The sequence below is a fragment of the Thermobia domestica genome, chromosome 10, assembly GCF_964235325.1.
Source record: "Thermobia domestica chromosome 10, izTheDome1.hap1.1, whole genome shotgun sequence".
Lineage (NCBI taxonomy): Eukaryota > Metazoa > Arthropoda > Insecta > Zygentoma > Lepismatidae > Thermobia > Thermobia domestica.
This window is the reverse complement of record NC_137463.1, coordinates 51,878,754-52,022,932: the sequence shown is the minus strand read 5'-3', so window position 1 is coordinate 52,022,932 and position 144,179 is coordinate 51,878,754.

Below are 144,179 nucleotides of genomic sequence, written 5' to 3'. Positions count from 1 at the left end.
AATGCGGGGGAGCGGTAGAAGTTGGGGGGGCCGATCCAACATATTATAGTTCATCACCATATTATTGTTCATTTGCAAGCTTATCGTGAAAATTTTAGGGGAGCAGTAAAAATGTAGGGGGAGCCCGGCCCCCCTAGACCTCTAGGGATACGGGCCTGGGAAGAACAACAATATAGATCATCATAAGTTTAATTATAAATATCACATCGTTCCTTATTGAATTTTGCACGCCTGGCAAACCGTTCCCAAGACAAATGTGATTGTTCAATTTGAAGGTGGCCACACAGGAAAGTGATATTTGAATAACAATATAGTCGAATAGGAGTATCAAATACATTTTATTAGCCTATGGCCCCAGGGGTAAAAGTGAAGGAGAATGCGCGGACGCCGTACCCCCACCTCAAAAAAAAGTTAAGGCGTTCCCCATTTCCGGAAAAAACTATAATGGGTATAGATAGGCAGGGGAACGGCGTGGCGTCATGCTGCTACCTACCGTCCTCCATTCCTTTCAGATCCACTTTTACCACTGGTTGACCCAGTATGTCAAATGGGAGGCAATTTGCATGGTGTAAGACGCCATTACCCTTCACACCATTCCAAATAATTGCCCTTACATTGCAAAATACATACGGTACATTTTGATCTTACTACTATGTTGGGTATCCAGGAGAACTCCCTGCTATCAAAACTTAAGAGTCTATCTCAAGAAATGGTTCTTCAAACTTTCTGCAAAATCTGTTCAGTTTTGAACTTTTAACGCTCATAATTCGAACACGCTTGCGATCGAGGATTTCTCCGGTTGCCTAACTGTTTCATATGTAAAAAGGCGTCGACTGAGCATAATATCGAAACGAAGTCGGAGTAATATCCCGCGACCTTCTCTAGTTAGTACTTAAAAATTCATAAAACCGTAAAGCTTGAATTGTTTTTTTTTTTTTTTTTTAAATAATGTAAAGAAAGTATTCAGACCCTATAGCTTCACTTGAAAAACGCAACCACTCATGTAGAAATCCTTTTTCTACTCCAGAGCTGCAGTGACTACGTGGTAGAGCATTGACATCTTGTATGCAGGGTCACTGGTTCGATCCCAGCTTAGCCAGGTGAGCTGTTTGGTGGACACACACCATGTGTGTGTGTGGAATTTCTCAAAGTTTCTCTTTGTGCTCCTACTTTCTCATTCTACCATTTAATTCATTCTTATCATCACCGTCTCGTTTAACCTACATGGCATAACCGAGAGACATGACTTTTTTTTCTGTAACGTCCTATCATTGTGCTTCGAAGGAAAGATAGAAGGTGATGATGACAACGAATGAAATGGTTGAATGAAAGAAAGGGAGGGACCCGGAGGAAACTCCGCGAGCTGGGATCCAGCCAAAAACCTGACCCACCAGAAGTGAGTGATCTATGTCTAGCTCTTATTGATCCAATATTCTGACGAATATTGTCCGTGAATTCCAATTTGTAAGTGATACGTTTACCGCTTGTGGTTGCAACATAAGAATAAGGAGCGGAGATGGAATCCATGCTTGGGACGCTGAATCTATATCAACAAATAATTTCTTGTTATCGCTTACCGTTTTGCTCTATGTAAATTGGAAGTGTGATAAGGAGCAATGCACAATGACTGGATGAAGTAGCTACAATCATTGGCATAAGTCACTGTTCAATCTGTAATATTATCCACGCTGTACTCAGATTTCGGAATGTGTGTGCCACGATGGTATCGCCAGTTGATAGACGAACTGAAGCAGCGATGTATTGATGTGTCACGAGATTTTGCTACGCCGTAAACGAGAAGGTAGTGACTTTCAGAAGAGATTCGTTACTGGGTATGAAACATGGGTGCACTACTACATTCCGAAAGTAAGAAAGCGAGCATGCAATGGCAGTATCCATTATCGGACACAACCATCTACAGGGAAGTTAGCAGGGTTGAAAAAAAACATGATTTTTTTAAAAAAATCAAAAAGAACGTTTTTTATGTTTAAAACATGTTTTTTTTTGTTTAAAACGTTTTAAACATTTAAAACAAAGTACTTTGTTTTAAACAAAAAAAAACATGTTTAAAATGTTTATTTTGTTTAAAACAATAATCTAAGTACGCATATATATTACATTTTTACACTCTTACGTATTGCTTGCCATCTATATTCAACCGCTAGATCAAATTTCGGGAACTTCCCTAATCTCGATCCGCCCAAATGTTTAATTCCGGATAAAGAAATCGGGATTTTCCCGATCTCCGTTCACGGAATATGTAGTTTAGTTTCTTTGTGTTACGTTCTACTGGTCGTCTGCATTCTTAATCTTTAAACGCCCATTGACGCAACTGCTATGTCAGGCTCAGTCTCAACCTCAATGGCTCAGTCTTAAACCTCAAATTAAGGCTGGACGATGGTTTTGGTACCAATTTATTCCTGTAAGATGCAGCTTTGCTGGTGTGCATTTTATGTATATGGGAGGAGGGTAAATATCGTGTTTTTTGTGTTTTTTTCAACAGTTTTTTGGGGGGCCGTTCCCCTTCTTGGGGGATAGATTCATAAAAATTGTTACATGAAGCAATCAAGTAGGCCACTACATGGTAATATCGTGTATTTGTACTTTTTGCTTATATGGGCTGAGAAGGGAGGGGCAAAGTTAGCCAATTTTTGGAGTTTAAGTTTTTTGACTTAAATTACATTTATTTTTACAACAAACATCAATAGTTCAGCCTATAATTAAGCTAGAAAGATGATTTGGCACCAAAGTATTTTTGAGGGATGAAGCTTTCCATCAGTTGCATTTTATGTATATAGGGGGTACGTATGTACGGCCGAGAAAGGGAGGATGAAGTTCGTTTTTTAATTTTTCATCAGGTTTTGGCGGGTATTCCTTCCCCCTTTGTGGTACATCCATAAAAATTGGTATGTGAAGCAATGAGGTAGTCCCCTACATGATAGTAACCTGTATGTGTACTTGTTGTTTATAGAGGAAGAGGGGGTCAAATTTGGTTAATTTACATTTATTTTCGGGACGGTCCCATATAACACAAGATATATTTCACTGAAGTGGTCTAGAAGCATAATTCTTGTTCGTATACATGATGTGTGCAGCAAAAATGATTTGCATATGGACGTGGTACTAGTGGGGGAGGGGAGAGAATATCTAATTCAATGAATATTTTCTGCGCTTTTTTTTTTTTTTTTTAAATATTTCCTACATAAAACGAATTCATTACGCAATGGCAGCAATGGCTATCATTTCTTACATTATTGTCACAAGTATGTGGCCTACGCATTCATCATTTTGTCAGCGTAGGGTGGCCTGCAAGGGTTGCCAGGGCCCCGCAAAGTCAATATTTTCATATTGTTAATGTTTTTTATATCTGTTTTTTTTTTTTTTTTTTTTTTACTACGAATACGCGGGAATTTCACGAATGTTACCTCATTGGAATTTGTGGTCTATAAGCTTTCCAATGGTGTATAACACATGACTCTGTGATAATTAGGGGGGGGGTCACCAGAGCCCCGAACGTGAGAGTCTACCATTTTGTTAAAATCCCTGGCGGGGCGTCTAAAAGTTAATTGTGTTGTTATGCCATAGGCACTAATCATTGTTAGCTATCCATGTTGCAGATAGAGATGTATCTTGAAAACTGTTTAGTTAAAATATGTCATTTGCTCCTTGTAGGCTAGTCACTGCTATTTCTATGAGTTGTATTGTATTTGTCAGAGCATTTCTTCTAGCTTATGATGTGAGAACTCTTCATTATTATGGAAACGATAGTGATAAAAAAATACCACAAGTTTTGAATTTGTGAATTTGGATCTTAGAATAGTGTATAGTGTGTTTAACCTCCGTTATTCTTGGAAATTAAGAAATGTTGAAATACTTCATTTGAATTTCTGTTGGTTTAGTTATACGCACATTGATGTGCAGAATTTCGTTCAGTAATTGCTGTTATAATAAGAATATAACTCTGCTTGTAATTTACTCCATGCACAAATCCTGCGGAGGATGGGTTGTTTGTTAGAAAATTAAATTAACTTACTCAATCTGATATTTTAGTTGTTTTAAACATGTTCAACCACCATCGAAAAAAAAACACGTTTAAAACATTTTGTTTAAAACGTTTAAAACAAACTGAATAAAACAACAGCCCTCGTTTTAAACATGTTTTAAACACTTGTTTTAAACATTTTGTTTTAAACATATCAACCCTGGAAGTTAGTACTTTCTTCTGGGACCAAAAGGGTGACATTTTGGAGCGTTGCAGCATAGGGAACGCATAGCCAATAATATCTTGTATTCCGATCTCCAAAAAGGTCCTAAACTCACTATACGAAGTAATACGAACTTCTGAAAACAAATTTCCTCTATAACATAACAATACTCGCCCCCATACTACTGCCTGTGCAATGGCTGCGATCATTGAAAATCTTCATTTCATACTCCTTTCGTACCGAATCTCGCCTCCGTGGTGAAAGGCACTAAAGATAAAGAAGTTGCAATCTAATGAAGAGGTGCAGCGAATGGTGTATGACTTATTGCGTATCAAAAAAAAAAAAAAAAAAATCTTTAGAGGCATTGGGACACTTTGGAAGTAATGGGAAACTTATATTGAGCGTAGAGTGGATTATGTAGAAAAATGAAATTCATTTGTTCCATGCTCTCTCAATATTTTCCTTTTTTAAGTTTTAAAGGCTTTTTGACACCTTGTAACACTAGAAAATTGTTGTTTCCGTAAGTACCGGATATGGAAGTGGAGATACGATTTTAACAACCGGTCCCAAGAACCTGAGAAATTTTAATAACCGGTTCGGGCGAACTAGGTGAATGACACCATTGAGTAAAACAATAGTCCCGTATGCTCTGTCAACGATCAGATTATGAGCGTACGCAGTGGAGGCAAGGGGACAATCGCTTTACCCTGCATTTTCGAAAGGTGTTTGGTTGTTTCAAAACGCTTTTAACCAGAAACACACATGAAGGAACATTATATTTGGTTACACCTACTAGAATATTTAATATAGATCTATTTAATGTAGTCCACAAAGATATGCAATATGCCTGAATAATAACTGTTTTGCATCATGCGTTATGCGCATCAATGTATGTCGGGCTTTTGCCCCTTCCCCGGCCATGGGAAAATCCTGCGGGTGTTTCTGGATAAAAGCGTTCTTATTCGGAACTGTTATTATCTTCAGGTGTGCATAGTATCAAGTATGAACCAGTACTAAAAGATAGTGTAAAATTGTTTTGAATATATGCCACTATAAACAAGAATCACATAATTCATACTTGAGCTTATTATTGTTGAAGATCATGTGATATATGAAGTACAGCAATCAAGGTTCAAAAGCAAATACTTGCAAAACACATGGAGAAATGAAGTAGGTTAAATATACTAGTAGATTTTAATAAAGTTAGCTGTAGGTAGATCACCTCTGGCGCGCGAGATCGCTGGTTCGATCCCACTTTTCGACAGGAAGACTCTCTGTAGGACCCATAGTGTGCGTAGATTTTCTCGGTGTTTCCCCAATTCCTTCAGCCCACCATTTCGCACTGCTCCTTTTAGATTCAGACTATAATCGTGGAATATTAAACTAGAAAATTTCAAATAGCGCCTTCGGCACCCTAACACCCGTGCTAATCGCGTAGTTTTACTCGCTGCGAGAACTTATGCAGAGTCATTCTGACGCGTGATTACTAAAGAGTTCGACTAACATATGTTTCCTGCAGTAGTTTCCAGGCTTTTAGTATGACGCTAATCATACGTCAAAACGACTCTGCATATAGCCCTATCTCAGTTTCCTCATTCCACCTGGATTGTGGAACAAATCTGTATGTAAGTAAGCAACCTAGTAAAAATTGGTGATAGTTTTCATTTAACGTAGCCATGTTTGGTCCAGAAAACTCTGGCATTTTAGCCATAATGATTATCATCCCGGTAGCCACTCCAAAATTGTAGGGGAGGCACGGCTGAAGTTAGAGGGGCTCGATCCAACAATATTATAGTTTATTTGCAAGCCTACGGTGAAAATTTTAGGGGAGCCCGGCCCGCCTAGATTCCCCTGGATACGGGCCTGATGATTATGCCATCTAAAGTAAAGTTACACTAAGGCATTCAACTTACAAAATATAGGGGTATATGCACTGGGGAATACAACTGACAAAATACCACGCTTGAAGGAACTAAGTCTGTTTTGTTGAAAAGATCGGATTTGTTTAAAGGTTTTGTATTTGGATACTTATTATTGTATTTGGACATCTAGTTATAGATAAACGTATATCTTTGTAATTTGCAAAGAAAATTTTACCATGCAAGTAGTTTTCGTTACCCCTAAATGCAGTTGGAGTCGAATTTTGCCCAAAAAACGCTGGAATGTTAGCCATGATATTTAAGCCCCTAAAGTAAAGCTGCTCCAAGGATTGCAACTTCGCCTACAAAATAACATTTTTGAACCTACTAAGAATATGTTTTGTCCTATCGACCTAGGTAATGATTTTGTATTTGTACACGTATCCTTAATCTGCACCGTAGAGGCATTTAATTATAAATAAATGTATAACGTTTAACTGCCGTTTTCTAAGAAACTATTACCATAGAAATGATATGATTTCCCCGTAAATGCAAATTGACTTGCTCATTGACCAAAAAACAAGGGGATTTTAGCCATGATATATTAAATCTCTAAAGTAGAGATACGTTTTACACCAAGGATTACAACTAGGCTTATAAAACACCAGTTTTGAGCGTACTGAGAGTCTGTTTTGTCCAAAAGATGAAAGTTATGTCATGATTTTGTATTAGTATAGGCATTCTTAATCTACACCGTAAAGACATCTAGTTTGAGAGATACACATAACGTTTCATAAGTTAAAAATCACTTTTGATCAAAGAATATAATTAATTCAAATTTTAAAGCAGCCAGTATTGAGTAAAATGGAAATAAAAGCTCTCATTTCTCTTTGTTGTAAATCATGTATAAAATGCGGCCGTGTCTAAAAACTTTTCTATCCGTAACTCATGTGGCAACATCGCATGTATCGCAATGAGCTCTGCCATCTAGTGAGAAAGTTTTACCCTAAAGGTGACTAGCGATCCAGCTTAAGCATTAGTCAAGTTTCTTCCCAATTTTATTTCCATTAACCTTTAGTCAAGTTCCTTCCCAATTTTATTTCCATTAAGCTTTAGTCAAGTTTCTTCCCAATTTTATTTCCATTAAGCTTTAGTCAAGTTTCTTCCCAATTTTATTTCCATTAAGCTTTACTCAAGTTTCTTCCCAATTTTATTTCCATTAAACTTTTGTCAAGTTTCTTCCCAATTTTATTTCCATTAAGCATTAGTCAAGTTTCTTCCCAATTTTATTTCCATTAAGCATTAGTCAAGTTTCTTCCCAATTTTATTTCCATTAAGCATTAGTCAAGTTTCTTCCCAATTTTATTTCCATTAAGCTTTAGTCAAGTTTCTTCCCAATTTTATTTCCATTGTTGAGTATTTTGTACTTTGAAACGTACATTTAACTTCTCAGGGACATTAATCGTTGAATCCTAACCTCGTGTACTACCATAAAGAATCAAACTTGCATATAACGTCTAAAATGCCACTTACTTGTGGTGGACAAACACAGTGTGCGTGGGTTTTCTCGGGGTTATCCCGTTTCCTCCCACTTTCTTCATTCCATCATTTCATTCATCACTCATCATCACCGTCTTTTTAGCCTAACCGGCATAACCGTGGGACATAAAACTAAAAAGCTTTCATTTTCATTTTTCAAATGCCACTTATATAACCAACGAATGGTACTTCAAAGTAAATGTTCTTCATATACTCTAAAAACCGAGATCTCCGATTTATCAGAAACAAAAATATATGTATTTCCATACCGTTTTCTCAACCAACTGTCGCAAACTAACAAGAAAAGCAATGAATATGTATTTTCTAGTATTGTTTTAGAAGTACTCAAGTCAAATAACTCATTTCCGTATAGTATCATATTTCATCTCACTGTCAGAAAGAATTGAACAGTAAACGTTGTAACACTCAGGTAGAAACCTGACACAATAGCCCATGTTTCTATCTTTTCGTATTTGCTTTCGTGACTCAATATTGAACTTTTGCAAAATATATGCTTTTCATATATCACCACAGAAATGTTCGTGTTTGCTTAAAGAAAATTAGAAATATCTTCTTTCCAGTGGAATAAGTAACGAAGTCAATTAGAAGGGTTTCAATTACAGTGAGCTTCTTCACCACTATTTGTCAGTTTTCGTCCTTTCAATGATACTGCTGTGAGAGATAAACTTATTACTCGATGTTTGCCATTCTTAACACCAATATTTTAGGTGTTCTTTTTCCTCCTTTTTAAGAGTACACAAGGAAACGTCAGATCAAGCATCAAGAGTCTCTTTTGCTAACGAAGAGAAACCCCAGCGTCTGAGTTTAAGTTTGGGTATTAAATTGAATTAGCAAATAGAGTTGGTCCCTGTTGAATCATTCGTCGAGTAATTTATCTTAGCAGCTCTACCACGGAAAGCGAGCAAGCAACTTGCTCTTTTCTTCTGTCATTTCTTCCTTTCTGTTCGTCATCAAATGAAAATTGAGTAGAACCAAAGTTTTCTCAGCACTGTTTTCTTTTTCCCTTTTCGTTATTCTCTCTTCCATTTCTCTGTTTTACTGTTAGTGTGTTTCCAACGAATAATAGTTTAATATGAATTTATTTTCTTATATATAGATAGTGACAAATATATCACGAAATTAATTTTAATGATTAGGTTTCCCAATCATATTATGAATAAGTACCGGAACTCTTAAGAACGGTTATGTCCGTCCGTCTGACGACAGATATGAGAGCCAGAATAGTAAGAATATCGAGCAGTACTTTTTCTTCTTTTAATCGAACCTGTGACCCCCAATAATAGGTCACATCTCAACTTCAATCCTCTATTGAAATCGGAAATGGTTGAAATAGATCATTTCCGATTTTAACGTTACTCGCCTTAGAACATGAACAGTAACTTATAGGAAGAAACTAAAAGCAAAACACTTCGAGTAACGCCCTGATTTGTGGGTCTGAGCCGTTCCACGCCATCTGTTAGCAACTGGTGGAAGTACTTCCAATCTACCGACGAGTGCGTGGTCAGGACATTTATAGCGTGGAGCGTAGCGAAGAGTGTGTCGCCCTATCGCTAACCGGCTTATCACGAGATCTCTGGACCTAGTGACCGTCACGTCTTTTATTTACGTGACTCCCCAGTTTTTCCTCACGTGCTGGGTGGACGCCGAAAATTGGAGAAGCATGGGCCGTGAATCGAACCCGGGACCACGCTGACATGAAACCACTGCTGTAATCACTCTCCCACTTCCTTTATTCCACCATTTCATCCAATTCTCATCATCACCGTTTCCTTTAGACTAACCGGCATAAACGTGGGACGTAAAACTTAAAGATTTCATTTCATTTTTTTAGACTACGGTGTCCCCTACATACAGGAACAAGCATTTAAAAAAAAATATCTGCGAGATGACGCTTAAAGGAGAAGAATTTTGTGTAGCTGCATCAGTTTACTAAAGCCGGAAGTTTTATATATTTGCTACTTAATTTCAGTTTCAATATTTATCTCCATGGAACAAATATGTTAAGGGATATCGAAAAACTGTGATTCATTTGAATTCATAGTTCGATGAACAGATCCCATGTCTCATATTATCCCTCTATTGTAGCGGGGAGTTAATGACCTAGTACCTTCCGTTTTAATATTAAACATGTGCAGTTTGCAAATCTACTGTATTTTAATAATGTGATACGAAAGTCACTTCCTTTTTTAAATGGATTTTGCGTCCACAATATACTTTCCATCTTCACCCTTTAAGTTTTTACTAATATCAGTAGGGAAAGAAATGGTTTCAACGCATCACTTGAACAGAACAGTAAAAGGCAGCAAGAAATGGATTTATGATATGTATGGACCGTCTCAAGATAAGTTACAGCTCAACAAGCATATCTCTATTCAAACATGGAGTGGTGAATATCTTTGATTTCAAAGTTCGACACTACCCGCTATACATAAAAATTGGTTATAAATATCGGAAATTGTTTCTTTTAATGGTTTCAGCGTTGCAAGAATAGGTTCTATTTATTTTCCACATTTCTACTGAAACCAAAAATGGTAGACATTTCCTATCATTTTTGGTTTTGTATGTATTCCCATAATGACAAAACGGTAATATTAGGTATTATTTTAAGATTTTAATTAAAGATCGCAAAAATGAATGCTAGCGTAGTTCTTATTCTTCTATTGGAACCGAAAGTATTCAAAATTTTTGTTTTAATATTGATTGCTATGAAACAACAAATGCCAAGTTTAGCGGGAAATATATCATAGATATGAATTGATCATTCCAAGAACAGATTCAGTACCATACCTTATCTCTGTATTGCAACGGTAAGTTATAGCTGCACTATTTCCAGATTATATATTAGTTCCCATACATTCTAAGCCTATCACAGTATCATGCAACGAAAAGTTATAGCTCTACTATTTTCAGTTTATATATTAGTTCCCATAGTTTCTAATCCTATCACAGTATCATGCAACGGTAAGTTATATCTCTACTATTTCCAGTTTATATATTAGTCCCCATAGTTTCTAAGCCTATCACAGTATCATGCAACGATAAGTTATAGCTCTACTATTTCTAGTTTATTTATTACTTCCCATAGTTTCTAAGCCTATCACATTATCATGCAACGAAAAGTTATAGCTCTACTATTTCCAGTTTATATATTAGTTCCCATAAGCTCTAAGCCTATCACAGTATCAGGCAACTATAAGCTATAGCTCTACTATTTCCAGTTTATACATTCTCAGCCTATCACAGTATCATGCAATGATAAGTTATTGCTCTACTATTTCCAGTTAATATTTTAGTTCAAATAATATCTAAGCTTATCACAGTATCATGCAACGGTAAGTTAAGCTCTACTATTTCCAGTTTATACATTAGTTCAAATACTTTCTAAGCCTATTACATTATCACGATGTGAAACGAAATTCATTTGATTGATAATAAAGACAATTTCTAAATAATAACAGAATAAAAGGAAAGTGGTTCAATAGTGCTGAGTGCTAACTACTGCAAATGTGTTCTTTGAAACGTTTGCCTAACCATCACATAATTTGACCCTTGCGAGTTCTAATTCCAGCTACAGCAGAAGCCTTTCTATACGTTTCCAAATAAGGCAAAAAGTATAGACCAACCTGGGTGGACAAAATACTTCCTTCCGGAGTTATGGGCTGCCAGAAACATGAAAAATTACATTTAAAGGCCCATAACTCCACACATATGGGACATACCATAGTCGGGTCAAGACTTCACTTAGGAACTAGTATGTGCGATATTCAAATATCTATGCTTCAGAATCCTGCGGTACTTCCGCAGCAGTTTTTATAGCGGTAGCTGGCGAGCACTTCAAATTATATGCCAGTGGCCAAACTGCATCTATAAATAAAATGTTGCGTGAGTACCCTAGGATTCTTAAACATGTATTTTTGGATAGTGCACATATTAGTTCCTAAGTGAAGTCTTGACCGGACTACGTAAGTCCTATAGCTTTGGAGCTACGGGCCGTTAAAGTTCATTTTTTCATGTTTTCGGCGGCCTATAACTCCAAAAGGAGGCATTTGTGCACCCAGGTTGGTCTATACTTTTCGTCTTAACTTGGTGTCAGGAATGAGCTCCCAGACGTTGTCGGTGTTGTTTTGTTCTCATTTGAAGCAGTATTTTTATTATATTTTGATACTTTTCTTTAAAATGTTATTTACGGCAGTCGTCTTTTTCGTGACGGGGACAAATAGACCCCATAATAACGTCCCCATGAAACCTCAGTATTTTCAAAAGAATGACCTGATCTTCTAAGGCTATATCTTATGTATGAATAAAGATATAACCTAGCGGTAAACTAAAAAGAAATACATCAGCGTCATTTCATACATTGCTAATGGGTTAGATTTTTCTGCCTCACGTGTTCTTGTTGATTTTAGTTTAGCGTACCGTTGAGCAGCGAGGCTATATGAGACGTGGACCTACTGATTAACGTGGAATCCTTACCACATAAGCTCCCGCCGGGAATCACACCCAGGTCTCCCTCGCCAAAGGCGCGTATGCTAACCGCTTAGACACGAGAGAGCTCTCTTACGTGTTCTACCAGTATATTATTATTATAATACAATTTGTACAAAGAATGTGTTTCCTGAACTCAGTGTTGCCCTGATCTACCCAAATGATACCCGTAATTGATATGTCTTCCAGGTGCATTGCAGATAACAGCAAAAGTCTCAAGTGTGGCTATTCATTTCAGTGACTCCATCGGTCACGTCGATTATATTTTCTTATCATTCCCTTCTCGTTCCTTAGAGGTGATTATAGGGGCTGAGAGAGAAATTAAATCACTGTGCTTTTATATTGTTGATTTTTTCTTAAGAATAAATAAAATTCGCTTTATAGGTTTGGCCGGTGACCCAAACATGAGAATATTAAGTAGTTTATTTCAGGCTGCAAACAATGTCAGTAATATTGCAAATTAGTATACTACACCACTTTGTTCTTAGATACTAAAATATATTCAAATAATTCAAAATAATTAAATAGACAAATATATAACTTTTTAAAAGAAGCCTTAAATTCTATTACATTTCCCAACTCTTTGTTTTATTAGTAAGGTCGTACACATTTGGAAAACATGCATTGTATCTTTCAGGGTTCTGAACGCTCACTTTTGAAACGAGCTTAGCTCATCTCATACTCCGAGAGTAACAAGTAATAGTTCGGCAGTCAGTCCATGGTACCTTGCATGTGCGTCCGCATAAAATATTTTTGCATTTTCATGGCCTAAACAACCACCTAAACAATGTTTGGAAGGGTGTCGGTCTAACGCCTTTGGGCATTTTTCATATACCCAACTCTTTAGAATCCAAGAGGTCATGCAATTTTTAGGACTTTTTTAAAGTACCTACTGCTTTAACACAATTCTCCAGACTTTTATGGTTCACATGTCATTCTCTTTAAAATGATGCAGTCTTTCAAATTGTATACAGATCATAACCCTACAATGTGCGAGAAAAGGGGAATTTAGAAAAAAATCGGGATATTTCTCTGAAAAAATCCCTTTTTCGGAGTTTGGGGCCCACTAGAGGGGCCTTGGATGAAAGCACGAAACCTTAATATACCTTCAAATACATTGAAATATTGGTACTGTTCATGCCAACTACTATTTTGATGTCTTATATAATGACGTCGTTATAAAATATTTCTCAATCCTCTGTGCAAGTTAAAAAAAAATACATAATTCACTGGTGCGTAGGTTAGGTTTTGATGCATACTTTGGTGCAAGTAAGCAACTAATGTGTTATTTTAATTGTCTGTAGTACTTCACGACATTATCTTATCGTCATTGGAGTCGAAAGGGTTACTATGGTTACTATGGAAACTAAGTGCCGCTATCACTGATAAATCAAATTTTGCGCATACACCTTAAAGTTATTATCCTACCACGAACTTCCCGTTATGTACACTCAAGGTTTTCTTTTCGATCACAAGTTACTTTAAACATCTTGAGTGTTGAGGAATAGGTTTATATATATATATATATATATATATATATATATATATATATATATATATATATATATATATATATATATATATATATGTATATATGTATATATATATATATATAGTTTCTGAAAAAATATCCTTGCTTCCTGAAAACATTGAACGAATCAATGAGCTATGGAACATGGTTTATCAGATGAACTACGGCAATAAATAATCTCAAAGAATTCTGGAGGTGCCAATGCAGTATTTGATAGAGTAGCACAAAAATAAGAGATTTCGACCCATCTTCAAGTTTCCAGCCATACAAAGTGGGATCAAACTTGGGACGCTGACATCCATATGACAGTTTGAATGTATGCTCTACGCACATTTAATTTGAACGCTTCCATTGTAGATGGAAGACTTTTCAAATCAGGGGCTGACGTAGCCTTTCATCTTGACATCTTTCCCATCCACGCATCGACTCGCACGTTACACATATTTTCTATATTTTTGCCTCCGTAGCAAGGAACATGAAATACGTGGCTTCTTTCACAACATCGCCGATATTTGCAAGAAATTTCCCAAGTGCTTGAGTATGTTGTCGCAGTGCAGTGACCAGGGGCCTCATTTAGAGAGGGCAGGAGGGGGCAATTGCCCCCCCAAGAGTTTGAGGAGTACATATGCTTTAATAGATTGTCTAGTAATATACTAGTACAAAACATGAGATTCTTATGTCAGTGGTGCTCTTGCCCCTCCCGAGCGAAGTCTGAAATGACGCCCCTGGCAGTGACATCAGTGCTGCTCCTTTTCCGTTGCCACACACTGGGCAACAGTGTCGCACTCTGTGAGAGCATGTGCACCTGGAAGATTTAGAAGAAATGCCTTATTTTTTCTACGCTTGCACTAATGTCGATAACGGTCCTGCTAGACCCACTGCTTTCCATAGTTAACACACACGACAGTTTAAGTGTCAAAAAGAAGTACATAAGAAGTATAAAAACATCAGTATCGTCGCATGTAACTGTTATACTCTTCACTTCCTCTTTGACAATCTTCACTACTTGCTGCACTATGATCACATCTTCTTATTCGTATGTTGTCTGAAAATCAGTTCTGTGTGTTTTCTCCCTGTTACATATTGTTACATATATGGATCGGAGTGTTTTTTTTTTCAGGTATGACCAATATGTAGTCCAGGTTTCTGATCTGAACATCAGTTAGAAGTTACTGAGTAATTAACTCTGTCAATTGTTTCTTGTTTTCAGTGGACAGTAAGTACATTTTCCGGGATGAAAGTGGTTTTCCCAAACTCTGCTTGTGTCTCCTGCTATCAAACTGGCCAGCTAGGGCCAATCTTGTGCCACTCTTAACACTATAGTTGTAGTATCTGTCGAATACCAAATACACATTAGAGAATCTTATCTTTTGATACACGTATTCACATACGTTATTGGCATAGCCATGAACAGTTCCATTGTTCGGCCAGTGTACTACCCACAGTATAGCACTTCCATCAATCACTGTACCTTCTGGTCTGAGGATTACTCTTGCAGATGTCTCAACTTTTAGCTGATTAATATGAGTGATTTCCTCTTTGTCATTCTCATCTCCCCGTAGTCATCAAACATGGCAGTTGGTACCGGGGTAAGTTCATGCTTGAGGACATGTTGAAAATTGATGTATCTTGTTCCTTGTGATCTAGGCACACGAGAACAGATCAACGTGGCATCTCATACATCTGTAGTTCCAACGCATATGGACTTCCTGTTAACAGCTATCGTTATAACTTCCTTTAATATAGTTGAGTAGAAACTTGCCAGCCAAATAGCTGAATATTTAACCATTTGATCCACTCCAATATTCAACACATTGTGAAAATTCACCTTGTCTGACGCGATTCTGCCAGTGACTATGTTGATAAGAGATTGGGAATGGTCCCTCGTGTCAAACGGATTAATACACGTTCCTAGCTTACTCCTGATTTTCTCTCTGTCAATTCTATTTGCTCGAATCCTTGCTGGTTTCTCTTCTTAGTGAGTAGTGGCATCATCCCTCTGACTGTCGTTGGTCAAGTAGGATAGATCTTACAAAATACGGCTAAAATGTGTATGATGTATGCCCACTTCTTCATACTTTCTGGTTTCTTTGTCAGTCCGATGATACCACGGGATCCTTTGCCATATCTCGAAAATGTCGTTTCAATATACATGTCAGACCAGATGACGTTCCATAACCCTTCCTTGTGGCGCATGACGTGCTCCCCTTCCATGAATTTCTCTAGTACATCACCATGACGTTTTTGCATTGACTGCAAATAATACAAACCGTATTTTGTATAATTGTGATGACCAGCAGCAAAGACATACGGCATCTTATTTTTTACTTCCCATAGGTGTAGTGGCCTTTCACTTTCACGTTCAGCTCTCACAAACACCATCAAAATAAAAACCGCCTTTACTAAATTTTCAAACCATAGTTTGGATGTAGAGCTACTTATAAGCTCTTCCATTGAATTGACAAGAAGAATAGATCTCTAAACACCTTTAACAATTAATTGAAGAGCTCTGAAATTCTATGGGAACATCTTACTAGATAGCATTATTGGAACACTTCCAAATGCTGCTTTCAAAATATATTCAAGGCCACTTCATGCCATCAGACGTGCACCAATAAAGATTATTAGTTTGTGCATTCCCCCAAGTCTTGGAATGAAAGTTGAAAATCATTCGGAACAAAACCAGCTGATGTCTACAACCAACTTGTGCAGTTGCTGTTCGTTTGTTTGCATTTATTGGTAAGTCGTATGTTCTCAACCATTGCAGTGAACAATTTGTCGAGATCAGCAGAATCCATGTCTATTAAGGGGGTATATATGGCCCTTGTGGTTGGTAGAGAGTCTTGTCCCTCCTGGTGGCACAATTTTATATTAAATCCAGCAAATTCTAGGATATCGTGCTCAGCTACTTTCTGCTTCATAAATTGGAAATCAAAGTCTCTACATCTTGATAAGTGTGTACCCTAAAATGATTGTCCACAGAAATATTTTTTAGTACTGGCAAATTAATGTTTTCTCTTACCCAGGCATACTGTATTTCCTATGATAAATAGATTTTTCTCTTTTAATTTTCTGTGCATACATAAATTTAACATCGTTGGATATAGACCAAACGAAAATGGTAAATTGCTCAAAGTATTCTTTGACCATTAAAACATAGGCATAGACACCTATGTTTTTATGATAGAACACGAACTTGGAGGGATATAAATGAAAATAGAAATTCCGTTAATGGCGGTAGCTTTTACTACATACAGAAATTTTACATTATTAAATAAGGACTCAACAACAAAGGTGAACTGCTCAAAGTATTCTTTGACCATGAAAACAGGTATACGCACGCATATTCATATGATAGAACAAGAAGTTAAAGAGAGATTAATGAAACGAGAAATTCCGTTAATGGCAGCAGCCATTTCATTATCAACGTGTTTTATACAAATTGCCCAAAGGTGTTAGGACGACACCCTTCCTAATATTAATTGGTAGGATTAAAAGATTATGGAAACATGATAATATTTTATGCGGACGTGAATTCACGGTACACTCAAAATCAGGAGTTTGACGGCCAGACTATGAGTTAACTCAAGCTCAAACTCACGCTAAATTTTTATTAGAGCTAACTCAACTTGAAGCTCAACCTAAGGAAAACTACAAATAAAACTGTCCGATGATATAATAACTAAACATATTTATAATTGTGGATGGATCCAGCATACAAATGGATATTTTACGGTAAAACTTATTACCTTATAACGAAAGCATAATAAGTTCGAAAGAATGTTTAAGAAACTAACTTATACAAGCGACAAATAGCAACAATGTAGAAATAAAATATATTACATATACAGCTGACCGGTATATATGACTCAATAAAGGAAGCATCCAGCACTCATGTATATGCCGACACTGAATATACATTTGTCTAAAGTATTGTCTCTATGGCTTTGAATAGTGCTCGGCCCTGCACATTTGGCACCCTTACAATGCAAGTCAGAGGCCGGACATGCCTATTCCAATGTGATTAAATTACAATTTTGAATTCATTTCGAGTTGCATTTCAAAGTCCTTATCAAGCAGTTTAGTGGGCAATTGTGACATGATATCTTTACCGGTTAAAACGAAATAATTATCCAGTGCATAACAACCCTGTCAACCTTATTATTCACTTTCAAAATTTTCTCGCAGATACCTTCCAATGTTAGTAGTCTATTTTGTGAAATTTTTCTTTCTACATTATTTTTTCGGTTGGCTTCCTCCCTGTAATTATTTAACTTCTTGAGTTTGTTAGGATGCGCCCTCTGTAGAAAGTTAACTAAAGTTACTTTTTATGATTTCGGGTATTGGTGTAATAACAGGAACAAATATTCAACTAAAGTTCGTATTATGAATAAACGTCCAAAAGAACAGTATACAGTAGAGTATATAATCTGGCCTTTCATTGCAAAGAGGAGTGAAGATAGTTGAAAGAATCTGAAATTTATTTTAATACATGCAATATTATACTTTATTAAATCTAAAAATACGTATGGTACCATAGAAAAATAGAAAACTTAGGCCTTGAGCTTGTACGTAGAGTATAAAAAATGCCTTCCACCATGAAAATGTTCTACAGGGGATGCTTTGTCATGCAACCGCTTTACAAGCAGCAATAAAAGGAAGTCACAATGGTACTGTATGTATTTACCCACAGTTACAGTATAAACAAATATAATCATTGACATATTGTTGCGACTCCATGCAGCAGAGGAGATATGTGAGGCGGGGCTACTGAGGGAAGGATTAGCGAGTCTAGTGTAATACATTTTCTGTGCTTTAAATTGTTCTGTTGTTAACATTAAACACCCATCTAATCTCAAAATATCTCCAAACTAACCTATCAAGGTTATCAAGTGGAGAAACCGTTACGAAGAATAATGTTAAAAAGAAAAAAAAGTATAATATGAAGCAATGAAACCTTTTTCTAAATATTGTAAATAAATTTTCTTGAACAACACCCATTCCTTATTTATTCGTGGTATCGTATATTATTTTTTGGTACAGAAAAGTTTCCAAAAGAATTATTACTTCTGGAAATCTGAAACGAGAATTATTACTTCTGGAACGTGATTTCAATATAGTTTTTCACATGATTTCTCTGTGTTGAATGACGTCACTACGCTCCCTTAGAAAATTATCTCGAAAAAGCATTAAGACCTGCTTGATAAGAAAGAAAGGAAAAGCATTATTTAAACTTCTAAAAACTGTTTCATTGTCATATTAGTTGTACCTGTTACTAATTATTATCACTATGATATGCTTACAGATGGGTTGGTGAAAATGTGAATTGTAACTTCTTCAAAGTTATTATGAGAATATTAATGGTACAGTCCGCAGCAAAATACCTGCAACATGAGCATGTAAGTTTATTGTGAAACTACGCCTAACAGCTCAGGAAATCAAAATAACGTCTAAGTGGCACGAATCCCACCAAAAGAGACATCGGCGTCCTCCCCTGCACACTTATTAGTCCGGGAGCAAGTGGCATAAAATCGCACGTCCGTGCGATTTTAATGGTACAATTGTGAGATATGTTTTTTTTTCTGTTTTGGAATGCGTTATCTATGACAAATTTAGATGTTGCCAAGTGAAAAAATTCCGCAGGCAAATATGGCGACCATTTCAGAATGGCTGCTGAGCTATATATAAAAGTATTCGTATCTCGGTTATTTTTCATCGGATTTGGATTACCTTTTTTAAAAAAAATATTTTAAGTCTACATTGGAGTAATATTTTTGGTTATTACACTTATTGCGCTATCTGTAGTGGTTTTCCAGTTTTGAAAGAAAAATATTATTTTTACCTCTAAAATTCCCTTTGTATTCCCTGTCTGTTATTTGTCAACGTAACTTTATTTTTAAAATTACTTGTGTGTTTTATAATATATTTATTTCCACTAGGCTATACATTTGACTTTCAATATAGTATCTTTTTTCGAATTTTAAAGGGTACAGTATGAACCATTATAAAGAAATGACCCCTAATTTAACATAAGCAAAGAAAACTCATAAAAATGATAGAATGTACAGAACGTTTTCATATTATAAATAATATATTCATTGGTTTTGGAACTCCCTACCGCAGTGTATTTCAGCAAGTGTGCTGCACTGCTCACATACAGCATAATTTGAGATACATTACTAAAACTCCTCTCCATCACTCTCATCATTTGACGAATGTTCAGCGCATTTACTTTTCTCACAAATGTAAATGTCATGTGTAGATCAGTACACAGAAGCATGTGTTGCCGATAGGAGCACAATTTATTCAAACATTGACTATTATGACACGAACATTTCACTAATTCAACTAAAGTAGATAGAGTAGGGGGAGCTCTAGTCATCATAGGAACGAAAACAGCATTCTGAATAGTCCAGCCATAACCTTTGTCAGGTGAAGGAGGTTTAGGGTTTGCCATAATATCATTTTGCCACACCTTACATTGATAATGTGCTCGTAGTACCAAGATGAAGAGTTGGCTGTGTTTGAGTAATTTTTTCGAATTCGAAACTCTTTTTCTAAAAAATAATTTATTGTGCATCACCAACAGTTGGATTCTTAGCATTCGAAATGTACAACATACACACAAACTTTTCCAAGGCACTGAATGGATTGAGATGGTTTATTTTCCAATTCCATTTCCGTAAAAGTTGAAACATGTGGAGTCGCACGTTTGAAAAGTCTCCCAGCAAGAAATTTTGCCTTTTCTCGCAAATACACCAGTTGTACTACAGCCATTAAAGGCATGGAATCCTGGAAAGGCATTGACTTTTGCTGACCCTAAAGCGTCATACATTCTTCATTTCTTCTGACCAGTTCGAACAACACACGAAGCGTCAGGACAAAGCATAGGGTAGCGCCGTAGATCAAGAATTACAACATCGGTATTAGGTGAGTAAATGTCAATAGAAGCTGCACCTCGGTATGTTGCATCAACAGCGTGAAGTATGATCTTCGTATCTGCTTTTTCCTGGGCACTAGAGAGGTACTTTACATCACGGTGTGAAGAAGCCACTTTGTTACTCCACGCAACAATAGTTTCTAGATTGTTCTTAACGGACCATACTACCATCTCATATGCTAAATACCCTGTCATTTCAGATTTAGTTTCTTCATGTGGAAAAGCATCTTTATAGGAACGCTGTTAATTCTGGTTGAATCAGTAAGCGGTTCTCAAACTATCAGCTAAACGCTTCACTGTTGTCTGATTCTTTAGTGACATTGGTAAGTTGTATCTGTCAAACACAATTTGAACTTCATCATATTTGTCGAAATAGTTCTTCACACGACTTATGAAGTGATCCGCCAGATCTTCGCATGTTGTGATAGATGGTGGTTTATAAAGGCTTTGCAGCAGTGCCATTCCATTCAATATTGCAATCCACATTCCAGAATGAACCACAGGAGTTATATGTTGATCTGCAGCAGTCAAAGTCTCCAGAATGCATAAAAGATCGCTTTTCTCTGGTGGTAAGAGCATTTGACCTTCTGTGATACAGAGAGGGCACGTAGAACAACACCAAGTTCGTAGTTACTGATAACATCCTTAAGGTTCGCAGTTGAACCTGATGCTGTTCTTAACACATGGCTTACGTTCTTCGTACAACATGGGAGATGATATCGCACATCTATAGCATGGCCATCTTCTTGGTTGATAGCTGTATTAATTTTTATTTGTAGTGTTTCGTTTCCACTTTTCTTTATTGTATCACTGAGGTTTTTCTGAGACTGATCACATGTTAGTTTTCTGAGAAGATTTTCTAGGGTGTGAGATACATTGTAAAAGAAACACTCACTATTACTAAAGTTCATTCAACGAACCTTCTGATCCTGATGTAAACATTGCAGAATTGTATTACTCCGCCAGTCATCGGATGATTGGCTATCGGTCAGCGCTTCTTTCGAGAAGCACGTGCTTGTACCCTGTCGATGTTTTACTTATTCCCTGCATGTGGCCATATTGTTAACTGTGATTCGCGCTAAAGTTGGGTCGAAACCACTTTCAATTCATGCGTATTCTCTTTTATTGCATTAATTCAATTTAGTTCTTAGATAAAGTGTTGTTTCTGTTGTCTAATTCTAAGGAATTCTGGTAATGAGCCTTATAAGCAAGGACTATTTTCTTCTGCCGCATGGGTGTTCTAAGGCTCTCTAACCAATAAAATCAAACAATCACCACGTGTATTTGTTTACATGAGGTACTGAACGTTCCTTGAATAAACTTTAAATGGAACACACTAAGAACCTGTCGACATGGAAGTGCTGGTTATGTTTAATTCCATTGGCTCGAGCAGAGAAGACAGGTTCTGTTTTTCAAACCTTCACTTTAAATGGTAAAGTTTACTGCGGTTGTTGGTGGCTTGGAGGCAACTCCTATGCCATGAAGCCTTTCGCTCAAGTAGCGTGTCAGATGTGATTCCTCGGAACATTCCAGCTGCAGCCACACACTGTTCGTCACTGTACTAACCACTTTATCTGATATAGTTTAGCATTTGTTCATGTGAGGTTGGATTTTCAACTAATTCTTCCTTGGTATTGGTTTGGCAAATTATGCACAAACTATAGTCAATGGATAACTTTGGAAGTTTTAAAGGAAGTGTCACTGTATGACTATAAGTGTATGACTATAAGTGTATGACTATAAGTTTCTATAAAGTAGTGAGTCTAAGTAGTATTGAGCATTGTCTACCACTGGACACGTTCACTGGTACAGTCTATCGCAAAATTAATTTTATCTAATTATTAAATGCCTCATAGTTTTTAAATCCTAAAATTTCGCGACACACTTCATTGGACTGTGCGACACATTGGTTAATAACCAGTGAACTAACGTATGCAATGGGAGGTGCTGTTTAAGTGATTAAGTATACCTTCGTGAGCATGAACTTAGCGGAATTGATTTTTCGTCACAATACAAACATCTTTATATATCTTATATAGCTTTATAATTGAAACATTTGATAATTCATCTATTAAGCACAGATTGCGTTCCAGGATTCCACCAATAACATGTACATAAAAATTCCAATTTTTATTCAAGTACACTGAGAAAAAAATGTAGGTAACGTACTTAAAAAGATAGGTTACATGCGTAATTCCTTTACTTTTTGGACTTAACGTATAGCAGACGTATAACTGAAAACGCATGTTTTATAATACTTTCTGTATAAGTGTTCCATCTACTCGTACTTTCCTAATGACTGCCTACAGGATCTCACATACAAATGGACGTATATAACACATAGCTGAGGAATGGAACATAAGTATATGCATGTGATATACGGAAAACTGTTAGATGTCAGACATCCTGCAACGACATGATGTAACACCTAAGGGCAGTGCCTATGAAGCATACGGATAACGTATGCTTCGTGATGATTCCTATAGTAAGCAAGAGGACACCGTATATTTGTACAATATACCGCTGTCCGGAGAACGGATTTTTATCTGTGTAATCTGTCTAGCTTTTAGTAGAACTATTTTAAGCTGTTTATATGTACGACAAACCTCCTATTGGATATAAACGTAAGGAAAGTACAAGAGGCGCAAATATGCCTTCAAGATTGGGGGAGTGGGACAGGTAAGATCGTTCCTGTATTTTTTTCAAAGCGATATTCAAAATGTTCATGAAGTTGAAAATCAATTCTGCGGTGTATTAGGGGAACAGTCTTCAACACTGAGAGGTGGTCAGATTTGAGGCTTATTCTGGGGGGACTTCAATTTCATCTCACTTTCCTTTGTGACAATCGGACCAAAATCATCACATTTCTCTCCAAAAAACACATTTTAAATAGGATTATTGGGGGGACAGTCTCCGAATTCCAAAATTTTTTGGGACATGTTCCCCTCATCCCCTCGGGAATTGTGCCAGTGGAAACAACCATATGAATATTTGAAATAACCCAAATAATCACTACAAGTTTATTTTGTATTTAATCAGTTCCAGGCATAAGGAGGATAGAGTCCAACGTGATACGTGGTGGGATATTTGTACAAGTTGGCAGGATAGAAGGTGCGCGCCTAATAAGTCACGTAATACAACTCGGATCAGCAGTGAATCTAGATACTTAAATTGTAATTTGTATTCCTGGGAATTGGGGATTTCAAAGCTGGAGGACAGATCATTATCAAGATCAGGTATGGAGATGAAACGGTTATTATAGCTAGAAACGAAGAAGGAATACAAGAGATGATTGATAAAATAGTTGACACTGGGAAACTATATGGAATGGAAATCAACATCCAAAAGTCGAAAGTCATGAGAATATCCCGAGGAAACGCATCCTTACGGGTCAGAGTAGAACAAAGAGAACTTGAGAAGGTCGATAATTTCAATTATCTGGGAAGATTTTGACAAAAGACGCCTACTGCACCAAAGAGATCAGATCAGAATTTGTCATAGCCAAAGAAGCATTTAACAAGAAAAAGTCACTCTTAACTAACAGGCTCAATATTGAACGTAGGAAGAAGTTGGTCAAGTGTTAAATCTGTACCATTGGATTGTATGGTTCAGACTTACGGAAGGTAGAAAAGACATATTTAGAGATCTTTGAAATGTGGTGTTGAAGGAAGATGGAGAAGATAGAGTGGACACAGAGAGCAACAAACGAATATGTTTGAAAACGGGTAGGAGAGAAGAGGACACTTCTAGCCAGCATTCTTCGTAGGATTGGAAGAAATTGTCTTCTTCATACCGCCACACAAGGAAAGATTGAAGGAAAGCGAAGAATAGGAAGATGAAGAACACAACTAATCGATGATTTGAGAAATAGGAGAAAATATTGGGAGTTAAAAGAGAAAGACGAAGATCGTAAAACGTGGAAGAAACATTTGCACGCCTAAATCTAAAATTAAAATTTAAAAAATCATTAGAATCATGATATGCCGAAAGGAGAACGTTTTATTATATGAGATTCATAATTTAACGTCCTACAATTCAGCCCTTATATACGACGGATGATTCTAAAACAATTAGTGGCAAGAGATTGTTTGTCGAAATTAAAAATTCCAGGAAACCCCACGGGCATCATGATATCCACCATAAACTTACATGGCTTGGGATCTAACTAGGAGCCAGCCCCTCACACAAGAGTTGAAGATCTGCCACTGCGCCACCGTATCTTCTAGTTTTGTTCCAAGCCCATCAGTTTCCCCTGCCCGTACGCAGATTACAATTTTTCATTTTAGTGGTCACTTAGCACAGGTTGGTTGGTGCTTTTTTCACTGTCTTTCTATGGTTTTTGCTAGCCTGCTATATTTACACCCAGATTACTTAAGTCCACCTAAAGTGAATTTGCACCTAGGAATGCAATTCGTCCCGAACGAAATAATTCATAAGGTACTGGGATGGATTTCTTGATGAAACAACTACACAATTCATGAATTCATTCATGGGCTCCTGACCTAGGATATTACCAAAATATGTTTCCTGTTTTCAACCACATAATAAGAATTAATATCTGACTTTTTTGCTTCTTCATTTTTCACGTATGCATTATATGCTTCAGAATTGCAATAAATGAATTGCGCACAACACAATACCATACTATTCGAAATCATTATAAAGATTGTACCATCATTTGCAGGTAACTAGCTGCAAACTGAAATACTTAATGGTACTCAGATAAACTCTTTGCAATTAGTAATAATACTACTACAAAGCAGATCAGAAATAAGTTAATATAGTTATATATAACGTTATATAAAATCAATCTCCATATGACGATACACATTCATTGATGAAGTCTTTCATACGGAGATTATTTTACAGCAGACAATAATGCTTCCATTTTTCTTCGTTTTTTAAATCATGAAGTTTCTATTATAAACAAACCAAGGTATTTCTTCTCTCTTTGTATCATACACAATCATCCTGTTTTTGCACAAATATGATAGCTAAAGGAAATTCTGAAATGTACTTCGTGTTGCCTTCTGAAATGTACTTCTAGCTCTATTTCTTCCTGACTGTTCGTAATTTTTAATGACACTATTAGAATCAGAATTGAGCGTGAATTCGAGCGTAGTTTTCGCTCAAACGCACATATATTTCGAGTTAAACTCAACTCAGCGCTCACAGTTTCAAAACGAGTTAGCTCATGATAAAACTCACGAAAAATGAGTGCACTCTAGTGAGCTAGCTCAACTGAGCCCGATCATTTATAGCCCTGGTATATTTCGCTAAGCTCTTACTCTACTGAGCGTTCTTCGTAATCAGCTGGCTCTGAAGTATTTGTTAGAACAAGAAAGAAGATAAAAATGCCCATTGCATTACCAGTACGAAGTCCATGTCATACTTATTCCAGGTTAAACTCAAAAAGGAAAAAGATCCTATGAGTAATGTTTATTGATACAATAGGTAACCTAATTCCTTTCTAATCTTTCAGCTTACCTTTATAACTTAAACAAGGTAAAATATTGTTTACTGAACTGAATATTCAATGGTAGATTCTATATTTGTAATACGCGCAGTATCTGTTCTAACTTTGGAACTAATCGCGGGACATCTTCTGAACTAATTTACTATGGGCTATGAGAGTGTACTGTAGCATTTAGTGCATATTTACAACATTTCATCATAAAATTGTAATTTTACAGTAAGTTAATCACAGTGAAAGACGAATGTGGAAAAGGTTATTTTCCACCGACAGAATATTTCTGAGTAATTTCAGGAACGTGTATTTAAACACTTTATTTGAGCAGAAAACAACTCGTTAAAGAATAGGGCCTATGTTTAGCAGAAGGGGTCCAGCTCTTTTCTCTAAAAAAAATGTTACAATTTTGGTAATTTCTGTTCACATTCGGTTAGTTTAGAGTACGTTAGGATAATTTAGGCTAGCTTAGGTTAGTTTAGTTTAGGTTAGGTTAGGTTAGTTTATGTTAAATTAGTGTAGGGGTCCCGCATAATTTTCCAAAAAAATGATAGAATTTCGCTTATTTCTACTAATATTAGGTAAGTTCAGGTTAGTTAAGGTTAGCTTAGGTTAGTTTATGTTAGGTTAGGTTAGATTTGGTTACGTTATGTTACGTCTAAGTACTTGCATTATTCATTTCTCCTGTAAATTTTGTGTTTTTTACGTGCTTCTGGACCCCTTGTACTAAACATACTCCAAGAATAGAATGTCTTGTCAAGGGCGACGATTTCTCTGTATCTTGGGGGAGGGGGGAGCCATTCATAAACAAATATATAACAATACATATAACAATAAAAAATACATATAAAAATATATATTCATAAAAATATATGGGGGCCCACACGGGCTTTGGAGGCCCCCCTCGCCCCCTCCAGGATCCTCGCCCTTGTGTCCCGTACTAACACACACTAGAGTTAATATGTAACAACACTTACATAAATTGTTGTCAAAAATGTTTTCGTGATAACTCACAATGTTATATATATTCTGACATTATTTCTGATGTACCCGCATTAAGAAGAATTCCATCAAATCAATTCCAATAAAGTAGACCTGTAAAGTACTCATATTCACGCATACTTTCCGAGGAATTATTTGCTAAAGCATGGTAGCAGAATGCTATTGAACGAATGGTGTTCATGCTATCTAACTACATATTATTCATGGGAATGATGGGAGACGTGAAGCAGTGGGAAATTCACAACCGAATGAGTCAAGTTCTATTACATACGTTAATAAAAATTTAGCTATTGAGCTAGGATATTTACATCGTTTAACATCGTATTGCCTCTTCGGAGCTCCATTGCAACGAACTGTTTGCATTCGTATTTAATGACAACCTAGCACCGATTGGTTAGGGTCTTTGCACAACAGTTTTTAAAACATTCGTTTGGACACGTTTTTATCCCTAATGTGTCACATCCCTTTGCAGGCATATCATTAATCTGCACGACAATATTTGGGCACCGAGGGAGTAAAAGTGTAAAATGCCATGGTAAATCATTTAATGCGTAAAGAAACGTGTAAATTATCTTCTAAAGGACTCCTTAAATGATATCGATGTAACATATATTTCTGAATAAATTCCAGATTTAGGAGCAGTACTTTACGTATGAGGACTACTGCTTAGGAAAAATCAGAAATTTCCATGTTGATAAACACACTAATGCGTAAAGTTCAATAACATTGAAAATTTTATAATAGGGTATGTGGGGAGCCGTCACTCATTGCAGAATAGTTTTGGATATCTTATGTTCACGCTGGGGGCTGATTCCAACATATGTGTACAATAATGCTCTGTAAATAACAGTTCCGAACCAGAATGGTGAATGTTCCCGTTTGCGGATAATTAAAACATTGCAATAAAATGTTTTGGGAGAACCTTCGTAGGTAAGCGGATAGCGTGGGTGACTCGGTTTCGATTCCCGTCGGGATCTCATCTGATTCGGATTTTACGTTAAGTCAGTAGGTTCACGTCTCATATACCATCGCTGCTGAACAGGACGTTAAACTCAAAATCAACACAACTCAATTCAAAATGTTTTGTGTACTTTTCCCATGTTGCCTCTGTACTTTGGTATTTTGCGATTGTTAGCTATACGTCACCCTCTGCAACTGACGCCTTTTAACCATGTTTTCATTGACAGCGTGAAATCTGCGAAGGGAGAAACATTTCCTTGTTTAGGATATTAGGGCAAAAATCTGAATCGTATATATTATCTCGTCCAGGCTTCTTTTATCACTCACCATTTCGTATATCATTAGGGGCACGAGTTTTTCGCACTAAGAATATGAAAATTTCGCATTTCGTTTCTCATATATCGCGTTTTGCCGCACTTTCCAAATAAAGTTTCGCATTTTGTAGGTATTGTGGAAAAGATATTCACTGACATTTTTAAAATTGTTTCTTTTATTCATAGATCATTACAGCAATAGCCCATAATTACCTAGAAACAAAATACACTGAATATTTAACTTGACTTTGCAAATTTCACTTATAGAAAATTATATTTTTTTAAATCAAACTGAAGGAAAATTAGTAACTAAACTTACTATGAATAGGAAAGTTTTGCTACCTTCTGAAACATACTGGCACAAGTTACATTTAAGCATTAAACATGTTACATGCTTCCACATTTTCCTCCTTCATTGATGTACGTTTGTCACTTATCACCAGACCATACCATTGGCTAGATTATTAAAATAACTCCTCCTCATCCAGCTACGATGGTGACAGCTAACACGCAACATGTTCTTTATACGAGCTCTTTCGTGGCTAAGCGGTTAGCTTACGTGTCTTTTTCGTGAGAGACTAGGGTTCGATTCCGGGTGGGAATTCATGTGGTTCAGATCCAGTGTTAATCAATAGGTCCACGTAGCCTTGTTGCTGAAAGGGATGCTAAACTTAAAATCAATTAATCAATTGTTCCTATACCCGTGTCCGAATCACCCAAAATGCACCGTTCATTCCACGTTCTACAGTTCCGTTAGCGGAAAATAAGCATTTTTTAAATTAACGAAAACTATCAATTTCGAGTTTTATCGCACAAACGGAAACCAATGAAAATACACATAGAATATCATGAAAGATCAAGAAACTGAAAATTAGTACTTAATTCTGAGTCATTTCATTTCATCGTGCATTGCGAAATACTGGTGTTTCTACTTATCATTAATTAATTACATAATTAATTCAATTCCAGCTAATTACTTCTCACTGACGCAGCACATAATTACATGATTTCAAATAGGAAATCAGAAGTGCAGTGTTTACTTAAGTCGGGAGTGCACTCACAACTTCCTTGAACGGAATTACATTATTTTGATTCAGCGCAGTTACAGAAAAATACTCTTTTTCACATTCATAATTGGGACATTCTATTTCAAATCAACCAAAGTACAAGCATTTTTAAAAAATCGTGGTCTCAAATTTTGCTAAATTTTTGTGCATTGAAAGACATGTTTGAAAATAGTTCTTTCCCAAAATAAAACTTTTCCAGCCCTCATAGGTAATTAGGAATTATTTACGCAATTAGCTTCAAGGTCACAACTCAAACACGGATGTTTTTTAATTTAGTTGTTTATTTCAATAACCATAAGAGCTATGAAGCTAAAAATTTGCATTTGCATGTAATTTTGTCTGTAGATCGAAACTAATGAATATTGTATAAGTGTACGGTTATAGCAGCATTTATGGTCCCAAGTTCAGGCCCCGGAATGAGCATGTAGGGAAAGCTGTAGATGTGTGAAATTTTAGAATGAGGTTAAGAAATACTGATATTTTGTGTGAACCAAGTTTGGGTTTGGGTATTTGCACCTAAGGCCCCACAAAAATCTGAATTTCTTTTGCCTCTTGACGTGCTTCTGAAATAATGATATAGGCTATTTGATACAACTTTCATTACAACTATTCCACACAGTAGCCTACAATCATGGGACCCGAACGTGGACAGGCCTCTCTGGCCCATGAAAATGTATATGTTATATAGCAAACCACGTATATTAAACACCAGACGTAATATAGCAACCATGAAATGGTCCACCCTAGAAAATTTTCTTCTGGCGCCCTGCCTACAATTATACGAGGGCCATCCGGAAAGTGATACCCGTTTGCGCTGCATGAAGCGCTGACGACTCGGGGAGCCGCTGGGCAAGGTCAGACCGCGTCAGTGGCTTGTCTGCCTCCTCTGTGCGAGATTGCGTGACGCGAGGAGTGCCTGTGTTGTGTCTGTGCTCGTTTATAATTATTAAACGAATTGAGAACCCCGCCAGTTGTGAAGCGAGGGCCGTGATTAAATTTTTTAATGCACGAAACGTTCTACCTTGTGAAATTCATCGCCAATTAAAGGAGGTGTATGGAGACAATGTGATGGACGAGTCGTCTGTTCGGCGCTAGAGTCACAACTTCAACCTGGGGAAGGAGAGTACACACGACGAGGAGCGTTCAGGGAGACCATCTGTCATTACAGACAAACTGCTGAGGTCAGTAGACGAATGCGTGAGGAACGATCGGCGCGTCACAATTGATGAAGTCTGTGAATATTTTCATCTCTTTACGAAGCTTAAAGACTTTCTGGCGGGAAAAAGATTTGACAGCGATGAAGAACTTAAACGAGGCGTGACTACGTATCTCAATACGCTGGTGGCGGAGGACTATGACGCTGGAATACAAAAACTCGTCACACGGTATGACAAATGCCTCAATTTGCTTGGTGATTATGTGGAGAAGTAGTGTAAAGTATGCTCTTTCCAATAAAAATGTGTATATTTGTTAATATGTACTACTGTGTCTTTATTGCACAAACGGGTACCACTTTCCGGATGGTCCTCGTAGTAAAAAATAACAGTTGCCTTATGAATTAAACATCAGTATAGTACAATATATCAATGTTTACTGAAATTCTTGAATACCTCGTTAATTTTATTAACAGTCTCTAGTGACACACTATGTGATCTTCCACTATCTGTGATAGAAATGTGGTCTGTTGCGTCAATAAGAATACACGTGTATGATCAGCTGATACCCATATGATATCTTCGGTTCCAGGACAATGAAAAGTGCAAGCGGGCCCTGTAGAGTGTAAGAACTTTGTGTTGTAGTCTTGATATTCCTCAGAATATTCCAGCACAGTCCCAATCCACCATTTTCAACCATATACAACGCTACAAATTTTCCTGGATCCAAGACTTTTACTTCTCATGTCTTCTGTTTGTGTTTTTTATCTACCCAAACTCTATGCAGGTGCTCCATTGTTGTAGAAAAAATTACTCCAATTTTTAAACTTATTTCACTATCAGGAATGAAAACATGATTATTTCTTGTTCCAGGTATTGTTTTCACGGGGATAAACCTATTTTCTTGAGTCGTGCGATGCTGCTGAACATTTTCAGTTGATACAAAAAATATGATATTGTCCACAGCCCATTTATAAAACTGCTGTACATTTAGTTCTTTTTCGCAGTTGTATTTTGTAAACTCGCACGAGTAACTAATCGCTTTGTCGTTTCACCTACGCCATCGCAAACATTTTTACCATGTGAAGTACCAAAGAAATGCCACTCACACATAAGAAATAAGACAAGAAATGCACACAAATGGTCTTGAATTTTTTACAATTTTTATATTCATCCCCAGACCCATCACTGAAATATGTGATATGTTTGAGGAATGGTAGCTCCGTTTTCAAGTTCGCCCAGAGCATTGCTATGAATTCATGTGCAGTCACACTGTCATATTTCAAAGGTCACTGATAACGCAATCATTTTCCACGGCTGTTCTGGGTGATTTCCGTGGTTCATTAACCCCAAATAGCCATTTGAAGAATGTATTAATCTCTTGGAGATTCATTACTGCTGAAAATTTTACTATAGTACATATTAGAAGTTTGTTTTGTCTCTTAGGTTCAAATACCCAAAACCAAATTTGGTTTACACAAAATATAGGTATTTCTTGATCTTATGCTAAAATTTCATATGCGTACAACTTCACCACATGCTCATTCCCGGGACTGAACTGGTACTATAAATGCTGATATAACTCTACACCTAAATACCATATTCATTAGTTTTGATTGCAGATTTCAAATCTACAGGCAACATGACATGCAGATGCAAATTTTTAGCTTCATAGTTCTTATTGTTATTGAAATAAACAATACAATTCAAAAACATCCGTGTTTGAGTCGTGACATTGAAGCTGATTGTGTAATTAATTACTAATTAACTATAAGAGCTGCAGAAGTTTTATTTTGGGAAATAACTATTCTCAAACATGTCCTTCAATGTACAAAAGATTTTCAAAATCTGAGGGCATACATTTTTCTGAGGGTTGATTTGAAACAGAATGATTCAATTTCTATTTTGCACGCGTTCAGGGCTATGTTCAGTGAGGTCACATATAATGAATTTAGATCATTTGTTTACTAAAAGTGATTAGCTCAGTGAGAATGAAGCAATAATTTTCCGTTGTAAATTAGCGACGTTAATATGTGTTATCTTACAATTTCAGTATAATCACTTGGCTTTATATTAATTTGTATAACTAAACCAACACCCAACATTGAATTCCAACCTTCTTTTGTTGTTTCCCAAACCAGCAGTATTTATTTCCATTTAACATTAGCATATATATGTAGTAGGCATATTCCTGGCATGAATCGAAAGTTTCTAGGAAACTTTGCGAGAGAGTGACATCGCTTATTCATAAAGTGCAATTATTTTTAAGACAGAATTGTTTTCAAGTAAGTACAAAAAAACATATGTTATTTCATAATAACATTTTATTGTTACATGAAAGCCCTTAATGTAATCTACTTGTCTATACAGATTTCACCTATTAAGGCTCTTATCGTATTGTATAATAAGCTTTTGAACCATCCTCATATAAGTCTACTTCCTGATTTGACAACCACTGCAACACGCTTGGTTTGACATAATGATAGTGGTCGTGACAAAACTTCCGATAATTTAAGCGTTGAGTTGCAATATCGTACAGAACATACCTTGAAACTTGAACAAACTTATCAAATTACGACGAAATCGTAAATCGTCTGTTCTCTTTGATGTTTTCGTCAACTTTCTGCACCAAATCTTCAGCCATCATGAAAAGTAACCGACTCGTTTCCTCATTATGAACATTCTTGCAGCCATCTATAAAAGTTCTAACCCCTTTTCACTCCATTTCACCATTCATAATGCTTTTTCCATATACTTCAGTAATCTAGCGACAAATTTCAGCGGATTTCACGCCTTTAGCAATAAGAAAACGTATCACAGTGTATGTTTCACAGTCGGCGTAATTCTCAGTCGTCGCCGGAGGCATTTTAACCACTAACAAACAAACGCAAACACGGTAGTCCCGTATGTTGCCCTCAATAGCGTCTGTAGCTTGGCAGCAGACGTAGGTACATAGCACAAATTGGGGAGAGGGATACCGACAGCAGAGCTTCAGTGACCGAATTTCAAAACAGTATTTTCTTAAAAACATGCCTCGTCGTTTTTAGCAATATTATGTAAGCGCAAATAAGAATGATCACCATTCAGGACATTGTAATGCATCATAAGTTAGAGTCAGCCTCTAACATAAAGTGCAAAAAAGGTACTAAGGGTTAATCTCGAAAAAATGGCGATTTGTACCTTTTAGAATGTCATTTGTGCGCAAACGTAAAAGGTCACCATTCTTATTTACGAATACTAGTACGTCTTGCAGAAGACGTTATTGTATCAATACATCATACATTGGAATCAGCCCACTGTCATGAATATAGTGTACCTAAAGAGTTAAGTAATGATCTATTCTGCTTTACATGTACGTCGTTAAAAAAAATGCGATGTTATTGTACTCTACGTTGTAGTATTTTTCAATCCGGAAATTTGTTTTATTTTGGAGACGATATAGGGGCTATATAAACCTAAATGACTGCACACAATTTAGGTATCAATTCTAATTCTTATTTTCCGCTAAAAAAAAAAAAAGGAGTCCTACAATGACGACAAGGTAAAGTGTCAGTGGTTTTGTAAGAATAATATAGCCAGAAATATACGCAGGACGTTTGCCAAGAAGGGACGGTTTGAATAGAAACGAAGTAGGGAATAAATATACACACCTTGATGCACCTAATACTTTATTTTAAAGAATTATTACTATTGATGAAATTTCCTTAATATTATTAACTAAAGTAAAGATATAAAATGCTGTAGTGGGATTGTAAGGAAATCAATATGTTCTGAGATGTTTTTCGAAAAACGTTACCATTTTTGAAAATCCAAAAAGGGGCGGTCAATTGCTGTTTTGACCCCAATTCTTCTGCTAATATATATCCTAACTATTGTAGTTTCTCCGTGTTCTGTCATTGCATGAAATTCTAAGGTTGGTACAGTCCACAATTACTTCTATAGTTACTATTACCGTTATTGGTACCCTTAACGCGGGAATTTTGTACTCGGAAATTGATCTACTGATCTCAGAAATCAAAAGTCTTGCCATTGGACACAGCTCATCAAAATCTACATTTTAATCCCCAAAAGTTGAAAAATAGAGGCTTCTTAACTCCCCTTTAACCGGTTTATTTTAGCTGTAAAGCATTAAACGTCAGATTTGTGTAGATATTATGGCTGTGTAAATGACTACAGATTGTGCTGTAGTGGTTAGATATACATATAAAGTCTAAACGCAGGTAAACCTCGTCATCTGTTACTTAATTGTCGTATTGATATGTTATCTAAGATGTACCCGGAATATCAAAAATAGTCCCCATTATCATTGGCGACCTGCTAACGTTCTGGAAAGCCATGGATTTTATCGCGCTAGAACATGGTGGGACGTGAAACAAAGAATGTTTCAAGTGCATTTTCACCTTTACTAGGGATTTGAACTGGTGTTCTCTAAGGTGATCGTCCAAGGAATGGAACAGGTGACAATCAGACGGTGTCATGTCCGAGGAGTATTGCAGACGCAATAGTGTTTACCATCCACGGCGTAGAATGGTGTCCCGGGTATTCATAACTACGTGGGAGTTGGCGTTGTTCTGCTAGGAGAGGACCTCTTTACGATCCAGAAGTGCTGGTTCCAGAGTTTTGAGGTTTCCTTAAGTACGGCTCAACTGCTGAAGGTACACAGTTGCATTGATGCTCTGACCAGCTGGTTGCAGTTAACGATGTACGATGAAGCAAACAGTCCACCAAACACAGAGAAGGATCTTCTTCTTGTGTAGTGCTGGTTTCGTCTATTTGGAATCGGTTCAAGGGATGGTAACTAATGATGACGGCGCCATGGAGCTTCGTACAGGACTCACTTCTCATCACATGTCAATATTCTGTCCAGAAAAGGCTCTTTTCTCAGAAGGGACAGCAAAGAAACACAGATGTCTACTCGCGTTGTCTTCTGGGTTTGGAATCAAATCATGTGGGCTGATTGACCTAACTTGTAGTGTTTCCGAAGTTGATGAAGATGCTTCTGAATGGTTTCTCCACTCACACGGATGTGTAGTCCCAGTTCCTCACATGTCAGGCTATTCCGCAATTGTTCCTCAATTGCTGCCTGAAGATCTTCATTTTGTACATGTCTTGGTCTTCCGGCACGTGGTGTGTCTTCAAGTGCCCACCGTCACCGCCCTTAAAATTGTTAAACCACCACTGCCCTATCCACGTATTTACGAGACCCCCATCTTAGGCCTGGCTTATCTTCCGGGCGTTTGGCCCCAGTTTGAACTTGTACAGCATACACACCCTTATGACGTTCTGTAGACGTTCCATGTTCACTCTGTCCTTACGCAAGTTCACGGTGTAACTGAACTGCCACAACCAGATAGTATGTTGGATATACCCACACCAACAACTACCCTTCGCCTTATCTCCATTCGCATTCAATTCACGGTGTGAAGGCTAAATGAACAGAGATCTCCACCAAAAAAAAAAAAAAAAAACTATAGAACTTTCTTGATTATCTTCATGTAAAAATTTCTGAACACTGTAACGTATATTGAAACCACCATTTAAAATGTAAAGATTATTAACTTATTATTTTTCACGTTACATTCCAGGCAACATTTCTTGCAATTTTTAGTTACGTTAACACGGTCAAAATACATTAATTCAGGCACGACAACTTATATCAATATTACATTTATTCTCCAAAACTTCATTAATTATACTTTTCCTTTCCAGTTCTCATAGCAACGTTTTAAATAAAACGACTATCTGCTGTTATGATAACTATAAATGCAGATTACACTTATAGAACCAAGATATATTTCAAATATTCAGATTAAATCTTAATTCTTTCTATATATAATCAATAAAGTATAAATTCTTGTCTTCTTCTTCTTCTTTTACATGACAGATTGTGAATTGTTATGCACCGTTGCCCAAAACCAAGATATGAAAATAGAAGAAATTACAAAATATATATACAATATCGTTGTATAAATGGTTACTGACGAGTACTTCTTGAATTGGTTACAATTTAAGAAATAATACTGGGACGTTACATAGTTTTACATATAAGATTACATTACTTTCCGAATAGCCCTCGTATATATATATATATATATATATATATATATATATATATTACAATACATACATATTAATTTCATTTTATCTCAGTCTTATATTTGTTTAACAATTAATTCCATTTTAATTGTATAAAAATGTCGTCGAAGAGGACTAATTCAAAAAATATGATCAATTTATTAATTATTTAGGTCGTGAAAGAAATTCTTCAAATCATTATTATGGGAGCTCATTAACAAATCAACTCAGTATATACTGACGTACTATATAAACTACTCCAATTTGTGCATAATTAACAATATTTGTATCAATGCATAGAAGTAAATAGCATAGAATTCAGAAGAAGTACGAATTACAAAGAATTTATAATAATATTCAAAGTGAAATAAAAAAATTGATCAATATCATTATCAGTAACAATACATATAAAGAAATTATTATATTAAGAATCAGCAAACTTTATGTGGGTTAGAATACCGTATAACATGTTTCATTTATTCAAGCATATCTATCATAACTTTTAGTAAACGATATTCGTATTCATATCACAACGTGCTGAAATCTAGTATCCATCATTTTTATTATTTGTATAGGATTCAATCAAAGTACGTATGACAAATAAAATTATAATTGTATTCAAAGTGAAAATAAACAAATACCAGTTGAATATATTTTCTCCGACGCCATAACATTAGCTTAAGTTACATCACCAAAGAATTCGGTTAGGTTGTATTGAATTACACAATCATGAATGTAGTACCGAGTATCCTTTACTTCAACAGTATTTTGGTTTTTATTTCGAGAATTTCTGCTATCTAGATAGTTACTACGAAATCCAATTCTATGGAAATTAGAGCTATTGTTTGACTGATTCATAAATGTTTTACGATTACTATTTCTGTTGCTTCTGAAATTAGGTTCGGGTACAATTAAAAATGCACTGCTCCGTATTCCTCATCAATCCAGTGGAATGAATTTTGCAAAGATCCTGGGCCATGTTGTCTAGAAGGAGCTTTTTCATTATTTTACTCATCGTTACCCCGGTCTTCCACCAACTGAATGTCTAACACTGCTTCAATTAATAATTCAGTAGAACTAAACAGCAATCCTGTTTTTTTTGTTTTTTTTTTTTCATTTTCTGACGTAGAGCCATTTTAATTCTCGATGGATCCAATCCTATTTGAAGAGCAGCCACAGCGGGCTCAGTGTTCATCAGACCTTACACCTCCTCATCCATTACTTCTCGAAGTTGATGATTGGAAACAGGATTTACTACTGGGTTTTGTACAGGACGTTCTCGACAGGTTACATGACTTGGAGACTCAATAAGTGAACGTTCTCTGATCGTATTCTTCGTAAATTATTCACTTTTCACCAAAGCAACAAAGCCACAATTGGGAAACTATCGTGCATGCTCTTGCCACAGTTTATCTCCCTTCTCAAAATGCTTAAATCCTTCGTCAGAATGGAAGAATCCAACATTATCACTCACACCAACTTAGAAAAACTCAGACTGAGCCATTTCTTCTGGAATCTCTACCACTTCCATAGAATTTTGTACAATTGTAAATTTGGTGTTGATTTGCTGTGTTATCTGATCTAATTAATTATCCATTCGCTCAATCATAACCTGTGTAATTTGTTCAAATCTAGTATCTATTTGCTGAAACTTTTGTTCAAATTTAGTATCCATTTGTCGAAATTGAGTATCCATTTGCTGAAATTGGGTTTCCAATTCCTGAAACTTTTGTTCAAATTTAGTATCCATTTGTCGAAATTGAGTATCCATTTGCTGCGACAAGGATAGACCTAACGGTTTTATAAGGTCAGTTACGTTTGTTGATGACTACGACCAGGTAGCTCTACATCCCCACTTTCTTCATTTATGTTCTCACTTCAAGAAACATTCATTTTGATGTTTCTATATATCCTTTTCTTACACTTAAGTAAAGTATACTCCGTTTTGAAAGCTATGTTAAGATTGCTTTACTAAACTTCAAACTAATCTCGAGTTCCTGGGCGGAACCACCATCTAAAATGTAACGTATATTGAAACCACCATTTAAAATGTAACGATTATTAACTTATTATTTTTCACGTTACATTCCAGCCCACAGTTCGTGTAATTTTTAATTACGTTAACACGGTCAAAATACATTAATTCAGGCATGACAACTTATATCACTATTAGCTTTATTCTCCAAAACTTCATTAATTATACTTTTCCTTTTCAGTTCTCATAGCAACGTTTTAAATAAAACGACTATCTGCTGTTATGATAACTATAAATGCAGATTACACCTATAAAACCAACAAATATTTCGACTATTCATATTAAATCCTAATTCTTTCTATATATAATCAATAACATATAAATTTTCTTCTTCTTCTTCTTTTACACTACAGATTGTGTATTGTTATGCACCGTTGCCCAAAACCAAGAAATTACAAAATATATGTACAATATTGTTGTAAATTAAATATAACGTTGCACAAAATGATAAAACTCAACGTGTAAATCCAACATAAGTACCGTATTATTTACTGTTCAGTGATGGTAACATAATAGAAACTATTTTCTTTCACAATTGCCGGGATAAGCATCGAATAGGTTAATATAAGGGAATAACTGTTTAAAATGGTTGATTTGTTTATCTTACAACCTTTGTAAATAAAGTTGAAAATGTCAAAATTAAATATATAATTTAATGCGCTACTTCTTATGCCGTTTTGACCCCAATCATAACAAAATGAAACCCAGTTTTGAGATAGTTATGCTTCGTTGCCATTTCTTAGAAGAATCAAAGGGATACAAAGTAAACAAAACATTTTTGTTTTTTGAAAATAGACTGTGCAATGTTATTAATAAGATTGTTTTAAAATTGTTGTAATTATATTTTGGTGCATAATCATTCAGTCCATGCACAGAAGAAGTCTAAATGGTGGAAAGATAATGAATTTTAAATTTATATATTAATAGAGTATTGTATCATTTCTCTTTATATCAGGTTCGATTCCCGGCGGAGCTCATGTGGTTCGGATTCCACGTTAATCAGTAGGTCCACGTCTCATATAGCCTCGCTGCTGAACGGGACGCTAAACTAAAATCAACAACAGCTCTCTTTATATCAGTAGCCTTAGCTGTTTTTTCGCTGCCCCGCTGGTGGTGATCAGTATGGGTGGAATTAGGAATTGTCTCCTGGGGGGCAGACCTTTTGTCTGCTGGGGGGCACGACATATATAAATGAGAATTGAAGGATCTTATAGATGGTATTTTTACTTTTTGTCAAAAAGTTGGGGTTCAATGTCCCTCTATGGTCCACCATAGCTCCGCCTATGCTGATCAGAGATTTGATTTGTGAATTTCTGGTCGGGAAATGATTATATAAAGAGGTAATTACAGCTGTTAACCAAATTATTTTAAACCGATTGGCTCTCGCTGGCTTCAAAGTTTGTTGTGGCAATTCCTGCGAGAAGACACAGGACCGGCCGTGAACTTTGCTACCATTTTCTATGTGGAATTATTGAACTTCAGAGTATCCTCATTCTTGAAATGTTCATCTTTCTTCCTTGATAAGACACCTGTAAATATATGAGTCCAGTTGTAGTTTTTGCCACGAGGTATTGATTTTTTTTATATAGATTATAATGAATGTTTCGAACACTGACCATTACGTTAGAATTTCGTTTAAGGATGTGTGTCCTGCGAAAATGACTGAAAATGTTTTCACTTCATGGCTTGACATTTAATAGTAACCGTACATACTAACTGGTTATCTTGTCCGGCGATGTGAATAGTGTGAATAGCAAATGATTCCGGATAGTTTATAAGTAACTACAGAAAATAATAGCCCTTTCCATAATTGGTACAGTTTAAATATACGCGTTTAGCCCTACAATTGCGATAGTACTTTGTGACTTTGAAATTTCTTTTTTTTTCTTTCCTCCCACGTCACCTTACTAAGCCGAGTTCATTACTTTTCACAGAGGAGACGGAATGGATAGGAGTGAATAATATAGCAGATTTATTACAGTAGAGTTCCATTTTTCTGTACCAATTTGTTGATGTTCCCCACAAATATTTTCACTTTCCTTCGATCTAAACTATGTAGTAACCGAAATTAATTGACACCTCAAGGTTGGTACCTTTGCGGGATTGGGAACTCTAGCAACAATTTGGCAAACAACTTGCTAGTACAAAATTTATTTTATTTATTTTTTTTATTCTGCCAAATCATAGTTAGGATTTTCTTAGTTTTATAGACTAAGAATTTTACACTAGATTTCCATACTTTAATCTGAACTCTTCTCAGTTTCTAAAGGGCCGGATATTTTTTTTATTATTTCGAAATTCCAAATTAAAAGACCACACTGATCTTCTGGTAGTTTCGGGGTTTTCAATGGCGTTGACCGGATACAGCGTGTAGTAAGATCTCCACAAAGCCCTTGACTTTGGGAAAATCTTATTCTGGGCACGAACTAGTCACACACTTGGAGATATTTATTTATTTTAGGCCATGCATTTAGTAGGCCACTTTTTCGGCACACACACACACACACACACACACATGTTAAAATTCGACCACTTACCCTTGTAGTATCTAGAGTTCTAGCTTATTTCCTTTGGCGCGCCGCTGTTCCTCTTCTCTAGCTATCTTTCTGTTCTGTCAGCTAAGGAATGTTTTAACCTTCTAGTTTTTAACTTGAAATTTTAATCATTTAACATACATCATTTGAACTTGAATATTAAATTGAGATATTGCGAGATACAATTCGTGGAGGTATTCACTCGGTTTTCGTGAACGTTTTACTCAGTATTTCAGCTGATCGAATGATTTTCGATAAGTATCTCGCATAAGATAAATAATACACAATAGCAGCAACGTGAAAACAGCAGCCAAAGTTCTGTTCACGAAATTGTTCCAGTAGTGTTCACGAAAACAGTCATGAGGATTAATTTCTTTTAATTCATTCTTTATTTGATCATATTAAATACACATACACAGTAATAAAATCGAAAGAAACTAAACACATAAATACCTACTAACAACAGGCATACTATTAACCAACTGTTACAAAACAAGAACAATTACCAAACAAAGATCTATATATATCACAGAACATTGATTACGTGCAAAATTAACACAAAATACGGGAATGTATAACTTCAGTTGATGTACAGCAGTAGCGTAGCCAAGGGAGATGCAAACAGGGTCGAGAACCCCCTTCATCCTCAGAAGCCAATTACCATTAAGACAAAAAATACTTATCATAAGATTCCAATGTTATAACACCTTCATCCCTCCACTCAAAAGTATTGGTTATCCTAGTGGTGCACAGTGTGGATCATACGTAATATCACATAGATGCTGACCTATGTACATTTGCCTTTTTTTTATTATGAGGTACACTTGCAAACAAAATGAAAACAATATATGTTGTTAGGGACCCTCTCAAGACAAAACTGGCAAAAAATTGTGGGTGTCCCAGTTAGTCTTCAAATATATTTTTTTAATTTAAAAAATTTTTTGATTTCAATTTTCAACTCCAAAAAAATTGAAAAAAAAACACTTTTCGACTTTTCTCTTGCTGAGAATACCTAACTTTTTTCTCATACAAATCGGTTCAAGAGAAAAAATAATAATTTCAATTTTCCTTTCTCCCTCCTAGCACCCCTCCAAAAGCGCTTGGAGGGGCTGAAAGTTGTGGAAACTGAGTTTCACATAAATGTTAATCGATACTGTAAATTTAGTGCAGATATGCTTGGGGGCAGTTTTCACATGCTTATTCCGCTAGGCCCTTTGTTATTTAATCAGTATATCCTGTAGTTTGTTCACTCTTGATAATAAAAACAGTTTCACACAGAGTTGGGGAGCAAAATGTACACTTGAACAGAATCAATCCATAATTTGTAGAATGTTACGGTTCTTTGCATTTGCTATATATAATACGATTCTACATGTTTTTCAAATTCACTATTAATAGCATATTGCTTTCTAACATAAACGTGAACAAATTATGAGACATAATTTGCAAATTAAAAAGTAAATTAAAATCTAACTAAATATTTAGTGAAGTTTCATACGATTCTTCGAATTTGCAACATGCAATTTGGTACGTATCTAAATTTCATCATTAATTGCACGTTAAGTTTTAACCCTTTCCCCTCGAATTTGTTTTGACACAGCAAGCTGTACAGCTCGGATTTATTTTGAGATATACCCAGTACTTGAGTCGGCCAATACAAATACTCGTAGCCCCCATTTGTTTGGCTTCTGTGGGTTATTAAAGTGACATGCGAGTAATTAAAGCGTCAAAATTAGTGCGCGGTAGCCCCGACATACGAGCAGAAAGGGAAATCTCGAATGTCGGGGCTCTCGCCGCATTCGAGGGAAAAGGGTTAATATAAGTGAACCCTATAAGTTACGCTGTCTTCATCAATAAGTGTGAACAAATTATCAGACATAGTGAGAAAATAAGGAAAATGTTTCCCTAATTATTGGTAATGTCTAATTTTAATTTTTTGTAAGTGGTGGCCAGAGTCAGGTAGCAGTTATGTGAAATTATCCCCATCTTGTGCTCAACGCTCTCCCATTAAATAAGCTTGAAGATACTATGTAAAAAAAAGGAACAAATTGTGTCTTAATTACTAATGATGATTGGAATTTATTGTGTGACATTATGTATAGAAGTGTGAAGATTGCTACACCCAGGGGTAAAATTGGATCCGAAATGGTAGGGGGATGATAGGTAGCGGCATGACGTCCCGCCGTCCCCTGCCTATCTTTGTCCATTGTAATTTCGTAGGAACCGGGGGGACGCCGTACATATTTTTGGAGATGGGGGACGGCGTCCCCCGCGTTTCCTTGCACTTTATACCCCTGGCTCCACCACCTTTTGTGGGACACACTTTCAATTCACATGCTTCAAAAAAAATATATATATATATATGGAACACCGTGAAAATATAGAACCAAATTTTAAACCTATTGTAAGTGGTCAGTCGCGGACTCAAAAATTTATGTTGGTGGATGTCCAATTTTTAGAGATTTCCACTAGTAGTAGTCACTATGTCTAGGCAGTAATTAACTAGTATTATTCTGCACTCGATAAAACGATAAGTAATTTGAAAGTACTGCCAGCTACGTTCTTAGCAAAAATAATTAACTATATTGATTTTTATAACAGAAGAAAGAGTTCAGAAGTATTGCAAGATAAAATTTTTGAGGTACATCAATTCATTAATAAATAATCTCAAAAAATAATAGTACAGAATGAACGAATGGGAAATAATTATTTGTAGTATATAAATAAATAAATAAATATATATACTACAAACATTAATATATATTTAATTTCGAGTGTGTGTTCGTGCAGGGGAGCTACTTCACATAGCCATAAGTGTGAACAAATTATATGCCACAGTAAACAAATTGGAAGAAATTCTAACTTAGTTTGGTGGTTTCATACACTAGTGGTTACAGCGTTGAACTCACGTTTGCATGGTCTCAGATTCGATTTCCGGTAGGTGCATCCTAATGTTCGGCTTCCACCCAGTGTCGTGAGGTAAACTGGCGAGTGGATACTAGGTCAAGAAGGCAGCTCTTAATGTGCATGTTAGGGACAGGGCGTCGTAGCGCGCTGACACGTGCTCGCCGGTTGGCTCGACGTAGTTTAGCTGGTTGCTAACGGATGGCACTGGAGCAGGCTTAAGCCCACAAACTGTGCTGTCGTGACAAGTGGTTTGGCTTTAACTTGGTGGTGTATAATTTTCAAGCTTCGAATTGCGGGTACCAACACCACACAGCTGAACTGCGTGAAGTTGCTCTCCTCATTTATAGAATGATGTTAGCGTTAATACGTGTAGATAAGTTAGATGACATGATGATCTAATACAAAAACATCGTGACCTAGTTATTTATAGTGGATTGGATTAATTCAATCAAGACATTGAATATGTAAACGTAAAGTTGTGTCTCCACAAGTATCCTGTTTCTGTTTTCAAACATAACACATTTGCATTGCTTTTGGTACATGGACCTCTATACTGTTTTTGTCTGGCCGGTGAGGATCCGACCTTCTATTCCCACGCAAAGGGTCTCAACCAAGAGGATTCATATGAATTTGACCAGTTAGCATGTTTCTTCAGCCGTCTTCTAGATAGCCTTGAATCTTCACTAAGCCTGTGACATATATGACACATTCAAATTCATTTCCTTTGCCTTCAACAGCTGTGTAAAATCCACTACTGCAGTATTGTGCGGGGCGACGACTGAGGGCGCCGAAGTAAGGGGGTGCAAAATTCGGGAGAAAAAGGAAAAAAAGAGGAAAAAATACTTGGAATATATGTATGGGAGCACCGTCGTGTACTGTCGCCCAGGCCGCTGATTTTCCGCGGCACGGCATTGCACTACTGCAAGAGTTGCGTTCAGTTTACATTTCTTGGTAAGTAATCGGTCATCACTAGGCGGTGTAATCTTCTTCCTCCCACATTCATCATTTTTATTGCGTAAAATAAATCCTGTTTGTAATATTTAACAATGCGAGATATCATGGCTACACCAATAAAACTGCTGCAGCTAATTCTGTTCGCGTCACGGAAGTAGTTTATGCAAACACCTGAATTGCACTCGATGTTTTAGGAGCCATATTTATTGATAAATTTACAAGTGGAAAACAGAAAAGCGCCTAGAATCCATAAAAGAGCAGCTTTCCAGGCCAACCGACAATCAAGAACTGAAAAAATGCAAGGTCCGCGGTGACTCAGTGGTAGAGTGGTCACTTCAAATGCGTGCAATTCCTGGCTCGAACCCCGCTCATGCTCAGTGAACTTTGTGGTGGACAAACACAGTGTGCATGGGTTTTCTTGGGGTTCTCCTGTTTAATCCTATTATCTTCATTTCATTCATTTCTCATCACCGAGCCGGCATTAGCGTAGGAAATAGAACAATTTTATTTTCATTAAAAAAAGAATGCACAGAAAATACAGGAGATAAAACAATATGAAACATTGCTGCAACATACTGAAAATTTTGCGACACGATAGATAAATGAACATTGATTCGATTAATTTCCACAACACTGTACTTTACGCCTCACGCTTATAGTACATGACATATGTTTCATTCTACTCGTGTTTGAATAGATCCAAGTAAAAGTTTTGTATAGAGGTAATATTTAAATTACGTTGAGCTATATCATTCAGCATGCTTGAAAATGAACAACATTTTAATAATAGTAAGTAAATGCAAACTCGAAATAATAAATATGGACCATAACGTAATAAAGGAGAAGGATTGAATATATAGATTGCATTTCTCAGATGTCTTTCTTGATGCAACCTTGTATTAACAGGCCATATATCGCTACTATCTACTCTTCGTTATTGAAATCTAGAAAATAGAAATTAGTGCAAGTCTACAAAATTAAATTATATGTATGTCCTATTCCTTTTAATTTTCACTCTACAAACATTAGAGGGAAAATGTAAAAAAAAAAAAAATACACAAGAGAAAACGAGAAAAAATCGAATAGATTAAATTTAGGTTGGAATTGTGCAAAATGAGAAAAAAAATCCACGGAGTATGCTGGCGTTTTCCCTAGGGAGGGGGTAAAAAGCGGTAGGTTTTAAACAGAAAACATACAATTCAAATCATAGCGGTTTGGACCAAATAACCAGTGAAAGGAAAGTCATGTTAGCGAATTTAACCTCGCTGTGGAGGTCATCGCTGGACAGGGTTCTCGTTTCTCATCATAAATTGCAAAGTCGTTATTCAACTGTCGAGAGATGTTGGCGTTTGTATAAAATACAGAATTGTTTTCGACTGAGAAGCGGTTTTGTCTTTTCTATATATTCACACACACACACACACACACACACACACACACACACACACGAGACAGAGAGAGATAAATGCCCACGTAGAGAAGCAAGAATATAAGTGAAACTTAATGTATATTCAAATATGATTCCAAATGAATTGAACATTTCTTGTACTAGCACCAAATGTAGTTGTAAATGTAAATAGTCTTACTTTCAAAATTTTAGAAAAGAACCAAGTGCTGTAACTGAAATTAAATTAGAATTTGTGAAGACCCTACAACAATAAATTTTTAAAGTTTACTATATAATGTACCCCTAGCGTCAATTAGCCGCTTCTCTGGGTTAATATAAGAAAATGAGTATTACGTTCCGTTAGCCAGTCACTTTTTACTATTACTGAAATAAGTATTACGTTCCGTTAGCCAGTCACTTTTTACTATTACAGAAGTGCTCTCTGATATTATTTCTTTTCGACCATTTATATATATCTTCTCCTTTCCCTAAGTTACGGGTTGAATTTGGATTTAAACGGGATCGAAAGTGTCACTGCTCATTTCAGCGACGCCGAAAATTATGAATTCGACAATAAAATTGGTCATTTTTAGATCATTTTATGTATCTCTCCCCACCCTCTCTGCACGTTGTGGGGCTGAATTTGGATGCAAATGGGATCGGAAGTGCCACTGTTCAACTCAGCGACGCCGAAAACTATGAATTCGACACTGGTATCGGTCATTTCGATGATTTATACATATATATCCCTCCCTCTTCTCCAAGTTGCGGGACTCGGGATCAAAAGTGTTACTGTTCATCTCAGCGACCTCGAAGTCTATGGATCGGTCATTAATGTTGCTCAAGTTTGATCATTTTTATGTGTCTCCCCCTCCTCCTCCTCTAAGTTACGTGGCTGAATTTGGAATTAAATTGCATCGGAAGCGTAACTGTTCAACTCAGCGACCCCGAAAACTATGGATTCGGCACCAATATCTGTCATTTTCCATTATATATATATATATATATATATATATATATATATATATATATATATATATATATATATAGATAGATAGATAGATAGATAGATAGATATAGATATATAGATAGATATATAGATAGATGGCTGCAATGAAATTGCGCACACTTTTCCGGTTTTATCAGTTTTATCTGATAAGCCATTGACAAGCTGTCATTATGTACAGGATTACGCACAGACAAAATAAGCAATGTTGTCAGATAGAAAATATATTCTCTTCTGTTTGTAAATCTGTAAGAAAAGCAGCAGAATACTCGAACTAGAGGTCTGCACGGGATCGGGCCGAGTCCACGAACTGGACTCGGGCCTACAAAGCAGATATCACTTCGGGCCCGCGCCGTAAATTTTTAAGTATACAATCATATTTCTCTGGCCTTTTCGGGCCTAACTTTGTAAATATATCATACAACGATATTTATTGGGACGATTCTTTCTGAAGAACTTTTAAAGCACAACTGCAAAATTAAACCTCTTCTTGCTGTAAATAAAAAATACAATTTTGCGCGAATTATTAATTTTCTGTAATTCGGGCTTATTTCGGGCTCATTTGATTATAACAAAGCTCGGGCCTAAATGCTAAAATATTTCGAACTCGGGTCGGGCCTCACATTATAAACTCACTTGCCTGGCCGGGCTCGTGCAAAAATTCCAGCCCGTGCAGACCTCTAACCAGAACCAAGGGTCGAATAAAATTACTAGGATTGAGCTAATTTAGAAAATACAGAAGAATTAACACATAAGGATAGGGAAGCTATATACTGTATCGAAAAAAAAATACCACCGGTTCGTTCGAGAAATATTACAGAGGCTGTACAGTAAATGGTTGAAAGAGAAGTTGAGTTCAGTTATGATGAAGAAAAGTTTCTATTTATAAATGAAGAAGCTAAGATTATCATCCTAACTTGTGTGAGTAACATTAGGTATGAACAATGATAGCATTTACTGTATATAGTCGTAGTGTATGTAATAAAACTAGCAGGTAGCTATAATACTGTTTCTAACTAATTATATATTCTAACTAGATTTAGGAAGGTGATTTAATATATGTTGACTGATTCCATGTTATTAATAAGTAAATCGTGTAATTTTGCAAGGATCAAGTTGGAATGCAGTGTAATTTATATGAGGAAGTGGTTTACTCACATCATTATATTATATTGTAATCTAGGTTTGTAGTATCGCACATATTATAACAAGTATCCTGTTGTATGACCGGGGAAATACAGACGTTAACGACAGACCTTAATAAATTTACCAAAACAAAGCTTTACGATAATGGAGAAAATTATTCACTTTGATTTTCAATTGTCAATTTTTCCATAAAACTTGGCTAGTACTGGGAAGTGTGTATATATTACTATTATTATATTAACATTGAGAATGTCATCATAATTGTTTGCTTCGTTTTATTTAGAATTCCACCTAGAATATGAGCTTCAGAACCCTCAGTAGCTCCTCGAACGACAAATAGGGCGGAAGCATTTCATAAACATTACTACGAATAATTCTATTCACTGGGTTCAGATATTTATCAGGTGATTTCATCTTTGTTGAAGATATACAATCAGAAACAAACTTGAAACCAAGATCAATTGCGATAGGAGACACTAACACACAAAGAAATGAACATTTAAAGAAACATAACTTCATATTGAAGCAGTATGAAATGCTTAAAGGTGATACATGTTCAAAGTATGAGACAAGAAAATTTTAATATTTGGATTGTAAATTAGGATTGTAAATATTTGGATTGTTGCAACGTTGGACACAAATCTGTGTTCAGAAAGGCCAACAGAGATTTGGGCGCAATTCGGGATCTATAGAGCGCAATCCAGTTGCTCCCAGATAGATAGATATACATAAATATATCCCCTCCCTCATTTTGCAACACACGGCATCAAAAGTGTCACTCTTCATCTCAGGACCAAGAAAATATGGATTACACATTGATTATTATTTTCGATTATATATATATATCCCTCCCCTCCTCAACTTGCGGGCTGAATTTGGATTTGAACAGCATCGACAGAGCCAATCTTCAACTCAGCGACCCCTAAAACAATAGATTCGAGACCAATATCGGTAATTCGACACCAATATATTTTTAAATATTTCCCGCCCCCCCCCTCCCATACGCCCATCGTCAAAGTGATATATCTCCGAACCTCATCTATAATGAAAATTTGATCGAGATCGTTCGGGTTATTCAAAAAATTAAGAGTCACAACCGTAGCGTAGCCACTTTCAATTTTAAAATCTAGATTAATCGTTTCTTTTCCTTTTCCTGTATATTCTTCTTGCGCTAATTTAAACATGACGGCTTTTCAAATATCCTCAGTATTCATATTACGCCTATTCAGTGGAGCGCTACATGCATTCCTCATGTTCAACATTTGACCTCAATCCCTCTACTCGTTTCAAAATTAACATGACATTTCTAGACATTTTCTACCTTCTATCTTCACATTTCGCTCCCACCATGTATACGATCTGCCACTGAAAACCGTCTTTTTCTCTGTTTCCTTTGCTGATTAATCCAGTGCTAGCAATCATCTTCAGCAATCGGATTCACAAAATCGGAATATTCCCCTGTAAGTTTCCATGAACCCGAACTCAGAGTGTTGTTTGTTCAAGACACAGCCACTTAATAATAAGATATTACATAATGCGAAACTTAAAAGCTATACTAGTCTCCAGAAACTAAGGCCAGGATTGCGTATAATTTCACAATTCATATCAATACTTAAAACAGGAAAAATATTGTAATTCCAACTGGGAAAAAAACATCTGCAAGCAAGATAGATCCTATGAAAAAATAAGTTCTAAATATATTCATATAAGTACCAGGGATTGTTGAATTTTGCCAGCGCATTCTTTCTTCAGGATAAATTTCTCCAAAGAGTATTTGACTTTTTTACACTTTTCAATTAAATATAATGTTCATTTTGTTTTTTTTATTATAATATAATCTATTTTATTTTTATAGAAAGTAGTTCATTTGCTGCCGGTTGGTATTTGATGTAACTCATGTTCGTTTTCGCCAAATTATCTTTTAGATCAAACCCTACATGTAGTTTCTTATCTTAAGTGTTACTTTTGTCTCTCATGAACTTCGATACTCTAATGTAATATATACAGACAACACTAAAACAGAACAGAAGTTGAGATTTTAACAGAACACATGCCCGTGTTAATAATGTAAACAATGTAACCATTTACAATAAATGTGATTACAATGGTTTCTGTTGTCAGTTTAGTTTAAAATATTAACTTATTGTCAATTGATATTGTCGATAAACGCTCAGGCATATATGACCCTCTCTTGGCACTTGTAGGGTTAAATGAGTAAGTTAATTACTATGTTGCTTAAATACGGCATATTTTAAATGTGTGGCAATGCCTTTACATTAGTATGTAAATGTAATTTATACACTGCTCAATATAACTTAGCATAGCAACCTACTGTTCATTTTACGAAGTATGTAGCAAGCCCTACATTTATTCGTAAAAAGAAGTTGCGTAAATGTTGAAAATTGATTCGAAAGGCAGAAAATTATCAAAGGTACGTACGCAAATCCAAATTGTAAAATTGGGGAAAAACAAGTAAATATAACTATAACATTTTCACCATAAAACAATATTTACAATCTTATTTCAGCCAAACACAAGAGTAATATTCATAACGCATTTGCTGTAAGGAGATAAAGTCTCTTATTTCACATTTTGGATTCTTGATCGACAGAGTAGCAAAAATATTGTATGGATGTTCAAACGAGAAACAAAATCTACTATGGTGGGAACGAGTTATGAAAATGTCAATATACGAGTAGAGTATCAAAGTGCAAGATTCAAGGGTTAATATATTTTTCTACAGGAAGATCATGTCACATTTTCCTTTACATGTTCCGTCAATCACAAATGAAGGAGGAGCTTTTTCATACGGTTTGGTGTGATTTGAGTTTAGCTTCCTTTTCATCGGTGAGGCTATACGAGGCGTGGATCTGTAACTTAACATGGGATCAAAACTACTTAAACTTCCAAGAGGAACAGAAACAAAGGTGCATGCCCTTACTACATAGTCATGATAGAGTTCTCAGTTACTTTGCAATGCTCACACTTGCCATTCTCCAGCGAAGGTACCTCAGCAAGACAACGTAGTGCTCTTGCTTGTTTCGGTCAGATAGTTCGAGATTACATGAACTACACTTTCGGTAAACGTTGGAGTGGTAGAGGTGGTCCTCTCTCATGGCCAGGACGTTCCCCTGACCTGGTACCATGTGATTTGTGGTTTGTTTTGCAGGTCAAGGATCGTGTATATGCCAGCAAACCTAACAACTTGGACGACCTGCCGCACAGCATTACTCAGGTCATCGCTGATATCCCTGCCCAAATGATCCAGAGGCGGTACAATAACAATGGACACTTCAATAACACTTCAATGGACAATAACACTTCATAAGAGCATTGAGCGGGATGGGTGCCGAATTAAAACCCTGTAAGCAAATACTTGTTTTGTAATTTCACGTGAGTAAATCCCATTTAATGTTATTATCTTTTTGTCCCACGCTGTATATTCGAACATAGGGTATATAACACGAGGAGTAGAAACGAGTTTTACTATAATGACTCCTAAAAACATGAATAGAACAAAGGACTGAAGAATGTTGTAAGTCAGAAACGGACAACCCGAAATTGATTCTGCATCAATGAACCTTCTAGCTGCCTATGTCGTAGCCATTTCTTTGATATATTACATGTATATATACCATGCTACTTTTCTCTTTTATCTCGCTACGATAATATGTTTCTATAATAGTTTAGACTATTTTTAAAGTAGCTATCTGGTATATTTTCCTCATAGGAGTTTCTCTTTTGAAGCTAGTCTTGTAAGTGTATTGCCTTTCAGAAACCCTTTTAAAGGCCAGAAGGTTAGATTTGTGATTGAAAATCTCCTTTCCAATTTTCTCCCTCATCTCATCACATGTTCGTTCCAAACTCTTCACAGATGTTGAAACCGATTAGAAACTTCATCACATACTCGTAGCCTGGAAAATACATCTTTCATTTACAGAAATCTATTTAACGTTTTTTCCCTTTAGTTTAAAGGAGGATAGAATGAATGAAAAAAGAAACAAAATTGATTTTAAAACATATTTTATCAGAATAAGGAAAACGGGTACTAAATATATCCATGAAGTCATGTTATAATAGACAAGTTTCAATGTCATGTATGGGCGGTTGTTAAAAATTGACATCTGCAGAATGACAATATGTTATTTTGTGATAGGTCTATATTAATTTACAATTTTTTATTTGCCACTGTAAGGAGTGTGTTTATCGTTGTTGAAACTTTTACAAGGAACCATTCCAATTTGGTGATTTCAATTGCTGAAAATAATTTCTAGCTCTGGATTCAGCTCTACAAGAAACAGGGAAAAAGAGGGTGTTTAGTGGCAGACTGTAGACAGGGTGGGAGATACGAGGGCAAAGTGCGAAGATAGACCTTTGAAAATGTCTAGAAAAGCCGTTTAATTTTGAAACGAGTAGGGGGTCAAATGTTGGACATGAGGAATGCAATAGGTGTAATGTGCTCCACTGAATAGGTGTAATGTGAATAATGAAGATAGCTGAAAAGCCGACATGTTGTACTTAGCGCAAGAAGAATATACGGTAAAGGGATAATGTGGCATATGGGGGTTGACCCATACCGTCTATAGCAATCAATATTGGCTAATACAATTTGAGACCTATGTAATAGGAGGCGTTTCACGCTATGACGACGTATCAATACTGTTGTAAAGGTGATGTGAATGAGGAACTGGATACCCTGTATTAAGGTCCATGAGCACGTTGTGTGTAAGAGGGGTAGAAAGAGGTAGAATCGAATCCTGTAACATCAAGGAGAACGTTTGCAACGTGTAACGAAATGAGAAGTAGTTCCACTGGATGAACACTGGAGTGGTACCTTGCACAAAGACACCTGTCCCATTTAGGGTTCTGATGTATTAATGAACACCTCCAACAAAACATACCAGTTGTAACACTGGTGATTCTTGTAACAACCAGTTACATACAATTAGCAGTTAAAACTCTGCTCCCATTACGCCTATTCAGTAGAGCTCTACATGTATTCCTTATATTCAACATTTGAACTCAATCCCTCTACTCGTTTCAAAATTAACATGGCATTTCTAGACATTTTTTATGTTCTATCTTCGCACTTTGCCCTCATTTATCTCCCACCCTGTATACGGTCTGCCATTAAACAGTAGTAGCAATCATTTTCAGCAATTGAATTCAGCAAATTGGAATCGTCCCTTGTAAGCTTGTTACTGAGTGTCATTATTAAAATTATTTACGTTATCATTGGGACACAAACACCAACATACATATACAGTACATGTGATTAAATAAATAACCCATCTTTCGTAGCACTATGAAAACTTTCAGTTATTATCATTAGTAATGAACAAACTTATGTTTTACCACCACAAAATTTCGTTTTTAGTTCCGAGTTTCTCCAAAACTACGCAGGAAGATTTATTCTCAAGCATCACGGTTTTAAAAACTCTAGAATCTATACTGATTTATATATGTATCAACCTATCAATGGTGGTTCTGGGTAGCGTAGTCGCTAACCCTCTTACCGTAGGTGGAAGAAGTCCTCAATTCTATCCTCAATGGAAACACTCGATCGAAAAAGTGCAAAATCTTTGTTGGGTCAGTCAATTTGAATGAAGTTTACATAGGTTTTCCTCATTCACACATGAGGTCCAAGAATGTAACATGATGGTTCCAGGTCGCTTCCTTTCTTATTCTTTAATTTCCCTGGCAATGTGATCACCAAAGAACTTCAACCCTCACACATGACGGACTAACATATATATAGATGCCGAAAATCTAACCGTTGTACAGTTTTATACTTAAGCAAAAATTAGTGTTTAAATTTCACGGTTTAGGTGAGTATTATAGCCACAACTTCACAAGATGCATACATTCTTTTGTGAAGCACAATCCTCACTACATGGATTAGAAGACGAGAAGAAGAATATGGTAATACAGTTGAATACGCTTAATGTGGTGATACGAGAACAAAATCTCCCCTAAAGTCGACTTTGGAAGTTCTTTTAAGTTATGGTGTGATTCCTCCCTGCTACTTTGGAGAGCCAACAATAACATCAAAGCCAAAGTGATGTTTTCTTTGTTCACCTGATGAAGATTCTAACGTATTTTGTACTAACCGTAATAATGAGAGGCTGAAAATTTTCCCCTATATTTTCCCAGAAAACTTCCCGTTCCAAACAAATATACGCGACCAAGTATGAACTCGATATGCATATAAAATAGGTTGAATGCACGTATCGGAATAACAAATAACAGCAGATTATAATTTTCCTATTACAGCTTATCACAAGTAGGGAAATTAGAAACATTATATCGTACTTCAAGTTATCAACGAAATATGTACGTCGTGTTTCTGTATGTGTGAAGTAGACGTAAAATACATATAAATACTAAAACTTTCCACTTCGTGAAACTACTACATAAACATTCTTTATAAACAAGATGATTTTGTCTATGGCTATATGTCTTCCTCTATGATTCTACAAGGAGGGACGTACCGAGACACGGTGGACATTTTTGAGTAGGAGTAAGTTGCTATTGTTTTGTTGTTTTATGCATTCTATTGTTTTGTGCCTTATAAACATGTGGAGAGTTAATATTTTACTTGTAGTTACAAATAACTACTTTATTGGTGAAAAAAAAGCTGACTCGAGCGGGAGTCGAACCGCAAACCGTACGCATGTAAGTCACAGATGCTTTTCACTCTGCCATGCCGCCACTTGGTAACTTTACGCTTCGTATCATATATGCGCCGAGTCTGAAACTTTAAGTCGCTTTTTATAGGCTATTTCTGGCTATTGCGCTTTTCCAGTTTGTAATATTAACATTTAAAATTGCACTATTATCTCGCGAAGGATGGCCGCAAAGTCCATTTGCCAAAATCTGCTTTCTGCTTCTAAGATATCTTGATGAGGTCAAATAAACTCCAAATGTGTAAACATTTAAATTCGATTACAGAAAGTTGCTTCTCGCAACGTTTTGTCGAATTTGTTGTCATATATGTTATTGTTATATTGTCGAATTTGTTATATGACTCCTATACGTATACGAAGTGTAGCTTTAAAGTCTGAAAACAGTATGCACTTAGCTCATATGTGCGGCTCCGGGATCATTTCTAACTTTCGAGTGAGCTAGGTGGATAGTCAGTATTTCCATGGAGCACAATGCAATGACAGTTACAATCAAACTTTTCTTCCCAACGGCATATACATTTCCAAAACTACACTCCTCAAATAGTGTTCTGTGGTTTGATCCAAGACCACTAAAGCTAATAAGTTAATTTCACTGGAAACTGGCGCTTACCAATATAATTCCCGGAGCCCTCACTCATATTGGTACTTCTGGGGCCACGGTGGCTCAGGATCAAGAGTACATATTGTTTTCAATAAACATGTTTTACATGGAATGGATATGTCATTAGGCCCGCAACCAGTCACAGAAATTTGGGTGGGCCATGAATAAGATATAGGGAGGGGGGCAAGTCATTAAAAATTCTCTTACAAATATCTAAATTGTGATTTTTGTATTAGTGATAGCGTTTTGTATTGAGATCTGGAGGGGCCATGAAAAGTTTAGGGGACAGGCCCCGTGGCGGGCCTGTCCAGGTAGAAGTTTGAGAAGAGATTATACAACGACAGTTGAAGACTTGTAGAACAGGTCAAGAAGGCCTCTAAGGTCTTATATGGTCCTTAAAAGGAAGTGCCCCTAACAAACAAGAAAGACTGTTCATTACATTGCTTGACAAACTCAATGTTCTTTCGTCCAACTACGTCCAACTATTTTTATATGTACATGAGGGCTTATACAAAATGAAATGAAATCTTTGAGTTTTACGTCCCACGGTTATGCCGGTGAGGCTAAAGGAGACGGTGATGATAAATAATGAATGAAATGGTAGAACCCCGGACCCAAAGCACCAGAGGTGAACGCTCTACCACTGAGCCACCGCGGCCCCATGAGGGCTTATACAAAGAATTAATCAAAGTGGTTTAGACATATATCTTCTTTAACTACTTATTCTGTTGTACGCTATTTAAGTGCAAACCTGTTCCTTAAGGAAACACAGTACTAAACAATGACAAAAGGGAGAAAGTTACTCAAAAGCCAATATTTGTAAATTACTGCTTTGTAATGCAACAATAAGGTTTCGGCCACAAAATGGCCATCAACTTGTGGAAAGTGAGTTCCTTCAACCCTCTTGTGCAGGCATCGCCTTCAATAGATTGAAAACAGAAAGTAAGAAGACAGTGGATATCCTGTGGGAACCGCGCCGTTGTCCCAATTCGTTTGTTTCCTTGTTACGTGGAATTCAGTGGAATTGGAGAGAAGGAAACAAGAGAACGAGGGAACGTAAAAATAAAAAGGAAGAAAGAGTATATCAGAGAGTTAGGAGAGAAGGTAGGGATATACCACAAGGGAAGAAAGGGTTCGATGTGAATTCCATTTGTGATTTCCGCCAACGGAAATAGAGGATTTCCTACTCAGAACCACAGAGACGATACATTTGCAGAGTATGTCCTAGTAGCTTTGATTACAGAATCTACTATACACATACAATTTCTACATTTTCTACAACATATTTCCTTTACCACTAATACTGCTATTAATAATAATAATAATAATAATAATAATAATAATAATAATAATAATAATAATAATAATAATAATAATAATAATAATAATAATAATAATAATAATAATAAGCATTTATTTATCTCTAACAAAAAATAAGTATATCACAATTCGGAGTGTATATGTAATTGTTAGCAGAATACAGCGTTTACATTCTGGTACTTAAGATAATATATTTTTCTTATACAATAAGTAAGTGAATAAACTACTTCAACAGAACAAAAAAAAATGTTGGAGCATAAATATTTAATATATTCAAGTGGAACCAATTTCATCACGTAAATAACAAAAGACGTAATATTTAACATCATAAAAGTTCTTTTCTTCCGATTTCATGCATCTTAGTTTCTGTCCTTTTAATATCTATCGATTTTCATACGTCTTATTCTTGTACAGCCAGCTACAAACGTCTGTTCCGTTTGATAAAATTAGCTTCGTAAATAACTTCAGAATAAAAGCATAATTTGAGTACAATTTTCAGTAAATTAAAAAAAAAATATAATTTTCTTTATGTTCCAGCAATACCACCGTTGTACGCCCCAAAATAAAGTTTATCAAATGGTAATAACTTTTCTCGCTTACGTTACCCCATGATGGTTAAACTAAATATAAGTCACGATTTAGATATACAGAGGCGCGGTGACTCAGTGGTACAGCGTTCACCTCTGGTGCTTGGAGTCCCAGGTTCGATCCCAGCCCTCGCGGGAAGTGTACTTTGTGGTGGACGAACACACTGTACTTTTTCATCCCACATTTCATTTATTTCTCATCATCACCGTCTCCTTTAGCCTAACCCGCATACCCGTGGGACGTAAAATTCAAAGATTTAGATATACATATATTATTAACCAAACTGTAAACTGTCATTTAAGTAGAATCATAATAAAAATTGATAATTGTATATTCCAGGATTAGTTTTATCATAATACGTAGTGTAGTTACCAAGCAACATTAAATTTTAGGTTTACAGAAACATTCAATATGATTAATTTTGTGGAAAATTACTTACGAGGATATACATTCATGCATATAATTTTATTACGTTCATTGAGATATATAGATTGATATACGGCTCATCGTTGGATAATCTTTTTCAGTGAAACGCAAATAATATTATAGGCCTTATATTAATTACTGAAACTATAATCTTGTTAATTTTATATTATCTTGTTATTTGCAACAAAAAACTTGATTACTATTCATTTAATTCGTATGGTGATTAGTATAGTCATAGAAACTACTATATTAGTTAAGCTTCATAACTGAAGCAAAACCAAAATTAACGTTAGCCGAAAAGCAGAGTGGTATTTTAGTGAAACCTTTATCATGCCACTAAGAATCTTTTGCATTATAATCCAATGTTACGTGTTCATGACGATGAGCATAGCAGAAATTCTAGTATTGAGATGGACGATCTGGTGGAACGCATAGACGAAAAAAGTGCACTCCAATCGCCGGGTTCACAATAACTGAATTCGCCAACGAATTTCCTGAATTGCCTGAGGGAACAGTGCATCGACTTGTGAATGACAATCTGCGTTACCTTAAATTGTGATGAGATTGTGTGCCAAAAATTCTGACAGACACATACACACAAAGACTAAAGAATTACAGCTGCACGTGATATTTTTTTGCACACTGAAGGAGAGGTTGTTGATGACCACACTTCTAACATAGTGATGGAATTGTAAAACTTCGATATCACACACACCGGTGTGTCGAGACAGCAGTCAATGTAATCGTGGCACTCGGTTTATCCTAAGGTCAAGTAACTAAAACAAACAGTTCACAAAATCATGGCAATCGCTCTTGGGGTCAAAACAGTATCGTTCTTTTCGAGTTCTTGAATTTAAGACGAACAATTACTGCAGATTTGTATTTTTTTAAAAAGAACACTGAATAATGTGCGACGTGGCATCTAAAATCAGTGGAGAAGAATGCTAAGTTCTGGAATTCTTATGATCCAAGACAACACCCGTCAACACACAGCTATTAAGACAATTAAAATAATTCAGTGGGAACTATTCAAACATACATCCCCGACATTAACCCAGCGATTTTTTTAAAAATTCTGTTCACCTGAAGAACGATTTGGAACGAGAATAAAGTGCTGAAGACATCAGTTCTGGACTGTCTGCACTCCTAGCCAGCTTTTACTTACACATAGAATGTGAGGAAGCTTGCACCATACTACAAAAATGTCTAGGAATTCAATACAGGGCTACGTCGAAAAATATCCTAGACAGGTATTTGTATATTAATTACAATAAATTTGTTCTCCCATCGTTTTTGTTTTTTATATCAGCACTTTTTGACATGTGCTTCGTATATTTTGAGAGTTAAGAAAGACCATTTATTTATCTTTTTAGATATTGTTTTTCTTTAAGCAGCTTTTTTTTTGTCTATGTCTATTTTGCACTTAACAAAGGTATGTGCAGGGTCGGATCCACGGGGGAAGGAGATCGTAAATAAAACCCATCCTAGAGTTTGGAGTTCTTAAAAATAGATCTAAGTAGCAGTATTACAAGCCACCGGGCCCCTCCCGAGAAGTCCGTCCTGAATCCGCCCCGGGATATGTGGTAAGTAAATGAGTACTGGATATAAAACATTGAAGATTTAATTTTTTATTCAAACGATGTTTATTTGAAATGAATATCTTGAAAAGTTACTTCAAGCGTTTGTAAAGTGAGACTCCTATACAAAAACGTCATTTGAAGAAAATGTGAACATCTAAAAAAAAAAAAAAAAAAAAGGAATGAATGCTAGTTTCCAAGATTTTAAATATAGTAGTACTTAATGTATATACAAACAGAAATTGAAAACATAATATAAATTTTGTCAGCAAACGTTTAGTCTGGAATTGTATAATTTCAGTTTTATTGACCTTTATAAGAGATAACGAGAAACTCTTTCTGATTTGAATTGTATGTGAGGTAAGCAGGTTGCACCTCTCACATTATCCTTCTATTGGAGCTAAGAATTATTGAGTCTTCGCTTTTTCCGAAAACTTCGCATCAGAATTGATACTTAATCTTCTCATTTTGTTTTCGATGTGTTTTAATGATAACGAAGTGTCTCAAATGTTGACAATAGTTTAAAAGTTAAGCTAAATAATTATAAGCGGTCTTACTCGCGTTCCGATCGCATAATGATCGTTTTGTACTTGATTGTTCCATATGGATGGAGGATTGTTTACCGTACATTAGTAATTTTCTTATGAAAGCTTTGTCGATTGTCTTGGAAGCTAGAAACAATAATTTACATCCATTAACGTTACTCTCTTTATCTCATCTAAGTCTATCGACTGTTTTATGTCTCATCATTGGATAATTACTTTTGCTTCTTAATATGCTGAGAATATAGTACTGTTTAACTATTTTATGAACAACGACTGTACTGACATCTATCACTACATAGCATCCATAATCACATTATTCACAGCCGAACTTAAATGTATGTCGTCCACATCTTTGCTGCACGATTAGCTGTTTTTAAACTAAGAAAATGTTCTGAAACTTGAAGTTAAAAGTCCTCTACCATAATTGTGATTGTAAAATGTATTTCGGCTTTGCCCATTTAGCAATTTATTTCACATTGTGTCTCATCAATTGGAATATTTTGTTTCAGAAAGAACTAAAGAAAACATTACAATATTTTGAATGCTTTTGCAGCGACGGAAATCTCTTCAATATTGGAGTGACAAGTAAGACCGTTTATATTTTTTTCTTTTTTCTTTTTCTCTTTTTTCTTGTTTTCTTTTTCTTTCTTTTTTCTTTTTTTTTGCTAAGCAATACTCAAAATATTGGTGAAGTTGAAAAACAATCCTGCGGAGGATAAGGGAGCAGAGTTGTCTTCAACATTGGGAAGCGAGAAGATTTGCGGCTTATTCTGGGAGACATCAAATTCATCTCACTTTCCTTTGTGCCAATCGGACACAAAATCATCACGTTTTTTTCAAAAAAATAAATAAATAAAATAAAAAATAAAAAAAAATAAATTTCAAATCTGATAATTTGTGGGGACAGTCCCTGCCCCCAGTTCCAAGAGTGGAAAGGACATATCTCCCTCATCCCCGGAATTTGCGTCAGTGTGCTTTTGTATGGAAGTACTTTTTGTGGTTAAATTTTTATTAAATATGTTATTTTTTGTCAATCCTTAAAGTTTCAACTACGTAAAGCAGATATATGAATGTGACATATAGCCCTGGACATGGGATATTTCTCAATTCCTGTAATTCATTTGCAATATTTTTGTGTTCTTAAGTACCGTTACATGTCGAAATAGCGAATAGCTGGTTACATTCAAATATCTCAATAAAATGTGCAGCTTTACTAATGTCGGAAAGTTATGACGTGCTGCAAGCAAGTCCTGAAATGCCACCATTGTATTAAAATAACTTTTTCTCAGTCACTAAATTTTTCATTTGCATCCAGTGTTTCTTGGAGAAACAATGTTCTAGGGGACACACTTAGTATTTCGGGGGGGGGAGCACTGCTGGTACATTTCTTTTTATTATTATATTATAGACGTATTATTTTGGTCTCCTCCGGAAAGACACTCTCAAAGCTTCGGGAGGCAGTGCCCCCAAAATCTTGTCTGGAAGAAATACTGTTTGCAGCGGTGTGATTCACCTCAATACAAAAACTTCCTGGTCACCCACTTAATTTGAATAACATACCAAATCCTTTCACTTAGTATGTTGTTCTATTCAGCTGAAATTATTCTGTATTATAAAAAAGATTTAGAGTTAGACATAGGCTGCAATATTTTGAAAGCTCTTGTAGTCAAGATATTGGTGAATTTATAAACTGAAAATACGCAAAGCAAAGTTGAACTTGGGATGGTCTTCAATTCATGTTCTGAATTGAATCATGCTACAAACTAAAATGTAAACGATAACGGTTATCCATATTGCCTTTAAGAAAGGAAATATAAAGTAAAATAAAAAGTAAATAAACATACAGGGGTATAAAAAAAACTTAAACGTTTGCAAAAGTGTAAAAATCATACCTAGTATGGTGTGGGACCTCCTTTTGCATCCTAAACAGCTTGGATTCGAAGTGGAATGGACGTATACAGCTCTTGAATCGTGGTGTGTGGACTTTTGTACCATTCATCCTCCAAAACATGCTCCAGTTCCTTAAGGGACAATGGTGGACGATAATGAGACCGAACACGCCTTTCTAACTCAGACCACAATGGCTCAATGATGTTCAGATCTGGTGATTGTGGGATCCAGGGGAGGTGTGATAACTAGTGGTCATGCTCCTCAAACCATGATTTCACCGTTTTTGCAGCGTGACAGGGTGCCAAATCATCTTGGTAAATGCCATCACCATCAGGGAACAATGGGTAGAACCTGGTCCCCCAAAATGGCTTCATACGCCTTAGCATTCATCATTCCATGCAGGGCTATGACGGGACCTGCAGAAAATCACGATATCACTGTCCATACTTAACAGAACCACCCCCATGCTTTACAATTGAGAGCAGATAGTCTGTATCATAGGCCTGCGACGGTGTTCTCCATACATAAACAAGACCGGTTGTTGGAAACAAGGTGAAGGTCGATTCATCGGACCACATTACGTGTTTCCACTGCTCATGAGTCCACGCCTTGTGGTCCTTGCACCACTGGATACGCGTGTTCGCATTTACTGCTGTGACCAGCGGTTTGGCGATAGCGGCTCTGCCATGAAGTTTCAATTTGTCAAGTTCCCGTCGCACTGTTTTCAATGAAACCGAATTCTGTAGGCCGGATTTGAGTTAAGACGTAATTTGCATTGCAGTGGTCTTCTTTTTAGGTGCTACAATCCGTTTTAATGCCCTCCGGTCCCTATCTGGCCGGATTGTTTTTCGACCGCTGTTGTGCTTTGCAGACGTCGTTTGCCCATGAATGTGTCACAGTCCCTCGTGACATTGGATACAGTGCCTTTCGATACCCTCACAATGTTCGCCACTGTTGCCACTGAAGCTCGAATCAGATGAGCACCAACTATCATGCATCTTTGGAAGTCTGTCAGGTCGCCCATTTTACCGCACCACTTCCACACCACGATACTCACAGATGAACTGGTTACTGCTGAGGAGGAAGGTCCACATGACACATTGAAAACAAAAAAATATCGGCAACCGCAACACGTGTTGTATAGTGGAGGGCCAAACTTACGTGTCCTGCATGAAGTGTGTTTAGATTTTTTGTCTATCCCCTGTACGTATAATGAATTAAGTCAAGATTTCCATATAACACGAACTACTTCCATCAATGAAATGATATTCTTTGACGAAATGAAATTCTGTATAATATATGATGCAAAAGATATGTTTCGTTTTATATACTTCTTGGAATGACAAAATGTTAATAAAATTAACATCGTATATGAGTACTATGTTCCAGATTATATGTTCCACAAATAAGAGCTTAACAAACTTTTCTTTAAGCTATCGAGAGACACTGTCCTTCTAAATAAATGAATTCTTAGAAGAGCTGAAATGTCAACACATTACAAAATTAATTTTCGTCTTAAAGAGAAGTTCCTGAGAACATATCGTTTATATAAATAGTTGAATACTGAAAGAAATACGTCGTTCAAAAGATACGAAAAAAAAAGACTGTTTGCACAGTAAAGAGCAGACATACAAGACTATTTAAACATAGAACATTTACGTCGTTTAGTACTTCATTTTAATGCATAATTTAGAGAATCTTTGTAGGTAATTTATCATATTTGACTTACGTTCTCTGTTAGCATGATAAATAGTTTTCTATGTGATGGAAAGCTATTTCTTTATGTATTCTAGCAATTTTTATTTATATATTCTTCTTTATAGATATGACTTTCATTTTACATTGTTGTATCATTAGAAGCTTCCCTTCATTTCTTTCATTTTTATTTGTTTTCTAAGTTACTCTCACTAGTGTTACTAGCTAATTAAGTATCCGTTGAAATTACTGTAAGTGAGGAAGATGCAGCACCCTTTCCGTTGATACAATTCTACATTATCTTTTGGCATTTCTCCGGATGAAAATGTGAATAAACCAGACGCATACCAATCGGTAGATATTACCAAGTAGAATAAAATTATATTTGCCAGTATAGAATCATTCAGAAAATTGAGAAAAGTAATTTATTTTGTAAACTTAAAAAGTGATGACGAACGAAACCCACACAATTTATAAAGGTGAGATGGTACGACAGGGATACCTTCCGGCAACTGTTCATTACAGCTTTAGCAAGGCGACAATACGTAGTATTGCCAATGACATAGAACACAAAAATGTAATAAACTTTTAAACTTTATTTTTTTTAAACTAAAGTATTACTTACATTGATTGATTGTTTGATTGAGTAGGGGAACAATGGGACGGTAGTTTCGAGGTTATGTGTCCCTGTCACGATGGGCATGGTTGTTTTAACACGTACTGCGGCAGTAAAATAGAGGGAGAAGAGACGAAAACGAATATATAAAAAAACGCTCCTAACCTCGAAAGAGAATCAAAAATATAGAACAAAAGAATAAATAAATTTAATAAAATATATAACGATAACAATAAATATGAAAACAGTAAGAAAAATACAATAAAAGATGAAAAGTGTAGCAGCAATAGAAACAAATAAGGCTAAAAATGCTGAGAGAACTTGAGCAACCTCAGAATCGTGAATAAACTGAAGTACAATGCTAACTATACTAACATCATCCTTCAATGCATGCGTAAGCGTAGAAGACCGTACGTGACGTTCTCTGAGATCTGAGTATTCAGAACATTCGACCAGAATGTGTCGAATACTCAGTTGAACGATACCCTCATCACAATACGAATGATCCATACCACGCAGCATATAACTATGCGTCACATGAGAATGTCTTATTACTTAAAGGTAACACATATATCAGTAGATAAGATCATACCATTTTTTAATGAAAAATCTAAGGATAAATTATGGTGCGTCCTTTCTAGGAAATCCGGCAAAGATGAACTTCAATGTCAGTATAACGTATGTCGTTATTTATCAATAACTGTCAACTCTTATAAGAATACTAACTAACTAACTAACTCTATGGGTTATGGAACCCGGAGGTTCAATGCCGGGTTCACAAAAGCTCTCCACTGACTTCTATCCTTAGGCAATTTGATCCAGTTTCTACTTTGTATTCCAATGTCTGCGAGATCCATCTTAATATTATCCTCCCATCTGCGCCTAGGTCTTCCTAATGGTCGTTTTCCGATGGGTCTTCCAGTTAAGACTTTGAATGCCTTTCTACTTTCTTTCATTCTAGCTACATGACCCGCCCACCTAAGCCTCCTAGACTTGACGACCCCAACATATAAATTAGGTAGTTCCTCGTTATAAAGTTTCCGCCATTCAACATCCCCGTTCCTCTTAGGTCCGAATATTCTTCTCAGGATTTTGTTCTCAGTCTATGTTCTTCCCTCAGAGTAAGCGAACATGTTTCGCAATCATACAGAACAACAGGCATAATTATCGTTTTATATATTTTAAGCTTCAAATTCGACAAAATTCGCGACGACAAGAGATTTTGAACCGAATAGTAACACGAATTCCCTGCTTTTAGTCGACATTTAATTTTTTCCTAAACATGATTTTCGTTTGTTAATATTGATCCTAAATATTTGAAAGTGGTGGAAAGCCAATTCAATTTTCACCAATTTGCATATATGCATTCAGAACTAGAAATCATGGATAAAAATTCACAGTGTAATCAGAATTTTGTACTTATGAAATAAAACAGTTCAGTTTAAGGGGGGATGTCCGTGTTTTGGCCGCTTACGAGATATTTGCGAATCCGTGCCTTGCTATGGCTTGCAGAAGCTTAATTTTTGGTTGGTAGATGTGTCTGGAAGTTCAGCATCTTTGTGTTGATTTTCTCCCCTTTATATTGCCTTTTAGGCATATGGAATGAGCTCAATTTTTTTTGTCCAGCTATAAAAGTGTTTGCACCTTTTTCTTGGAAACTACTGAAGGAATTTGTTTAATTTTTATACCATGCCCCTACACTACCTGGTAATGGTACTGAACTAGGATTATTTTTCTAGGTTACATACAAAGCCAATAGTTATTATTTTAATTTACAAGAATTTTAATAATGTGTTTTTTTATATTCACCAAAGAGTAATTAAGAGAAATAAGGAACTGCTATAATTCTAGTTCAGTAAATAGAGGTACGTAGAATAAGATTTGTGCAAGATTTTGCTACTTCAGCATTAATAGTTTGTGAGAAAATGGTACATGAATATCCAAAAATGCAATTTTGAGAAATTGAAAGTTAATATTTACAATGGATTTTCATCAATAAGGAGGATCATAACATTCAGAAAGCGCCATAACCATATTCTTCGTCTTCGACTGTGTCTTCTTCATCCTTCTTACACATTCTTTTCCTCATTCTTGATTCCTTGGTAAGCTTCGGGATCAGCATCATGCGCTGCAGTTTGTACGGTTTTAGAACCCACAAATGTAATTTTTTCGCATCGTTGCCATATCAGTGCATTGAAACTTTCATTGGTGTTCTGTGTTTTCGCATGCAAACATTTTCCCAAAAAGGCGGAATCCTCAAGACCTCTGAAGATAGGTTTAATAGCATCCGTCACTGCAGCAAGCAATGAATGCTTATGTTTATAATGCTCTTCAGTTCCCTGAGATCTGTTATACCCACAGCAAAATTTTCTCCTTTGGGACAAAGCACATGCGTTGGTTTCTCGTCAGTTGAATATTTATGAAAGTAAGTTGCTCACACTACTTTCTTCCTCTCCTAAAGGTTGCCAAAGTTTTCAATGATTGCTTTCCCATAATACACCTGTAAACTATCAATTTCTTTGGCACCAAGTTTCCTAACACAGACTAATAAGAAAAACATATCATTTTGAACACAAAACAGGAAACAACAGTAATCAAAATGATCTGTGTATTCTTTCGGAACGACAAACCAAAAATATATTTACTACATCATTACAGAAGAGTGTGATGATCAATCGACCTGGAATGACCGTCAAAACTGAAAATAGATATATTTAAGCCTGAAAATACAACGGAAGCATACAATAATTTGTATTTCTCGAAGGGAATCTCATGTCGTATGAACATGAAACTTCCCGCAATAAAACGTCAAAGACTGTTGGTTCTGAAAATGATACTTTCCAAAAATCGAAAATTTTGACCCCAAACATGGATACCCACTTATCATGCTACAGTTATACCCTGTTGGGCAAAAAGTGCTTATAAATATGATACTTGCGGTTAGCAAGTAAATGAGAGTTAACCTGTGCAAATAAGTTATATATATGATATAGATTTATGTCAGTTGCTTGAAGATGTATTATGATTTAAGATTATAAAGATATAAAGAAGTATTTGTTAAAGTAATGATATGAAATATAAATGAGAGTTCAAGGAAGATTATAGATGTAATAGATTTAGAAGAATGATACGGTGAGGATAAAGAATAAAGAGATATATAAGATATTGAGTTCTTTAAAATTGTAGAAGGCTGGTTTGGTAATAGTTACATCCTTTGTGGTATTACGATTTTTAGAAGCGAACATACCCTTTAGGCTTAGCGAGACGATGATTAAGGCTTGTGAATGATGATGTAATGAGACAGTGATAAGAAATGAGAAGAAAACCACATACACGATGTTGTCCATTACAAAGTTACTTAGCTAGGTATCGAACTAGGAATTCCACACACCAGAGGTAAGCTTTCTACCACTAAACCACAGCACTTCTAATTTTATAGTTAGAATTTAATAGTGTACGTAGAATCAGAATAATGTAGATACTTAAGATATAATACTATCCAGCATTTTGATTAGTTCAAAAGTGCATAGTTTAAACGCAATGCATTTATATATATTGAAGGTATAAAAACGTAAATATAAGTCATAATATAATCAAATTACTAGAACATGTGCAGAACAACACAACTAATAAAAGTAATGAGATCTTCAAAATTTGAATGACATTAACAATTTCTTGTAGATATCTTGTCGAAAAGTACGTTCTTGTGGTCCTCCCTGTATCGGCGTCATAGTTGAGAATATAATTAATTTGTGTAATAATTATTTGCGGATTTATTTTCGAAATCGGGACAACAATTTACACAGTTATTGGTGGAAAACTAATTGAAACCATGCAATGTTTAAATTGTGTAGAACAGCAAACAATTTTCATGTTCACTATTCGACACAAGGTAAACAATTAAACTCTTTCCAATGTTTCAGAGTAATCTCTTTCACTATGAAATCATCATCCACTTCTTACAATGAATACATCTTTCATCATCTACATCTCGATTAGAGGATGTGTGAGCAAAAATGAATAATTCATTACAGTTTAACATCTATTTTCCATACTGGGTCAATGCAAGGCCTATAGATCCTAGAGCAGGCTGAAATGTTTACTGTAGATTCGGACAAACGTTCTGTATCCCTAAGGATATAACTTACCTCTATGCGTTTAGGCCACAAAGTATTACTTTCTGGTGAACAAGCTATTATTAGGATCACATATGAGGACATTATAAGATTTTAGTGATATCTGTTACTTCTCACAATGGCTCTTGAACGAAAATGAGCTTCTGAATTCCATTTCTTAAATTTTATATCATAGATAAGGCAATTATCTCAGCCGAATTCAATAACGGATACAAGTCGTTAACTTGTATGTGGGTTACACTGTCCTACGCCCGTCTTTACTGCAGAGAGTATACCACTTGAACGAAAATAATTTCTTAAATTATATTTATCGCATAAGTAGTTAGAGCAGTGGTTCTTAACCTAAATCCTATCACGATCCCCATTTTACCACAGCCTCTTACCAGCGACCTCCTTATAATTTCTGGGTTCTAATAAGCTTGTGTGGGATTTTAAATGTACTTACTACGGCGATCTCACGATATCCATCTATTTTTATAATAGTAGAATCCATTTCTTGTATATTGTGAATACAGTAACTTCCCTAAAAGCGAATTGATGAAATTCAAAATTTAGTCAGTTCATTTATACTATAAATATCGAATCCGATCCGTCATACTGTTTCAAAACGGAGGCCGTTTGAAACGCTTGAAACTACATAACTCCCTTAATTTTGAGTCATATTATTAAACAGAATAAAGTGATTTCTAATTTTGGTTAAAAAACTTGGACAGTTCTTTAAAAAATGTTATTGCTTATTTTAATTTTCGAGAGACCGCCACTTTGAGTTTCCTCATATTGTTGTGAATTTGATACATTGTTACTTACGTGTTCAGTATCACCAAAAACTGTTAAAAGCAACTTGTTTGCATTTAAAATTTAGAAAACAAATAAAATTGAACACCAAAACTCTACCTTTATTGTAGCTAGCTTGTTGGAAAAAGACTATTTGTTTATGAACATAGTCTACGTGTATAATTCTACATAGAACAAACAAAGGATCCCAAAAATAAGGAATTCCTTTTATTGCTGACAAAATAACATTTTCCAGTATTAGATTCTTAATATATTTATTTCTTCCGCTTATCTTGGCAGCCTAAATGAAACCCTCTTGCGCTAGGGGTCGCAACCTGACAAGTCGAGAATCGCTGAGTTAGAGTAATCTTATCTTCTTATCTTATCTTGGCGTGTTTTTGATTTCTAGAAGTTTCGGGCCGTAGCCCATGCCTTCCATTTGTTTTTTGTGCATGGCGTGGGGCTTTGGTGCATCTGGATTAGTAGGGCCGCAACTGTCGCGCACCCTAGTCTTGGGCGTCTTCTATGGTTTGGCGGTTGCTGTGTTCAGGGTGGACGTGGCATCCTATAGCAGTGACTCTAGGGTTGGAGCGTCCTAGTTGTGCTATTTCCGGATTGGTGGAGGTGGCTGTCTTTCTCCAGAAGTTCGTTGATTGTCTGGTTCGCACCTCGTGGAGCATTAGAAGGCAAAGGTCTTCGTGAATTTGAGTGATCCTGGTGTCTTTGGAGTGACCCGTGATCGCCCTCTGCAGTATTGTTTTGGATCGTCTGCAGTGATCGAAGGTGGAGCTTTGCTGCGTGCTGCCATGCGTTGTGTGCGTACAGCATAATGGGTCGGAGGCAAGTGTTGTATATGTGTATCTTCGTTTCCAACGGAAGTGAGGGAGTTAGTAGTATCGGGAGAAGCCCAAGGAACCGTTGAAGTCCTTTCTTCGTCACTGCCTGGAGGTGGTGGGCAAACGTCAGTCTTCGGTTGAGGATGACTCCCAAGTACTTCGCTTCTTCTTTGAGAGTCAGAGCTGTGCCGTCCATGAAGAGGTTGATGTTCTGCTTTCGTTTGTTTCGGGTGAAGTCGACAACCGCTGTTTTTGTGGCGTTGATCTTTATCTTCCAGGTTTTTGTCCAGTCGTGCAGGAGATGAATGTGCCGTTGGAGGTATAGTGTTGCGTAGCGCAGGTTGTTGTGACTGGCGAAAACGGCGGTGTCATCTGCAAATGTGGCCATGATTGTATTGGGGGAGGTTGGAATGTCCGCTGTGTATACTGCATACAGTAGTGGTGATATGCAGGATCCTTGGGGGACTCCTGCATGTGCTGTTCTTGGTGGTGTGACGTGGCCTGCGTGAGGGACTCGGAATGTTCTGTCGGAGAGGTAAGACTTGATGAGGCGAATTTGGTACTGTGGGAAGGCCTGGACAAGAAGCTTGTGGATTAGGCCCTCGTACCACACCTTGTCAAATGCTTTTTCTATATCGAGGAAGAGACCCAAGGTGTGGCCTCCGTCGTTGAATCTGGTGGTGATGATTTCTGCTGCCCTCACTAGCTGGTGTTCTGCTCTGTGTCCGGATCGAAACCCGAACTGGTGATTGGGAATCAGGTTGTTCTCTTCTGTATGCTGCTGGAGTCTTCGGTGAAGAATTCTCTCGAACACCTTGCTAGTGTGGGAGCGTAGGCTGATGGGTCTATATCATGTGGGTCTTGATCGTGGGGTTCCAGGTTTTGGGATCATCACTATCCTTGGTTCTTTCCAGGCTGCTGGAAAATCTCCGGTATGCAGTATGGCGTTGAAGATTCGGCACAGAAGAACTAGGGCTTTACGTGGTGCGTTGCGGAGTACGGAGGGTGGAATTTGGTCGGGGCCGGGAGATTTGTGTGGGTGTAGTTTTCTGACGACTGCTTGAATCTCTCTGGGGGTGGTACGGTCTTCCAGGGGGAGTGGGTCCGTCAGCGGGATGAGATTGTTGCTGTGCTGCACTGCTCGGAGGGTGGTCGCTGGGGTGTTGGTTTGGTTCTCTTGGAGTGTTTTTGCTAGGGTGGTAGCAAACAGTTCCGCTTGATCTGCTGGCTCGTGAACCAGTCCTTGGGGCCCTTGTAGTGGGAAAACTTTTGTTCCGGATTGCGGTCGGGAGATGTGCTTGACCAGCCGCCAGAATTCCGTGTTGGGAGTTGTAATCTCGCTGAGTTTGTGGTTCCATTGCTGGATCTTGATTCATTGCTGGATCTTGATACAATTGAGGTCGCCGCCAATGAGAATTCGGTGTTTCAGCTGGCGAAGTGCTCTGAGGTCTTGAGGTTCGAGTGCGGTGTTTGGTTGCCTGTATGCTGCTATCAGCTAGATGGGCCCGTCTGGTGAGTATATGGTGATTCCCGTGGCCTCACTCGGCCGAGTATATTATAAGAGTCAATCCGTTTCATCAAAAGTAACAGTAGCTTTAAATCTATAGACATACTTCTACCTTCTACCACCTTCAACTTTTGGCCTGACATGAGTCGACAAGCAAGTGCACGACAGGCAGGGACGGATCCACGTGGGACGATCGGGGCAATCGCCTTCCTCCCCCTCCAAGAATAGGATATCTTTTATTTTAAAAATAAAACATCCAAAGAATTTTCACCTTTGTATTATAAATGTAAAATAAATCCTATTGACTTCGAACGAGCCCCCCGGCCAAATATACAGCCTGGATCCACCCCTGACCACAGGTAGACATAACCAGCTATATCAATACCACTGTTAAACCAGCTATATTAATACATCAACGTGGTATCTTACGCAATAGATCAACTGCAACAAATCTAGCAGTTGTAACAAATTTTATAGCAACGGAGTTAGACCAAGGCGGCTTTGTAGACGTTATTTATACCGACTTCAGCAAGACATTCGATATCGTGGATCATGATGTTCCAGTGGCCAAATTAGCAAGCCTAAACTTTACAAAGTCGGCATAAGAATATACCAGAATCGTGTCGTATTTATGTAATCGGAAACAATCTGTTCTATAAAAGGGACATATCACTGAAAAGTTTGCTACTCTGTCTGGGGTTCCTCAAGGATTTCACCTGGGTCCTCTGTTATTTCTCTTACTTATTAACGATATTCAGCTTTTTATTGAAAACTCTGAGATTCTTCTATTTGCTGATGATCTCAATTTATATTCTAGAATTAATTCAACTGAACCCTGCATACAACTACAAGACCTACAGCTAGTTCAAACATGGTGCGATGATAACATCATCATCATCATAGGTATTCTGCCTTTATTGGCAGGTCACTTGCCGCAGCTGAGAAGCTTCCATGCTCCACGGTCCTCCGCTAACTTCTTCGTCTTCGCGTATGATCTTTCTGTTTTTATATCATCCATTAATTGTAGTCTCCTTCGCCCCCTCCCTCTCTTTCCCGCCACAATACCCTCTAGGACGTCCCTCATGATACAGTCTCTTCTTAGGCAATGTCACAACCAGTTTCTCTTCCTTTTTCTAATAATATCTAAAAGTGTTCTTTTCTCACCCACCATTTCTAACACTCTCTCATTCGTTTTATGCTCGACCCAACTAATTCTTTCCATTTTTCTCCACACCCACATTTCAAAGGCTTCCAGTCGATTTTCATCACCTTTACGTAGTGTCCACGTTTCCGCCCCATACAGTACAACACTCCACACGAAGTATTTTATGAGTCTTTTTCTCAACTCTTTTTTCAAGGTCCCACAAAACAGACTTTTCTTCTTCCTAAAGGCTTCTTTCGCCATTCCTATCCTTGCTTTTATTTCACGTTCGCACTTCATGTTATTACTAAGATGACAACAAATTAATAATAAATGTATCTAAGTGTAAATGCCTTTCTGTTACGAGAAAAAGAAATCCCATCACCTTTGACTATATACTGAAAGAAACCAAACTGTCTAGGCCAAGTACTGATAAAGATTTAGGCGTTATTTTTGATCCGGAACTAAATTTCAATCAACACATAAATATGGTAACAAACAGCGCATATAGAAACTTTGGTTTAATGTACAGAATAGGGCAAGAGTTTTTTAGTGAGACAACGTTAGCAACACTTTATTTTACACATGTTAGATCAAAATTAGAATATTGTTCTACTATATGGATTCCCAATAATAAAAAACACTCTCAAGAAACAGAAAGCATTCAATCGAAATTCTTGAAAATGCTTATCCCAAATATTTTTCTTGCAATGGTCTGGTAAACAACTTTAATTTTCAAACTTTAGAAAAAAGAAGACGGATGTGGGACATTCCATGTCAAATCAACAAGTTATCAGACTTGACCATCTCAGTTTTTTGTAACAATAGGTGCACCGCTTTATTACAGTGGGAGATGAAAAAATTCTAAATATTAACTCTCTCCCCCTGAAAGTGTCCCCATACAGGGTGTTCAAAAATGTCAAAAAAGGAAATTCTTTACTATGGATGTTTCTAAACTTATATTGGCTACGTTGATACAACTTATTTTCATTCCTTTGTTTCAGGATTGCTGTCACAAACACGTGGAAGTGCATAATTGAAATAGGGAAAATAATTTATTGACTAATTGTTTGTGCTAAAAGTGTGTGAAGTGATTGATAACTGTCCCTATGTTTCATAACACATTTGATATAAATATTGTAAAAGGGAGGGAAATATATCCCTCCCTTTCATATTAACAGCAATCCTGAACAAAGGAATGAAAATAACGTGTATCAATGTAGCCAATATAAATTTAGAAACATCGATATTGACTAACAAGAATAATGACCTGTATTGAGTACTGTTCGCAACGTAATATCTCTCTAAAGACCTCGAAAGCTGGATAGTTTTGTAAATTGAAATGAATACATCAAGAAACAAATGAAATTGAATATACATTCCTTTGTTGCTGCAGGTAAATAGCTACAGGCAAATGGTTATCGATCTGAATCCAGACATTCACATGGCCAATATCGTGCAATGTTTGGTTTATGTTGAATTTTGAATCGGATCCCATTGAGTGCCCAAAATGCAACTTTGTGGTATGAGCCTACAATCTGGAAAATTTTGTACAAATTCACAGGGATATTTCTATGTGAAATTCAAAATTCAAATTTTAATTTGAATTTTTGAAGTGTTATTTTTTTTTATTTTACAGGTTTCTTCAATATAATATAACTTGTAGAGCAGTCTTTAAGCTTTTCAATGATGTTTGTTCCACGTCTCTAGTGCACATATTAACCATTTTTTCACTATTTTTAATAATCACTGTAACTGAAAAGAATGTACTTTTTTGATATTTTTGAACACCTTGTATGGGGACACTTTCAGGATGAGAGAGAGGTAATGTTTGGGACTTTTTCATCTGCCACTGTAATAAAGCTATGCACCAATTTTTACAAAAATCTAAGATGGTATGATCAGATTTTATCATTTCATTGGTTGATTTCGCATGGAATGTCCCATGTTGGACTTGTTATTCTTATACAAGTTATTAAACAATAACATTCATTGTATGGAGTTGATCTTAAAACTATCACTGCGGATTCCCACTTCCAAAACCAGAGTAGAGAATACATTTTATTGTGCGAAAGCTAGAAGCAATGTATTATTTAAATCTCCTGTATAGAGGCTGTGTACGTTATAGAATGACATTGTAAATAAGATTGATAAAGTGGATATATTTAGTTTATCAGAAAACAGGTTCCGATCATATTTAAAACAAGACATTCTCTACAGAAATAATTAAGAATTTTATGTATGCAACATTTACTGTATGTACACAACAATATAATTGGGCATTAAGCCTGTTGTGTTGTATATTAAATAAATAAATAAATTAATTAAATAACATACATATTTTCATTTTTTTAAAGAAAACGGGAACAGGTCAAAACTCCCACAGCTAAAACCCCCAGACTCAAGAAATGTCAAAACGTCCACACAAACGGACATAACCCCCAAACAAATGGACAAATCTCCCAAATACAGGAACGGCCATAACCCCCACAGCCAAAACTCCCACACTCAAGAAATATCAAAACGCCCACACAATCGGTCATAACTCTCACACAAACGGACAAATCTCCCAAATGCACGAACGGTCATAACTCCCACAGCCAAAACCCCCACACTGGTAATCGGTCATAACCTCCAACGGTCATAACTCCTACACAAATGGACAAAACTCCCACACATACCAACGGTCACAATCCCCACATAAATGGACAAAACCCCCACTCAAATGGACAAAACTCCCAGATGCAGAAATTGTCACAACTGCCACACAAATGGACAAAACCTCCACACAATCGGACAAATCTCCCACACTCTGAAATGATCCTGGTTGCATGTCTTGCCTTTGTACTTGTACTGAGACAAAAAAAAAGTTAATTTTACGAGGTCACCGGTAATCAATCGGAAAAGGTTATTGGAAAATGCGTAGAAACAATCCAGGATTTGGTTGTTATTAACCTATAAAGTAGGTTAGAAGAAGGTAACCAATTCAAGAAGGTTAATTTAATTTACAACACTTTGTTGTTATCAACCGATTTTCACACAAGGTAAATTTAACCCTCCAGAACTTGTTTACTAGTAACATTGCATTACTAGAAGCACAAACAGCAACGTCGCCATTTGGAATTTTAAAAACGAAAAGTTTTAACAATTGTGTATACATCCGAAGGAATAGCAAAACAGTTATTAAAATATGTATTCTACATGAATTAATAGAAAAAATGTGAAGGAAAGTTTATTTACGGAAATGAAAATAATTTTGAGAAGCATCTTTCTAGTACAAATAATCACACTAGATATTAGAACTACTAACCATGCAACTGCCGTCAAAGAATTCATAGACTCGTAACAATAATTTCGTGATATTTCAGAAAACTTAATACGTTGTACGTTGTTTTACATTACTAATAACGAAAACCTTTAACAACTTTGCTTATACGAAAGAATAGCACCCAAACAAATTCTCACTGTTAGTTTTTATATACTTCTGATATGCGTGGTTTACAAGCGTATCACATTAGTACAATTGAACAATAAACCAAGAACTTGGTACTTATTTTAATATTGCGTTTTTTGAAGTTATCACATAATCAGAGATGTGATTGGAAGAATAATACCAATTACTGGAATTAAATAAATATGTTATATTAATGAAAATACGCGGTTAGAAGGTTAATGCATCCTGTTTCATTAACCGAGCAGTCGGTTGTTCTTACATCCCAACTTCGTTACCGGTTACAGGCTATGATTGGTAGTGGTAACTACGTGATCGGTTAGCTAGTTATTACACTGTAACCTAGCAATATTAACCTGTAACACAAGGTTGTGATCACCTTCTCTCGTTAATCGTTTTCGTATGGTTGCTGGGACACACGACTTTGTTGTCCATATATTGACAAACTAACTTGGTTACTGTCTACCTTTTTCTTGTTTCTAGTAATCTTTCTTTTTTTGCGTGTACACTGAGATATTTTTTTTTAAATTTCTTGCTTACTTTGTTAGATATCGCCATGATACTTGTAGGACATATTAGCAGATAGTTTGCATCTGTTCGGTGGCAGTGTTTCCGGCTAAAAATATCCCGATTTTAGGAGAAAAATTTGCAAATTTCCCATTTTTTACCTCTATTATTTCCCTCTTGCTTTCTACATTGGAAAAAACGTACACTATCTGAAAGTCTCCTCTTTGACCTACAGAACGCAGCATAAAATGTTTCAATAGGATAATTAGGGAAGCTGTAGCCCCGGCATATCTGTTGACTTTTGCTTCTAAGAGGTAAAAAGTGTAAATATTACATGTGTATGATGACAGATAATTTTTTCTTTCTCTTTTTGTATAGTAGCCAGCTATTACAGGTTTTCACTGACCTTGTCAACACACCAAAGCATTTTGTAGGTGACTTGGACTCTTGTGTCAACATTTGTGCCAGCTACAAAAAGTCTTGAAATTCGGTTAGAGATTTTTTTCTAAATTTTCACCCTATGTTTCCCTCAATACATTTCCCTCCATAAAGTTTAGGTGTCCGTCTTAAATAACCTGAATTCTGAAAAGGATTGCTAATATTCTACTAATAAACCAATCAACAATCAAAGTGGAGATCTAACCCTTATAGAGGCATGAGGCGTTTTAACGGAAAGGATACATTAGTCACTAACATTTGCGCTGGTTTGGTTCAAGGTGATGATTATTACTAAGTATTCAACATATGTTTCAAACCTACGTCCCTATGCATCAAATACACTATGATAATATACCAATGTAATTTGATATATCATTTCTTAGAAAAGATTGGAAAACTGAGTATAAGACGGTATGCTATCGTACAAGAAAATAATCATTTTCTTGTATATTTCATTTCTTTATCATTCTGTGACCGTCTGCACCTTCATTTCTTCTTATGCCTTTACCGCCACTTCTCTCTACCAGCTACTTACTGGTTTTTACTTCGGGAAATTGAATGCCCGTTCAAATTGCTCTATTTGGACAAAATGGTGTGCCTTTTGCCTGGATGTAATAGGGGTAACGAGAAAGGAAGCGAAGGTCGGCGAAAGTATAATGGAGATTTCTTGAATGACTAGGAACAAACGGAAAGAAAGAAAAAAAAGTAGTATTTTTATTCTCATTGAGGAAGTCTCTCAGGAAAGCAAATAAAGAGAAAACGAAAAAAGGAAGATCCTGAGAAGTTCCACGATCGTTGGTGGATATCTCTCGTCTGTTGGTGGAGTTATTTGTACGAGGCAATTACGGTTGTAACTGTCCACTACGTCGCAAGTGAATTCCACTTTAGTTCTTGTCCTTCTCTCTGCTTTCACCTTCTTAATTGTCTAGTGCTCATCACCCTTTATTCGTCTGCTAAGCTCTTACTTCCCTTTCTTATAGCTTTTTCTACGTAAAATTTGGTTCAAGTGCTTCTTTTAATGCTACATTGTCCCTTAGCGGTGTATGTGTTTGTATGGAAATAAGTATGAGTTTCTTTTCTTCTCGTTTCCCATATTACAACAGTTACTATGAATATCACGTTGAAACCAAAGGCAATAGTGGTTACTTGTAGCTAAAAGAAAAAAAGAAGAAATCGAGATATTTACTCGAATAGAATTGCTTAGCGAGATTGAGATGTAAACACGAAGATTCAAAGAAAAAAAGACCGAAAAGGAAATGTTTGATTCAAATACTGTATTCAAAGAAGGAAAGTACCTATTTACAAAGTAATTCAGTTTCTACATATTACCATTATAGACGTTATAAAATCGGTTGGAATCTTGGATATATTCCAATCTCATTAACAAGATTGTTTTAATACTACTACCTAAAAGAATGCTCTATAAATGGACATTTCTTGCTCATTTTATCCAAAGAGATACTATGTGCTCTTAGCGCCTTTATTAGAAATTAGTTTCCAGGTCAATGTGTTTGCTTTTACATGTTCACTCTATAAGTTTATTGCGTTAAGTAAGGTCTAGTGAAAACATTTATATTGATTCCCGTACAACGCTTTCTTTTCCTCTCTCACACTCTCTTTTCGATGTTACAGTAGACATTTTAAGGTAAAAAGTAACAATCATCATGTACGAGAAAACAGTTAATTAGTACTAGAGTGCTCACTTCTAATCTTAAGGATCGTTTTCATACCATATGTTCTTCTAGTGAAAGCGCTTTTTCTATTTTCATCATTCCCTTGTTCGCTCTTAATATCTTGATGTCACTTGTACTTTCAGTATTATTTTGTCTTAAATGTCACTTACTTTAACTGAATTTTGTCCGTGTGCAGTATTGCCATCTCTTCAGCAATAGAAAGTCCATTTGACTATATTTAGTTTTTTCATCATAGGTATCCTGTCATTATTGGCAGGTAACTTGCCACAACTGACAATCGTCCATGCTCTGCGGTCTTTCGCTAAACTCTTTGTCCTAACGTATGTCTTTTTCTGTTTTGATATTGTCCATTAATTGTAGTCTCCTTCGCCCTTTCCTATTTTTCCTTCCACCGTACCCTCTAGCACGTCCCTCATGAGACAGTTCCTTCTTAGACAATGTCCCAAACAGTTTCTCTTCCTCCCCTTAATAGTACTGTATCTTAAATTATTATTTTTCTTCCACAATTTCTGACACCTTCTCATTCGTTTCCTGCTGGACCCAGCTAATTCACTCCATTCATCTACACACTAATATTTCGAAGGCTTCCAGTCCTTTTTCATCATCTTTGCGTGATGTCCATGTGTCTGACACATACAGTACAATACTCCAAACGAAACATTTTTATGAACCTTTTCTAAATTCTTATATTTAGACTAGTACATGTAGTTATATATTAACAGTTATGGTTTCTTTAGTTTTTATATTAATAACAATGATTCTAATACAAGCACCGTTTATTTAAATGATGGCGATTCAATATTCAAACTTAAAGTTATAGATCTACCAAAATTGGTATAAGATCGGAAATAGAACTAGAAGTTGAGAAACAATATTAGAAACGGAAGTGTTGATAGATTTTTGCAGCACACGGCATGTAAGATACGGAGATAACAGAACATAATTTTTGCAACATTGAGGCTGTAGTTTCATAAAAGACGAAATATAGATCAACTGTTTGTTAAATATTATATAGTATATCTAATATAATATCTCATACAGGCCTATATTAGATTAATATTAGGTCAGCTCGTATATTAAGTCAGCAATCAGCTTTGAAACATGAGAAAAGTGATTTCTGAAAGTTCTGTGGATTTGAAAGTGGGATAAATGGATGAAATCTATTGATAAAACGCTGACTTAATATTAAGAAGCCGATTGTTGTAATCTCTTACCGGTTTTGTTATGTGAATAATAATATTGAAACCTAAACTAGTAATAAGTGTCTACAATTTCCTGCTTTTCATGTGTAAATGAAAATGATTTTTGGGGAGATAACGTTTGTACACTTTTGCTGAATGTCATTTTTACACCTGCTAATGGTTTATTTGTAGCACTTTCTTTTTGAACACAGGGTTAATAGAGGGCATGAAACATACGACTCGAAAAATGAATTCATATAAGGAGACAAATAGTTTCTAAACGTTACCTAAATTTTTCGTCAGTCAATGTACAAACTTGATATTCTAGGAATTCAATAATGATTTGTACTGGTTTTGGAGTAGGTTACTATACAAATAAAACCAAGAAAAACTTGAAGACAAATGCAATTCTTCCTACCTATTTAAATAATGGGTACCATGTTCTCAATTCTGCGCAATGGAAAAAAATACTAAGTTCAGTGTTGTAGTAATGTGTTGTGTGAACAAATAAAGTTAAAGAAAACATTTAATCATAGAAAAACTTGAATTCCGAACACAAATGCAATCTGAAATCTGGAATATTCTGTGATATGAATGTTAAAGTTATCTTTTTAAGACCAATGTATGTGGGTCATTACATCCTGCACCGAGAATGGCACTCGGAACCACGTACATTAAATGCACACGCTTGGTGGTAAAGAGTAAGAACAGTCTCATGCATGTGATAGGCACATGAAAAAATAAAAAAATTAAAACTTAAAAATTAAACTGTTAGGTTATTCCATAAGAGAAAACAAAAGAAGGTGAAATTATTGTTGATTCTATAGTACTATATTTCTGCATACTCATCTTGAGCCTCCAACATTTTTAGTAGAGTTGCGCACGCTTTCTAGAACCTCTGTTTAGAAATTTTCAACCTAAGACACCAACCAGTCGAGAATTCATTTCTTGAGAACGTAAATGTCAATGAAACGTTACCAAGGAACCCACTTTTCGGGTGATGAAACCAAATACATAATAAAAATATAAAAGATCACTAGGTATCAAGGTAGGAACTGTAGGATCGATGACTAAAAGTTCTCCTCGGAAATTTTGAGTTTTATGAATAGCACAGACAAGATGATGTATGTGATCAGATCCCCCCCCCCCCATAAATTAAATCTTCAAGTTTTACATCCCACAATTATACCGGCCAGGCTAAGGTGATGATGAGAAATGAATGAAATGGCGGAATGAAGAAAGTGGGGGAAACGAGAAAACCATTGCACACGGTGTTTGTCCACCACATTTGGCACAACTTGGAATAGAACCAAGGACCCTAGGCACCAGAGATGAACACTTTACCAGTGAGCCACCACGGCCCCTCAGATTTCTCAATTCAAGGGAATAGAATGCAGTTGATATCACAGTCTCATATTGCCTCTGTGACATGGCATCCAACCCGGCGAAGAAGAATATTACGATCCGGAATTCTTCTGATTTAAGATAAGGCTTGGCCACACTGTTGGGACAATTCAAAAATTCTGATCTAAATCTTTTGATCGTCTTTCATAGAGTCCAATCTTATCCCGTGCAATGTTTCTTTCAGACCTCAGAGCTCCGGAGGGGCATTGCACCCCAAAAAAACGTCTGGAAGAAACACTGACCTCGTATGATCTATTTGTTGTTTTATTCCTTTATCTGTAAAACTGATTATTTCGCAGTTTGAATGACAATTTTTTTTTTTTAAAGAAATCAGTTTGCGCTCGGTTAAAGTCTAAGACGGCATATTGCTACACAGAGAATCTATAAATGTTTGTGTCACTCTGCCAAAAATACTTGGACCTTTCAAGTGACAATGAAGAAATAAAGTAATTGTGTGTACTTGTATCGAATCAACAAACATATCCTTTATTTATTTTCTTTTGTAATAATCAAAGAACCATTTTTTGATGTGCCCTAATATTATCAACCAAAATGACTGGTGGAATCAAAATTAGTAGAGCAATAAAATTGGGCCCTATCGGAAACAATACGCTGATAGGCTGGTGACATAGAGTCACTACGGAAGCACAGCGAGAGAAGCGCACAGTCACAGATAGATGATGTTTGGCGTTTGCTGAAAAAATAATGATATTAATCACTTCGTAAATTTTCTTTCTGGGAAATTGTTTGCTTCAGGCTTCACTTTAGTTTTTCTTCTTTAGGAAGAAGTTAATTTTTGAACGTTATTCTTCCTATTCATGTACTTCATATGAATGAATACCCTAGTTCTTACAAGAGCTTAATTAGTATTTCAGGCACATTATTATATTTTTCGCTCATTTTGTGAACGATTTATCTTTACACTTTTACGTATGTTGTTGCCATTTACATAATTGAAAATCAACATAAATCTACTTATTTTGGTTACTAGGGCGACCAGCTGCTTGAATTTTTGTACATGAAGTATATGTGTTTCATTGTCATCAAAGATTCCAACAAACACTTTTTTTTAAAATCCAAATTCTGATGAGTTTCATCAAATGTTTGGGGGGTGGGCTCCCGGCTCCCGTAGCTCTCTAGATGCAGCACCAATCGAGATCGCCACATGACACAGAAACTTTGCCCAATTCTGAGATGTTCTACATAAATGGTAGGAAATACATCTCTAGGTGGTGGTCATGAACGTGTCATATTTTATTCCTCAATGAACGATATATCCAGCATGATATGGAAATTTTTTCCACAAGTTTCATATTTAAGTGCCCTTCGCATTTTGTTTCTTAAACTGTATTTATCAGGGGGAGTCTGACACTATATGATCTTTTATGCAACAGCATTTTTTAAGACTAATTAATTTTGTTAAGTATTAGAATAGTGTTTCACTAAAAGTAAGTTATTCCCTTCAGTACCACAGACTACCGAAGGATCTGTTATAAAGTCATTTAAAGAACTAAAAGAAAAAAGTAACAATTTTGTCCACTTGCTACCAATGTTGCCACTGAATCAATTAGAATTAATCATAGCAATGGCGGAGAGAGATCCTATTTCTTATGATAGGGTAACATATTTATACGTACGTCGCTTTCGTACATTCCTATGTTGTACACTTGAAAATGCAGTCATTTCGAATAGTCAGCTTCTTTAGTAGTTACGAATTCCTCCACATGGCAGAGCTGGACTCCATTGGTAAGGTGGGTGAGTTATGGCATCCTGGAACAAAATGAGACTGATTCACGAAATACAAACTCGCAAAGGATAAATAAATGCCTGGTTTTAGAAATAGTTTTTCTTCTAGGCATGATTATGGAGGATTATGCCCTCCTAGAGGCTATAATTGTCCGTGTCCCACCTGAGAAGTTCTCTTATATTTTTATTCTGTCCCCGGATTTTTTTCTCCTGGAAAGAAGCTAGAGTAGTAGAGTAAAAATCTAATTTTAGCAATGGCGTAACTTTAGGGCCAACAGTGCAGGCTGGCTTGTCATAGCTTAATGGCTCCTGACTTCATCCATTGCTGATTGAGAGACCGTGTGTATCACAGTGAATTTATAGTATACTCCCAGTGGTGAACTAGAAGGTAAAAACTGGAGGGGGGGTGCCAGAACCCAGATTATGATTGGTATATCATGAGTTACTATAAACTTTCAAAAATATATAAATAATAGTTTAAATTATTTTCGTTACTCGTAAAAGTCTGCAGTTCAGCTTTGAAACCACAGTTGAAAATCATATATGACGTGCTCCCTACTGTCAAAATGGCGTCCCCTGAATGGTCACTTCATCCCAGGGAAGAGAGAGAGAAGCCGTTTGGTGCTAGGTCCGATGAATATGGGGTACGCCAATATGTCTTATCCTAATTCCACAGCCATCTTCAGGGATGCATGGGTAGCATCAGCTTGTGTATTGTATGTTAAGAGCAACACCTATTTTCTGACCAATCCACGACATGTCTTCAATTACTTTCACACCTTAGGAGATGCGAATAATAGATCCTAGTGAATAATAGTTTGTCCCTGTAGTAGGTAATCTGTCATAATGGCCTCTTCAAATCCAAGAAAACGGAAAGCATCACTTTGGTGGCAGACTTCTTCACTCGTAGTTTTTGAAGGGAAGGGTTGAAGGGGATCCTCGCGATTTCTCTTCTGGAAAGGTATATGAACAGTCGTGGCGCCCACTATGCTGAAATTTTCTAAAGATGCAGCAAGTTGTGAATGATATTCCAGGCAGACAATAACTCATATGTATTGCATCCATAACACTTTTAATGGTTATCCTTCTGTCTTCCATTATGATTTCAAAAAGGCGGAATTACTAATGAAGACGGTCTTCCATATCAAGAGACTCCAGCGGTGGTCATTAGCGTGGAGTGACAAAAATTACATTTTCGAGTAGCGAATTCTAATAGGGTTCAAATGTTGCATATTTGCGTACTAATCAACGAAAAATAAGAACAAATTCATACTTTGGATCTGCAGTTCGTGCAAACGGCCTAAAGTTTGAAACAAAAGACAAAAAACACCAAAATTTACCTTTAAGTGAAACAAATCTGATTTTTGAGTATCGAATTCTAATAGGGCTTAAAAGTCGCGTATTCGCATGCTAATTAATGGGAAAATAACAAAAATAATCATATTTTCGATAGTCAGTTCGGGCAAACGGTCTAAAGTTTTTTTCTAGAAAGCCAAAAAGCACCAAAATTTAACGTCTGGCAGGATAGCAACCGACCTCAGAAAATTGAAGCTATGACTAGGTCATTCGTTTGTACTATGTTTCTACCGTTTGTACTGTAACTGGTTCTTAATAATTATTTCTTGAGCCACAATATCTATAACAGAACTTTGAAACGTAAATATAATTTATTTATACCTTCGTTTAATATTCCTATTACAAACGATTAATTTCCTAAACATCAATTCTTCTGATAACCTTGCAATCTATTACTCAACAATCTCACTTATTTATATTTCGATTTCGGTAACTAAGGAGCACTAATAATCTTTACAATACCATTTTTCTTCTTCTTTACAAAATATGCTCCGTTGTCGCACCTCTGATCGTCTTTCTAATACCGGTACAGGTAAATAATAGTACAACAGTACAACCCTAGTACAACCCTATACAACATATCGTTGTATCTGGCGCCACGAACATGAATTTCGTTTATTTATTAACAATAAATGAAAAGAATCCTGGACCGTACAAGAATACACATTTTGATCAGCCCTTGTATATACATAGAATTATATTTTACATCAGTATCATAAAATTAATCACATAATTAAGCATATTTTTGGCCTTACATTATAATATAAATAACAAGGTGCATCAACAGAAAATAACTATAATAATACGGTCCACAATTATTTTTAGATTCACTAGGATATTTTTACTACAATGTGTATAGTTTAATTCATGAAGTTAAATATAATTGCACTGTATTAAATATAAATTTGTTCTCTAATAGAATTGATCCAAATGTAACCAGGGAATAAACATTCTACGTGAATATACATATAGAACGCATAAAGGGCTTAATGAGTAATTATAGTGTTGTGAACACAATAAAACAATATAGCATACTTTAACATTGAAGAAAATAATTGTTACACTAGAAAAATAGTTGAAGATAAAATAACATGAAGAAAAATACAATAAATAAGTTATATAATTACGAAATACGATGTTTATCTCGTTTTGAGATTGAGTTCTCTCTATTATACATTATTTATATTAATTTTACTTATGATCTCAGGAGGGACTACATTTTTGACTAAGTCCATCCATTTCTTTTTAGTATTCTCGGTAGACTGCCAAAATAATAAACTGAATAAAGAACACATTAACCATAGACATAAGCAAAGTCAATCTAATACACATCTGTCGGACGCCTTTTTAATGGTTCAAGTTATTCGTTCAAAGGGCGCAATTAAGGAACATTGTATTCCGCATTCTTGAGTAGAATCGGATCGATTGTATGTATACACAGAATTTGGATTTCTGTTATTATAATTACTACCACCTATGAATCGATTTTGTGCATAATTACGATAATTGTTGTTACTTCGATTATAATTTCGGTGGTTATTTCTGAAATTCCTATTATTATTTCTTCCATTAGGTTGAGTTGAGTTACCGGTATTATTTAGATTATACGCTCGTTCATTAAAACGACGATTGCCATTTCCTTGTGTGTTGGAGCTATTTCCATTCTGTACACTTATATTGCGAATATGAGCATAATTAATAGGATTGCGGCTAACATTACCCTGACCTCTGCTGGGATTTTTATTGTTTTTCTGCATCAAATATTGACTCTCGAAGTTCTGCACTAACATGACCATATGACTGAAATTGACACATTGTGCAGACATTAACATTTGTTGCAATCTGAACGGCAATAGGATGCGAATCGAAGCAATTATGCGCGATTCGGGATGATTAGGATTTAAAGCTTTTAATTCGTTGTATGTTGATACTACGAATTCCGTAACATTCTTGTGGGTTCGTGGATCGAAAACTTTGGTACGTAATAAAGCATCCCTATTAGCAAGCATAAAGTCGTTTTCATAATTAGACAGAAGGGCAGCTTTAAAATCTGAATAAGCATGTAGGTTTTCTCGAATGGCTTTGAACCACGTTAAGCATGGGGGTTGTAGGACGTGTGGAAGTATCTTCAAGAATTTCGACTCTTTGATGCCTATTAAGTCGCATTCATCCTCAAACTTTTCAATAAATACTCGTGCAGGAATATCATCAGGTCCACCGCTAAATTTAGTCAATGATTTCACCTCGCTAAATCGCACAGGTTTGTCATTATTATGAGATTTTGAATATTTACCGTAACATTTTGACTTCCTACAGGATGAATATTTCTTTCTTCTTCCAACGTCGGTACTTCCTTCACTATATCCCGAAGACTCACTATCCTCCATAACTCGATGAGATGTTACTGGTTCTGGTTCCTTAAAAGGAGACTGATTTCTATACCCACCATCATGAGAGAGTATTGGCTCTGATCCATTATATGCAACTTGATTTCTATTCCCATTGCGGGACTGATGTCTACGTCCACCATCGTGCTCTTCCTTAGTAGAATTGTACCACTCTTGCAAACAATTCATATCCTCTCGAATTTCTCGGATGTGGAAGGCGTGTTCGTTAATTACCGATTCCATAGCTTTAACCACATCCTGCATCTCAGTGTAATTTTGGGATACTCGTTCTATTCTTTGGTCGTACTGCTTAACTCTCTTGGAAATCTGTTCCTTCAATTGACCTTCTATTTTACATTGTAATTGATCCATTTTATCCTGCAGTTGTTCCTCAATTTTAAGTTGCAATTGCTTTAGGGAGTCCTCCAATTGTTGATGGGTTACATTCTGGAATTCCTCAAATTGTTGTTGAGTAACCATTTTTTGTTGGAACTCCTCAAACTGCTTCTCAAACTGCTGCTGAGTCACCATATTTTACTGGAACTCATGTTGATTCTGTTGAAGTTGGTCCATTTTATGTTGGAACTCCTGTTGATTCTGTTGAAGTTGGTTCATTTGACATGATATCTGCTTTAAAAGATCTGTCACGGTATCAGGAGCAGGACTATCACTTTGCATAGGTCGGTCTTGTATACCTTCAGTTTCCGACATACCTCGGTTTATTCGTTTACCGCTTCTTAATATAGTAACATAAATATTGGGCTCAATTGTGTCCGTTGTTACTGTACTTCAGAACGATACACTAACTCCCGGTATGAAGGCACCATTTAATTATGTAACTGGTTCTTAATAAATATTTCTTGAGCCACAATATCTATAACAGAACTTTGAAACGTAAATATCATTTATTTATACCTTCGTTTAATATTCCTATTACAAACGATTAATTTCCTAAACATCAATTCTTCTGATAACCTTGCAATCTATTACTCAACAATCTCACTTATTTATATTTCAATTTCGGTAACTAAGGAGCACTAATAATCTTTACAATACCATTTTTCTTCTTCTTTACAAAATATGCTCCGTTGTCGCACCTCTGATCGTCTTTCTAATACTGGTACAGGTAAATAATAGTACAACAGTACAACCTTAGTACAACCCTATACAACATATCGTTGTAGTACCGAAAATATTTTCGTTTGCACCTTATATGGTTACGTAAGAGGTCAACTGGGGAGCTATCTTGGCGCTAAGATAACTCTCCCGTATCACAACACAAAAAAGTGAAATACACCATTCGAAAGCAAATCATTTGTACCGTCTGTTCCGAAAAAGGTTTTGTTTGTACCCTGATAGTTTTCGTGAAAGAGGGGATGAAATTTGGGGAGCCTATCTTGTCGCCAAGATAGTCCCCTAAATGTCATCCCCTCTTTCTCGAAAACTATCAGGGTGCAAACCAAACTTTTTTCGGTACAAACGGTACAACACCCAAATTCATATGAATAAACACACAATACTTATTAACGGGCATGGAAAAAGTACACATTACGTGGCCTATCTTGCGTACAAGGTAGACCCTCAAATTTCATCCCCTCTTTTTCAAAAACTATCAGGGTATAAACAAAACATTTTTCGGTAAAAACGGTACAAACGGTACAAACGATACAAACGATTGCTTTCGAATGGTGTATTTCAATCTTTTGTGTTGTGACCTCTCAAGCAACCTTATAAGGAAATTGGTACAAACGAAAATATTTTCAGTAGAAACGGAACAAACATAGTACAAACGAATGACCTAGTCATTGTTTCAATTTCCTAAGGTCAGGGGGCTATCTTGCTAGATGTAAAATTTATCTTTACGCTAGAAATATACAGAGTACTTTCTTATTTCTATGTCGTCTAAGTACTTTATTTTATTTGTGTGAGGTCATGTCTGTTATTTATTCGTTAATGTTGGTGATCTGACACATTTTATTCTCAGAACGATTTTGCAGCTTTTCGCCCATTTCTCAACGATCCTTTCATGAAACGGCCCAGAACTCACCACGAGGAGGTAGCTGGAATTCGAGTTCCACCTACACCCTACCCATCTGTCCTGTCAATTAAGGTGTTCTAAATTATGTTGATTTAGTCAAAGATGTTGTTTTAAATTCAGATTTTTTAAATCAAATTTTGACATTGTCACTATTGAGACCAAAGTTGCTCGCTCTATTGTAGCCATCTCTGTTTACTTGTCATCACATTTTTCATACAGATTGTATGACAAGTTCGACACAACTTTCACATTTCTGTGTATGACATGGAAAATTTAAGAAGACAAGCTCATTAGATTTGTCATACATAAGGCATAAGGTAGTTTCTGTTGTGAAGCGTTCGAGCACTGAAGGGAGCCTCAACAGGCCCGTAGCAAGCCCGAAAGTTTAGGAGAGGCCCGGTAGAAGTTAGGGGGGCCCGACCCAATCATATTATACTTCATCACCACATTATAGTTCATTTGCTAGCCTACCGTGAAACTTACAGGGGGGCAGCCAAAGTTTGGGGGGGCCCGGTCCCCTAGCAACTCCGTGGCCTGTTCTTCCCTCCTCTTACAAAGAGAAATCTGATATATCTGTATTTAACATAAATATGAAAACATTATCCTTATTTACACTCTGAAAATGTCAATTTGACATCTATCCTTTTTTCTTTTTGCACGGCTTCCTTCATATCTATCTAGTCACAGTCCTACCTTACACTCCTTTCCTGCATCCGTCACTGACCAACATCAATCAATTTTGTTAAATATATCGACTGTAAGACACATATAATTTGTTCACTTATCTTTCATATAGAAACACACCCTGGAGCCCCAACAAGGGAATACAATTGTTTTTTAAATGAATTTTCTTGAAAAAGGTTTCAGGGAAGTTTCGTGAATTTGGCATTCGGAAGGCATATCTGTGATTTCATTGAAAAGGTAATAATACCATACCATGAATATAAAGTAATTAGAGTAGTACAAAGAGAAAAGTAAGATTTCAATGTAAAGAAAAAAAGCTGTGATTTGAAAAAGATAACAATGCAGCCGACAATGTATTTACATAAATATTATATTGTAGTCGTACAGGTGGTAGCAGCATCCTCTATTGTCCTTGAGAAATAAATACTTTTACAGTGTGTTAAGTTTTCATTTCTGTTCAATAAATAAAATGTATATTTTTTTTGTTCCATTAAATTCTTATTATAAATTCTCCTGTGAATATTAGACTAAACAAATAATTTTTCACAATATTTAGTTGCTGCGTTAGCTACCTCTAAGACGAACCAAAAATACTTAACCTAGAAACAACAAACTGTGAAACTAGAAAATTATCTGAGAAATTCTCTTTGAAAAAGAATAAACGGCTTTCTACGAAAGGAGTTATGAATGTGAACTGAGAAGGACCACTTTTGAACATTATAAATATTTGCATACCATACGTTTGTACTGCGTTTGTACCGGACTGTACCGTAAAACGTTTGGTTTGTACCGATCTAAAATTCGAAAAAATCGAAAAATAAAGTGGTCCTGCTAGGTTTACATGAACATAGCAGGACCACTTATAAATTTCTACAAATTTGATGGTTTTTCTGTACAAATTGTTTGTATTGTGTCTGTATCGGATTGTACCGTAAAAATTTTCGTTTGTATCGGTTTCAAATTCGAAAAAATCAAAAAATAAAGTGGTCCTGCTAAGTTCATGTGAACCTAGCAGGACCAGAATACAAATTTCTACAAATGTGAAGATTTTTCTCTACGAATCGTTTGCTCTACGTTTGTACCCGACTGTACCGTAAAAAGTTTTGTTTGTACCGGTCCCAAATTCGAAAAGATCTAAAAATAAAGTGGTCCTGCTAAGTTTACGTGAACTTAAAGGAACGTACGAATCATTTATACTGCGTTTGTACCTGATTGCACCATAGAAATTTTCATTTGCACTGGTTTCAAATTGGGGAAAATCGGAAACTAATGTGTTCCTGCTAAGTTCATTTGAGGATAGCAGGACTACTGACTAATTTCCTCAAATTTTAAAACTATAAATATTCCAATAATAATTAAACAAATAATCAATGGATACAGAACACAAAAGACACTTTATTTATGGCTAATTCCATTGGTGACTTACACGACAACTGACGTCAGACGGCAGTAAATATTATGTATTAGAAAAGTTATAAGATATTTTCATGGGCAAGTTTTAGGTTATAAATAAGGGGCAATAAGTCCTTCATTTATTTTTATTTACACCATTTAAATATGTAAACAAAATGGCTGAAGCAAGTCTCTAAATATATGCGTGACTTACACGACAGTAGGAAACATCGTGTTTTGAATAATGGTTAAATATTTGAAAATTCTATTTTTTTATTGCTACAAGGAAACTGAAATTTTTTGTATATATTAAGTAGATACCAAGCTACAGGACCAAAAGAAAATTATTATATTTTCTGTATTTATTTTAAAATATATGCCACAAATATAACGTGACGTACACGACACAAATTTCTGACTTACACGACAAGTCTAACGCCATGTCTTCGTTTAATTACACTTTCAAAATCAATTGTCGGACAGAATGGCACTAATGATTTAGAGAGATAAAAGAAAGTTAACAGACAAAACAAGAAGTTAACAGTTTTTTTATTCGAGCAAAATTTGTCAAATTCTAATTTATGTCTGTGATCGATACTTGGTTCACTTAATTCCTGATTGACGTCTATTAATGCAACAGAGGCCTAATCTTTCTGTTGCGGGCAATAAAATTCTTTACCTTGATGGTAATGGCGAAGAAATGTTACACACAGTTCTTCTGATTCTTTTCTCCACATCTAACAAATATTTAATAGTTCTCCTTCCGGCGAAGGTTACCAATACCCTGTCTCCAGTAGAGTATTCTCATCACTTCGTTGCTGCGTTTATTCCCTTCACATGCGCCAATGAACTGTTCTGGAATGAGATCAAACTTCCTTCCTGGTGAAGAAATATCTTAGATGAGAGAACATTCAATAGTATACGCTGAAGCACTATGAAAGTAGTGCTAGTTTCGTGTTTTAGAATATTACATATTTCTTTCTTATGATGTTTCCATTGGCGCATCAGCTCAAAAATTTTTGAAGTAATATTCTTTACTACAGTACATTACATTATGTTCGGACATAACGTGCGTGCACTCTCAATAAATTCTGAAGCAGATTGCGGATCAATTTGTCTTTGAGAGCCTTTGCCATAGTTCGAAGCCGAAAAATGCCAAGACATTTCAACTTTCTGCAATGTTATTGAACAAAGTGAATAATGTGCACCATCATCCGACTGATAATTCACATTATTGGTCGGAAAACACAGATGACGCTCTTTAAAATATTCCATAGTGTAGAATTGAAACAAGCAAATGTAAACATATCTTGATGCATACAATCAGATATAATTACGCATGAATCATGTTCTGTGGTTTCATTCTTCAGGAAAATATATTATTGCAGTTTACATAGTAGAACTGTGTGATATCCAGTGACTGGTTTGTATCTCTTCTTGGTACATAAAACAGTAATTTCCACTAAAGTCAATTTGATGCAATATCCTTCTTTTCAACTTCTCCATCTATTTCCGCTTCCACTCAGCTTCTGAACTCGGCATATCTGAAAATGCAATAGAAAAGACGAGTTTTACATATCTGGCATGTCCTAATGTCATAATCTTAAAGTAAACTTCGTTGTTACTTACATATTTTCGTTTGAATAAACGTGTTTTCTACCAAGGAAGCGTGACAGAGTAGTAGCGTCAGAGATGGTCATCCTCCCTCATTTTTCCCTCATGAGGGCCGCCCTCACCCTCACCTAACCCTCATTTTAGTAGTTGAGGGTGAGGGCGTTGGAGGGTGAGGGCGATAAAGTAATTGAGGGTGAGTATGAGGGCGTCAATGGAGCGTGAGTGTGACGGCGTCAATGAAGTGTGAGTGTGAGGGCGTCAATGGAGGGTGAGTGTGAGGGCGTCAATGGAGGGTAAGTGTGAGAGAGGGTGAGGGTGAGGGAGGTGAGGGTGAGTTCATCAATTGAGGGTGAGTGTGAAGGAGGGTGAGGGTGTCAGTTGAGGGTGAGTGTGAGGGAGGTGAGGGTGAGGGTAAGGGTTCATAAAATTAATTATATTGCAATTCTTTATTTCTGGAAAATATGTTAGAAAATGTAATGTAGTTTTTTTCTTAGAATTAAGCGTCGTTCACAGAAAATCGTCATATCAATATTCCATCAGTTTCATATGCTTTTCATGCGAGAAGACAAGATGTTTCTCATAGCTTTATTACTTTTCTATATTTATATATTTTTACTTTATAGAAATAATAATTACGAAATATATAAAAATATCTACTGCAAGTTTTTGGCTACCGAAAATTTGATAGTTTAACGAAAGTAACCCATTAAAAATACTAGAAGTTCTCAGGAAATAATGATTTTTACATATATTCGTTCAGAAGAGAAACTAATAAATATTCATATATTCATTCATTCTGAAATTGCAACTAAGAAAAAGCTTTATTTCTTCTTCTAAATGTAAGTAAGAGAAATATATATATAAGAAAAGTACAAAGCTGCAAACCGCAAAAAATAACTTAAAATTTAATTATCAAATAAAACTATATTTCCTGCTTTTGGCTATATACGTACTTTTAGACTTCCAAACTATGCTATGAAATAGTTTGCATATGCTACGCTATGCATAGACTTCCAAACTACGCTATGAAAGGGAAGTCTTATAGAACGGCTGTGTCCGTCTGTGTGTCTGTCTGTCAACAGGTATCACATCAAAATCGGTAAGAACTATTGACAAGCGGTTTTCGGGAATCGATCCAGCATCCCAATAATAGGTTGCATCTCCTTCAACAACCTCCTACTTAACAGGTACCCTCAAATCACCTTGGCAGTCAATCTGTTAAACCGGAAGTGGTAGAAATCGGAAATTACCGGTTTCAAATTAAAGACCACGAGTAAAAAACGGTAATAGTTATCGGCAAACGGTTTTCGGAAATAGGTGGATATGAAAGGAACCACCTTAACTCCTGCATTTCTACTAAAACTGGAAGTGGTAAGATCCACTACTACTTCAGGTTTCAATATTTATTTTCATAAACTTAAAAGGGTAAGAGCTATCGACAAACGGTTTTCGGGAATCAATTCTGCATTGCCAGAATAGGTTCCATCTCTTTCAACAATCTTACTTAAACGAGAAGTGGTAGAAGTCTATCATATCTGGTTTCAACAAACATATTCATAACTCATAAAGGAATATAAAACATAGCTAGCGATAAAGAGTTTTCAGAAATCGAATTAAGGTCTTAAGGGGACAAAACACCTGTACTCCTGTATTTCCACTAAAATCGGAAGTGGTATAAATTCACTACTACTTCTGGTTGCAATATTGATTTTCCTAGACCTAAAACGGTAAGTGCTATCGACAAGCGGTTTTCGGGAATCGATTAAACATTAAAAATGAGGGGGGATGCTCTGAATTTCCTGAGTGAGTATTTTTCTGAATGTGAGTGAAATAAGTTCAATTAAATTCTTAGGTAAACACAATTTTATTTTTCCATGTGGGCCTATTACGAAGTATTCTATTTGATAGTAGTCTTTTCTTTTTTTCAAATGTTGCCGCCCATTAAACTTGCCAAAAATGAAAGGTTAACTACACGCTAAAAAAAGAAAGATTTAATTAAGATAAAATGACTCGCACCTGGTGTAACAAAGCAAGTTAGCTCTGTTCTTCACTTTAAAATAAATCAATCGAATTCAATGAGGCTTTTTCCTAGCCTATTATTTTCATTCTTTTTATTTGAGTTAGCATCCCGTTCAGCGTAACATGGGATCCGAACCACATGAGGTCCCGTCGGAAATCGAACCTGTGTCTTCCGCGCCAAAGGCGCGTACGCTATTTGTATAGATACGAGAAATCTCTCCTGTTAACCGCCAATCACTTTTAAAATAAATAATCTTATCAGATTTATCCTCGGGCCCAGTGGTTCCCATCGTTTTACCTGGCGCTCCCCCTTCGTAATTCCTACATACTTTCCGCCCTCCTTCATCCCCGCTTGTTTGTCATACGTACTTTTTGTCTGGCCTTTTCTGGGATTTGAGATGCAGCATTTTATTTTCAAATCTCCAGTAATAATAACAATACTATGCTATTATACCGAACAGTAGAAGTGAGTGACTCATTATCAGCCAGACCATATTTCTATAGGGAGGAATGTGCAATTTATATAAAATGCTCCTTTTGTCACAAAAACAAGGGATAAGGAAGAATTTTCGGAAACGTGTATCCTAAAAGAGTAAATGGTAGTTTTTTTTCAAGAAACTGTATCTCCCAGATTTTTGAAGTTAGGAAGATAAAACTTGGAACACCAATTTACCATAAAAAGTAACTTTTTTTTTTTAGCTTTTTTGAAAATTCCACATCTTAGAGGGGAATTACACGTACGTACTATTTTACACGTACTATATTGGCCACATTTAAGTTTGCCGTGTCCTGATTAATTTAGTTGCTTGAGGGTAAGTGTGAGGGCGTCATTTGAGTGCGGGGGTGAGCAAGGGCGAGGGTGAGGGCGTTAATGGAGGGTGAGGGCGTCAATGGAGGGTGATGATGAGGGCGTTAATGGAGGGTGAGTGTGAGCGAAGGTGAATTGAAGGCGTCAATGGAGGGTGAGTGTGAGGACGTCAATGGAGGGTGAGTGTGAGGACGTCAATGGAGGGTGAGTGTGAGGGAGGGTGAGGGGAGGGCGTCAATTGTGGGTGAGGGTGATGGAGGGTTAGGAAAAATGACCATCTCTGAGTAGCGTGCTAGATTTGGCTCGGTAGGTTGAGGGTTTAAAACAAATAGCTGGCAATCCTGACTGAGGTATTCCTCATTCACACCAGGCAAATGCCAATATGATATCTTTTCAATACATCTGAACGAATTCTTTCCCATATGCCCACCTTCGTCCTATACCGGGCTGAGCTTTAGATGCCTAAACTCAATAAAACCCAATTTACAAGCATGTTACAAAACAACGAAAAGAGTACGAGAAAACCAGTAATAGTATTACGAGTAGCTGAAGCTAGAAACTTCGGAATCACATATGCCGGCATTGTTCCAAAGACAGTAGATACTTTCTGTCAGGTTTTTTAAAACTTCTTTCTAGATCACATTGATTCATATTATGTAACTTTTAACTCGTTTGTTACATTTATATTCCAGTCAAGTACACTTTACACCCATACTTCGTATATTGCTTTTATCCTCCTTATCTTACATTCTCTTACACTAAACATGGCACCTAACACATTCATTGAGTTATCAATCCATTGTTTGGACGTTTTACTGCATTTAACTATTATTGGCAATGTGGTAACATTGCAACATGACACGTATAATGTGAATACGTGACTTACACGACAGAGAAAGAAATGTGACTTACACGACATATTATATTTGAAAGAGTTACACTTTCTGCATGGCCTTTGATTACCGTCTGTCCAAATGAAGAAAACTTAGAATTACAGCTTTCTTGTTTAATTATGTTTATAAATATATAAACTTATTTATGTTTTCTTGTAACACACGACAGCATTATAATTTTCTTGTTATTATTAAATTATGTGCAAAACACTGACACTGATATAAACACAAACATTATCTTAATGAGTGCCATAAGTGATCTTCACTTACCTACAGGAATTAGCAGAATAAAACTTTGTGTTAAAATCCAAATGAAGGTAAGATATTCTGAGACATGAAAGTCGCCATATTTTACCTCCTGCAGAGCAAACTAAAAATCAACGTTGATATCATCTTGTTCATGTATGAAAAATTCAGCATTCTTAAAAATGAATTTTAATATTTATCTGGGCCAAGGTGAAACTTCAAATTTTCCCTTCGTAGGGTCAGTTACCGCGGAATGGACCTTATATTGTAAATGTAAGACCTGTTTTTACATCTAATATACTTTATAGGGTGTCTTACTTGAAATGGAAACGATATCCGTAAACTAAACTGAAGGATTTATACACAATAAATAAAACAAATAAATTTACATCTAACACTCGATATAAGTAGCAAGATAAGAAACACTTAGATAGGTCGTTTATGGAAGTGTATGGAATGTCGTCCTATACGCACAAAAATATATGTGCTGCTGATTCTCTATTACATGCATTTAGTGCTCTCTATTGTGACAGTGAGAAGTTCAGGGAACAAGTTTGCAGTGTAACTTCAGATACAAATTCGGTTTCTACTATAAAACTAATGTAGAAATTATACAATATGGCATTTGCCTTATCAATTGTGAAAGTACTGTTTAGAATATATTAAATCGAATCTTTAATTACTTTTCATCCTGGACAGAAACAATAACTTGCAGTTCTCTCATTTGTACGGCACCGATAATTTTCAGATCGCACTCTTTAATGCCAATATAATGCCATTAATTGTTGAGTATTGCAACAATTGTAAGCATGGTTATCGAAATTTTAGGATATATCTTATCTCTAATCTCTCTTATCAGTAACTTAACAGGACCACTTTATTTTTCAATTTTTTTTTCAAATTTGAGACTGGTAGAAACGAAAATTTTTACGGTACAATCCGGTACAAACGCAGTACAAACGATTCATACAGAAAAATCTTCAGATTTGTAGAAATTTATCAGTTGTCCTGGTATGTTCAAGAGAACTTAGCACGACCACTATTTTTCGATTTTTTTAAATTTGAGACCGGCACAAACGAAACTTTTTACGGTACAATCCGGTACAAACGCAGTACAAACGATTCGTACAAAAAAATTTTCAGATTTGTAGAAATTTGTATTCTGGTCCTGCTATCTTCACGTGAACTTAGCAGGACCACTTGATTTTTCGATTTTTTCGAATTTGAGACTGGTACAAATAAACACTTGTACGGTACAATCCGAAGCAAACGAAATACAAAAAATTCGTATAGAAAAATCTTCAAATTTGTAGAAATTTATCAGGTGTTCTGGTATGTCCACGTGAACTTAGCAGGACCACTATTTTTCGATTTCTCGAATTTAAGGCTGGTGCAAACGAACGCTTTTACGGTATAATCCGGTACAAACGATTCTTACAGAAAAATCATCAAATTTGTAGAAATTTATCAGTGGTCCTGCTATATTGATGTGAACTTACCAGGACCACTTTATTTTTGCCTTATCGATTGTGAAAGTACTGTTTGGAATATATTAAATCGAATCGTTTATTACTTTCCATCCTGGAGAGAAACAATAACTTGCAGTTCTCTCATTTGTACGACGCCAATAATTTTCAGATCGCACGCTTTAATGCCAATATAATGCCATTAATTGTTGATTATCGCAATAATTATAAGCATGGTTATCGAAATTTTAGGATATATCTTATCTCTAATCTCTCTTATCACTAACTTAGCAGGACCACATTATTTTTCACTTTTTTCGAGTTTGAGACCGGCACAAACAAAACGTTTTACGGTACAATACGGTACAAACACAGAACAAACGATTCGTAGAGAAAAATCTTCAGATTTGTAGAAATGTGAATACTTGTATTGCTAAGTTCACGTGAACTTAGCAGGGCCACTTTATTTTTCGAGTTTTTCGAATTTGAGACCGGTACAAACAAAACTTTTTACGGAACAATCCGGTACAAACGCAGTGCAAACGATTCGTACAGAAAAATTATCAAATTTGTAGAAATTTATAAGTGGTCCTACTATGTTCACTTGAACTTAGCAGAACCACTTTATTTTTTGATTTTTTTGAATTTGAGACCGGTAAAATGAAAAGTTTGCGGTACAAACCGGTACAAACGTATGGTATTCAAATATTTATACTTTTCAAAAGTGGTCCTGCTAAGTTCACATTCGTAAAGGAGTTGGTTTTCTTGTGTATCTAGCGCTTTTATCCAACAACAAGGTTATGAAGAGCAAAATTTATTTTTATCAAGGATTCTGAATATTTGAGCCATGAATCTGGTACACTGGGCGTATACATGTAAGATAATCCGCTTCTATTCCCTACCACACCCCTTCTCTCCAAGAACACCTTATTATAGGGCCATATCATCGTCTACAAACACCGCATTTTTTTAAGAGACAAAATTATCAGAATTATTTGAAGAGTATTCAAAAACACATTTCATACAAAATACCTGAACCCATTCTAGATTGAAAGAACAACTTGACACATTTTTTATTCAAAATGTATTGCTACGATATTAATTGGTAAATGATCAAGAACGTGCATAAATAACGTAAATACAATGTTCAATAAATTTTACTTTGAGTGTCTCTTTTACTTTTTAAATACTATTATTTGTTAATATTTTGTGTTATGTCATGTGATGAAAGTAAAATTAACTTACAAGGAAAGCTATCCAACTCCTCGACGAGTATCGCACTGAAACTTGCACAAGCGAAAGGACACATTGAAAGATGGAAATGTGCTTACTCTTATGATGCAACATCGTTAAACCGGAAGAAGAATGATCGTTCCCTCATAGCCCCTGAAAGTTATGTACTCAGGTCATACATGCCAGAATGTGATACATTGCAACTTGTTTTCTCACGAAAACAAATATACAAACTCAAGATGATAACAGTCGGTGGTGATTGGAATCTCTGGTACGTCATTGATGCGAATCGATGTCAAATGGAGCACCATGCATGATCTTAAGTTCCAAAGGAACACGTTTACCCGGTGGAGAAAAGGGACACGCTAAAACCACAACCCGAAGATGTCTTTCTATGATTATTATTATTGTTATTAGTATGACTATTATTATTATTAGTAGTAGTAGTAGTAGTAGTAGTAGTGATAGTAATAGTAATTTGATTATCATTATAACTATGAGCAGTATGATGAGTAAAAATAATAATAATGAGAAGAGGAAGACAACAAATGTGTTGTTGGGCCTGTTCAGTAACGAAGGACTTCGGCCCGTCTTGAGTGTCCTGTAGCAATGCTATAAAGGTTTTAAAGCCCACAAACAACCATACTCCAGCCAGGATTCAAAGTCGGGACCCTTGAGTCGCTGGCTTGACGTCTCAACCCTCGCAAACACGAGGTCTGCAAGAAGAAGAAATAGTATAGGACAGTGTTTCTCAACCTAGGGGTTCGCGAATATAAATGAAAGAGATAAATATAATTAGAATTTAATACCGGGAAATATTTTTAGATAATTATTATTTTGAATTTTGTTCTGATAGACAGTTTTTATTTGTATACATACTGTCAAGAATAAAAAAAATCGACTTCGAATTCCGGCTGGCGTATGGTTGTTTGTGGATTTTAAAACTTTTATAACATTGCTAGAGGACACTCAAGACGGGTCGAAGTCCGTTACTTAACGGACCCAACAATGTAGCCTATTTGTTGTCTTCTCATTATTATTATTTTTACTCATCATACTGTTCATGTTAATAATGCTAATCATACTACTACTACTACTACTACTACTATTAATAATAATAATAACCATACTAATAACAATAATAATAACCATAGAAAGTCACTTTTGCGTTGTGCTTTCACCGTGTCCCTTTTCTCCACCGGGTAAACGTTTCGTTTGGAACTTACGATCATGTTTGGTGTTCCATTTGATTTTTTTTAACTGCAATTTCATTCCCAGTCGAAACTGGGCGGGCCACAGAAGGTAACGCCTTCTCCGGGGCCAGAGAAAAATTCCATTTGAAATCGATTCACATCAATGACGTACCAGAGATCCCAATCACCACCGACTGTTATCATCTTGAGTTTGTATATTTGTCTTCGTGAGAAAACAAGTTGCAATGTATCACATTGTGGTATGTATGACCAGAGTACATAACTTTTACGGGCTATGGGGGAAAGATCATTCTACTTCCGGTTCGACGACGTTGCTAATCGTAAAAGTACGCATAACTCCATCTTGTAATATGTCCTTTCACTTGTGCAAGTTTCAATGCGATACTCGTCGAGGAGTTACATAACTACGTTGTAAGAAAAAGAAACAGAAAAGTAAACTGGACGAAAGGAAGAGACAAAGAACGCAGTTCTTACATGGAATGAGATTTGACAAATTAAGTATTATTTCTGAACAAAGACTATAAGAAAATGGGAAGTCAATATAATTCTTAAAAATGGTAAGATGAATTACTGTTGTACATGGAATACGAAAAGAAATTTATTTCAGTGGAGGTAGGCTTGAGCCTGATAGCCTCCCCTAAATACGCCATTATATATATATATATATATATATATATATATATATATATATATAAAAAATTCCAGTATATAAGGGAAGAAAAAGAGAGTTACCGAAGAATAAGAAATAACATTACATATTTTCCTTTCGAAATTTCCTTGATTAAAATAGGATTGCATAATTCAAAACAGTAAAATTATATAGCCCTATATTTTTTTAGAGTATGCAATCCTATTTTAATAAAGGAAATTTCAAAAGGAAAATATGTAATGTTTTTTGTTATTCTTTGGTAACTCTACTTTCTTTTTTTTTCTTGTTGTAACTTATACTTACTTTAGCTACGTTTGTATCTATTTATTTGTTCTTTTTCTTTATGCAATCACCTATAAACTATACTGTATACAAACGTATTTTAGTTGGGGCTTAAGCCTAGTGATAGATGCAAATACATAAGTAAATAAAAGCTAAGAAGCTCCTGTGCTAGGAACCACCGTCGATTTTGTTATTATGAAATAGGAAAATTAATAAATACTTCCTCTCAAGTATTATTTTAAAGTTTATAGTTATATTGTTAAACGCTTCTATTTGTCCGTTGATGCACGGTAGTTAAATGGTACAGCGCTTACCTCTGGTGCGTGGGATTCCTGATTCGATTCTCATTTGTTGTGGACAACATCGTGTCCGTGGGTTTTCTCGGGATACTGTCGTTTCGTTGGTAACGACAACCAGGTTATGAAGACGTTGGGTGCACATAAGATCATGCAAAATCAACTCTCAGTGTATAGGACATTCCCCACCACATTATTTCGCCTCCAAGGGGAGTGGCTCGGATTACTCTATTTTTTGTTATATAATTAACATCAGAAATGCATATGAAATCTAATATTTTTTGTTGAATCCTTTTTTACTATGCCAATATCGAAACCAACTAGTAGGCCTAGTAGTAATAGTAATTATGATGGCTAAAATCTATTATCTGTTCTTAAGTCTTGTTTTAGAGGTAAATGAGTTTAAACTAGGGATGGGCAAAACCGGTTTTTATAAAAACCGAAAACAGGTTTCTATAAAAACCGAAACCCGAAAAACCGACATTTCGTTTTTCTTCAAAACTGGTTCGGTTTTTTACCGGAACCGATTTCGGTTTTCTCCAAAACCGGTTCGGTTTTACCCGAAACTGGTTTCCGCGAAAACTTTTCAAAAACACACAAAACTATTTCTGTGGAAATGAATTCGGTTTCCGGAGAACAACGAAACACCTATCTGGTCAGAAATAGAACAAATTTAAAAAAAAAACCGGAATCTGTTTTGAAGAAAATCGAAACCGGACCAGGTGAAAAACCGAACCCGTTTTGAAGAAAACCGAAACCGGCTTTTTGAAAATTTTCAAAAACCGGTTTCGGTTTTTCTAAAAACCGGAAACCGAAAAACCGGTTTTTGTGCCCACCACTAGTTTAAACTTGAATAATCGCAAAACTTTCTTAACAAAACTGCAATTATGAACAACGGTATCTCTGGCAAATATCTATTCTGAGTAGATATCTTTATCACATGGACTTCGTTTTGTGTAGTTGACGTTCATCAACGTATTAAAATGTTGACCTAAATGTTAATTACAGCGTTATGGTTTTCAGTGATTTATATATGAGCAAATAGCGCAAAAAGCATTATTTCTTAGAGCCCTATTACATTAGGCCACAGGTAGCGCCTCCGGTTATAGTAATAACTAGTGAACGGAGGACATGGTGGGTCATTGAAGTATACAGAGCCTATTACACTAGGACAACTGGTGCCGTCACAAGTAGCAGGTTCAAGAGTTGCTTGATCATCAGTGCTCTGTCTGCGACTCGTCAGACCGCAATATATTGTCACTGTGTTTAGTGTTGTTTGTTTATTTTGATTTTCGAGATAATGACAAGTGACAATGAAAGTAGCGACGGAAATGCAGTGAAGAAAATCAGGCGAGGAGAGAAAATGCAGGAATTAGGCAAACTGATAGACAATAACGTGTATTCTGAGGATTTTATTTGTGCATTTCAAAAATATCCTGCAATTTGTTACACCACACTCGAAAGCTACAGCAACAGCAATATTAAATTAAACGCGTGGAAAACAATTATTGAGTTATTCATACCACATTTTGAAGCAAGGGACAGCGTGCCTTCACTTACTGAAAACATTTTCTCATGAAAATATTCGTCTTGTTTTGGTTGCGCCACTGGTGGACCTACGCAAGAGTGTGCTACCGCAACCAATGGCCTAATGTAATACTGCCCTTAAAGAGGGCAGAAATTATTTCATTGACAGGGCAATAACAGACATCATACAACATCACAAAACTGTTCATGGATCCATCCCGGACATTTCATCTATTGAAAAATGATCTACATACATCTATTAGTAAAGGATCACCTATCCTTTCACAGCTTATCCAGTTCTCATATTACACCCAAGCATTGCAAATGTGTACCGGTATTAAATTACCGTCACCATAGGCTACTTCAGAAATGTGAGTTGTATCTTAGCTCCAGATGAATTTATCGGAGCAAGCCTTTACAGGGCCGTATCCTGGGAGTCTTAAGGGGGCCGCCACCCCTAATATGGTGATGAACTATAATATTTCTTGATCGCCCCCCTAACTTTCACCGCCCCCCTACAGTTTCGGGCTGGTTACGGGCATGAGCCTTTTGGAAAAGTCATGTAATCGTATTCCAACTTTCGGAATCAAATCTGAATACGAACAGCAGGAAATAGTGTCCAAAGATAGGATGATAGCGATGGGCATGGGTAAAACTCAATATCGAACTATCATCTCGTGGTGAGTGCTGGATTGGTCTGGGAATCAGGAAAAAGCTGTATATTTTTAAAATTAATTTCATAAATACGTTGAATTTCAGAATACAGAATGTAGTTTATTATTCACAGAATGAATTGTTTTAGAAATTCGCATAAAGCTTCACATACTTCACAATCTTTTAAAGAACGTTGGTCCAATGAATAAACTTAATTTAAAAAAAATCAAATTAGAAAAAATCAATCTTTTTTGCTCCACCCTATTTAAAATAGATGAAAAAAATGTCACAGTAATTCCCAGATGACACAAGCAAATTGTTATACAATTCTTGATCACAATTTGGTTTTCCTGACTTTTGTCTTCCATTAAATGAAATAAAATTATAAAATAGAAAATCGTCTATCAAGTCTTAAAAAGTTGTTATTTTAATATTAATTTTTGTATTGATTATAAATACTTCAATAACAGTTTGCACATTAAAATTTAGAGACTGTACGTTATAAGTTATAAAAACACAAACTTAACCACTACTATGAAACTGTCGGATAAAAAAGTAAAACAAATTTTTGACAGAGCGAGTTGGGAGCTTCTTCAAACGAAACACCTTACTCGTTTGTCCTGTAAGTACTTGTATTACAGTGCAACCAATATTATTAAACAATATACTTCTCCATTGAATATTGTTTGGATAAATCCTCCACTAATAACTTACAGATGGGGGAAAGGAGCTGCGCGTAGCCAGCCCAAAAATGTAGGGGGGCTCGACTCAACCATATTATAGTTCATTACTATATTATTGTTTATTTTCAGGCCTAGAATGAAAATTTTAGGAGGGCACTGAAAATTTAAGGGGCCCCGTGGATGAGGATCTGAGCGACAGCTTACATTTTCCCCAATCTATCAGCTCACTGTAGCCCGTAGTATCAAAATTTATTAAATGTGTCAAAACGTTCTAACATATTCACCCTTCGGATCTTGATTTCTTGACTCTAGCGCTCTCCTGTAACTCACCTCTCGCACGTGTTGTCTCTCATCCACTGTCATAGACAACAATATGTTCTCTGGGTGACAGAGGAACGCGTTTCTCTCAATCACAGGATCGATTATTCTTTTAATGTTGTTTGGCATATGTCTCCAAAATATGTTGACTATTTTCAAAATATGTTTAGGTCTATATTTCACTGACTAATATCTCTTTATGTCGAACTAGACAGGATCATATATTTAGAATGTAGTTCACAAGCACTTTGAGCTCGTTTCTAGGATTTGTTTCAGAAACGTACAACCGAAAACCCTGTTCGCACATGTCAGCCATCGGAATTAACTGAGAAGTTTAGTTTCTCATATAGCCACATTGGAACACATTGCCCCGTCTGAATTGCTCTGTTAGAACTTCTATCACACCTTCAATAAATTGAGATGCCATGGACTACAGTGAGCTGATAAATTGGAGAAAAGCTAAGCTGTCGCCCCGTCCAGTGCTCGAAAGCTTGATAACGGAAACTATCGTATCAATTATGCATGACAAATCTGCTCATGAGTTTGACTTCTTAAATTTTCTATGCCATACTCAGGAAGTTGAAAGATGTGTCAAACTTGTCACAGAATATGCTAGAAAAGTGTGAGGATAAGGAAACAGAGGTGGCCACATTAGAGCGAGCAACTTTGCTCTCAAGACACAATGTAAAAATTCAATTTTTTTAAGACTACGTCCTTGACTAAATCAACATAATTTATCACATCCTAATTGATAGAATAGTTGGATAAGGTGTGAATGGAACTCAAATTGTCGCCACCTGCTTGTGGTGAGTTTTGGGTGATTTCAAGGGGAGAAAACGTTGAGAAATGAGCGAAAAGCTGCAAAATCGTTATGAAAATAAAATGTATAAAATCACTCAATTAACAAACATGACCTTACATAGCTGAAATAAAGTACTTAGGCGCTAAAGAAAAGAAAGAAAAGTAATTGTACATTTTTTGAGTGAAGGTAGATTTTGGTGTTTTTGTCATTTTTTTCATTTTTTTCTATTTGAGCAAGCTGAAGGACCAAAGTGTGATTATTTTCGGTATTTTTTTCATTAATTAGCAAGCAAATACCCAATCTTGAGCACTATTAGAATTTGCTACTCGAAAATCTGATTTTTTTCGCGTAAAGATAAATTTTGGTGTGTTTGTCATTGTTTCCAAATTTTAGGCCGTTTGAGCGAACTGGAGATCCAAAGTATGATTATTTTTGTTTTATATTGATTGTCATGCGAATACACAAGTTTTGAGTTCTATTAGAATTCGGTACTCGAAAATTTGATTTTTTCCTCCACCTTAGTGGATGGTCATGTATCGAGTTTGGAACTGCCCTTTCCACTTGGATACCATCTCATACCATAGGCTTTCATCCCTATAGACATGTTGCATCTCTTCGGAGATCTATTTTGCTGATTTAGCCTGAAGATGAAGGAGTTAAATGACGCTCGGTGCTTTAAGCTAAATGAGCTAGGTGACAATAATAAAACTTTCAGTGATTTACCTACAAAAAAAAAGAGAGAGAGAGAGAGACACAGATAAATAGCTGAGCTAAAGAATCAAAAATCGTTGTTAACATACAGGGATATAACTACATAATGAACGTCAAAGGATGTTCGTAGTTAGTTACCTTCTAGGTGATTACATCGATTTTTGATACCCCTTTCTACGTATTTTGTGGCACTTAAAACTTCGTCAGTAATTATATGTCCATATAGTCTTCAGCGTAGGCACGCTGTATGCGTATAATCCTATAAATGATAAATTTGTGTCGGAAGCATCGATTTCTTGTATGTACAGTACAATACAAAATGCCTTAGCACAGCGGTTCCAGCTTAAAAATATATGTACAATACAATTTCTAAGAATGGAATAGGCGTGGTCGATAAAGAAACGGTGGTGATCAGAAGGCTGCCACTGAATTGAAATAAAATTTTCAGTTCGGCTCTCAAGATTGTACTACAGTTTATGCGACCATGTGTTTGCCAAAAAGTGACAGGCTAAATGGCCTTAGACGCCGACAGTCCAGAAATCTAATTCCTAATCCATACATTTTGATTCCAGTCAAGATTTTAAGAGGATACAATATTGTCCACGTTATATTTCCAGATTTAAGAATTGCATATACATAAAATTTAAATTTTAGTAACACCTTTATAATCAGTAGTTCTTAGTATAATCAGTAGTTTCGCTAAGAATTTAGTTTCAGGAAATTAAAATTGATGGGGAGTATGTGTTAAACTTTCACCATATATATAGATACTATGTAAATCTAAAATAAGTGTATACTGAAGTATGAAAATGTTTTTGTCGATTGTGTCTCTGCTTTTAGGGTAAAGCACACTCATCCCCCTTGTAGACTAAAAACGTTTGTTATTTTCAGATCAACAAGGATGAACTGAAGCCCACCGCCCCGTCACTCATGCTGATTAAGCATGAAAGAAACTTTCCCTAGCAACATGTAGTCGACCATCATCTCGAATGATGATGTCAGAGTGAACTCTTTTGAATTCAGAAGGGGCTCTGACATTGCGATGTCACTGATGTCGCCACAAACCGACAATGTCTATCTCATGCTCTAAGAAACCTCTTGAAAAAATACAGGAGCGACAATCTCAGCTCTGCCTATCTCTGATTAGACTAATAAGCCTTTTACACTACCATAATAAACGATTCGTGCAATCATTCAATGTAAGATACACTTACATATTTGTCTTACCTTACTTTACATAAGGAAGAAACAATATCAAAGATGGTTCTAATCAGTTGATGTAATGCTGGAGTTCTTGCTAGATACACGCTCGATCATTTACAAATATATAGTGTATACCTACTCTTCTCTATACTCGTTCTTTTGTAAATTTAAGGTAAGTATATACAGGACTTTAATGGTATTAAGTTGTTACATTCCTTATACTTTCTTGCTTATATCCCCAATATATTTAACTTTCAAGAACAAATAGTTCTTTTGTGGCTATGTGGATATTATGCACTTCTATTCGTGAAACACGTAGTTTAGGTTCTGGGAGGAAGCTAAGTTGGTTTTGATTCCACAATAAGCCGTAGACCTACGTCTAACATAATCTCGGTGTTGAAAGCTATGCCAAATTTTAATTCAACAAAAAATACTCCAATATATCTCACGAAAGACGGATCCATACAACCCAAAATGAAATTTAGAAGACTTGAGACGGTGACATGTCAAAGAATTATCTATTGTACCTGTTCATCGTGGTGTGTGGGCAGTTGCCCTCCTTTAAAGCTAGTGCTGTTAGATCGAACTGGAGATCAGTAGGTGTGTAGTATTCATTGATTCAACACTTATCTGCTTCGTACACAAACAATTTCCGAAGAAGGGTAATGGGATAAGACTATCACTGCTTTGAATCAAGGTCAATCTCCTAGTTACAATGGCTTGTGGAGGGAACACTAGTAGCGTAAGAACCTACCATCATCTTTAGCATTGGCCACGATCGTTAAGGCAAACTCAACTCTCCGTTTCTGACTCGAAGCAATACAAGGTAGCAACTTTCACTGTATAACACAGCTCGACGAAGACCAAATTATTTCCGAAAAGCTCTGCCAACCTCAAATGTATGTACCGTACACTCCCAGTTCCAATGCACATCTTCGTTGCTATTTGGTACATGGGACAAACATCTCCTATTCTTGTTGAGTCCCAAGATAATGGCAGTTGAACATTAGCAGGGGTACATCTCTTAGTTACATGGATATACATTTTCTATTTTATGTTTTAGTACAAGTTATGAATAATTATTTTTGCATTTTATCACATCCCATTGTTCATGCACTCACAGAGAGGAAACTAAATGATATATGCGCCTGGCAAGCGATCAGGAGATTGTCTAAACATCGACCTTCAGTAATACAGGCAAGGTGTGCACATACCGTAGTTACAAATCGTCCAGTGTCAAAGAGGAATAAAGGTAACGGAGCAGCTTGTTCGCGTAAGTTTGTATTATGATTTCAAAGTATGTTTGTAAGCTGACGCATCAAGTCGCATCGTATGCCAGTCATTTGTGAAGAATACTGTGCATGAACGCATTGGTTCCAGAAATTCCATTTGGGAGATATGATCCTCTCGGATGAACCTCGCAGTGGACGCAAATATATGTTGCATGACGAGGACCTGATAGCAGTCATTGAGGAGGACAGTGAACTCGCGTGTGATGAACATCAAGGTTTCATCTTACAGTTTAAGCGGTCAGATTACACCTTCATGGGATAGAAAAGTCATACAAGTTAAGCAAATGGATAAAACCCGTATTGTCAGCAGTTAAAAGTCGACTGTCAGTCTGTTTGTCTTTGCTGACTTGGCTCCTGAACACACTCATCTTTGATCGCTTGGTCACTGGTGTAGAAAAGTGGCTATTCTATGATACTCCCAAGTGTACCAGACATTGGTTGTCACCACCTGGCACTGTTCCTCACACTTCAAGACCTCCTCTGCACCCAGGAAATATTATGCTCAAGGTATGGTGAAATTGTCGGCAAGTAGTGCATTAAAAGCTCCTTGCACCTGGTCAGACTATCGTGCTGACCTCTACTCTCAGCAAATGCGAAGGATGCACCGTGGATTGCGGCAGAAGACGGCATTGATATTGTATTGTTCGTGCATGAGACTGCCAAGCCACATGTGGTAAAGAGGACCCGGAAGAACCTTCAGTAAGTTGGGTGGGATACACTACGCAATTTACCTTATTTACCAGGCCTTGCGCCAAACGATTACCACCAATGTCATCCCCTCCATGGGAAATCCTTCTCAAATGAAAGAGACCTGCTGAACGTTCTCACGGACTTCTTTGTATCTGCCTCTTGCCGAGTTTTATCATCAGGACACTGAATATTTGCAAGAACGTTGGTAAAAGGAGATTACTTCGAAACCTAAAGGTACATACCATCTATTGTATAGCACTCACTGCACTAGAACGACCAGATCTATCTTTGATACCTTGTATATATTAACAATATGAAAGTTAATCGTAACCTTTACTACAGTAAGATGGTGCGAAACTACATTTTACAGGATTTAAAACCCTTAATGAAAAGTTATATAAATGTGAGATTATTTATACATATATATATGTATTTTATTTTGAAAATGTATAAAGAACATTTCCTACTTTATTCTTCTAAGTTTCACATTATCTTACTTTTCTTCATTATTTGTCTCTCATTGTTAATGTCTCATCATTAGATAAACAAGTGCTTGCAGGGGAAGTACTTTACATGCGTACTATATAACCTCAACTTGGATGTTGCATTTATTCCAGGGTTGCCACACTTGGTACAATTGTACCAAATTCAGCCCTTTTTGTCATTCATCGGCCCGTTGGTACCACGCTGGTATTTTCAGCCCCTTTTGTGAAAAAGTTGGTACAATTCTACCCCATTCATCACCATTTAACAAATATTTGTCACATTTGCAAAAGTGTCAGTAAGACTGAAAATTGTGATGTATTTCAGGAAAGGTTCTAGACCCTGGACGAGTTTTACATTTTTTACAAATGTCAGTTTACCTACCTTATATTCTTCTTACAGTCTATTATCCTCCTTCGGTCGTGAAATATGAGAGAATAAGGTGCAATAATTTATATTTTAATATTTTATTATAACGTATTGTTTACACACGAACTCGGAGATGGTTGATTTGTTCCTCGTTATATATATTTATTAATCGTGATGTTTTTTTGCTTATTGATCATTTTGAAATAGAGGCGCGTTTATTTTCTTTACAATATGTACCGAAAATAATAGTTTTCCCTTTTAATTTGCGGCCTCTGTCATACTTGTTACGTGTGAGAAAAGTTTCATCTACTTCCACGGTTGTTCGGGATTCTCCTATTTGGATGCTTTTAAAAAGTAATATTTAAAAAGAGCACTTTCTCGATTTGACTCTTGGAAGAGGGGGAGGGAGTGTTCTAGAATTTTAACTCTTTTAGTGTTGTCTTATAGAGCTATGTATTGCACTGGTATAAAATAATGAATCAGCCCTTTTTGTTTTCATTTGGTACTATTTTTCAGCCCATTTCAGAGCTAGGACTGTGGCAACACTGATTTATTCTGAAGATAGGATGCATTTATTCTGAATCATATAAATATACTTTTCGGTACCAAAGTTTACTTTGATAAGTTCAAACCTCAATATTGGCGCCCGTAGCACAGGAAGCAAAGGTATGAAAACATAAAATGATACCGACTATGGTAAGCTGTATTTGTGAATTGAAGGACGAAAACCTTTAAAAAAGGAAGTGACATTAATATGTACGCACCACATGAAGGAGTTTGATTTGTATGTTATTTTATCTCCCCAATTTGTTTTAAAATCGGAAGTGTTAGCGTTTTTGTTCTACATCAATCAACGCTAAGATAAGTAGTCGTTCTCCACTGTTACTTATGGTTTAGAAAAGAGGGTTAAGGATGACACCTATTTTTGGAAGTTCAAGTTGATTTAAAACAAAATATTTCTCGCGCGTTATTTAAGAAAGGTATTTCTTAACCTTTTATATGGATCCAGATTGAAAATGAAAATTCTAGTATATTTCTATTACATCCGGATGAAGATAGAACTTACTATGTGGACGCTTAATCGATTGGGGGAAACCGACTCTTGCTGTCTTTACTCAATAGTGGTCAATTGTAAAATTGAAAATATTTCGATTCTACCACTTTTCGATTCTGTCCACATTTGAATATAATCTATTAACGTAGTTCCTGAGATGATTGTTTCCCAACAGAGTAACACATGCACAAAGATTTTAGTCTCTGGGAGGAACGCAGTGAGTAATATATATGGAGGTTTGGTTGGTAAAACAAAATTGGGAAAAATTATATATGACTGACATATTACCATACATATGGCTGAAATTAATGCCAACACCAACCATATATAGTGTACTTCATAGCAGATAGAATTTAAACCATATTTTCAAATATATAAAAAAGTCGTAGTTAATAGTATTTGATATTTTCAATAGTTAATACTGAGTTAGGTTGAGCTTCTTCGTGCCTAAGCGGTTAGCGTAGGCGCCCTTGACGTGGGAGACCCGGGTTTGACTTTCGGAGGGAGCTCATGTGGTTCGGATTCCACGTTAATCTATAGGTCCACGTCTCATGTAGCATCGGTGTTGAAAGGGACTTTAAACTCAAAATCAACTAACTCTGAGTAAGGTTACATGATTCATCGGGTAACAAAACACTCTGTAAAAGTATAAATTCAACCAAGGTAGATGACACATGGACCGATATATACACACCAAGTTTCAGGTACACGCTATAGATGTTCAATTTGTGTGCTTTGGTGACACGCTGAGATTTAAACAGTAATCAGGTCCATTTCAATGTTCAGTAACATGTTGCTCCCAATACTCTCAACAACAACAGTACTGCAATAGGAAGAGCCACATGAAAGGAGACATGGAAAGCTCGGAGTCATGTCTACAGAGGAACATCTTGGAGGAACATCACGAACTAAACTTTGCTCGTTCATTGCCATGAACTTGTAAACTGTCATCACAGACCAACTAACGTGTGAACGATCCACGTAGCAACGTCTGAGTTTTGGAAATGTTTGTACTGTTTTATGTATCACTCATATTTTTAGGTCTTATTCTAAGTACACAAAACTTTTGACTCAGTGCATTATTTATGGCCAACCTAGTGATAACGATATGGAACTATACTTCCTGCATTTTCTTCATTACCGTGTCTACAATATATAATATCTGCATCCACATTTCACAGAACAGCTTTTTCTTAATATTGAGAATTGAGACCAAAAAAGAATAAAATCCATTTGCCAAAGCTTTGAGGGAAAGAGACAAAGTACATTTTGTTTTACACATGGATAAATTTACACTGATTATTTTATTATAATGGTTATCTACAGTATCTTGAGATGAATATTTTCCGGTCTGTAAGGGATTTCAAATAGAAATCTGAAAGACGAAATATGCTCAAAATAACCATGAGAAGATTTGGTTCTCTTGTACACTGAACGCGCCATATAATGCACTAAATTTAGAGTATCATAAAAATAAAAGATAAAATTTTAAACTTAGAAAATCAACAAAAATGTAGACAATTACATTCATAGAAATTTATACATGAAAAATCTATGGCTTAGTACCTAATTTCAGTCATATTCTTAGACTGAGAATAACCATGGCGAGGAAGAACTATAGCATTTGGAAATAGTGTTAAATTTACTAAAGGCAGTGAAAGATCTGTGCCATGCAAATGAAACGAACATTTTTTGCATGTGAGACCCTTTTCCTTTCCCAACAGACTCTCCTTGAAGCGAAACTGTTCTCAAACATTCTGATACCCTCTGAATTGTTAATGTCCGTTCCCCGATACAACAACCTCATTTGATGTAAAATATTTTTCTGTGTAGCCATCTTTTCAATTCAGCAAACAAATAGTAATTGCTATCTCAAAATATGAAGAATGCGGTAGATGGGGAAGCAATTTGTAACCAAAATGATTCAATTTTGCATATAACGTTTACGGATGAGATCAAATGTTCGTTCTCAGCAAGGCCGTGCCGTGGGGGGGGCGACCGGGGCGACAGCCCCGGGCGCCGAAGTAAGGGAGTGAAAAATTCGGGAGAAAAAAGGGGAAAAGGTAGGAAAAATTGCTTGGAATATGGAGATGCCGTCGTATACGCTCGCCTCGGGCGCTGATTTTCCACGGCACGGCTCTGGTTGTCAGCATGGAACAAGGTTTTTCTTCTTCAAATTCGGAGAATTCAAGTTTTTCTTGATTGTCTGGTCCAATTGGTCCAAGAATGTAATCTAGCACTCAGCAGTTGATTCTTCTTTCTCCGTACCCTCGATGAATATTATCATGCATATCCCAAATCATAACCATGTCAACCGAACATTGTATATTTGAGCAACTAAATTGACTTTCACCAACTTGAAATTTTACTTTGATGCATAATAATAGGCCATTGATTCATTTCTCACGAACTGACGTCAAATTCCTTTCTATTCATAAGAAATATCCCACATTGTTTCACGCTATTGGTTATTGTTATTGCAAAAAAGTAAGAAAATGATTCAAAACGTTCTAGTAGTATTACCTTCGTGAGAATTAAATTTCCACCTTGACGTTTTGTAACCTGTGAAAACATCTCCGCGGCATAACAGTATATATTGAAGTCACATATCTAATGTCACACATTCTTTACACGCCAAGCAACTAGGCTGGGATACACAGTAAGACAGAGATCGTTGAGCAGAGTCGTTTGAAAATTTATTATAGATGATAACAATTGCAACTGATTTATCTTTACCAAGTCAGACTGGGACGTTTTTGACGGCAAGCAGCAGAAAATGTTAACAGTTCATTTGGGCAAGGTATGACGAATGAACGAGCAGTTGGGCATTGATTTATAAAATTTTATGGCGGTGACACAACATTGCAAAAGGAGCTCCTGGCCACCGACCAATATTGTGTTCAGATGAGCTGCTCAGAAACACCATAAAAATGGAACCCCGAAAGGTGTCATTGCAGAAAAGTTGGGCATCGACAATATAATTGTCGTTCGGTGACTAAGTGCAACCTGTAAAATCAAAGAGTTGGACTTATGGGTGACACATGAGCTCACAGCGGACAACAACTATCGCCATCTGGAGGTGCTTAGTTCTCTGAGTGTAAAAAGGAGAAAAGTTCCGTTCTCCGAATTGTAACTTTTAATGAAACAACGTCCTGTTATGCCAATTGTAGATAATTAGAATATTGCTAGACCTCCATCAACGACCATGTTGGATTCCTAAACACTTAGACCATGATACTGCAGGTATGATAAGATTAATATATATTTTCTTGGTTGTAGGTAATTTTACTGCTTAACCTCACAGTTCCGAACCCCACGAAATGCACCACTACAATGCAAATGAGGCATTGTAGTGTTTTCTGAGAGGAGGAAGGCTGTATAAAATGATGCACTTAAGATACAAATATTACATCCGTACTAATCTAATAGAGAAAGAGAGCAATTAAAATATGGAAATAAAATCTCAAAGAGCGGTAATTCTCCCAATCGTTGGAATAAGTACAAACATGTGGTTATAATTCAAAGATCTGATTAATATATATAGTCTTAAACGTTCTCTGTGTTGGTGATTTTATTAACGAGGCATTGTAGTGTTTTCTGTGAGGAAGAAGGCTTTATAAAATGATGCACTTAATATATAGTTATTACATCCGTACTAATCTAATAGAGAAACAGAGCAAGTAAAATATGGAAATAAAATCTCAAAGAGCGGTAATTTTATCCCAATCGTCCGAATAAGTACAAACATACGGTTATCATCCAAAGATCTGATTAATATAGATAGTCTTAAACGTTCTCTGTGGTGGTGACTTTATTAACGAGGCATTGTAGTTGAGGAAGGCAAAAATATTGAATGTTGTACAAGTTTGGGCTTAAATGAAACAATTTTGCAATTTATGTCCAATGTTTAAAGCCAAGATTTTAACAATATTAGTTGGCGTAATGAATAAGGAATATTCATGTAACTGTATACTAAAGCACTTAATAAAGATATTTTATTAGAACTTTTTTTTGCACCTTTTTCAACGATTTTTCTGCCCCTTTTATACCCTTTCTTCTATCACATTTTTGCACCTTAAAGTCCGGTCTTTAATGATTATGGTTCTGATTTTATTATATCTGGACATCAGAGGTAAACTAAACAAAGTCATAATTTCTTAATTTTACAGGATAAACAAAAAAAACCGGTTTCTTAATTAAAGAGCTATAGTATTGATTTTCAAGCAACACTAAGTAGTTACAAAGTAATAGGATGGTTTTAGACTTACATTAATACACCACTAGAAAGAACATAGTCTATTAAAAAGTATTGTTAGCTCAATTTCGACCAAAGAAGGATTTATAAAATGATGCACTTAAGATACAGATATTACATCCGTACTAATCTAATAGAGAAACAAACCAAGTAAAATATGGAAATAAAATCTCAAAGAGCGGTAATTTTATCCCATTCGCCCGAATAGGTACAAACATACGGTTATCATCCAAAGATCTGATTAATATAGATAATCTTAAACGTTCTCTTTGGTGGTGATTTTATTAACGAGGCATTATAGTTGAGGAAGGCAAAAATGTTGAATGTTGTAAAGTTTGGGCTTAAATGAAACAATTTTGCAATTTATGTCCAATGTTTAAAGCCAAGATTTTAACAATATTAGTTGGCGTAATGAATAAGGAATATTCATGTAACTGTACACTAAAGCACTTAATAAAGATATTTTATTAGAACTTTCTTTGCACCTTTTTCGACGATTTTTCTGCCCCGTTTATTCCCTTTCTTCTATCACATTTTTGCACCTTAAAGTCCGGACTTCAATGATTATGGTTCTGATTTTATTATATCTGGACATAAGAGGTAAACTAAACAAAGTCATAATTTCTTAATTTTACAGGAGAAACAAAAAACCGGTTCCTTAATTAAAGACCTATAGAACTGATTTTCAAGCTATACTAAGTAGTTACAAAGTAATAGGATGCTTTTAGACTTACATTAATACACCACTAGAAAGAACATAGTCTATTAAAATGTATTGTTAGCTCGATTTCGACCAAAGTGACTTAGCATAGTCTACCTCTAATGTTCATATATATATATATATATATATATATATATATATATATATATATATACCAATATATATATACCCATATATATACCCTAACAGCATGGGAATGTGCCCAGTATGTGCCTTATGTCCGTATAAGAGAGAAATCACAAGTATGGCAAAGGAAAGTAACAATCTATGTCTGCCCCTAGACACATGCCTGACATGTACCAGGTGAACGTGCCTAGTATGTTCTAGATATGTGCCCCATGCCTTATACATTAAGGCAAGTCTAAAAAGCACCTTAAACAAGTAAAAAAATGTACCCCCAAGTTGACGCGAACCACCAACCTTTGAATTAATAGCCGCGTGCTCTTCCGCCTTGGCCACGCAGGCGATGAAGAAAGCTCGCTTGTGGAGGGGTAAATGGTTGAGGTCTTTTGAATTTGTCTAATCAGAGTGCTCCTTTAACCGCGTATATTCGACGATAACCGTTTTGGATCACATAAAATCTGCTCGCCATGTAATTTTATAACAAAACGACGAGTGTCTATTTAATTTATTTCATGGTTTTTCCATATTCACCTTCAAATGATTGGCAACAGTTGGCATCTAAAACATACAATTCTTTATCCGTAAATACTTAAATAATTTACTGTTCACATATGTATGAAAGATTCATCTTATTTTTTATTCATCAGTTATGTCATTTCTTTCTTCTAAATTCATCTCCCAAACTTGATGCATTTGTTGCTTCTTTTTTCTAAGCGATTGTGTACTAGGACAGACATTTGAGAAGACAGAGCGAGAAATCGTTGTATGTTACTGCGCATGAGCAAATGCAGTACATAATGAGACTTTGAGGCCGGGCCTACCCTGTTTTCTATGGTATCTTCTGTTTTCTTTATCTTTGATTTCTTATAAAATAAAGTCAATCCTTCAACATTACGGTTTTCTCGGTAACAACATAGTAGGTTGGAAACACTTGGAGACCCTTTCGCCTGAGCCTCATCAGCTCGCTAGACAGGCTCACGGGCTATTCTGCACAGGGAGCGAAGCTATTATTGCTCGAAATTGCACGCATTGTTGGGATGGTGCGAAGGTTGCCTCTGGGTGCGGAGTCAAGTACATAATTTGACAGACTTGCCAGTATTACTATCACAAATCTACTATCATGTCCCCAATAGGGAACTGTTTTCACGGCTACAAAGATTTCATGAAATATACCAGCGTACTAAAGAATTTGATAAATATCTCCCATTAGGAGAATTCGCACTATGTAAGATAATATCCAAATAAGAAATTCTACAATAAATATATTTGACGTGAGTATAAAGCAGTACTTTGAGCTTTAAGGATCTTTATATACTGTTCAACACGATCAACATGTATACTCCTGTTGGAGTCAATTGACAATAGAATACATTAAAATAAAATAATTTGATTTTTACAGACAAACCTCTCTAAATAGGGCCCATTGATTGAATTGAGTAGTGGTCAGTTCAGACAAGTGAACATCTTGCAGAAAGCAAATACATTTCTCAGAATAAAGCTTTATACATTTTAATATAATTACTTCATACTTACATTCTACTTTATCTTTTATGACTGAAAAATGTGTATGTTACGAACCACTGTTATGCCTTTTAGGCTTAGAAAGTCGGATGAATTAATATAAGTGAATTATTGTAAATATTAGATGAAATGATAATATAAAAGGGAAATGTAAACTCTTGGCTGGTTTTACCAATATTATATACTGAAAATAATTTCTAAAATATATATTTTAAAAAAAACATCGTATTTGATGCGATCGCCCCGTAGAAGATGACACGTTTTTATTTTATATATAAATAAAAGCCATCCCAGGTTTGGAGCTCTTAAAACTAGCTCTAAGTAGCAGTATTACAACCCAACGCTTCCCTAGAAGTCCGTCCTGGATCCGCCCCTGGTCTTCTGTAATGCAGTAAATATTTGGTGTTCTCTCACATAAGAAAATCTGGATTTCCATTCATTAAGGGTATGCAACTCAGGCCCGTAGCCCGCCAAAACTGTAGGTGAGACACGGTGGAAGATAGTGGGGGCTGATCCAACCATTTTATAATACATCACCATATTATAGTTCATTTGCAAGCTTACCGTGGAAATTTTAAAGGGGGGCAGTAAAAATTTAGGGAGGGACAACCATTTGGCCCCTTGGATACGGGTCAGTTGCAACGCTATTTACTGGATCGTTGGGGGGATTTACAAATCATATTTAATAAACATCTTAGTTGGTAATTTTTCACTCAAACACTTCTCTGTAGATTTTTTGTTGAATGGATGCACTCTAACTGGCAAGTGGACTGAACCCAGGCTAAAAAAACTTCCCACTTTATAAATCATGTATTGTAATATTGACAGATGTCGACGCGCACTGGGCGACGGAATGAAGTGATTTTTGTATGTTTCCGTACTAAAAACACTTACGTCATACATTCCTTAGTGCAAGATGATAACTGTCCTCTTTAATAAGTATTGTATCGCCCCAGTAAGGCAGTAAGAAAGGATGAAACGGTATTCAACACTTTCTTGTAGAATGTTTAGAAGACTACGACCACAGCGAATGTTTAAGACTATCTATATTAATCAGATCTTTGGATGATAACCGTATGTTTGTACTTATTCGGACGATTGGGATAATTACCGCTCTTTGAGATTTTATTTCCATATTTTACTTGCTCTGTTTCTCTATTAGATTAGTACGGATGTAATATCTGTATCTTAAGTGCATCATTTTATAAATCCTTCTTCCTCACAGAAAACACTACAATGCCTCGTTAATAAAATCACCACCACAGAAAACGTTTAAGACTATCTATATTAATCAGATCTTTGGATGATAACCGTATCTTTGTACTTATTCGGACGATTGGGATAATTACCGCTCTTTGAGATTTTATTTCCATATTTTACTTGCTCTTTTTCTCTATTAGAGTAGTACGGATGTAATATCTGTATCTTAAGTGCATCATTTTATAAAGCCTTCTTCCTCACAGAAAACACTACAATGCCTCGTTAATAAAATCACCACCACAGGGAACGTTTAAGACTATCTATATTAATCAGATCTTTGGATGATAACCGTATGTTTGTACTTATTCGGACGATTGGGATAATTACCGCTCTTTGAACACGTTGAAAACAATTATTGAGTTATTCATACCACATTTTGAAGCAAGGAGAAGCGTGCCTTCACTCACTGAAATCATTTTATCATTAAAATATTCGTCTTGTTTTGGTTGCGCTACTGGTGGACCTACGCAAGAGTGTGCTACCGCAACCAGTGGCCTAATGTAATAGTGCCCTTAGAGAGGGCACAAATTATTTCATTGACAGGGCAATAACAGACATCATATAAGATCACAAAACTGTTCATGGATCCATCCCGGACATTTCATCTATTGAAAAATGATCTACAGAAATCTATTAGTAAAGGATCACCTATCCTTTCACAGCTTATTCACTAATCATATTACAACCATGCATTGCAAATATGTACCAGTATTAAATTACCGTCACCATAGGCTACTTCAGAAATGTGAGTTGTATCTTAGCTCCAGATGAATTTGTCGGAGCAAGCCTTTTCAGGCCGAATCCTGGGGGTCTAAGGGGGCAGCCACCCCTAAATTTTTACTGGCCCCCTCTAAAATTTTCACAGTAGGCTTGCAAATGAACAATAATATGGTGATGAACTATAATATTTTTTGATCGGCTCCCCTAACTAACACCGTCTCCCCTACATTTTCGGGCTGGTGACGGGTTTCAGCCTTTTGGAAAGGTCATCTAACCGTATTCCAACTTTCGGAATCAAACCTGAATACGACCAGCAGGAAATAGTGTCCAAAGATATGATAGAAGCGATGGGCATGGGTAAAACTCAATATCGACCTACCATCTCGTGGTGAGTGCTGGATGGTTCTGAGAATCAGGAAAAACTGTATATTTTTAAAATTAATTTCATAAATACGTAGAATTTCAGAATACAGAATGTAGTTTAATATTTACAAAATGAATTGTTTTAGAAATTCTCATAAAGCTTCACATATTTCATAATCTTTTAAAGAACGTTGGTCCAATGAATAAACTTAATTAAAAAAAAATCAAACTAGAAAAAATCAATCTTTTTTGCTCCACCCTATTTAAAATAGATGAAAAAAATGTCACGGTATCTCCCAGATGACACATGCAAATTGTTATACAATTCTTGAACACAATTTGGTTTTCCTGACTTTTGTCTTCCATTAAATGAAACAAAATTATAAAATAGAAAATCTTCTATCAAGTCTTAAAAAGTTATTATTATAATATTTATTTCTATATTGACTGTAAATACTTCAATGACAGTTTGCACATTAAAATTTAGAGACTGTACAGTACAAGTTATAAGAACACAATTTTAACCACTACTATGAAATTATTGTTAAAAATTATAAAACAAATTTTTGACAGCGAGTTGGGAGCTTCTTCAAACGAAACACCTTACTCGTTTGTCCTGTAAGTACTTGTATTACAGTGCAACCAATATTAATAAACAATATACTTCTCCATTGAATATTGTTTGGATAAATCCTCCACTAATAACTTACAGATGGGGGAAAGAAGCTGGCCGTAGCCAGCTAAAAAATGTAGGGGGGCTCGACTCAACCATATTATAGTTCATTACTATATTATTGTTTATTTTCAGGCCTAGAATGAAAATTTTAGGGGGGCACTGAAAATTTAGGGGGCCCCGTGGATGAGGTTCTGAGCGACAGCTTACATTTTCCCCGATCTACCAGCTCACTGTAGTCCGTAGTATCAAAATTTATTAAATATGTCCAAACTTTCTAACATATTCACCCTTCGGATCTTTATTCCTTGACTCTAGCTTTCTCCTGTAACTCACCTATCACACGTGTTGTCTCTCATCCACTGTCATAGACAATATGTTCTCTGGGTGACAGAAGAACGCGTTTCTTAAAATCACAGGATCTGTTATTCTTTTAATGTTGTTTGGCATATGTCTCCAAAATATGTTGACTATTTTCAAAATATGTTTGTGTCTATATTTAACTGACTAATATCTCTATATGTCGAAATAGATTTGTTTCAGAAACTTACAACCGAAGACCCTGTTTGCACATGTCAGCCACCGGAAGTAACTGAGAAGTCCAGGATCTCATATAGCCACTTTGGAACACACTGCCCCGTCTGAATTGCTCTGTTAGAACTTCTATGGCACCTTCAATAAATTTTGATCACGGACTACAGTGAGCTGATAGATTGGAGAAAAGCTAAGCTGTCGCCCCGTCCACTGCTCGAAAGCTTGACAACGGAAACTATCGTATCAATTATGCATGACAAATCTGCTCATGAGTTTGACTTCTTACGTATTCTATGCCATACTCAGGAAGTTGAAAGATGTGTCAAACTTGTCACAGAATATGCAGGAAAAGTGTGCGGATAAGGAAACAGAGGTGGCCACATTAGAGCGAGCAACTTTGCTCTCAAGACACAATGTAAAAATTCAATTTTTTTAAGACTACGTCCTTGACTAAATCAACATAATTTATCACATCCTAATTGATAGGATGGTTGGATCAGGTGTGAATGTAACTCCAATTGTCGCCACCTGCTTGTGGTGAGTTTTGGGTGATTTCAAGGGGAGAAAACGTTGAAAAATGGGCAAAGAGCTTCAAAATCGTTATGAAAATAAAATGTATAAAATCACTCAATTAACAAACATGACCTTACATAGCTGAAATAAAGTATTTAGGCGATATAGAAATGAAAGAAAAGTAATCTGTATATTTTTTGAGTGAAGGTAAATTATGGTGTGTTTGTCATTTTTTTCTATTTGAGCAAACTGAAGGACCAAAGTGTGATTATTTTCGGTATTTTTTCATTAATTAGCAAGCAAATACCCAATCTTGAGCACTATTAGAATTTGCTACTCGAAAATCTGATTTTTTTCGCGTAAAGATAAATTTTGGTGTGTTTGTCATTGTTTCCAAAGTTTAGGCCGTTTGAGCGAACTGGAGATCCAAGGTATGATTAGTTTTGTTTTCTGTTGATTGACAAGCGAATACGCAACTTTTGAGCTGTTTTAGAATTCGATACTGGAAAATTTGATTTTTTCCTCCACCTTAGTGGATGGTCATGCATCGAGTTTGGGACTGCCGTTTTCACTTGGATCCCATCTCTATAGACTTATTGCATCTCTTCGTAGATCTGTTTTGCTGATTTACCCTGATGATCAAAGAGCTAAGTGACGCTCGGTGCTTTAAGCTAAATGAGCTCGGTGACAATAATAAAACTTTTAGTGATTTACCTACAAAAAAAGAGAAATAGCTGAGCTAAAGAGTCAAAAATCACGGTTAACATACAGGGATATAACTACACAATGAACGTCAAAGAATGTTCGTAGTTAGTTACCTTCTAGATGATTACATCGATTTTTGATACCCCTTTCTACGTATTTTGTGTTACTTAAAACTTCGTAAGTAATTACATGTCCGTATAGTCTTTAGCGTAAGGACGCTGTATGCGTATAATCCTATAAATGATAAATTTGTGTCGGAAGCATCGATTTCTTGTATGTACAGTACAATACAACATTCCTTAGCACAGTGGTTTCAGCCTAAAAATATATGTACAGTACAACTTCTAAGAACGGATTAGGCGTGGTCGATAAAGAAACGGTGGTGATCAGAAGGTTGCCACTGAATTGAAATAAAATTTTCAGTTCGGCTCTCAATATTGTACTACAGTTTATGCGACCATGTGTTTGCCAAAAAGTGACAGGCTAAATGGCCTTAGACGCCGACAGTCCAGAAATCTAATTCCTAATCCCTACATTTTGATTTCCAGTCAAGACTTTAAGAGGATACAATATTGTCCACGTTATACATCCAGATTTAAGAATTGCATATTCTTAAAATTTAAATTTTAGTAACACCTATATAATCAGTAGTTCTTAGTATAATCAGTAGTTTCGCTAAGAATTTAGTTTCAGGAAATTAAAATTGATGGGGAGTATGTGTTAAACTTTCACCATATATATAGATACTATGTAACTCTAAAATAAGTGCATACTGAAGTTTGAAAATGTTTTTGTCGATTGTGTCTCTGCTTTTAGGGTAAAGCACACTCATCCCCCTTGTAGACTAAAAACGTTTGTTATTTTCAGATCAAGAAGTATGAACTGAAGCCCACCGGATGAACTGAAGCTGATTAACCATGAAAGAAACTTTCCCTAGCAACTTGTAGTCGACCATCATCTCGAATGTTGATGTCAGAGTGAACTCTTTTGAATTCAGATGGCGCTCTGGCATCGAGATGTCACTGGATCCTATGATATCGCGACAAACCGACAATGTCTATCTCATGATCTAAGAAACCTCTTGAAAAAAATACAGGAGCGATAATCTCAGCTCTGCCTATCTCTGATTGGACTAATATGCCTTTTACACTACCATAATAAATGATATTTGCAATCGTTCAAAGTAAGATACACTTACACATTTGTGTTACCTTACTTTACGTAAGAAAGAAATGCAATATCAAAGACGAATTTTATTAGTTGATGTAATGCTGGATTTCTTGCTAGATACACGCTCAATCCTTTACAAATATATAGTGTATACTTACTCTTCTCTACACTCGTTCTTTTGTAAATTTAAGGTAAGTATACACAGGACTTTAATGGTATTAAGTCGGTACACTCCTTATACTTGTTTTGCTTATATCCCTAATACATTTAACTTTCAAGAACAAATAGTTCTTTTGTGGCTATGTGGTTAATACACACTTCTATTCGTGAAACACGTAGTTTAGGTTCTGGGAGGAAGCTAATTTGGTTTCATTCCACAATAAGCCGTAGACCTACGTCTAATATAATCTCGGTGTTGAAAGCTATGCCAAACTTCACTTCAACAAAAAATACTCCAATATATTTCGCGGAAGACTGATCCATACAACCCAAAATGAAAATTAGAAGACTTGAGATGGTGACGTGTCTAAGAATTATCTATTATATCTGTTCATCGTGGTGTATATCCAGTTGCCCTCCTTTAAAGCTAGAACTGTTGGATCAAACTGGAGATCAGTAGGTGTGTAGTGTTCATTCATTCAACAGTTATCTGCTTCGTACACAAACAATATCCGAAGAAGGGTAATGGGATAAGACTATCACTGCTTTGAATCAAGGTCCATCTCCTAGTTACAATGGCTTGTGGATGGAACACTAGTAGCGTAAGAACCTACCATCATCTTTAGCATTAGCCACGATCGTTAAGGCAAACTCAACTCTCCGTTTCTGACTCGAAGCAATACAAGGTAGCAACTTTCACTGTATACCACAGCTCGACGAAGTCCAAATTATTTCCGAAATCACCTCAAATGTATGTACCGTACATTCCCAGTTCCAGTGCACATCTTCGTTGACTATTTGGCACATGGGACAAGCTTCTTTCTACTCTTGTTGAGCCCCAAGATAATGGCAGTTGAACATTAGCAGGGGTACATCTCTTAGTTGCATTTACATACTTTTTTTATTTTATGTTTTAGAACAACTTATGAATAATTCTTTTTGCACTTTATCATATCCCATTGTTCATGCGCTCACAGAGAGGAAACAAAATGATAAATGTGCCTGGCAAGCGATCAGGAGATTGTCTAAACATCGACCTTCAGTAATACAGGCAAGTTGCGCACATACAGCAGTCATAAATCACCCATTGTCAATGAGGAATAAAGGTAACGGAGCAGCTTCTTCACGTAAGTTTGTAGTATGACTTCAAAGTATGTTTGTAAGCTGACGCATCAAGTCGCATCATATGCCAGACATTTGTGAAGAATACTGTGCATGAACGCATTGGTTCCAGAAATTTCATTTGGGAGATATGATCCTCTCGGATGAACCTCGGAGTGGACGCAAATATATGTTGGATGACGAGGACCTGATAGCAGTCATTGAGGAGGACAGTGATCTCACGTGTAATGAACTTCAAGAAAGGCTTCATCTTTCCGTTTAAGCGGTCAGACTACATCTTCATGGGATAGGAAAGTCATACAAGTTAAGCAAGTGGATACAACCCACATTGTCAACAATGAACAAAAGATGAATGTCAGCCTGTTTGCCTTTGCTGACTTGGCTCCTGAACACACTCATGTTTTATTGCTTGTTCAGTGGTGTCGAAAAGTGGCCATTCTATGACTCCCATGTATACGTCACTACCTGGCCCTGTTCCTCACACTTGAAGACCTCCTCTGCACCCAGGAAATATTATGCTCAAGGTATGGTGAAATTGTCGGCAAGTAGTGCATTACAAGCTCCTTGCACCTGGTCAGACTATCGTACTGACCTCTACTCTCAGCAAATGCTAAGGATGTACCGTGGATTGCGGCAGAAGGAGACGGCATTGATATTTTATTGTTCGTGCATAAGAATGCCAAGCCATATAAGGTAAAGAGGGCCCGGAAGAACCTTCAGTAAGTTGGGTGGAAGACACTACGCAATTTACCTTATTCACCAGGCCTTGCACCAAACGATTGCCACCAATTTCATCCCCTCCATGGGAAATCCTTCTGAAATGAAGGAGAGCTGCGGAATGTTCTCACGGACTTCTTTGTGTCTGCCAATTGCCGAGTTTTATCATCAGGACACTGAATATCTGCAAGAACGTTGGTAAAAGGAGATTACTTCGAAACCTAAAGGTACATATTGTCTATTGTATTGCTTTTTGTAGTCTATAGCACTCACTGCACTAGAACGACGAGATCTTTTCTTGATACCTTGTATATATTAACAATATGAAAAGTTAATCGTAAACTTTACTACAGTAAGATGGTGTGAAGCTACATTTTGTAAAATTCAAAAACCTTAATGAAAAGTAATATAAATGTGAGATTACTTATACATTTATATAGTGTATTTTATTTTGAAAATATACAATGAACATTACCTAATTTTTCCATCTAAGTTTCATATCTTACTTTTCTTCATCTTACTTTGTCTCTCATCGTTAATGTTGCATCATAAGATAAACAAATGCTTGCAGGGGAAATACTTTACATGCGTACTATATAACCTCTACCTGGATGTTGAGCTTGCTGAAGATAGGATGCATTTATTCTGAATCATATAAATATATTTTTCGGTACAAAAGTTTACTTTAATAAGTCCACCTCAATATTGGCGCCCGTAGCACCAGAAGCAAAGGTATCAAGAGATAAAATGATACTGACTATGGTAAACTGTATTTGTGAATTGAAGGACGAAAACCTTTGAAAAAGGAAGTAACATTAATATGTACGCACCACATGAAGGAGTTTGATTTGTATGTTATTTTTTGTTCCCAATTTGTTTTAAAATCGGAAGTGTTAGCGTTTCTGTTCTACACCAATCAACGACAAGATAAGTAGTCGTTCACTACTGTTACTTGTGGTTTAGAAAAGAGGGTTAAGGATGCCACCTAGTTTTGGAAGTTCAAATTGATTTAAAACAAAACATTTCTCGCTATTTCTTAACCTTTTATATGGATCAAGATTGAAAATGAAAATTCTTGTATATTCCTATTACATCCGGATGAAGATAAAACGTACTATGTGCACGCTTAATCGATTGGGAGAAACCGACTCTTGCTGTCTTTACTCTATAGTGGTCAATTGTAAGATAGGAAATATTTCGATTCTACCACTTTTCGATTGTGTCCAAACTTGAATATAATCTATTAACGTAGTTCTTGAGATAATTGTTTACCAACAGAGTGATACATGCACAAAATGTTTAGTCTCTGGGAGGAACGGAGAGACGCGTTGTCAGGGTGAAGCAGGATCCCACGCAATCCAGTTCTTGGACGCCGTTCCCGAAGCTTCTGGAACACTTTTGTTAGGCAAAAAGTGGTGTACCACTAAGCAGTAACAGTCCTTTGTTTCTTCAAGTGGAACACTTGCAACATGGCCAGATTTGGAGAAGAATGTTGCGACCATCTCGCAAGATAATCACGAAGAATTTTTGTTACTGCTGGCGATCCAATGCTCACTGTAGATTCATTGTTCTTGAAAGTTGTTCGAGGATTTTCTCGAATCATTTGTTCCACAGCGGCAATGTTTTCATCTGACACAGCTGTTGCCGGACGTCCAGGACTCTCTTCATCTTTAAGCGATGCCCTGCCTCTTCTCAATTCAGCAAACCTCCGAAAATTTGTAGCACGGGAAGGAGCAAGGTCCCCAAATGCCCCCTGCAAGCGGTCAAGCCTTTGTTTCTCGTTCAAACCATTTTGAAATCGTAAAGGATCATTGCCCGAAAATGTTCCCTTTCGAGCTCTATTCTAGACAGCCAAATACTGCTCACATCAACTAACAAGTGAAGGCGATACGGCCACGCCGATAAGCGAGGCGAGTTGAAACCTGCTTCGCTTCTTCGCTCTGGATGCCACTACTGACCGCAATTCTTGGAATTCAAATACTTTGCCACAACAATGCATACCTCAAAACTTTCGTTGTGACCCTCGTATATATATATATATATATATATATATATATATATATATATAAAGGAGGTTTGGTTGGCAAACCAAACTCGTGAAAAATTATATATGACTTACATATTACCATACATATGGCTGAAATTAATGCCAACACAAACCATATGTAATGTAATACTTCATAGCAGATAGAATTTAAACTATATTTTCAAATATTTAAAAAAATCGTAGTTAATAGTGTTTGATATTTTCTATAGTTAATACTGAGTTAGGTTGAGCTTCTTCACGGCTAAGCGGTTAGCGTAGGCGCCCTTGATATGGGAGACCCAGGTTTGACTTTCGGAGGGAGCTCATGTGGTTCGGATTCCACGTTAATTTATAGGTCCACGTCTCATATAGCCTCGGTGTTGAAAGGGACTTTAAACTCAAAATCAACTAACTCAGAGTAAGGTTACGTGATTCATCGGGTTACAAAACACTATGTAAAAGTATAAATCCAATCAAGGTAGATGACAGATGAACAGACACTTACACTCACCAAGTTTCAGGTACACGCTATAGATGTTCAATGTGTGTGCTTTGGTGACACGCTCAGATCTAAACAGTAATCAAGTTTATTTCAATGTTGAATAACATGTTGCTCCCAATACTCTTAACAACAACAGTACTGCAATAGAAAGAGTCACATGACGGGAGACATGGAGAGCTCGGAGTCATGTCTATAGAGGAACATCTTGGAGGAACATCACGAACTAAACTTTTCTCGTTCATTGCCGTGAACTTGTAAACTGCCATCACAGACCAACTAACGAGTGAACGCTCCACGTAGCACCGTCTGAATTTTGTGAATGTTTGTACTGTTTTATGTATCACTCATATTTTTAGGCCTTATACTTCTAAGTACACAATATTTTTGACTCAGTGCATTATTTATGGCAAACCCAGTGATAACGATATTTAACTATAATTATTGCATTTTCTTCATTACCGTGTCTACAAAATATAATATCTGCATCCACATTACACAGAAAAGCTTTTTCTTAATATTGAGAATTGAGGTGAAAAAAGAATAAAATCCAATTGCCAAAGCTTTGAGGGAAAGAGACGAAGTATATTTGTCTTTACACATGGATAAATTTACACTGTTTATTTTATTATAATGGTCATCCACAATATCTTGAAATGAATCTTTTTGGCTCTGTTCGGGATTTCAGATAGAGGCCTCAAAGACAAAATATGCTCAAAATAACCATGACAAGTTTTGATTCTCTGGTACACTGAACGTGCAATATAATGTACTAGATCATAAAAATAAAAGATTAAATTTTAAACTTAGAAAATAAAAAAAAATAGACAATTACGTTCATAGAAATTTATACATGAAACATCTATGGTTTAGTACTTAATTTCAGTCATATTCTTAGACTGAGAATAACCATGGTGAGGAAGGACTATCGCATTTGGAAATACTAAATGCAGTGAAAGGTCCATGGAATGCAAATGAAACGAACATTTTTTCCATGTGAGACCCTTTTTCTTTCCCAACAGACTCTCCTTGAAGCAAAACTGTCCTCAAACATTCTGATACCCTCTGAATTGTTAATGTCCGTTCCCCGATACAACAACCTCATTTGATGTAAAATATTTTTCTGTGTAGCCATCTTTTTAATTCAGCAAACAAATAGTAATTGCTCTCTCAAAATATGAAGAATGCGGTAGATGGGGAAGCAATTTGTAACCAAAATGATTCAATTTTGCATATAACGTTTATGGATGAGGTCAAATTGTCGTTTTCAGCAAGGCCATGCCGTGGGGGGGAGCGGGGCGACGGCCCCGGGCGCCGAAGTAAGGGAGTAAAAAATTCGGGAGAAGAAAGGGAAATAGGTAGGAAAAATTGCTTGGAATATGGAGATGCCGTCGTATACTCTCGCCTCGGGCGCTGATTTTCCATGCCACGGCCCTGGTTGTCAACATGGAACAAGGTTTTTCTTCTTCAAATTCGGAGAATTCAAGTTTTTCTTGATTGTCTGGTCCAATTGGTCCAAGAATGTAATCTAGCACTCAGCAGTTGATTCTTCTTTCTCCGTACCCTCGATGAATATTATCATGCATATCCCAAATAACCATGTCAGCCGAACATTGTATATTTGAGCAACTAAATTGACTTTCACCCACTTGCAATTTCACTTCGATGCATAATAATAGGTCATTGATTCATTTCTCACGAACTGACGTTAAATTCCTTTCTATTAATAAGAAATATCCGCCATTGTTTCACGCTATTGGTTATTGCTATTGCAAAACAGTAAGAAAATGATTCAAAACCTTCTAGTAGTATTACCTTTGTGAGAATTAAATTTCCACCTTGACGTTTTGTAACCTGTGAAAACATCTCCGCGGCATAACAGAATATATTGAAGTCACATATCTAATGTCACACATTCTTTACACGCCAAGCAACTAGGCTGGGATACACAGTAAGACAGAGATCGTTGAGCAGAGTCGTTTGAAAATTTATTATAGATGATAACAATTGCAACTGATTTCTCTTCACCAAGTCAGACTGGGACGTTCTCGACGGCAAGCAGCAGAAAATGTTAACAGTTCATTTGGGCAAGGTATGACGAATGAACGAGCAGTTGGGCATTGATTTATAAAATTTTATGGCGGTGACACAACATTGCAAAATGAGCTCCTGGCCACCGATCAATATTGTGTTCAGATGAGCTGCTCAGAAACACCATAAAAATGGAACCCCGAAAGGTGTCATTGCAGACAAGTTGGGCATCGACAATATAATTGTCGTTCGGTGACTAAGTGCAACCTGTAAAATCAAAGAGTTGGACTTATGGGTGACACATGAGCTCACAGCGGACAACAACTATCGCCATCTGGAGGTGCTTAGTTCTCTGAGTGTAAAAAGGAGAAAAGTTCCGTTCTCCGAATTGTAACTTTTAATGAAACAACGACCTGTTATGCCAATGGTAGATAATTAGAATAGTGCTAGACGTCGATCAACGACCATGTTGGATTCCTAAACACTTAGACCATGATACTGCAGGTATGATGGGGTTGATATATATTTTCTTCGTTGGAGGTAATTTTACTGCTCAACCTCACAGTTCCGATCCCCACGAAATGCACCAGTACAATGCAAATGAGGCATTGTAGTGTTTTCTGAGAGGAGGAAGGCTGTATAAAATGATGCACTTAAGATACAGATATTACATCCGTACTAATCTAATAGAGAAACAGAGCAAGTAAAATATGAAAATAAAATCTCAAAGAGCGGTAATTATCCCAATCGTCCGAATAAGTACAAACATACGGTTATCATCCAATGATCTGATTAATATATATAGTCTTAAACGTTCTCTGTATTGGTGATTTTATTAACGAGGCATTGTAGTGTTTTTTGTGAGGAAGAAGGCTTTATAAAATGATGCACTTAAGATACGGATATTACATCCGTACTAATCTAATAGAGAAAAAGAGCAAGTAAAATATGGAAATAAAATCTCAAAGAGCGGTAATTATCCCAATCCTCCGAATAAGTACAAACATACGGTTATCATCCAAAGATCTGATTAATATAGATAGTCTTAAACGTTCTCTGTGTTGGTGATTTTGTTAACGAGGCATTGTAGTGTTTTCTGTGAGGAAGAAGGCTTTATAAAATGATGCACTTAAGATACAGATATTACATCCGTACTAATCTAATAGAGAAACAGACCAAGTAAAATATGGAAATAAAATCTCAAAGAGCGGTAATTTTATCCCAATCGTCCGAATAAGTACAAATAAACGGTTATCATCCAAAGATCTGATTAATATAGATAGTCTTAAACGTTCTCTGTGGTGGTGATTTTATTAACGAGGCATTGTAGTTGAGGAAAGCAAAAATGTTGAATGTTGTACAAGTTTGGGCTTAAATGAAACAATTTTGCAATTTATGTCCAATGTTTAAAGCCAAGATTTTAACAATATTAGTTGGCGTAATGAATAAGGAATATTCATGTAACTGTATACTAAAAACTTAATAAAGATATTTTATTATAACTTTTTTGCACCTTTCTCAACGATTTTTCTGCCCCTTTTATTCCCTTTTTGCTATCACATTTTTGCACCTTAAAGTCCGGTCTTTAATGATTAGGGTTCTGATTTTATTATATCTGGACATCAGAGGTAAACTAAACAAAGTCATAATTTCTTAATTTTACAGGAGAAACAAAAAACCGGTTCCTTAATTAAAGACCTATAGTACTGATTTTCAAGCTACACTAAGTAGTTACAAAGTAATAGGATGCTTTTAGACTTACATTAATACACCACTAGAAAGAACTCTATTAAAAAGTCTTGTTACTCGATTTCGACCAAGGTGACTTAGCATAGTCTACCTCTAAAGTTTATATATAGCTTAGCATAGTCTACCAATATATATATACCCATATATATATACCCTAATACCATGGGAATGTGCCCAGTATGTGCCTTATGTCCGTATAAGAGAGAAATCACATGTATGGCAAGTGAAAGTAACAATCTATGTCCGCCCTTAGACACATGCCTGACATGTACCAGATGAACGTGCCTAGTATGTTCTAGATGTGCGCCCCATGCCTTATACATTAAGGCAAGTCTAAAAAGCACTTTAAACAAGTAAAAAAATGTACCCCCAAGTTGACAAGGAACCACCAACCTTTGAATTAATAGCCGCGCGTGCTCTTCCGCCTTGGCCACGCAGGCGATGAAGAAAGCTCGCTTGTGGAGGGGTAAATGGTTGAGGTCTTTTGAATTTTTCTAATCAGAGTGCTCCTTTAACCGCGTATATTCGACGATAACCGTTTTGTATCACATAAAATCTGCTCGCCATGTAATTTTATAACAAAATGACGAGTGTCTATTTAATTTATTTCATGGTTCTTCTATATTCACCTTCAAATGATCGGCAACAGTTGGCATCTAAAACATACAATTCTTTATCCCTAAATACGTAAATAATTTACTGTTCACATGTGTATGAAAGATTCATCTTAATTTTTATTCATCAGTTATGTCATTTCTTTCTTCTAAATTCATCTCCCAAACTTGATGCATTTGTTGCTTCTTTTTTCTAAGCGATTGTGTACTAGGACAGACATTTGAGAAGAAAGAGCGAGAAATCGTTGTATGTTACTGCGCATGAGCAAATGCAAACAGCTGACTGTCATTCGTGTGTCGCTTCAGATATGAATTACGTGTCATAAGTGTCTGAAAAAGTTTGCACCTAAAGGAGGTGCCTCGAATATGAAAGATACATATCCCAATTGACGAGATAAAAACAAATGACTGACTGAGCGTAACTAGGGCAGGTATATAAATGCTACATTTGTGGTACATAGTCGCAAATATCAGTTAGGTGTAACAAGCGCCTAAAACTTTAGGTGGCTGGAGTACATACTTAGCACATGAATACCATATGTATCAAGTGTCGTGTACCTAAAAAGTAGCTCTGACACCTATGTGGCACATGGATACCTAAAGATGTGCTGTTAGTTTACATATATATATATATATATATATATATATATATATATATATATATATATATATATATATATATATATATATATATATATATATATATATATATATTTGTGTGTGTGTGTGTAAAATATACAGGGACGGATCCAGGATTTTGTGAGGGGTGCACCAAATAATTGCCAGTACATTTGAGTTAAATTTGGGGTTTTTTATATGCCTTTGAGCATCTGTTGTGTAAATGATTAATTGCCTTGGAAATGCTGAGTGTATGCTCTCGACGAATCCTTTTCAACCTCCAGAAAATTGACTGAAACTATTGATTTTGCAAATCACACTGCTAGCTTCTCACTTTAGGTAGTGTAGATGTACAGCGAAGGAGGGGCGTGCACGTACACTTTTGCACCCTCCTAAATCCGGCCCTGTATGTGTATATAATTTTTACTAGGTAAGGTAGGGTAAAAACGGATCCAAAATTTAACGAAATCCGTACAGCGAAAAAATATTTTTGATTATTCATATTGCAGCAAAAGTACGAAAATTAATACAAAAGAAAATTATAAAGTTAAGAATCACTTGTCTTGCCGGGACGGAGAATATATATATTATATATATATATATATATATATATATATATATCGAATTACCTATATACTTACGTATGTCCATGTTTCACAAGTAATTTCCAATCAATATAAAATTTCAACGTAATGAACTCGATTAGCTTTCTCGAATGAAGATCACATGCACCGCTGAGAGCTCACGAATAAGATTAATCTATGCTACAGCACTGCCTTAACAGCACACGATATGCTAGGCAAATGCCATTTAGGTGTCCTAGCTACTTTTTAGGTACACGACACTTGGTACTTATGGTGTTCATGTGCTAAGTATGTACTTCAGCTACCTTAAGTTTTAGGTGCTTGTTACACCTAATTGATATTTGCTACTATGTTACACAAATGTAGCATTTATATACCTCCCCTAGTTACGCTCAGTCAGTCATTTGTTTTTATGTCGTCAATTGGGATATATATCTTTCATATTCGAGGCACTTCCTTTAGGTGCATACTTTTTCAGATACTTATGACAGATAATTCATATCTGCAGCGACACACGAATAACAGTCAGCTGTTTGCATTTGCTCATGCGCAGTAACATGCAACGGTTTCTCGCGCTTTCTACCCCAATTTCTCTCCTAGTACACAATCGATTAGAAAAAAGAAGCAACAAATGCATCAAATTTGGGAGATGAATTTAGAAGAATGAAATGACATAACTGATGAATAAAAATTAAGATGAATCTTTCATACATATGTGAACAGTAAATTATTTACGTATTTAGGGATTATTGAGTTTTTCAGATGCCAACTGTTGCCGATTATTTGAAGGTGAATATGGAAGAACCATGAAATAAAGTAAATTGACACTCGTCATTTTTTATAAAATTATATAGGGAGCAGATTTTATGTGATCCCAAACGGTTATCGTCGAATGTACGCGGTTAAAGGAGCACTCTGATAAGCCAAGTACAAAAGACCTCAACAATTTATACCTCTATAAGCGACGCTCTCTTCATCGTCTGCGTGGCCAAGTCGGAAGAGCACGTGCCTAATAATCAAAGGGATGATGGCTTTCGCCCCACCTCCGTCGTGGATTTTTTTTTTACTTTTTTAAAAGTGCTTTTTAGACTTACCTTAATGTAAACAAATTAAGCATAAAGGCAATTTAACATATTTTGGGTGAGTAATTTTCGCTTACGGTATGGGGAACAACATACTAGGTACGTTCCTCAGGTACATGTCAGCCTAGGGACGGACATAGACTTTGACTACCTCTTGCTGTCCATGAGATTTTTATTTACAGGGACATATCTCACAGGCACATACTGGGCACATTCCCATGTACCTGAGGGAACATCATAGGCATATACCTGCTATGCAATTGTGGATATATGCTTATGTGATACATTACGACCTTATGAACTTGTATAAGAAACAGAATGTACTAAAAGTGAGACGCGAACTATACGAAGCATCGGACTTTGAATCCAACTTATTTGGTTATCCAACCCGAGACCACTGATAACAAAGATGAGTGCCGTAGCTCCCACCAAGAGGTTAAGGAAGTTCCTGTTTTAAAGTGTCAATTAAATACTGAATGTGAAACGGTAGTAAAGCATTTGGTCAATTTGAAACAAAATATATTGTAGTAATAATTTACTCTATTTGTTAAGATAATGAACGTTATATTCTGTTTTTAAAATGACAGTCAAAGCAGAATGTATTTGATAATAAGTCAGAAATTGTAAAATTTCAATTTCGGCGCGATTAAATGCATTCGTGCTCCTATGTGTTGCATTATCCGTTAGGAGGTATTGAACAATTCTGATTCAAAGGAAGGAAGTGAACTACTGTATAGTACTGGAGTTAATTTAATAGAGTTTAATTGTATAGGCAGTATTGAGGCTATTTGAGACAAATTCTATTGCTGAAAGTGAAATATGGGTTACTATTACTGCTTTATCCCACGTATGTTATACCCACTGATATGAACCTGGAACACACGCATGGAAAGCATTAGCGCTTGAAAAGCAGCTACGAATAGGTATATCACACTATAATTCTAAGTAAAAAAAATAAAGGCAAAAAATAAGAAGCAGAAACGACAGACTGTACGATAATAATACTTTCACGATTTTAATTTCACATTATTTATTTCGAGACTTTCGAGACGAGACCGAGACGTGGCCTTCGAGACCGAGATCGAGACAAGCATGTGTTGACCGATACGGACCGAGACGGCGATTTTTGACTCGAGACGAGATCGAGACCGAGACCGTTACTTATCAACTGAGACGAGACCGGGACTGTACAAAGTCTCGTCTCGATACCATACCTATTTTGAATGTCTAAGATAATGCAAGGATAGTTAAATTGTTTTATTTGCATTTAATGACAAACATTATTATGTATTCAAATTAAATAATATATTGTTTTCAATTAATATAATAATTCGATAGTATCACGACTGTATTTTGTGGGGGCAGGTGTCAACTATGATACCTTCCCAAAGAAGCTCCTGCCGTTCACTACATTACCTAAACAAAACAGCACACAAAATTCAAATAAAACAAAAATGATTCGTGGGCCCATTTCAGCATAAAAATGTCCACTGAATATGTATATTTGTCCATGTGGATAAATATTATTTGGGAACGTACAAATATTATTTATCCATATGGTTTTGAGATATCTCAATATTGTTACCTTAATTAATTTTTATGTATGGAACGGGCCCAGGGAAGTGCGGCAGGGCCCACAGGCTCCGGGTCCCACAAAGATTAAGAGAAAGATGGAGAGACGGAGCCTATTTTCGAATTTTGAGAGAGGGTCCAAAACAACCTTTTCTAGCCGACCCAAGTATTATATTAATGCTTGTCCCCCCCCAGAAAAGAAATAAGTTGCGGCTCTTGATATTATAGTACCGGTAGTTGTAACAGAATAGAATTGTGTTCAACCATAAAATATAAAGACAGAAGACTATGCTCAACTCCAAATAAAAAGCTAGTGCAATTTAACAACACTGAAAAAAAAAAAAACAGTCAAATACAAGAATTATAAATAACTTTGAGAACACTGGATAATTTTGGAAATATTTGATAATAACGACAACACTGATCAATTATTCGGAAAGGCATATTACGAATGGACACCTACCATGATTGCGCTATTTCTCCAATAGATGTCTGTTCGTTGGCAATGGCGTTAGATATTCTCCTGCTAATTTTAGTTTGTAAAGTTAGAATTTGTATAAATAACATATAGATGCATAGAGTCACTAGCGCAAATCCCAGGGGGGACGAGGGGGGCATGTCCCCCCCCAATGTTGGACCTGGGGAGGACAGTCCCCCCCAATAATCTGACTTAAAAAGTGCTTTTTGGGATAAGTTTGATGATTTGTGTCCGACTGCCACAAAGGAATGTAAGATGAAATTGATTTCTCTTGGATTTTCCATTTTTAAAAAAGAATCGTAATCTGTAGTATTTCAAACTGAACTTCATGCTGTAGTGCGTTTAGTAGTCTCATCAATATGTATTAATTACACTTCCACTACTTGGGCACAAATTGCGATAAATGCTAGAGAAGGATATATCCCTCTCATCATGCTGGAAAGTTGTCTCAGCTGTAGGTACGGGCACAAATTCCGAGGAAATGGGGAGACATGCCCCCCCCCCCCCAACATTGGAACTGGAGGCTCTCCCAATAATCCGATTTGAAAAGTGCTTTTTGCAGAAAAGTGTGGTGATTTGTGTCCGACTGCCAGAAAGGAAAGTGAAATGAAATTTGTTTCTCTTGGCTTTTTCATTTTTAATGAAAATGAAGACGTGCGACTGTGCGTGACGTAACCTGATATGAAATCTTATCTCCTTTTCTCCCCTAGGCCTTAGCACACGAAGAATATACAGACTATCCAATGTCAGTAGAACCCATCTTTTCAGTAAATGGGAAATTAATCTATTTGTAGTATCAGCCTAGGCATCTACTCATGCTTCGTAAGCTAACTCTACAGCCTATGGAACCCGGAGGTTCAATGCCGCGTTCACGAAAGCTCTTCACTGACTTCTATCCTTAGCCAACTGGATCCAGTTTCTAATTTGTATTCCTATTTTTGCGAGATCCATCTTAATATTGTCTTCCCATCTGCGCCTAGGTCTTCCTAATGGTCGTTTTCCGATTTGTCTTACCGCTAACACTTTGAAAGCGTTCCTACTTTCTTCCATCCTGGCTATATGTCCTGCCCACCTAAGCCTCCTCGGCTTGATGACCCTAACAATGTTTGGTAAACCGTATAAATTATGTAGTTTCTCGTTATGAAGTTCCGCCATTCTCCATTCCCGTTCCTCTTGGGTCCGAATACTCGTCTCAGGGTCTTGTTCTCAAATACTTTCAGTCTATGTTCTTCCTTTAGAGTAACCGACCATGTTTCGAAACCATACAGAACAACAGGTATGATTATCGTTTTATATACTTTAGGCTTCAAATTCCTCGACAGAATTTGCGACAACATGAGATTTGAACCGAATAGTAACACGAATTCCCTGCTTTTAGTCGACATTTAATTTCTTCGTGAATATGATTTTCGTCTGTTAATATTGATCCCAGATACTTGAAAGTATCCACTTTATCAAAAGTATTCTTTAATATTTTAACGCATCCATAATTTACCGTATTACGGTCCCGACGCACTTCCATGTATTTAGTTTTCCTTGCATTTGCTTCTAAACCCATGCCCCTGCAAGCGTTTAATAAGATCTTTGCATTTCTTTCTATTGTTCTCCTGTCATCCCCTATTAAATTTACATCATCAGCGTACGCATAACCTGGTGAATACCGTTCAATTCTAGGCCCTGGTTGCTATCTTTGATTTTCCTTACAGCGTATTCCAGCACAAAATTAAATAATAATGGCGACAACGCATCTCCTTGTTTCGGGCCATTCTCGACGTGAAAGCTTGTGGCCAAAAATTTTCCTACCCGGACTTTATTTTGGGATTCATTTAAACATGCCTTAATTGATCTCTTTAGCCTTTTCGGTATTCCAAATTCTGTAAGAACGTTGTACAATGTTTCTCCCCTAACCGAGTCGTAAGCCTTTCTAAAATCAATAAATAGTTGATGTACCGGGCTACTGTATTCCCACTTCTTTTCGAGTATTTGACGAATGGTAAATATTTGGTCGATAGTTGATCGATTTCGTCTAAATCCACACTGATAATCTCCAATCATTTCATTTGTCTATGGGGTCAATCTTGCTAATAGAATATTTGAAAGGATTTTATAGGATGTTGACAGAAGAAAGATGCCTCGATAATTATTACAGTCAGTTTTGTCGCTTTTCTTGTGGATTGGAACAATGTTTGATTCTTTCCACTCTTGCGGCAATTCTTTCTTGTTGTAGATAAGGAGAATGAGTCTGTGTATCTTGTTCCACAATTTTTCGCCTCCAGCTAAAATTAACTCAGTCGGAATTTCGTTTACACCCGGATATTTGTGTTTCCTTAATTTCTTTATAGCGATTTCTACTTCTATTCGGTTGGGTTCGGGAATATACGTTTCTGCGGTGTGTATCTCCCTTTCTCCACGCACAGTTTTTGCTGCGTGTTAAGCAAATCGTTAAAGAAATCTTTTCACCTTTTTAAAATGCTATCTGTATCAGTGAGAACTGTTATATCAGCTTTCTTTAATATAAGCACGAGGTTGATAGCCTTTCTTAAATTCGTTGATCCCTTTATACATGTCCCGAATATTTTTATTTTTACTATTATCTTCAAGTTCCTAAATTTTAGCTTTCAAAAAATTGCGTTTCTTTGTTTCAAAAGTTTGGGAAGTTTCCCCCCTGATGTCTACGAAATTTTGTGTGGTTATTTCATTCGGATTTAGTAGCCAACGTAATTTTGCTTGTTTTCTCTTTTCTGCTCGTTCGAACCGTGGTTTGTTGCTACGTATTTCCGCGTGTCCCAATTTTTGTTTTGAGAGATGATGCTTCGTAAACAAAGAAAAGAATTCAATTGCTGGAATATTTTTCTCCATAATCTTAAGGTTACATCTGTTAACTAAAGAGTATATGTCATGCGTTAGGTTTCTGTAACGATTCCTTTAATGTTATTGAGATCAAGAGGGCCGATCCTGGGAGGTCGGAGGCCCCCCAAAAGGTCACGTGGACCCCCTGTATTTTTATGAATATGTATTTGTATATGTATTTTCTCTTGTTATATGTATTGTTTTATGCATTTTTATGAATGCCCCCCCCCAAAGTTACAGAGAAATCGGCGTCCTTGATTGAGATTATCATCATTTTGCTCAAAGTGTATTGTTGCGTCATACATAATTGATATTCTTTCTTCATAGTTTTGGGGAAGTCATTATTTATATTATTATATTATAAAAAAATAATAACGTGGATCTTTGTGGATGCCTAATTAGAAACATACCAATTATAAATATGCATGTATTCAGATTTCAGAATGTGTTCACGTCAGTGGTTTGTAATACTGATATGTACTACTACTTCATCTACACCGCCTAATATATAATATACTCTACAACAGTTGAGTAGATTCATCTACTGTAAATTGAGTTTCATCTCCCTTCTCTAGAATAAGCCTCAAATCTGCCCACCTCCCAATGTTGAAGACAACCAATGGCGTATTTAGGATTTTGTTTCGAGGGGCTATGCCCAACACAAGGAAGGAAGTGGGCAATTGCCCACCTGATTTTGAGAAATAAATATATTTTAATTTATGCATAAATTGAAGTTATAATGGCAAGAATTGCAGACCGATAAATCCTATATGATATGATACAAAAATTTAGGAGTGAATCTAACCTTTTATTCTATTCATACAAGAAAAAGAAGCATCCTCTTGGCCTTCCTAATTTCCCGGGCTAATTATTCCCCCGTCTTGATTTTTTTAAAATTCAAACATTTCCTTCTTTTAAAAGTAACTAAACGATATAATTTTTCCTTTCTTTATAATAACTCAAGTCCTGTCATGTTGATATCCACACAAGTTGGTGTGGAATACCAGTTTCCCTTACCAACTCCTCTTAGTTTTGGTGCTACTGATGACGGCCGACTTGAATCACAACTGACCATGGTCGATAAAGTATGATAGACGAAATGAAAGAAAGTAACGTCAAGAAAAAGAAACAGAAAAGTAGAAAGGACGAAAGAAAGAACAAAAGGACGCAGTTCTTACATGGAATGAAATTTTGCAAACACAGTATTATTTCTGAACAAATAGCATAAGAAAATGGAAAGTCAATGACATTCTTAGAAATGATTAGAAGGATTATTGTTGTACGTGGAATGCGAAAAACTAACAAATTTATTTCGGGGGGAGCTTGAGCCCGATAGCCTCCTAAATACGCCACTGAAGACAATTGTCCTCTGATTCTTCACAGCATTGTTCTTCAACTTAATAAATATTTTGAACATCGCTTATATATATATATATATATATATATATATATATATATATATATATATATATATATATATAGTGTTCGAAGTGGAAAAAAGCAGAGGCGGTATGTTTCATTATGATTTTGACTCAACATACCGGTTATTTAAATATTGTCTTGATCACTGAAAAACTAGTGGCGGTATGGCATACCACCGCATACCGTCTCACTTCGACCACTATATATATATATATATATATATATATATATATATATATATATATATATATATATATATATATATAATATGGGAACGGTCTTACCCGTCCCCCCCCAATGTTGAAGAAAGATTTGCGCCGATGCATAGAGTCTACCGTATAACTGATCTTGGTGTTTCAATAAGATGAAATTTCTCATTTGAACTCGTCTGATTGGAATTGTAAATGAGGCTTGTAAAAATCTCGTGTTTGTAATAAGAATATAGAAAGTGAGTTTAAAAGTATTAATGTGTTTAAAATTATGTATTATATATATGCATACAAACACTCGCGCGCGTCGAAAACTAGAATACGCTTAAATAATTTGAAATCCTACTACAAAAATAAGCATATAGGCCTATATGGTGCATCTCCACTAAATTATTGTTTAGATTCTATTGAAACAAAAAGAGTTAATTTAGTTTTTTTATATATATATAAACTTATACATAATCAGTGGCGAAGCGTAATCCCACAAGTACGGTAGGCCCGATAAATTAATAACACAAATAAGATTTAATGTATCATAAAATGTTTAAAATTATTCAGAATTCTATTTTCCTTATTGAGTTAAATAAAACCCTACCAAATCTATTAGTTTCAAAGAATTTTCTTAGTTGGCTTTCTAACACTGTTAAGAGTTAAATTTATGTGGATGTATACATAGTAGTTTTTGTATTGTTTAATATAACAAGAAAGAATTAATATTTATATGAGCAAAAGTAGACGGAAAGAAGTCTATTATTATTATTATTATTATTATTATTATTATTATTATTATTATTATTATTATTATTATTATTATTATTATTATTATTAAACAAATATTTATATGAGGAAAACACGCAACATGTAATAATGAAATATTCCCATTTAGCTCCACTACAAATATTTGAAGTGCAGTTCACATTTCCTTCTGTCTGGGGTTTGCAGGGGGGATGAGGGGAATTTCCTCCTTACTTGGTGCATATTTTTAAATGAAGGGAAAGAAAAAGAAAGTACATTCTTACAGTTAGCTGTCAAATTTCTTCTTAGATAAGCGTTTGTTACTTGCATTTCCCACTCTTCAACGGTACAATACTGCCGTTTAATTAATCTTTACGTAATAATGACTTCACTAAAATGTTAATACTACGAAGGAACTTCATTTGAATCAACGCAAGATATTTCATATTGTATTCTATGCAGTGGCGTGATTAAGGGGGATGGCTTCCGGACTTAAGCACACAACGAAATTTTCTTCCAACTTTTTATGATTTTATATATATTGCAAAATTTTCACATTTCCAGGAATAAAGTTAGCAAAACCCCCGAAACAAAATCGTAAATACTCCACTGATTCTATGAAATGAAAAACTCAACTAAAATTACACAAAAATATTATTATTTTATTCCCTACCATTGCGTTTGGTAATTTTATACATATGTTCAATGTATCAGACTTATATTCTACAAGCTATTATAGACCAGACCCCATGTAGGGAATAAACATAGCTACTCTGAGTAACTCCTGAGAGTACATACCTAAATTAAACAAGTTACCACTAATAGAAATACATAGGTCTAATTCTACACAGAAATTTCTTACTCTGTGCTAAGGAAATCATTTTATAACATATTACCATTGAAAGATGCCTTCAACGCTAAAACTTAACACCCAGAGGTAACCTTCGCACCATCCCAACAATGCGTGCAATTTCGAGCAATAATACCTTCGCTCCCTGTGCAGAATAGCCCGTTAGCCTGTCTAGCGAGGTGATGAGGCTCAGGCGAAAGGGTCTCCAAGTGTTTCCAACCTACTATTTTGTTACGGAGAAAACCGTAATGTTGAAGGATTGACTTTATTTTATAAGAAATCAAAGATAAAGAAAACAGAAGATACCATAGAAAACAGGGTAGGCCCGGCCTCAAAGTCTCATTGTGTACGCTTCGTCATTGTACATAATTTGACAGACTTGCCAACATTACTATCACAAATCTCCTATCATGTCCCCAATAGGGAACTGTTTTCACGGCTACAAAAATTTCATGAAATATACCAGCGTACTAAAGAATTTGATAAATATCTCCCATTAGGAGAATTCGCACTATGTAAGATAATATCCAAATAAGAAATTCTACAATAAATATATTTGACGTGAGTATAAAGCAGTACTTTGAGCTTTAAGGA